At 37.4% G+C, this 144,179-nt stretch overlaps 4 protein-coding genes and 1 long non-coding RNA gene across 6 annotated transcripts in view; 3 read left to right on the top strand and 2 right to left on the bottom strand.

Annotated features, from left to right (window-relative positions):
• Window positions 1–1,367: 1,367 nt before the first annotated feature.
• Window positions 1,368–9,656, bottom strand: LOC127965005 (uncharacterized). Of its 2 annotated transcripts, none has more exons than XR_008155235.1 (7): window positions 9,511–9,656; window positions 9,131–9,354; window positions 8,949–9,016; window positions 8,230–8,304; window positions 7,775–7,913; window positions 7,581–7,675; window positions 1,368–1,651 (listed from the first exon to the last, which is right to left on the bottom strand). It is a non-coding gene; the product is annotated as an uncharacterized LOC127965005 (long non-coding RNA). The 2 variants fall into 2 exon arrangements; XR_008155234.1 differs by having other exon boundaries at window positions 7,754–7,913.
• A 12,947-nt stretch (window positions 9,657–22,603) lies between these two features.
• On the top strand, window positions 22,604–93,524 carry LOC127965409 (zinc finger protein GLI2). Its single transcript, XM_052566217.1, has 14 exons — window positions 22,604–23,157; window positions 35,369–35,489; window positions 61,997–62,099; window positions 68,109–68,311; window positions 70,719–70,895; window positions 79,874–80,075; window positions 80,183–80,381; window positions 81,866–81,976; window positions 83,906–84,034; window positions 86,460–86,609; window positions 87,617–87,781; window positions 87,906–88,187; window positions 89,836–90,172; window positions 90,265–93,524. Exons 2-14 carry the CDS (start codon window positions 35,375–35,377, stop codon window positions 92,391–92,393), a joined length of 4,302 nt encoding a protein of 1,433 aa, XP_052422177.1. The 5' UTR covers window positions 22,604–23,157; window positions 35,369–35,374; the 3' UTR covers window positions 92,394–93,524.
• A 9,114-nt stretch (window positions 93,525–102,638) lies between these two features.
• On the top strand, window positions 102,639–114,499 carry LOC127964339 (solute carrier family 15 member 2). The gene is made up of 23 exons (XM_052564514.1): window positions 102,639–102,804; window positions 103,368–103,414; window positions 103,803–103,890; window positions 104,002–104,143; window positions 104,352–104,444; window positions 104,576–104,675; window positions 105,067–105,157; window positions 105,278–105,355; window positions 105,953–106,035; window positions 106,136–106,219; window positions 106,311–106,400; window positions 106,701–106,745; window positions 109,728–109,763; window positions 109,974–110,062; window positions 110,487–110,568; window positions 110,680–110,805; window positions 111,353–111,520; window positions 111,644–111,690; window positions 111,862–111,969; window positions 112,056–112,152; window positions 112,895–113,038; window positions 113,109–113,213; window positions 113,295–114,499. The coding sequence occupies exons 1-23, from the start codon at window positions 102,789–102,791 to the stop codon at window positions 113,499–113,501; spliced, it is 2,166 nt and encodes a 721-aa protein (XP_052420474.1). The 5' UTR covers window positions 102,639–102,788; the 3' UTR covers window positions 113,502–114,499.
• A 1,170-nt stretch (window positions 114,500–115,669) lies between these two features.
• hspbap1 (hspb associated protein 1) lies at window positions 115,670–124,311 on the bottom strand. The gene is made up of 8 exons (XM_052565588.1): window positions 124,166–124,311; window positions 123,628–123,809; window positions 122,602–122,786; window positions 121,065–121,201; window positions 119,483–119,654; window positions 117,259–117,342; window positions 117,040–117,150; window positions 115,670–116,225 (listed from the first exon to the last, which is right to left on the bottom strand). Exons 2-8 carry the CDS (start codon window positions 123,806–123,808, stop codon window positions 115,731–115,733), a joined length of 1,365 nt encoding a protein of 454 aa, XP_052421548.1. The 5' UTR covers window position 123,809; window positions 124,166–124,311; the 3' UTR covers window positions 115,670–115,730.
• A 45-nt stretch (window positions 124,312–124,356) lies between these two features.
• Window positions 124,357–144,179, top strand: part of LOC127965046 (solute carrier family 49 member 4) — a 39,503-nt gene continuing 19,680 nt past the window's right edge. The window contains exons 1-5 of the mRNA XM_052565587.1: window positions 124,357–124,793; window positions 129,941–130,034; window positions 135,474–135,736; window positions 137,537–137,666; window positions 141,923–142,031. Coding sequence (XP_052421547.1) covers window positions 124,499–124,793; window positions 129,941–130,034; window positions 135,474–135,736; window positions 137,537–137,666; window positions 141,923–142,031 — 891 coding nt within the window. The 5' untranslated portion in view covers window positions 124,357–124,498. The remainder of the gene's footprint in view (window positions 124,794–129,940; window positions 130,035–135,473; window positions 135,737–137,536; window positions 137,667–141,922; window positions 142,032–144,179) is intronic.

Here is a 144,179-nt window from a genome sequence, read left to right on the forward strand (position 1 = left end):
GCTTGGAGGAATTTATTCGCAAAATGCATTTCCATCTCCCATTATTCGCATTAACCCCTTTTCGCACAAGTCAAAAAACGCGTCAACCGATCAGAAAAACCTTTTTGTGAATTAAGGCATTTTTATACGAAATTCAGCGTTTTCATCATTCGATTCTGATGCGATAATCCAAAATGCGCATAAAAGCAAGGTAATGGAAACCCAGCTATTGTGAAGCAAAAAATAGACTAATTATCGTCACATTTTATATTGCATAAATGCAAGTAACCCATCGGTGGGGTAAAGGAGAGGTTGGATGTTTGTTTGTTTTAAACAGGGTAGCATTTGGCTCTAATCATGTAAGAGGGGTGTCAGATATTAAATATTTAACAGCTCTTGGGCCATTTGTGCTAGGTGTTTGACTGTGGTGAACCGCCACTCTGAGCTCCTGCCGCTGTGAGTCAGTCAGGGCTCTGCCCACAACCTCAGCTGCCACACGACACTCACCACCCCGACCCTTAGGGAGTAAGCATTAAGAGTGCAGAATGAGAAGATTATGTTGACTAATTACAAATGCAGGGTCTTCTGACCCCAAAATGCCTTGCTTTGAAAAATCACTAGCTTGAGCCCTGTGTGTTCTGAATAAATGACTTACTTAAAAGATTTTCTGTGCACTAAACTGGGAAAGGAGAAAGTATTTTGCCATCATAAAAATGATAAACATCACCTTCAAAAGGAGAACAGGTACGGCTCAGAGTTACTGTGATATTGAAATGGTAAATTCCCCCAGCCAATGGCATATTAATCTTATCTTAACAACACATATTGTTAACGGTCCAACAAGATGTGTTGAAACATGCTTGTTACTAAGTGTTTGGTACGTTGTCCTGCTTAGTAACCAATACCCCACGTTCACCCTGATAGACACAAGCTACAGACTTGAAATGTCTTCAGAGATAAATTACAAACTTCTTACGCTGACTTAACGAGCCATGTTAAGGTTTGACTGATCTGATTGTGACTGATGTTGATTTGATCTTTCATGAGTACCTAAAGCCAATAAAATGCATATTTCATGTAATTCCTTTCAAGCCAACATCATTAATATTGTAAATGATGTGTTAAAGAAGCATGTTGACATTAAACTGAATGACATATTAGACATATTAGAAAAACCATGAAAGGACTGCTTAAATGCTTAAATGAGAGAAGACAACACTAACATATCTTTGGTAACTCTCATATCTTTCAATATCTGTGTCCAACCAAATTAATTTAATTTTGGTAGAAATGCATACAGGTTGCATGACATTCCCTCATGTTTAAAAAAGGTTGACAACTACACAAGGTAAATAAAAATATTTATTCACCCCTGATATACGGTTTCAGACTTTTCAGAATTATAAAAGGAAGTAAAATACCAATGACAGTTCATATTACCAGCCGATTTCTGTTTAAATCACCACGTAATGTGAGAAAGTAATGGAAGTCTGGCATATAGACACAACAGCAGAATCACAAAATATGACATGACAGTAAAATTTCCCTCTCAGAAGAGAGATATATCAGCCTATGTGCAAGTCTCAGCCGTTGACTCCACATCTGATCTGCACTGGTTCTGGTTATGTTCTGATTATGTTCCAGTTAGAGTAAAAAAAGTTGTATAGAAAGTCTTTGGGGGGAAAAGAGAAAAAACTCAATGTTTATTGTCAATTGAGCAAGTTAAACAGCCAAGAGCATTCCAGCATTTAAAAAAGCAACATCACAATTGTGGTGTCTACAAATGGTTGAAACGTAGCCGAGGCTTTGAAGTTGTTTCCTGCTCTCAGGCAGTTCCCGTTCTTAAAGGCAATTGGGGTTTCAATCCAACAGGTCCAAGTTCTTGCTCCCCCTTCACCCCTTCCAAATTTCTTATTTTTCCCTCCTCAATTTACTGTAAAGTACTTCACAATCTCCCTAAACAAGAGCAAAACCACCATCCATTGAACCAATTTGATAAATCGCAGAGATTTATAGGAATTGGCTTTCAAAAATGTAAGCCACCGGCAACCTCGCAGTCCAGTTACAGGAAACAACATGAAAGCATTTTAAGATGTTTGAGCCAATTGCAGAATGCAGAGCGTAAACCATCTGGTATATTCGACTATATTCTATAAACATCTGAAACCTGCATCTAGCCACATACTCATTAAGATGTCATAGCAAAGTGGCATGTTTACGAGGTAATTTTCTGTTCGTTTACATGTTTAATAAAACTTTGATGGCTGATTTCGGGCTGAGAACAGCTGCGGAGCAATTTCTGACTTCTTGATCAGCGAAAACTATTTTATGAATACCAGTTATCAAAACAGTTATTAAAAATATCTGACGTGGGAATGTAAATTCTGCAAAACAGAGACAGAATGTGCCGGAATATGATGATGATTAAAGGATTTAATGTTAAACGAAGTAGTAGGGACCATGATTACATGGTAAACAGTTTGTGGTAGTCTTTAATGGTTTGCAAAACAAGCAAGTTGAACTTTATAGTTCATTGTCACAGGGTGTAACAAGAGGAAGGACAGAACAGCACATACTGTTCCTACAGTCGGTATTACAATCACTGTTAAAACAACAAAGCATATTTAATGGGCAGATAAATAACTTTTCAATTAACCAACTAGTGATTTGTAGCTAATTAACTTGCTGTAAAGCACTTATCATGCAGTTTTCACTTTTTAAGTGCTGTTTGAGTTACAGTTATTAACACTGATTTCATGTATTGATTTTATTAAAATGGGAGCGGCTGTTGGGCTTGATGTGGCCATTACGGAATTATGTGCATGTGTCACGAAACCCAATGAAACAACATGAAATTATTCTCACAATACGCATGTAATTAAGGAACTTCAGAGGCCGTTCTGGATTTTTCATTTCCTTTTGATACTCCTTTACCTTCTTAAAGGTAAAGTATTTTACATTAAGTTTTGTGCAATTATTATACAATTAAAAAAAAATTGCATAATAAAGTTGGTGAAGAAGTTTTGGGCTGGTAAGACGTTTTGTAAGTCTCCAATGCTCACCATGGCTGCATTTATTTGATTAAAAATACATTAAAACTAGTCACGTGAAACATTATTATTAATTTTTTTTAAAAACTTATATTTTAATATATTTTACAATGTAATTTATTCCTGTGATGACAAAGCTGAATTTTCAATTGTCCAGTCTTCAGTGTCACAGAGTGCCTCAGATATCAAATATTCTGATTTGGTGCTCAAGAAACTTTCTTATTAATGAATGTATTCATAATAATATTGTAAATTAATTAATTTCTTATTAACTTTCTTAAAATTTCTTATTTTTATTACTTATTTTTTTATTCTTATTATTATCCTTAATATTAGTTCTTTAATAATCAGTTCTTTCTTCTTATTATTAATGTTTAAAGCAGTTGTGCTGCTTCTGATAGAAACTGTAATGCATTTCTCCAAGACTCTTTGATCATTACAAAGTTCAATTAATTTATGAATTTCTTCTTCTATATTATATATATATATATATAGTACTACTACAGCAGGTGCGTCACTGAGCAAATCTAGGATTAGTATAAGCACAAACAGGTTAAATGAAATGCTACAGTCAGGCCAAAAATCAACCAAATGTACATGGAACAAAACATGCAGAACACAATAATGCCTTCTTTGCGAAAGGCCCTCATGTCCACATTTACATTCAGATTTATTGATTTAGCAGATGCTTTTAACTTACAAACGAGGAATAACACAAGCAATTTGTCATTGGAGCCAAAAATATATGTAGTAGACTATGCTGCTACATCAAACATACCAACAAACTCAATTGAAAAAATTTCTGATGTTGGCCAGTGATATACTTGTGTCCTGTTATATTAAAACTAACAATACATTTACCTCTATATATGTAAATTAATTCATTATCATAACATGCATTTACGTAAATCAAAATTTTATCGATTGACAGTTATAATTAAAATACACTAAAGCTTCATGTGCCACCTTAAACGATGCAAGAAGCATCAATGAAAGCTTAATGGCAGCTGCTAAGACTGATAAGAGCAGAGAGAGAAAAGGAGGGAAGCAGAGAGACTGTGACGGGTGAGGTGGGGCCGGGCTGGCGTACAAGGGCCCCAGCTGCCCGGGTGTCAGGGTTAGTGGGACTTGGAAGCAGAGAGATAATCAGCTTTATTAGTGCTGCTAAAACCAATTTAAGAGCAGACTCGGGGGATCAGACGGGCCAGCTGTCCACGCCGCCCCCCCTCACTTCTCTTAACCACCCCATTTCAGTTCATTCAAAACACAACCCAAAACAACAGGTATTTTAATTCAATTAGCAAGCATCCGTTTGGCCTTCTATTAAAAGGTAATGTGACAATAATTATGCAAGAACCATTTCGGAAACAATTAATGCACACCTGTTGTTACAAAAATATCTCACCAATTATCAAATAAGTAAATAAATGCTAGCGGTTTCACAAGCAAATATTATAGAACAATATAAATTTATAGATTTAGCATTGCCTGTGTGTAGATTGGCTTGAAGTACCGAGAATGTTCACACGATATAAAAAAGCACCCAGAATGCGCGCACAATATATAAATGCAACGCATACATAATCAATAGTGAGTGTGATGACATCACAGAATTTCCTTGAGTGGCGTCTGCCTTGTAATTACACAGTGGAAAGGAAACTACGAGAGGAAGGCGGAGGGGGGTGAACTCAGAATGAGGCCACAGTATACTTAGAAAGAGAGGCTGAATTTCCGAGAGCCTTGTGATGAGGTGGCCCAGACAGGCAACTTTAAAAAGTCTCACCTAAAACCACTTTCCAGTCGGCGAAAGAGAGAGAGATAAGTCTACGGCATCTCACTCTCAGTCACAACATTCTGACTGGGAATGAGAGCACTGTCTGCCTGCAAGTGCAAGCGAGGTGATTACTAGGTTATATAAAAAAGCTTGCAAAAATTAACTGTAGTTAAATACATAGAGGTAGCAAGTGGGGTCAGACAACGGTGAGGGGATGGAAGAGTGAATGATGCACAGACAGATTAGATAATGTGCACATAACCTGTCACAGCTCTCTAGATGCAGATCGACACACTGACACATTCACCCCATCACTTAAGGTGGGATAAGGTGAATGTGTCAGTGTGCTGATCGTTCGCCTTTAATCCTGCCAGTATACAGTGATCCCCAAAATCACTTAGTACACTTAGTTAGACACACAAAAAAGTCGCTAGTTGTCATATGATAAAATAATAAATATACTGTTTAAATGAAGACAAAGAAAACAAAAAAATAACTACTTTATTCAAAAATGTATTCTCTTCCGTGTCAGTCTTCCCCACGTGTTCACGAGTTACTTGTGCGTCGTGGTTCTCTCCTGAACGTGTGTCGAAGACTGACACAAAAGAAAAGAAATTGTTGAAAAAGGTCATTATTTTTGTTTGCAAAACTACTTTGTTTGGTGTGTAAAAATGTAAAAGCCATGTGTAATAGCCTGCACATCCACTTTTAGCTGCAATAACTTGAAGTAATCAATTTCTGTCATTTAATGCATCTCACATCGTTCTGATTTGAGAACGAGTCAATCTTTCGTTTATTATCTAGCTCGGCGTTCATTTTCAGTTTTCTCTTCACAGCAGTTCAGTCAATGTACTGTTTGAGTAAATGAATTACTCCGGGATATTGGTTTGTTTGAACTCAGAGGGAGTGTTAGTCACATTAAAAAAGTTAACAGCTTAAGTCATTTGTGGATTAATGCGTATTAGAGATGCGAACCATTTAAAACGATTCAGTTCGATTTGGTGAACTGGTTCAAAAAGATTCGGTTACATTGAATGATTCGTTCGCGAACCGCATATCACAAACTGCTTTGTTTTGAACTCTCTCTCACAACAGACACGGAAGAAAAGACAATGCTGAATAAAGTCGTAGTTTTTGCTATTTTTAGACCAAAATGTATTTTCTATGGTTCAAAAAAAATCTAACTGACCCTCTGATGTCACATGGACTACTTTGATTATGTTTTTCTTACCTTTCTGGACATGGACAGTATACCGTACACACAGCTTCAATGGAGGGACTGAGAGCTCTCGGACTAAATCTAAAATATCTTAAACTGTGTTCCAAAGATAAACGGACGTATCATGGGTTTGGAACGACATGAGAGTGAGTTATTAATGACATAATTTTGATTTTTGGGTGAACTATCCCTTTAATATTGTTTGGAAATGGCCGTGATACTCTTCGCAGACTGACGGCAGTAACAATTGCTTCTCTAAGATTGTTTGGATATTTGTATCCAATCTAATACAATTATTTCTTATGATTTTTTTTTCTTTAGGGAAAAACTAAATATTCTGTAATATTTCAGAATTCTGAAAATCAGAAAATTAGGGAAAAAAAGAAAAAGAAAAAAAATATTACATTCTCACAAATTGACTCAAAAAATGGATTACAATAAATAGAAAACTGTCTGAGAACAATATGCGCTTTACAGGTTTCACGAGGGGAATGTCCTCATTAATCGACTGTCCCTTTTTTCTCAAGCCAAACAGTTTAATAAACAGGATGCAGATATGGATGACGCAGCAGAACACACTAAGCATGTCGCGTGGCACCTTTCCCTGGATCCAACGGTCCACGTGGAAACTAAAACCCTTGGCTTTATCAATACTTGTTTGGGTGACCTAATGTAGCACATCCTGATTTTTGACACCCTAAGCTCCTGTCTACCTGCATAGTGTGTCACCCTGCACGTATGTGTGTGTGTGTAAGCATACACAGAGGGAAAACACCGCTCCCTCAAGCCTGCTTGAGCCAAATCCAACTTAATCCGCTGTTTAACAGTTGTTTAAATAACGTCTATTAACATTAACTGGGCTGCTGAATGGGGGGCATTTACCTCTTGCAAAAACAGACAGCGGGGCCTCGTGGGGCACCTAGAGCAGCATTTAATTTGAACAAAAAAGCAGTCATTCTCCATGCTTGTTTATCCTTTTTGATTCTGATCAGATGAGGACAGGCGATCAAACGTGTCAACACATAATGCCATCAAAATTCATGCCACAATATAAATCTGTGTGCATAATATTTTATATGTTAGCAGATTGTTCATCTGTAAGAGAGCTGAATGTGTCCTTCTGTTCCAATAGCTGCTTTCAGAGGTAATGTGGCAGCAGGTCTGACAGCAGTGGGTTAGAGGTGTGGCACATTAACTCATAAGAGGGCAAACACGGCTAAAAAAGGCTGGCTTTCTAACAGGGCTTCAGGGGATAGAGTGATTTACTATGTCTCTGCTGCATTATAAACCCCTCTCTGCTTTAATGAGCTCTTGACAAGCAGCATGTTTGCACAGCGTTTTCTTTTATTTTGGGAGCATGACTTTCTGATTGCTGAAAACATTAGGCGAGTATTCATTCTCGTGCCTGAACGCAACCCTTTCAATGCTGCACACGTTACGAGGAGCCTATTTACAGCTCAGCCACGCTTGTATAAGACAATACTTTAGTCCTGATGACTGTATAGTAAACAGTAGAATTACACAGTAATGTTGCATAGTAGACGTAACAGTTTCTTACCGTGTCATTTTAAGGTGAATCAAAAAAGGTCTCGCTTCCAACACCTCATCCATAGTGCAACATCCATGATGATGATTTTCATTCCCTAATAACAGCTAGATACAAATGCATATATCTTATGAAACAGATCTGTTTCTCTGTGACTCTACCGCAATTTGATTCAAATAACATACTGGTGTGGGCTGGATATGTACCAAGAGCCAAGGACTTTGGGAGTCTGGGACAAGAACAAACAGGGCAGATGGCATTTGGTACAATTACATGGATGTCATCCAGGTCTGCTCAGAAGGTCAAATCCTTGGGTCTGGATCTTTCAGTCACTGTACAGAGATACTGTAAGGCCACAACACTTGATTATATAATTGTATTTGGATGCTATGGTGGACAATCCTCACACCCCTACGGAAAACATATCAAATGAAATGGAAACATAAAATCGAGCAAGTAAATATTTACAACTGGTAAAAGCTCAGCCAAAATAGCATGCGCCACAATATTTGTCTCACACCACCTCTGCTGCCAGAGGTCATCCCAGCATAATCACGTTTCTCGACTTAACACCTACGCACCCTAAAGCAGGGTGTGACACCCACGTAAGTGTGTCACCCACATGCCGAACCAAAACAAAGCAGACTGAGCTGTAGCTTACCTGAGGTAACCAGACACCTCCTTAAAGGAGAAGAGTTAGCCTCAAAGTATTCGCCAATTGGAAGAGCATTTAAGCCTGACAAACAGTAAACAAGGGCATCAGCATGTAACTGACTGATTGCATCTTAGAGACTGGTTGTAGATTGATATTTAGAGAGACTATGTATTAGATTTATGAACTGCAGTGCAAGCAAAATAACTATTTTGTGCTAAAAATGGACAGCACTCAAGAAAGGCGAATTGTTTATGCAAATTCACATACATATATACAGAGTGTCAATATATCAATGATATACTATAAACTACATAAAAAGAAATGCTTGTTATGTCGGTGTGGATACCCTTGTAAAGAAAAAAAAAAGAAAGAAAGAGAAAGAAAGAAATTTAAAAAGTCAATGTGCAAATAACGGGGTGAAATATTTTTTAAAAGTTTTAAAACTTAAAATAATTGTCGGCTATAAAAGATATCACATATCTGGTTAACAAACTTTGGAAAAAGGCAACATAATACTGTGGGGCACAAGTAATCCATTCACAATTTTACTAAAGGTTCATTAAATCCACAATCAGCAAACAGGCAGACTGAATGAATCGGTTTTGTGCAGGATCAGTGCCCACTGCCAGTGGAGTAATTGTCTGTTGAATTGTAAAACAAAAATTATTTTGCTGCAGGCATTCCTGTGTCAGACTTCCCAGAACTCAATGAAAGCACCACCCCACCTTTTCCAGTATCTCTTGCTACTCTTGGTAAATAAACACCATCCGGATGCTCAGGAAGGAGGAAGAGTCTTTGGAAGAAAACAAAAGACAGTAGGTTAATGGTTTAATAATGTGTGCATGCCCTAAAACAAATGAATTTTAAACAATAAAAAGTGGTCTTTCATATTTGTAAGTTATAATACAATCAAGAAATTCCTGAAAGCATTTGGATATTACTCCTCCCTCGTGGGTGGGTGGCTGATCTGATGGAGTAGATATGTTTATTGTTTGCTGGCTAAGCACACATCCAGTGCACCTTTTTTTTATAGAAGGGGAGGAAAATGACTTCAAGACAAGCCAAGAATGTGTTATCCTGATTCCTGAAGAAACTCAAGAATGTTCTAGTCACTTAGGCCTCCAAGCTCTTCTGCCAATAAACACAAGAGAAGTATAGACAATAATGTACACCTTATTGACTCACTATTTGTATATGCAAGCAATACTTAAGGAATCTAATGCACACTAATATGGCATTAATATGAGGCAATCACAAGTATGACAAATGTAGTTGGTTAGAGCTCACCTACAAGTTACACATCTCTATGATTGTTAGCAACACAGAGAACTAGAAACATCATTAAAAATATATATTTTAAAAACAGAAATATATACTGAAATACGGAAAGCACAATCCACAGCAAAGGCAGCAGCTACATGAATAAATTCCACAGCTAATAGATAGCAGGTGAGGAAGAGATGCAACAATGTCAACACCGCAATCAGAACCAACCACTGGCAGATCTCCAAAACTCCAATTGACAAGTTAAGGTTTAATGGAAATGCCCTAAACAAGCTAGATAAAGACTAATGACCAGCACTATAAAGTTAATTTGCAAATGAATGTTTCATTAAAGAGAAATATTAACTAATTATGCAACTTAGTGGCAACATTTTATGAAAGGTAATGTTGAGATAGTTAGTACTTATGTGTTCCATTTTTCTATCAGCTGACGTGCTCTCTTCCAGTATTGTAGATCTTTAAGTCAATATGGAATCAATCCTATGTCGTTTTTTAAAAGAATAGTTCACCCGAGAAATAGATAATTACTGAAAACGTGCTCACCTTCAGTCCATTCAAATGGTTTCTTAATCGAAACATTGCATTACAACAATTAGCATTGTAGCATCACTTGCTTACCAGTGGATCATTTACATTGAATGGGTGCCATCAGAATGAGAGTTCAAACAACGATCACAATAATCCACACGACTCCAGTCCATCAATGAATGTCTTGTGAAACCAAAAGCTGACTGATTGAAATAAATGATTTATTAAGACCATTACAAAGAACCAAATATTTGAGTCTATCCATAATATTGCTTTCTCCACTAAAAAAGCGGTCTTGCCTGAATCAGGAGAGAACTATGCACAGATCAAGCACTGTTTATACTGTAAGTGAAAACATACCAATATAGTTCTAAATAAATATGTTGCTGGATGGCGCCCATTCTAAAGGGACCACATTTTCCCAAATCTGTTCTGATGAAGAAACAAATTCATCTACATCTTTTCAGCAATTAAAAAAAAATTGACTCTGTTGGTTAATCCTGACTAGTAGCAAAAACTAGTCTGGCTCAACTACGCATAATGCTGCCTTTCTGGAAACATAATAGTGAGAGGTTATAGAAATACTACCAAATGATGATTAAAAAAAAAAAAAAAAAATTAGCAATGGGATAATCTTCAGGCTATACGTTCTTGTCAAAAAGTCTCCAAAAAAGTTAATGCTCAACAATCAACTGCAAACAGAAAATTAGCTGACTGTGATTTATCAGAATATCAAAGCTGCCCTTTCCCAAGCAGAGAAAATTCATGAAGATCACTGGTTCACTTGTCAAATTCACTTGCTTCACTGCAACTACTTTATTTTAAAAAAAATAAACATTTTCTTTGTTCACATATCCAGAGTGTGTCAGGACCAATGTTGGTGCCTATTTAAAAATAAGAAATGTGTGTTTATTTTTATGTTTAAGCAGCAGTTTGCTCGCTAGAAGTAGTAAGGTAATTTTCTTTATCATACACATACATTTAATTGAATTTGCCACCCATGAGATAAGCAAAATGGAAATCCAGTTTTGCTCTAAAATGCAACAAAAACAAAACAAAACAAAAACTGCAATAATAGGGATAACTCTGCAGCCATGCCCACTTGACCTATTGTTCTATAAATGTAATCTGCTTGTGTGTTCTGATAGGACAACATGGTGTTCACTGTGTTTTTATTTAATCCTTTTTTGACTGTCTGGAACATTTCCTTCCCAACAAATCTAACTTACTAACCAATCGAGCAAAGCCCAGGCCTTTTAAAAGTAAAAAAAAAAAAAAAAAATGGAAAAATGCAAAACCCTTAAGTGACCAGGAGAGCATAAATAGGAAAAAACAGCTTTCTCCCTTGATTAAAGTTTCTAGCATCCACTTTTTTGCCCTAGCAGATCACAGGTCATTGTCTAGCTGATGTTACATGACCTCAGTGGGGGTTTTTGTTTCCTGGAATAAGCCTGTGCTTCTGAAATGGGGGCGGATGGAGTAAGTGTCCTGTCCCTGTGATGTTAGTTTGTGCTGCCAAGGCTGCGGTGCTCATACAGAGTCTAGACTCTGGTACTGTTTTAATGAGATTTGCTGTGATTAAGGTAGTCCTCATAATACAGGCAGAAAACTGACCAACCTTAGCTGCCAAAACAACTTTAATCACTTTTTTTCTTCCGAACATACAGTTATACAAGTATGCAGACAAATAAAATGTAGTTTGGCGAGCTACACAATATGACACACTGCCATTTGAAAATGAAGGCATCAGAACTTTCACCACATTTGAATGTAAGGAGGTAATTCAAGGCTACGGGCCCAGGTGGACAGCAGTGGTTTGAGGTGTTATGTGACATGCAGCAATGAGAGGAATGACTGCAGCTGGTGGGGGGCTTTAAGACAAGCAAGAGGCCCCAGGACATTCTCAGATGGACTGTCCAGTGTACAGCCCATGTTTATGACAGGTATGCTAAAATACCCAGAATTGTAGGAACAAACCTACAGACTTCACAGTGTTCAGATTGCATCACAGACTTATGAATATGATCATTATGAGTAGCATGACATTTTCTTACAAAGGTAAATTCAGATTCTAAACTGCAGTAAGGTGTAGTTTTAGGTTGTATTCACACTTGCTTTGATCGATTGATCTGAATCAGATTTTGAAATCGAACTATGCTGGGTCATTTTCACGATGCACTTTTTTGGTCAGTGGATGGATTGCATTAATACAAGAAAAAAATTTAAATAAAGAAAAATAAATCATTTTAAATATAAGCTATAACTGAAATAAGGCATCACAACATTATAAAGAGCATTATGAAAAATAATATTAGAGATTTGCAGAAGATTATATCAATATAATACATTAAGATAAACTCTGAATTAGCATGAAATGTAAACAAATTTAACCTCATTGACAAAAGGGGTATATATGAAAAAAAAAAAAAATCACACACACACATATACATTATATATATATATATATATATATATATATATATATATATATATATATATATATATATATATATATATATATATATATATATATACACAGTGCATCACTGTTGCGATCACATGAAACAATTTCAAATGGATATTTCAATTTGACAGCTTAGCCAAAATGGCACTTTTTAGGAAATTCACAAGAGAGAATCCTTTTGAAATGTCCACTAACGCAGCAGCTGACCTCTACAAAAAAGCAACGGTGAGTGAGCAATGCAGGTAGAGTTCACCACAAAACATCCAGAGATCAGGTTGCTCAGTGATCTAGCCCTGTGAGCACTGTAGCGTGCAGTGTAAGTTGTTCAGATAGCAGAGGATCATGGTTTTCTGGTGAGCCACGGGCAACATCGCAAGCCAGAGACACTTTCTTCTGTCTGATCCAAGCAGCTAAGGATGCTGCATTCCTGATGCATTCCACAGGTAGTACAGAATCTGTTTGTTGCAAATAAAAAAGCAAATTCAGCACTTAACTACTCGCAGAGTAGAAGGGTTTTTTCTCTATATGGTGTGAAAACAGTAGGAAAATCTGCAATATATTATTACTATATCATTCATAACAGTCTGTAGAGAACAGTTCCCTGCACATTAACATAAATGCAAAAGGACTGTGATGTCTATTGGAGAAATGCCAGTTCAGTTTGAGAAGTCACACACCAACCTACGTTGAAGACAGATGAAATGGCGTGGCGGGAAAAGAAATGTTGATTATGGAAAACAGGTATGATAACCTGATGAGAAAAGATGAGATGAGAAAAGATCTTAAAAGAGAATGAAGTAGGTGGGATGTTGTACACAGAGTTGCTGGACTGTGAGAAAATCCGGCAAAGCTACATCCCTGATAATCTTTGTGAGTGGGCAGATCGGCATGGAAATACGAAGATAATGTCAAAAGCAAACAGTCCGAACCAAGATCTTATCAGACGGTTGTCTTCACATCATGCACCTTAACTCAAAAAGAGCTACAAAATCTTTGCAGAGTAAATCATCTTTTTTTTTTTTTATCAAATTAAACATCTAAGTCTTTTTTATATATTTCCTTAAATGTCCATCAAATGGCCACAAAACCACAAAGTTAACTTGAGAAGTTCAATACAATAGGATGAAGTGCTCATTTACAAAAAGAGAAGAAAAAAAAACTATCAATGAAAACTTTGCATTCATTTTTACCCTCCATTCTAAACTCTCAAATGGCCAAAATGAGTCTTCATTTCAAGAGCTCTGAAATTTCATCAAGCCTACCTGGCCAAAGAACAATCGCCCTTACCCTTCAGCAAAAGGACATCAAAGAAGCCACAAAGCATGTGTGCAAAGGCAAATAGTGAAGAGTTAATTCATTCCTCTAACAGTGAAGCAATGGAAGGGTTACAAAAGCACAACAGGGCAACCTAACAACCTCTGACCTCCTCTTCCTGCGGCGCTCCCAGGAGGAATCAAGTAACTCTGATGAAGCTCATATGATCTCAAAGTGATCCACACACCATTGTAGCTTAACCTTAGCTTGGGGGACTTGGTTAAGTGATCTCAATTCGTCATATGCAAAACAAAGGTCTTGAACATCCAAGAAGCTTCGACTAAAACTGTAGAAAAATGCATTGAATATATTGCCTTTACAACACAGATACGCTTTATCGTTATCAGGCGTATCCTTTTCTGGGTGGCATAATGCAGAAGCATGAGCGTGTCATCAAGGGTTTGCAGAGAAACCTCCTAGGTGACTGGCCAGCAAGAGGATTTCCTCTCATACGCGCACGATACATATCTCAAACCAAACTCATATCTAGATGTGGACTCGCCCGAGGATCTTACAACTCTCCCTGCAGTTTGGGGCTGAAAGGGAGAAGATAGCATTCAAAGCACCATGCCCAGAGAGTGACGCACGAACCTTCAGCATTTATCAGCACATCAGGCACATTCCTGTCAGTTCACGTTTTTTTTGACAGTACCACCAACACCGAGAAGTGAACCATGAGCATCACGATTCATCCAGCTTTAGACAAATGCAACAGAGAAACAATGTAGAGTTACACCTAGATATCAGATGCCAAGAAAAGACATGATTGAAGACGTAGAAAGAAAGATCTGCGGTAAATCTTTATTACGTCAAGCATTGCAACTCAATAACAAAGGCATTGTGGGGATGACTCTGGAAAACCCTTTTTTTTTTTCTTCTCCAGATTAGGGATACGTGCTTTATAGGTACTAAATATGAGATTTACAAAAATTAAAAGCAATATGTTTTTATTAATATATAATTAGATATTATATCTATCTATATTACTTATATTTTAGAAACTAGCAGATTTATACCAATCACAATAAAATATATTAATTCCAAGGACATGTATTTGAATAATACATTTTAATATATAATTTAGAATAAAAATGTCATTCATTTTAGTTTATTTTGTCAAATACTACAGAATTTGAATATTGGTCAGTGTGTGAAAATGATCAACTTATCAGAACTGGCTATAATTATTAAAATCAGCATATATGTATCTATTTTTTGGAAAGTCCAAAGTTTAGAAATGTTCTGGAAGGTTTTTAGCTCATTGTTACTAGGTGAAATTGCGTAAAGAACTTGATTATAACCAGATTTGAGTGATAAAACAATGGGATATTTCCTTGAATAGATCATACCAAAGGCTATTTCTGTGCTATCTTCTATACACAGCTGCTCAAACCACCTGTTAACAACCACAGTATCACTGGAATGTCACAGGAAAAAGCTGTTTGTGCTAAAAAAGTAAGGGCTTGGTCTTCCTCTCCTTGTAAAACGAAGTATAGGATACACCAGCACAAGGGACATGGCACAAGTGAACACACAAAAAGTGTGGAGTTCAAGGAGAAATGGGGGTCAGAGGTGAACTCCTCCCATGACAGAGGTTCTCACATACTTGAGGGTGGGGGTTGAGGGGGTCCAGGGCATGTAATCAGAAGGGTGGAAGAGACCACGCTATAAGTTACACACCTGTCAGGCTTGAACATGGAGAGGTGAGAGAGGGTCACCACGCAATTTGTTTGCTAACTGGACTTTCTAAAAATACCGTGGCGAAGTTGCTGGGCGATTCTTCTCGGTGTCAGCGCTTAAACAAGGTCACACGCTATGTTCAATGTGTGTGTACGCAGAAACATACACCCATAAATATCCAAGTGCCTTCTGGGAAATATACAAAATAACATGCGGTAAACTAATCGCAGTCTTGACAAAATTTGCAAAGCGCACACTCAATGGCAATTCTCACGGGACACCGAGGGGGTTTGAGATCTTTGACCACTGTGAAATATTTCACTTGTTTTTTAACATCTCATGCATTGAGACACAATTTTTACACTTCTTGATAAGAATTGTGAGGCATAGGTTTGAATCTGGTCTGCTTCGTATTCCAGTCCCATTCCTCCTCTCTCTGCCTCTATCCATGTCCTCACTTTACTGTCCCATCAAATAAAGGTAAAAATCCCAAACAAGAAACGATATAAAGAGTAAGCACTGACACATTTGTAGTACCCTGAAGCATTTAATTAGAATTCAAAATCTTTAACATAATGCATTTAGAGGTTATAGGCAATTTGGAACAATATATAAATCTAGTATAGCAGAACAGCACCTCATCCGACCTAGAATACAGTAAGTATGCAAAAATATGATTTTGTATTGCACTAAGTACATATAAAAACAACCAGCCAGAAAGCAAGTTGTTAAGTTTATAGAAATGACAAGAAGTTAAATATGTGGCAAGCGGTGCATTGAACAAAACTGCAATCAAAGGTTCACTGCTGCCCTCTAGTGGCCAAATCGAGAACTTTTCATTTTCGGCTTCCCAAACTGTGGCACTCTCCTTATCCAGGTTCTTAAAGTAGTGATACAACATCTCTATCATTAAACTAAAAAGCAGGCCAAACCGCACAGAACCACACATTACGGCAAAACCGGAGGCATTTTTCCAGGTCGCCGTCCCACTTCAGAGGCCTTTATTTTTTTCTCCCTGGAAGTTTGTCATTAGCAGAGAGGATATTATGGTCGGGTCGCGTACTCTGGCACAGGCACTGCAAGCACAACATGGAGGAAAGAGTCGTTTATGAGTCACAGATGAGTGTCGCCTGCCTGGCACAAACATATTTGGCACTAGATAGCATCTAGGGTCAGACACCACACTCATGTTCGGCCCTCAGACAAGATCAGCATCAGTTCCATCTCAGAAAAGCAATGTTTAGACAAACAGGCAAGATCTTACTGTAAACAGTTAATCTGTAAATACGTTTCATTTTTATTTTTTCATTTTGTCACGCTGTCTAATAAAAATATCATAACTGGACCTTACAGTAAAAGACTTATTTGGTCGCTTAGTCAAACTTCTCCAGTCATTTGGTCTGTGCTTAAACTTTGTCCCTACAAGCTCATGTTCATTTGTCTCCCAAATACCAAAACTGAATCGGAAATCAATGCATAGAAGCAAGCCTTGCCATTTAACGAAATGGCAGAATGACACTATCTTCTGTCTGATCCTGTACAGAAGCAACATAAAAAAAATAATAATAATAACATTAAAAAAGAGGTAAATGTTATCCAAAACATCACTGGACCTCACTGACATTCATCATGAAAAAACTAACCACCTTTAAAAAAAATAGCCTCTTTTAGAAGAAATTAAGGGGATAGTTCACCCAAAAATGAAAAGTCCTTCTTCATTTACTTCAATTTATTTGTCACACAACATAGTCCAATGTGAAGTGGAATGATTCACGGTCCACAAATGAATGAATACAAATTAGAATTTAAAATAACTTAAGAAAAAAAAAATACAACTCAGAAATTAACAAATAAACAAAAACAGAATTTACAACTCGTGTAAGCAGAATTTGCTTTGAAGGAATAGATCTCTCAAAAAGGAAAACTCTTCTATCAACCTAAACCTGTTTAACTGTTTTTGTCAAGTCAAAGTAGCTTTAATTGTCCTTTCAGCCATATTGGTACAGTACATCGTTCATCCATAGAAGCAACATTATATATATATATATATATATATATATATATATATATATATAACAAACCACTGAGACATTTGTCAAAATGTGTTATTGTCTTCTTCTGTGCTTTTGTTTTGGGTTTTTAATGACATTAGGGTGAGTAAAAGAAAAATAATTTTACTTTTTTGGGTGAACTATCCCTTTAAAAATAACTTTTGAACCATCTTTTGACATTCATTTGGTGATGTCTAATTTGCCTAAAATAAATGGGGAGTCCATGCTCTAAGCCATGGGCATGAGTCAGTGGAGGGCACGTAAACCCCCAGTTTTCCTGTTCTTTGAAGTGGCAACACTGGTCAAAACAAAATGAACCTTCCCACGACAAACCAGCCCCATCACCAGCTCCTGAATGGCCTTTCCGTTAGTTTCACGGAAACTTTAGCATGAAAACGTTAGACTTGCTTTGTGATAACATCGACAGGGCTGTGAAACGATGGGTATTACTCTGGGGTTCAAAGAAAGTCTAGACATGATGGGCCTCCACTTTAATAATCCACCATCATGACCAACCTTAACATGCTTCAACCACTTATTTATTCAGACGATGCCAATTTCTAAAATAAATGTAAATTGATACAAACAAAAGCACTCTTAAAATGAATAGTTAAAAATACAACTTAAAAGGTAAATGTAGTTCAAAAAAGTGGTTGTTATATGTATCATAGTCTAAGTTTTTTAAATATTTACATGATGCTCTTTAAAATAACAAGGGAAAGTAAACAGTGTCTGGTTAGGCCCAACCAGAATGGCAAACACGAGTTCTGCTCAGTGTTCCTGGTTTGACAATAATTGTTAGTTTTAACCACGAGCTTTCAAATACAAAATACCAAAACAGTCATCAACACTCACAATTCAGCTAAAACACAAAATGACAACACGAAACATTCAATATCTTAAATTACCCCAGTTTGTTTCTATTTTTCTTATTTAAAACGAAGATAAATTGAAACTTTGTGAAACGTAGTAGCACATATAGGCCTACCTTTCCGTGTCGCGTTTAAAAAAACTCAATCGTCCAAAAATGAATTGACAATAACATGCTTTAAAATTAACAATTAATTTTAACACAACTATAACAGCCAAAAAAGGCATTTATATATTTGTCTTACAGTAATTTAAGGCTTTTAAGTTTTGAATTAACCTGGAGGTAAATAAGTCTAGCAGTACTGTTTTACATATTTGGCGCCTCCTAGCGACAAGGAGATGAATTGATGCAATTTCTTTTTGAAAGGTGTCATAGTAAACTTGACAGAACTGTCAAACTAAATATGCAGTTAACAAATTAACTTTAATAAATTAATTTAAAAAAATAGTGTATCATAATTTCCAATAAGGTTATGTTTTCTTATTTTTCAAATTCATTCATACAGTATATTAATTATGGCTTATTTCTTTATGGTTTTATTAAATTCATATTACTGCATTATGTTACTCATACTCAGTTACTTGAGTATTATGCATTTATATTCAGAACTCTAGATAATTCCAGTTGTACTCATATTCCATTGACGTAGTATATTAACTTAATATTAAGTAAAAGGTACATTTTGTTATATTTAAGTATATATATATATATATATATATATATATATATATATATATATATATATATATATATATATATATATATATGTGTGTGTGTGTGTGTGTGTGTGTGTGTGTGTGTGTGTGTGTGTGCAAGGATTTTTGCTAAGTATTTCTTCTATTTTCATGATGTTCTTTTTCAAGAGCTGGTATTTTCAAAATAATAATAATAATAATAATAATAATAATAATAATAATAACCAATGTCTCTATTATATCCTCCTACTGCATTTTGTAGGTCATGTCAAAGTGGCCTAGTCCTGAACTCAATTCTCCTTAGGTAGGGGAAATATTTGACCATATGTAGTCTAGATAATGACATAATGAATAAAAACAGTTCGACATTTGTTGATCAGACACTAAATCATTCCATGATGCTGCAAGAGGATGTAAGTATCTAGTATATAAACTCACAAAATTGGCTTCTTTACTTCTCCATTGCATGCTCTGTACTTTGCGGTTGAAGATTATTATTCTCAGATTGTCATCTATTTTGTTAGAAATTTAGCAGAATACATTCAGTTTGGATATTGTTTTATCAATATATTGTTTTATCAATTTTTAATGAGGTCATATTAATGGCAAAACTTCTGGGGCCTGTACCATGAAGCTAGATTAGCTGACTAGCCAGTTAAGTTTCAGGTTAGTTTGCACCAATCCTTGGTTTTAGGTAACACGTAAGTGTAAGTACACTGCACGGCTAACCTGCTCCGGGGCAGGTTATGTTCTGGGTTAGAGATCTCAAACTGATGTTGGACCAAGTGACACATGTCTGACACAAAGTCACTCCAGTTTATCTTGATTAATGGTAATTACGAAGTCATTTTATGATTTATATAATTCTTGTGATTTATATCACAATATTATTATTATTATTTATCTTTTACACAAAAGCAATTTTAGTTTAACAGTTATTATAAATTGTTTATTTTAAATAAATATTAATGTATACAGATCATGTAATATAAATAAGCTGTAGCATCAAGAGATTGCACTTTTAAAAGATTATTTATTTTATTTGTCCTCCTTCATTTTTCATATGACGTTTAAATTTGTCATATTCTTCAATCTCTTAACCTCTAGCAAAACCTTTAGTTTGGAATCTTGCTGGGTCTCTCACGAGAAGTAAATCAAACTTGCTTTGTGTTGCAAGGCTCGTGATTGGGTGTTCACCAGTGTCACACATTCAAGTGCACGTGCTCCACAAACTCAGGATCCAAGTCTGAGTTGACTAAGAAAGTTGATGAACAGCATCATGGTACCAACAAAGCCAGATTCGAGAGATTTGGTTTTGTCAACTCAAAACTAATCCTGTAACTCTGAATTTGTTCAACTATCATCATGGTACAGGCCCCTGGACTGAATTTGTGTACCACTAGATGGCGTTATCTCCATTGGTCCTTTGTTGCATTTACCACAGACACATGAAGATACCCTGAGAAAATGTGAATATATTCCTACAGATGTTAATCAATTGCATGCATCCAGATGGAGTTTCTCTACCTTATATGCTACATTAACATACATTAAAAACTTAAAAAAAAAAAAAAAAAAAGTACAACGAGCACAAACAATGTCTTTGCCTTTTTTTTTATACAGCATTTGATGCATGCTTGTCACAGCAGTCATGTTTAGAAAGCTAAATGTTTGTTTTGGGGCTATGAGTCATGAAACTAATGCTAACAGACATTTTAAGAAGGCTTGGGATCCCTTTTAGAGATGAAACTTTGCAAAAGTCAGCTCCCATTTCAGAAGGCCTTTTGATAAGTCTTGATAAGTCTTAACCTGTCATGGAAACTTCATATAATTCAATTCATCACTTAACTCAAGAGACCTGTTTGATGTAAAAGGGTTCCTTTTTTACTTTATTTGAGGAATTAACTTTTAAAGAAATAATTTTCAAAGCTGCACTTCCAGCCGCCTACTCAGCATAGCCTCCAACCAAATGTATTATTCAATGCCATTTAGCAGTCCATAATGTACTTTTTGAAAAACATAGCTATAAAATAATTTGCATATGCAATATGTCTTTTGTAAGTGAAAAAAATAAGTTTAATTTAGCTCTTTTATTTTTTATTCCTTTACTTTCTATACAATGTCTCTTAAGCCTTATCTGTTCAGTGAGAGGTTAATTGGAGAAGTTAAAAAACAGTTTAGACTATTTAGGTTATAAAATACATTAATAGCCTATATTGTTTGTAAGCTGTGACGTATGGATGATTTGGAATTATTTTGAAATTGTTGTGTCTGAATCATCTTTAATTAGTTGCAAATAGGCTATTTTCCCATCTGTTTATTCATTTAAGTAATTGTATACATCTGTAAATATTTAGTAATCCAGTTCGGAAAAAACCCATCACAGCTACTGAACCAATCCAACACACGATCCTTCTCCACTTTTCCACTAGGAGTCGTTGTATTGTGTTAAAAGTTTGGCAAAACACATTATTACTGAAAAAAAAATATATATTAAATCAGACTGATGGGTTTTATAGTGGTTGGAAACCAGCTGAACTACCAGATAAACCACTTGAGGTCAGCATGGTTTAGCTGGGAGACCATCTTGAACCAGTTAAGAACAACAAGCTGGCTTTGGTTGTTTTAAACAGTTTTTATTTTATTTTTATTTTTTTCAGCTGGAATAATGGGCATCAACCACCAAAAAGAAAACATTAAGATTTTTAGGTATATCAATAAATTGCAAGAAACAAACAAACACACACACACACACACCGTTTGAAAATTTTAATTGCTGCTTCAACATTTACATTTAATCATTTTGCAGATGCTTTTATCCAAACGACTTACAAATGAAGACAATGGAAGCAATCATATCAACTAAAAAGCAATGATATGCAAGTACATGTAGCAAAACGTTTTTTTTATTATATAATAAATTTAAATAAAACAGATAGAATGGAAAAAAGAATAGAAGCTAGTGTTAGTTTTTAGAAGTAGTTTACTATAGTTTTGATTTATTTTATTATTAAGAAAAGTAGTAAATACATAGAGTGCAAGTCTAAAAGGGGCAAGTTACTTTAAAAGGAATAGAATTAGAATAGAGAGTGCTAGAGTTCGAGGGTCAAATAAAGATGGAAGAGATGTGTTTTAGCCGATTCTTGAAGATGGCAACAGCGTTGGGCAGGTCGTTCAGAAGGGAACATTTAATGTACAGTCAGTGAAAGTGATTTTGTGCCAACATTTTTATTTATTCATTCTTAAATCATTCATACAGTTCATTGCACTTTTAGACTATATTTAATACAAAAAAAAAAAAAAAAAGAAAGAAAGAAATTGAGTGGAAAAGTGAAATACGCTGGAAAAAATCCTGGGATGATATTTTAACAGTGGAAAGTTTGAGTTAATAACACACGAGGTAGGCTATATGAATAGCCTTTAAAGGAACAGATTTAAAAAAGAAAGAAAGAAAGAGAGAGAGAAAAAAAGTTGTTTAAACTGCTCAAAGATTCACTCAGAACCATATAAAATATTCTTATGCAAAGGTTTTGCAAATTTCCAATGAAACTCTAAAGCAAACCCTTCTTAAGCTTCCATTACCTTTGGTTTGATGTAACCCGGCCCATCTGGGGAAGAGAGTGGCCCAAAACTCAAAGAACTGGGGGGAGAAGTGATCATAGAGGAGGGCAGATCGGACTGAAAACAAATCACGCCAACAGATCTCGCGCCGCACATCACATCTGACGATTCGACAAACTTGCTTGGGGTACATTTCTGTCGTGTTGACGGCTAAATCACTTTTTAATATTCGAGTTACTAGTCTTTTGAAGTTGCGAGATGATGGATCGTCAAAGTTTGCGAGATGCAACTGTAGCGCTTCGTCGTCCGCGAATGATTTAGTTTTTCCTTAAACATTTGCTTTTGCACTACGAAATAATTCGCTGATGGAGTTTCGTGCCAGACTTCAAGGCACTTTTAGCATTTTCGTTTTTAAGTACAATAACGTTGTTTTCGGATGCACGCTGGACAACTGAGCAACTGACTAACTTTACAGCATCAAAACAGGTAAATATGTATTTCGTTATGATTTAGTCTTAAGTTAGCAAACACAGTGTGCACGCAGCTTTCATGGGAACAGTTTGCATTTTATTTTAACTCACAATTGTTTTAAATGTCGCGACGTCAACTTGCTGTATTGGAATGTGTCATATGCTACAATATAGCCATGCTGACAAGAAAAGGGATTAGCAGTTTACTTTTCACTAGTTATATTTAGTGACTTGAACAATCTCAAACTTTTATCAAAGGTCCCAGGTAGGGATGGGAATCGTAAAGAATTTGGCGATTCTGTTTCCGATTCAGATTCTTCTGAACGGTTCCGGTTCTTAAAGATTCGTTTAGTTCTTAGGCTGCTGCATGCCTTTAGCCATTCTTAACAATCTGCCGCCAAATGACTTGATGATTTGAGATTTGGATCTAAGAAATCCCAAACAGACTTATGCATTCCAAATAGCCCTAATTATCCTAAATATATAGCTACCTTCACGTTGGCGCTTAAATAATCAAGATTGAGGTTTCTTTAGCCTTAAATACAACATAACAGTACATCAGTAGCCTAACAGCTGACATATTTCCAGTCCAAACACGACAAAGGTGTGATTTAGAAAGTGAATCAGATTGATTAAGTAAACGAGTGATTTATAAGCTCACAACAGTTATTTGTTCGGGAATTAAGCCTCACTTATCGCGTTGTTTGTTTTTAAATCATGAGTTATTCGTTCAGGAACAGACTAGGATTTTGATTCACTTCAAAAGAACCGGTTCATAAGAGTCGTAGGCAGTCAGGCTACGATGGGCTGTACGTTTAAGATGTTAAAGATTACTTGAAGGTATAGAATTGTAGAAAACAATGTTGGTGAACCCAGTGTCATTAAAATAATTCAGTTCTGGTTTAGAAAAATGTAACCGGTTTTCAATAATAAACAGTTCCCGCTGTTCCCTTAAAATGTAGTCTGTTTTTAAATGCCATAGGGCATAGTTAGTTTTTCCAAGTGAGTTCCCAAAGAAGATTTTTAAATATATATTATGTATGCCTATAATTTAACAAGCACAACATTTCTTTGGCTTCCTTTGGTTTTTCTGTTGAAACACAATCTCAAGTATGTTAAAACTATCTTCCAGTAACTTTATAGTACAAAAAATACTGCAAATAATTTAGGTGTTATCTAAATTTCACTTTGTGTGTTTAAAGGATTGGCAAAAAAGTGCGGCAAGAGTGTGCCTTGTTTTCCTGAAAAACAGAAAAGTGTGTGCATGTGTTAAATTTAATGTGATGCCCAGTTGAGAGCATTAGCATAAGAATAAAAGGTCTTAGTGAATTTACCATTGTGTAGAATGAGAAGCGCCAGCAGTCAGAGGCAAAGCGAGTGAAAGGATTCAAAAAGAAAAAAGAAAACGAAAAAAAGATGGTGCATTCAGATTATTCAGCCTGGTTTGGGCTACGGTCATCAGCTTCAGAGACATGGGTCGACCGTGTCACTTTCATCTTCCCTTCCTTGCAGCTCTGCACATTTTCACACATTTCTCTCTTGTCCTGCTGCCTAAATCGGGGCTGTACAGCCTTGGAATTCCGCGGGAGATTTTAACAAACGCTCATAAAGGGGGAGGACGAGAAAAGACAATGTGATGACATTGAAGAAAAAGATTTTAGAATTCCCTCTGCACTTAGGATGGAATACATCAAGGGCATTTTTTAAAGATTTATTTAAAAAATATATAATTATTGTCATATTCTTGGGAAAACAGATGCAGTTATTGTACTTCCTCTGCAAACTAAATTAAAAAAGGCGTAACTCTTTGGAATCTCAAAAGGCTGAACTAGACCTAGACTTTGTATCTTGGTCAACACTGTGTCTCAGGCAAGACCTTGAATCTCTTTATCACCAAGCAAGAGTGCCTGAAGTACACTTGTGCCCCAAAGTGAATTGATGAGACTTTAATAGCCATTAAAAGTGCTGTGAAAGACAGCTGTGTTTCAAGTTAGTGCGCCGTGTTTCTAGTGTCGTTCTGAATTGAAGATGAGGGCAGTGTGGTGAGAAAACAGAGATGTGAGAAGGGGTAGCTGCTTACATTCATTTGCCCTCTCAAAGGCTGTTCTTTGAAACCCATCTCCTTGGCTTTGGCCCGTAGGACACGGGACAATCCCTGCATTTTAGTAGCTGGTGTCGGACACCCCTCCAGACATCTGCCTCATTCTCTCACAAGTGTCTAGGGTTAATTAGGATCACATCACATCCGGTTTATGAGTGTGGATGGAGTCTTTCAGAGTTTTTTCTCCCTCGTTCTCTCATGCAACTATCAGGGCATTGTTAAGTTTGTACCAATTTCATCAAAGAAACCCATGAAAAAAAAATGCATATTATAAGAGTTTACAAAGCCATTAAATAGCATATGGCAAATCAGCGAAAGGCCAGGGTTTGATTGATTGACCTCATTAGTCACTAGCAACTTTTGCCAAGCTTAAAGGAAATAAGGCCCATTACAGAGAGTCCTGGTGCCTCAGAAGAAATAGCAAGTTTTCATTTTGAGGAACTAGTTGATCTTTTAAATATGCTGGAGACTCGCCATATGTGTTATTTTTAATAATGCATCAATGCATTTTATATGAATTCCAGATCCCAGTGGATTTGGAAAAAGTTGTTGGTGTGGGCTAATGCATGCTCATGTGTGCGGGTAAAGAACGTACATGGGCAAGAACGCCGTTCACCTTCCTCTGAGGCCTGTTAAGTTGTAAACCTTCTACTTTGTTCTCCTTTGCATTTTTTCCCCGCTCTCATACGTGCACGGTTTCATTTCCTTTGTGCCGTGGGCTGGCGAGCCACCGTTTAAAGAACAGCTGGAAAATGAACAGTTGAAATGTATACTGTTTACATTTAGTTATATTTGACTTGCCATAGCTGTGACTCTATACACAGTGAACGGCTAACGTTTCCCAAACCACACGTCCACCTGTGATTCATGCAAACCTCCAGACACAGTGTGCGGAGGACGGACCTACATTTATTTTATGAGCTGACCATGAATAAACATCATACTCAACCAAAATTACAAGTCTGTATTTGAATTTTAGATGAGGTGTAGTGACAGAGGAGTACATTGGAATATCCATAGAACATAAAAACAAGCAGTGGTACTGGGAATTATATGTATAGATAATGGTCAGAGTGAGTTCAGTGGTTCTCAAACTGCAAAGGAGTTTCACGACTCAATATAGTCCTTTTTCCCTTTGGAATTATTAAGCTTTTTCAATGTTATTTCTAATATATGATCTGTATAAAATGTTATATGGGAGCAATCAAAGTCCATTCACCACACTGATATTCTTGCACTAAAAAAGTCCAAAGAAAACAAATATAGATTTTACTTGTTATACAGATTGGGAATATTGTAGTTTAATTCTCGTTGTAGTGCAACTAGTGTAGCCCAATTCTCAAGCAAGTGACTTTGAATCAATACTACTACTTAGTAATTCGTGGAAACAGTGTAGATTGTTTCCCAGTCAAATATATTATTTGTCTGATCTTGTTAGTTAATCAGAAACAAAGTGCAGTTAGTGTGGACTGACTCCCAAAAATGATTGACTAATGTAGGGCTGCTTGATTATGGCAAAAATGAGAATCGCGATTATTTAACACTATTTTGAGGGAGCCATATGACCAACACTTTATATGAGTGATTTATTGCGATTATTGGATTTTCATAATCGTTGGAGGCCAAAATCGAACCATTTTTTGATTTATCGCAGCCCTACTCTGAGTCAATTACTTTTTAGTAAATTAGACACACAGCTTACTAATCAGTGTTGCTATTAATATGGTTATTCACATGATGAAGAGTCATTTAACGTACACATTTTGTATTTTGTCAGTTAAATTAAATGGTTTTTTTTTTGTTTAGTGTTTTTATGAAATATTGAGGCCAGTTTTTATATTTGTGCTGTCTAAAAATTCTGAAACAACTAGTTTAAAGTGTTTTTTATTCATTTATTACTGAAATTATCTCACTATTTATCAGTGAAATTACATTTTTTTTTCTGAATACTTCTTGAAGCTACTAAAAGAATCATTGATGAAGCTGTTAAGGAACTGGAATTGTGAAGATGAATAAAAAATCCAGAACAGGAATCGATAAATTCTTCACAAATCCCATCACTGTCTTGAATTTTTGGGGGGATTTGATCAAAGGTGGTACTTATCCTGAAAAGTTTGTGAACCACTCAGTTGGTAGAACTTTTACTTGCTATCCTTCTCAACAAGGGAGGAAGGAATCTAAACTTGTGTGTGTGTCAGGATAGGCCTTATGTGCAGCGGCTTACTATCAAGTCAACAGCCAGCGTTAAATCAAAGTTCCGTGTGACACTGTGGCCTCTGAGGGTTACCTTTGATGTGCTAGTTAATTAATTCCTGAAGGGCTGCTGACAGGCTATCCAGTTCTCCATTATGGGAACCTCTTCACAGCAGCTGCCTGTGTCGTTATTACAGTTATTCTATCATCTTCACAGTCGCAGTTTACCCTCTCACTGTCACAGGCTCAAACAATAGCACACTGTTCCAAGTGTTTGTTGTCAAGAGCTAATCGGATGCAGAAACCCAGTCTGAATTGCAGAGGCCACCGGCGGTTCGCCGTGGTAGTCTTCTGTTTCCGGAATTATTGGAAACGGAGAAGTCGTTGCAAGGGAGTTGTGATTTATCAGGCGGCCTCCCAACTCCTGACCAGACTTGCCAGGAATGGAGTGGGCAGATAGATCAGTCTCATTGCGTTCCATAGGATGAGCAGGGAGATCCAAAGAGGAGTGCTGAATCCCCGCCAGGCCACAGACTCCTTTCCGACAGACTGGAAGACGAGCTGGATGTGTTGAGCAAGGAGAAGCCATGTGGTAATCTTTAGCAATCAGCCCGCTCTGTTTTCCCCCGACACACATGTCCACTCCCGCTCGTGGCCTCTCCCTGAACGCTGCGCTCGCTGTGGAATTCTCAGACTACACTGGGCTGGATAAGGATCATGTGTGTCCCTGTCATCATCTCGCAATTCCCAGTGTAGCTTAAATATATGACTCCCCCCACACTGGGATCTTTAGAGCAGTGTGTCTCGAAGATTAATAACATTTATGAAAGGGGACGGGAACGGGCAATTCTGTCATTATTTTGCGCATAGCAATGCTAAGTTTTGGTCTACTCAAAACAATAGAGGGCTGAAGCAGTGAATCCTGAAAGCTGGAAACGAGTGAACATCAATAATGGGTTATTGGTTACATGGTCTGTGGTTAACATAAGCTCAAGATATTTTCACAGCGACATAAAATACGTCAGTAATTCCACGCTCCTGATTTTTATTACGAATTTTTGTGTCTTGAAAAAGGCCATGGCTAACAAGTGGCTAAATGGGATTACAGAGGTTGTCTGGGATGGTTTTTGTGCTTGCGCTCATTCAAACGATTCCAACTCATACTTTCCAGCTTGTAGATTTTAAATAAGGATCATAGGATTTGTCAGAAGCTTAGTGGTGGTAACATTGAAATCATTCGACGGTGGTGTAATTCGTTCGTAGAATAGATTTAGCGTTTTTCAGTACGTCTGGCTTCAAAATTCATAAAAGTTATGTTCATTTGTGAAGATTACATTGATGATCAAAACATGGAAGAATCATAAACTTTTGTTGGTCACACACACAGACTTTTTCTACAGTAATCCAAAAGCCAGTAGAAAAGTCCTATTGGCTTTTTGAGAAGGAAACCAGAGTGATGCAAACTTACGTAATGGCCTACACAAATTCATTTGGAAAATTCATGTTTCAAATTGATATTTATAATAGTGCCGACAATAAACTATAGGTCTCTAATTGGCCAGCAGGTTATCACAGCCAGCTCACAGATGGATGGAGTGTCAGGGTGTAAAGCAGCTGGTAAAGTTAATAGGAATCCACACAAACACTATCACACGTTACAGATACCAGTGTGTCTCCACCCTCTGGACCCCTGCACAGCTGACAGACCACTGACTTGCAAAACAGACAACAACAAAAAAGCTGTAAAATAGGCTCACACATGCCGACACCATGAAGACCTCATCAGAGAGACCAAGATAACAGAGAAGCCTCAAACTTTGAACTGAGGAGATGCGTGGACCTCAGGGTTCAGGGATGACTTTATATAGGAGAATGATGGACTGATATTTTCAAGACAGGACTGTGCATGTAGCTCATAAACCAAACAGTGAAATGATCTCTTGGATAGTTCTAACTCTAGGTTCTGTTCAGACGAGGTGTGCTAATTGCTGATAAATAAAATGAATACTGATAAATCTATGATCTCTGCAACCATAAACAGTCTACATTTAGGCTCGCTTTTTTTTATTATGATCACTATTAGTTAAGAATGGTTTGTTCAGATTATTTATTAAAATGAAACAATACATTTAATACGAACAATATGAACAAATAAATAATAAATGGAAAATCTCTGTATTTTATCATTGCCTTTTTTTCTTTTCTTTTCTTTTATTTGTTGCAATTTTATAAAAGCATGCATCACAGGGATTTTGTTTATGTATTTAGACTGAATATTTATGGAGGATCATATTTATAAAAAAAAAAATATATATATATATATATATATATATATATATATATATATATATATATATATATATATATATATATATATAAAATAAATGAATAAAAAGTTAAAATAAAAAATTAGAGTTAAGAAAAATATAAAGTTTAAAATAAACGAGAAAATAATTAATAAAGGGAAAGTAATACAAAGATCATATGAGTACTTAATTTAGGATTGTATTTGTTTTGTGAAGTCATTTCTTTATTTATTTTAATTTATGCAGGTTAAGGCCTCCATAGTTACCGACCAATTAAAATAAATAAATAAATAATTTAACCCTTGTTAAAATGCATTGGCTGTTTAAAAACATGCATAATCACAAAAACAGCCATGTGCTGGTTGTTCAGTTGGCATTCATTATAATTACGTAATGATATTTACCCGTAATGATACCGAACACCCTCAAGCTGCCGAGCCAAAGTGTACAATAAAATACGTCCCATTCAGTAAGTTAACTGCTAATTACGTTGAAACTACATTACACCACAACTATAATTGCCTTCACAAGCGTGTAATTAACATTTGTGTCTGTTTCTTTCTGGGAGGACAGACGGAGGGATGACAGCTGGGCCTGAAGCGAGAGAGCGCTAACTACCCATTTGGTTTAGTGACCCGAGCAAATGGTGTGCAGAGAGAGCAAATTCTTTCGTGAGATCTGTGATGTGACACGCAACAGCTGCACTACGCTCTGTTAAAGTATCCTCTCAGTAAGCCTCACCTTATTTATAAACACTTGTAGTATAAACACAGCTCTCATAACGATTTAATTAGGTGCACAAACATATACAACAACATTCTCAGCACACTCAACAGAGCTTCGCTTTGACCCTCGCTGAGAAGCTTTCTGAAACGATAGACTTGGTTGTAAAGTCAACATCTGTTTCAGATTTTTAGGAGGACAAAGAGATCAACCACAGGATATTGCATATATGCAGGGGTTTAGGGGTTGGGGGGGATGGGTAAGGTCATCCTTTGGTCTTTGAGACGTTTCCTTGCTGGTCAGCGGGGTATATCTGATTCTGCATGCCAACTCATCAGGCCTGTCAGTGTTCAGAGGAGGATCTTGTAGTTCTCTGAAACATTCTTGGTTGTTATGGAGGTCAATAGTGAGAGATTCTGATTGTGTTATTGAGTTTGTGCAGCATTATTATATTCTAGAAATAACAAGATCTTTCATGTGGGTTGATGATTATGCAGAGTAAACATCAAAGAAAAATGAAGATGATTTTCTTCAAACAGTGGAGAGCAAGAACGGAAGCACATCTAGTTTAGAAATGTTACTGTACCATACGTCAATGGTAAGGCTTCATTGGTTGTATTAGAATGGCATAAAATATTGTTTGCAAAAATCATTTTAACTTTAAATGACCAAGATTGACTGTAGGTAAAAATTTACCGAACAGTATTCCCAATTTTTTTTTTTTTTATGTTGCATGCATTGTGATAACATTTTACAATAAAAAAAATTGTTACTAAAATCATCATTAAGCAGTTTTTACTGCAAGGTATTACAGTCTTATCAGTCATAAAAGCACAGTTATTGTTCTGATATAAAATGTGCATTGATGCATATATTACCATTTAAAAAATTGTGGTCCGTAAGAATAAAAAAATATATAATAATTTTTGGAATGTCTCATATGCTCACCAAAACTGCATTCTTTTGATAAAAAATACAGTAAAAACAGCAATGCTGTGAAATATTATTATGATTTAAAATAACTGTTTTGTATTTGAATATATTTTCAAAATGTTATATATTCCTGCAATGAAGAAGCAGAGCTGAATGCTCAAGAAACATGTTACTATTACTTTTGAACAATCTAATGCATCCTTGCTAAATAAAATTATTAATTTCTTAAAAAAAAAAAAAAATAATAATAATTTAAATTATCTGATAATGGAAAGGTGTTGTAGCGTCCTAAAGGCATTACTCAAAAGTGATGTAATTATGGCTGAGTGGAAGTAAGTGATCCCATTATAATATAGAGAAAGCAATAACTGATAACCATTTTAGAGTCACTTGCCTGACCCTGTTGACCTCATGACATTTATATGCACTTCATGTTTGTAATGCTATCCATGTTCCTGGATAACAAGATGACACTTTCCACATGCAAACGGCCACTGAACACACAATTATTATTAAGTATAAGGAAACAGTCTTGTCTTGTCTAATCACTTAGAAATGAGTTCTTTTGAATATAATTCACAATTGCATTTATGACCGCTCAGCATGGTTTAGTGCAAAAGATAAGGTGCCAAAGAAGACTAGAGAGATCTTCAAATAAGAGAAAGTTTGCATTCCATTGTGTTGTGTGAGGCAAGCCGTAACACAGTTGAAAAGGAATGAAGCTCCACACCAAACATGCTCATGTCATTAGCATACCGAATGTGTTTATTTGTTAATTTAGCTGTTTATTTATGTATCTATCCTGTGGTTTGAGCTTATGATGCTATCCGAGAAGCATGTGCTTCTAGATTTGCACTCATTACTTATTGATAGAAAATGTTCAGCTGTATAAGATGGTACATGGTGTTTCTTCAGCATCCATTCGATTGTTCAGAAGGGCCACAGGGGTTTCTCTCTCATTATCTTTGGGTTTTGTCGACCTGTCCTTTTTTCACCCTCCCAGTCCTGTGGGGTGGATGGTCTTTTTTTCACACCTGTTGCTTCCTTTCAGACTGATTACAGGCACTGAAAGAAGCAGTCAAAGCTGCCTGTCATGCATTCAGGGGAAAAAATGAAGAAAAGTTCATGGAGCTTCCTGGAAGAAAAACACTTTTGACACTTTGGTACCGAGTCCACATAATTGCTGGTGTTAAGTAGTCGGCGTAATTGCATTCCTCAGAATGGAGGGAAAGTTGTGAAGATGAAGTGGATTTTGTCCAGTTTTATTGCTTGGCTTCACCTGCTTTTGTCAAACTATTGCCTAGAAGGAAATCAAATTTACAACAAGTATAAAGTGAATCAAATTTCCTCCTTCGGTGAATTGTTCAGCTCTAATCATTATGTGTGACGGAGAATTTGTTAAGGGGGTCTACACGGTCAGCCTGTGAGCAGGAGTGTTCAAAGGGGGGATTTTGGGAACGGTCACGACTGAACTTTCTGGCCCAGCAGTAGGTAGGGGGGCGGCTATGGAGGATTAGCCCACAAGCCTGCGTGGTCTCACACCCCTCTGTCATGCGGACCTGAGATTCTGATCCTTTTCACACGCTGCATTTGTCAGAGCAGCCACGCAGAAGAACAGAGTAGCTTTCTTGTCGTTTTTCACCCTCACCACCACCTGTCCACTCGGTTACGCACACCTGTACTGTCAGATCTTCTCGTCAAAGGGTCAGAGTTTGGCTTTGGATTGGAATAGAGTAGTATGAGGGACTTTATATATCGGCTATGCAAATCAATTGGTAGAATTTTGGCTTTTTTGGGATGGGTAGCCTTAGCTTTAGAACCACCAACAGGCCTGCCATTGAATAGAGCACAATTTTCAAAATTTAGTGAAAAGTTGAATAGATTTCATTCATTGATCCATTCATGCATTTTAAAAGAAATGGCATATATATATATATCATTCAAAAGCTTTGGGTATTTGTATTATTATTATTTTTTATTTTTTAAAGAAATTAATACTTTTATTCAGCAAGGATTTGTTAAAATGCTCAAAAGTGACATTAAAGACATTTTTTGTGTTACATAAAATTACTATTTTATTTTATGTATTTTCTTTTTATTTTGTGGTTCTTTTGAACTTTCTATTCATCACAGAATTCTGAAAAGAATTATGATTTACAATAAAATTAAGACATTATTTTTAACATTGATAATAGTAAGAAATGTTACAATGGAACTACATTTAAAAAAAGAAAACAGTTTGTAATTTGTGTAATTTGTAAAAATACTTCAGTTTTACTGTATTTTTTTAAATAAAAAAATACTTCTTCCAAAAACATTTGTAAAAAAAATGTACTGCCCCCTAATTTTTTAATGGCAGTGATGGTTTGTTTGTTCATTTATATAATCATCTATATATTATGTTGGCTTTGCTCTCTAGATATCGGTGGCGAGAAATTTTCTGATGCATGTTATTGAAATAATAAATTATCATCTTTGACAGGTATTTATGAGTCATTGTTACTGTGTGTCGATTCCAAGGCAGATTTGGCTGCAGTAATACCTTTTACTGGCAAATGAAGGTGACCAGTGCCAGTAATAGCATGTTTCTGTTTGACTAAGGTCATCAAAAGTGATTCAGTTCATTTAACATTCTCTTTTAACAATCGTGCTAATGATATGGAACAAGAAAAACCTCAAGTCCTAGAAGGTGGTTTCCATAAGAGACTTATAGAAATGTCCCAGTTGTTATAATTGGCCTGTGTACATTTGATGACAACACTGACTTCACAAGCAACATTAGGAGGCATCTCCAAAGGAAAGTGTGAAGAGGTGTCAGTGAGACAGGATGGCAAATGTACCCTCTTGGCTAACAAGCACTGAGACAGATGCTGGCCAACTCCAACAGTCCACCTCTAATCGGCTTACCTTGGCAAAGGGATGTTTGACTGGCACAAGAAAAGGCTAATGAATGTGGCCACATGTACTCTTACAGGATGCTGAACATAAGAAAATTATATTTTGGATTTGCATGTAACAACTTTCAAAAGGTCAAAAGTAAAGCATCATTTAGTTTGCACGCATAGTTTGCCTTTTGCAGCACTCTGATATTTCCCCTATTTGTGTTATGAAAATTTCAGGTGTTTTTTTTTTTATTTGTTAATATTATATAAGATTGTATTTGAATAAGATCAACAGTATGTGTACTTCCGAGTTTCCGATCAATGCAAAACAGAATGCTGCACAATAATCTTTTATTTTGATTATATTCTTAATGTAAGTCTAAATCATAAATGAAACCAATTTTGATGAATCACCCAGCTCTTCAATCAATTCAACATTTAGTTGTTTAACTAGGTGTTACATAATATGAGTGTTGATGTGAAAATGATGTGTTGCCCTATTGGTTTAAATTGATTCGGAGTACATCATGCTTTGCATATAGTGTATGAAACATACTTGTTTATTTGCTGAAGAACAAACACCATGGGCAGCCACAATCAGAGACTGAATGGCCTCAGTTTGGACCTCTTTTCAATCCTAAACCGCTCACTGTTTGCTCTAAACCAGGGATAATCTTGTAGGTTACACAAAGTTAAACAAGCGGCGTGCTGCCAAGTCATCTGCCTTCAGCACAGGCACTTGAGCGCTCTGAGAGCTGCCATAGAGGAGGTTCTCCGCACGCTCTCTGCTTTGTCTCTTCTGGTAACATGGCATTTCTACAGCGGCTCCTCTAAGCTCTCAAAATAAACAGACAAGTCATCAGACAGAGCAGAGGGAAGTGAAGGATTTTTCTTTAGAATTGTAGTTTATATGATGGAAACATTTCAGTCAGACCCACTGATTGCCATCTGGAAGATTTGATGCATTTTAAGGACTTTTGGAGTGCATTTGTGACGCCTCTTTTTGTCTGCTACCTATTTGTTTGTTGCACATTTCATCTGTTCAGATCAAATAACGCTATAAATCAGTTGTTGTTTTTGTCTTTCAAGCTCATCATGGAGACCACGAGTCCCACCAGCACAGAAAAGAAGGAATGCAAGGGTTCAGGCCTGGATGGCAGAAGTTTCTCAGACCTTCCCAAGAAGCCCTCACCGACCACAGCATCACGAGGTACGGTAATCTCAAATGGAAAACCGGCCACTACATTAGTGAAAAGAAAATGAGGCAATGCACCTCTATATTACTTTCTCTCCTATTCCTGTTAATTGTGTAAAGACCATTTATACAGTAGTTTGACTTACGAAGTGTTTGTGGCGCTTTTTTTTTTTGTGTGTTTGTTTAAGTTGCGTGACCAGGCTTAGCTTGTTAGCTAAACTCATTTAGCCCCTGGTGTTATATATCGAAAATACAGCATTGGGCTGCAAACTCCATTGACAGGAGAACACTGTTTAGAACAGTTACATTAGCACTATTCAAGCTATTACAATATTATTCCTATTTTTAATTAGCTTGTATTTTGATATTTTCGGTATTCATTTTAGTTTTGTGCATTTATCATTATATATGTCTTCTATTTAGATTGCCTTTATTTTGTTAACATTTTGGTACTTTAACCTAAACTTGACAGTTTTTCATTTGATATTTAGTTTTGGTTAACAGTAACTACACTTTTCTTTCTTTTTTTTTAATTGTTATTATTATTCAATTTGATATGCCTAGTAGTTTAACTTGTTGTTGATATTAAAAATATTTAAAGTGATAATTAAAAGTAATTTTGACATTTTGCACAAATACGTTTTTCAATTTTCAATAATAATAACAAAAAAATTGATTTTCAATTATAATTAAAGGATTAGTTCACCCCAAACCATTAAAATTCGATCATTAATTACTCACGCTCAAGTCATTCCAAACCCACTCATCTTTGGAACACATATGAAGACATTTCTGATGAAATCTGAGAGCTTTCTGACCCTCCATAGACAGCAGTGCAACTGACATGTTCAAGGCCCAGAAAGGTATTAAGGACATTGTTAAAACAGTCCAGTGATATCAGGGGTTCAACCTTCCTTTTGTGAAGCTACAAGAATACTCTCTGTGCACAAAGAAAACAAAAATAACAACTTAATTCAACAATTTCTTCTCTTTCATGTCAGTTTTTGACGCATGTTTACAAGACTACCATGATTAATTGTCGTGGTGCTGCTGACGCAGGAGCCAGCATTCTGAAAGGTTATCACATTCATATAATCAATGTTGATCCCCTGATGTCACATGGATTATTTAACAATTTCCTTACTACATTTCTGGGCCTTGAACGTGTCAGTTGCGTTACTGTCTATGGAGGGTCAAAAAGCTCTCGGATTTCATCAAAAATATCTTTATTTGTGTTCTGAAGATGAATAAAGGGCTTACGTGTTTGGACGACATGTGGGTGAGTAATTAATAACATAATTTTCATTTTTGGGTGAACTTTCCCTTTAACACCCTAGGTTGTGCAAAAGATGTGTTCATAATTGTCTGAGATGCATATGTAAATATATTGCATATCAGTCCGGTTTGCTTATGTATCACACTAGTTGACTCAAAGATGCAAAGGAAAGAGTGAAGAGAATGGACAAGAGGCTGTACATGTTTAAAAGATGTCAGTGAATGTGTGATGAAAACCCTTCTCTAACTAGGTTGAAAGACCTTGTTCTTACCTCCAGAGTATAAATGTTATAAATTTATTAAAGCTTCAGGGAGAGCAGTGGACTGCGCTGTCCATCTGACAAACATGAAGATGGTGAAAGACCTTTGAAATGCTAATGACCTGCTCATATTATGGCATCTTACTGTTTAATGAGGGGTTTGGTGGCCTGCCATGAGAAAGCAATGATTATAAATTGTTTAAGACAAAAGGAGAAATAGGGCATCGGTCGGTGTGCCCGGTCTTTGGAAGGATGTTATATTTTGTCTCAGTGTATGATGTCGTGGGTTTAATGAATATTAAAAGAGTTGGTTTGCATATTTAGAAACCTGAAAAGTATGATAGCAGGAAATACTCAAGGAATGGTAATATATTTTGTGTGTTGTTGTTTGTTAGTTTTTGGCTAGTTTGAAGACTTTTGAATGCAAACCTCAATGATAGTGAAGGACCTTGTTCTCACCACTGGAGACCAGAAGATATGTATTACTAATCATGGCTGTCTGAGCTTGTTATCATCATGGTTTTTGGCCACCGGGGTCTGTGCTGAGATGGTAATGTAGTTTTTCATTGTATGACATACTTTAATAGTGTTGGGTGACACCAATAGAGTTTGTTGGCCTGCCAGTAAAATGAGAAAATCATTTTTTGATATAATGCTCATCTTTTTTTTTTATAATACATTCTGGTTATTGTTGACACTGCAGTTCTGTGTTGCAGCATACCCATATAACATGGAAAAAGTCAACAAATATGTGTATTAATTATGCATATGTTATTTTATGTGTTTATGTATTGTCCGATAGCGATCAGTAGACTGTTAATTATTATGTCTATATATTTTTTTGTTTTTTGCAGTCAATGTGATTTTTCATTAAGGATAAAATTAAGTATGAAAGGAATGATTCATCCAATAAATTTTAATTCTGTTTTCCTTTATTCACCCTGATGTCATTCCTGACCTTTGACTTTCTTTCTTCCTTGAAACAAAAGGAAATAAAAATGAAAGAATGCCATGGTTGTATTCTATACATGAATATTTGAAGCTTTTAGGCTTCAAATAATATCATTTAAATGTTCCATATGAATGAAAATTGAGTTCGTTGTTAACTTATTAAAATCTAGCTCTCCTTAACTTGTTTGTGAGATAAGAATCGATGCCCAATTCTTGAACAAATGATTCTTATTAGTCTGATCTTTTCAATGAATCATAAACTGGTCCGAATGATTCAAATCATACATAACCTTTTCTTGGGTTTCTCCAGCAGGGTTTCTGACTCATGTACATCCTGTGTATCTGTGAGCATTTAACAAGACATTTTTTTTAACACATACATTTCATTTTGAATGCAGAAGGCATTAAATATAGTGCACAATATTGTATGAACAACTTAAATGGTGCTTTTGAGTCATTTATGAATCCTGAAAACGACCAGTACATTCCTTAAAAAGTCTGCTTTTGTGTTCAATAAAAGAATGTTAGTCATATGGGTTTGGAACAACATAAGGAAAGACATGACTGATACTAACCCTTAAACTCTGAAAAGCAATTCATTAATTCAACAAATGCAATATATGAAGAAATGCTTAGTTCTTCTGCAAAAACATTTGGCCAGTTACCCACATGCACTCCGTCCTGTCTCTGGAGATTTGCCTCTCTGCATGGTTTATTTCAAACCCTGCCTGTAATTGCCAATGAATCTGAAGACTTGGATTCTCTGAGTCAAGTGTGTTTGACTAGAGTTAGAAGATCTGAATCCTGCAGGGCGAGAGATCTCCAGGAGCACGGCTCAACTTATTTAAAGCATTTCTGAGCTATTCAATACCTTTTGTTTCATCTCACTTTTATGTCTATTTACAGCTTTTTGTTCAGACTTTTATGGTGCAGAATTAGTTTTATTGAGGTCAGTTTAGTGGTTACAGGGGATCTACAAGATTTATTAGCTGCACGGTCCAACTTTTGTTCAGTACCTCGAAACATTGTGTGCTCGGTGTAGGTACATGATACAGAGCAGGCAAAAGGAAAGGTGTCAGGGTTTCAAAGGAAAATCTGCAAAGAATTTCCTCCAGCCACAGCACATTCTTTCCCACCAGTTCAAGACCAATTTAAACCAGTGTTCTCAGATTTAATTTGTCCTGACATGATCCAACGCAAGTCGGTTCGCTTGGCTGCATGTATTGGATCACAATACAACAAAAACATTAATATCATTAAAAATTTAAATAATCATTTTCTATTCTAATATATTTGAACATGTAATTTATTCCTGTGATGGCAAAGCTGAATTGTCAGCAGCCGTTACTCCAGTGTTAAGTGCAGTGTTTGGAATAACGGCGTTTAAAAGAACGGCGTTAGGTAACGACGTTGTTTTTCAGTAACGGGGTAACGTTAATCTAACTAATTATTTTCAGGTCATTATAACGCCGTTAACATTACTGGATGTTAAATGTGGTGCGTTACTATGCATTGGTTTAATAAACTATGTAATCTGAACGCACCCCTGACTCACACAGCGAGTGAGGAGGTGGGTTAATAACGAGATAAGCAATTATGATTGACTAAGGCAGTCATGTCTTTCATGGTAGCCAATCAGAGCCAGTGTTTTTACGCCAGTGGCGTCAAACACACAGACGCACGCACGCGAGATTCGCAGCAGCAGCAGAGATAGCGAGTCAGGAGCAATCCGATGAAAAATTGGTATTTTCAAGGTGGAGATATTAGCACTAATTCAAATTCATTTTGGTCAAAGGCAAGAATGTGCATGTAATGTGTACATGTAATATGTGACACACGCATCTACAAAGCTAGTGGACAAAAACATGTTTCTCACAAAGATAATACTTGGAAGTGCAGGATAAAACTCTTGCTGTCTATTGACGTGCAATAAATATTGAAAGTTATGTACGAACACCTGTCTGTTCTACTTTTTCTAACTGACTTGTGAAAACTGCTTCAAAAAAAAAATAATTTTTTTTTAAAATTAAAATTATTTGACTTATAGCAACTTTTTATTTTTTTTATTTATTTTTTAACATTTACGCAAATAGTTACTTTTCCTGGTAATGAGTTACTTTTATTATAGAGTAATTAAGTTACTAACTCAGTTACTTTTTGGAACAAGTAGTGAGTAACTATAACTAATTACTTTTTTAAAGTAACGTTCCCAACAGTGGTTAAGTGTCACATGATTCTTCAGAAATGATTCAAAATGCTGATGTGGTGCTCAAGTAAAAAAAAAAAAAAAAAAAAAAAAAATCTTATTTATGATGAAAACTGTTTTGTTGGTTAATATTTTTGTGTAAACAAACCGTGATACATTTTTCAAGATGTTATCCCACCTCCTGCGCTGTGACATTGCTGGTTCCTGCTTCAGTATAAGCAGGCGGAGTTGATTTTTCCAGCTCAGAATCACCTTTTTTACATTAGTGAAATCGGTTCTAGATTGGTCTCCAGCACCATTTCAGAGAGGTATTTCTTTATCCCTCCTGATTAGGTCTCCGTAGAGACGGTGAAGAAGGGGTAGGGAGGCTGGATGGGAGGAGCAGAGCAGTACAGCGGGCAGCCCTGGGGAGAGAGGCAATGCACCGGGGGTCAAGCCACTGGCAGAGAAAAATGTGGCTTGAAAAGCTGCTCCATCCACAGCCCACTCTAAAGGGACAGCTACTAATCTTCCTGAGAAAGGGATTTATTCTTTTTCCCCCTCTGCCTTGCCTTTCTGTGTCTCTAAATGAGGCCCTTCCGCTGCAGTGAGTTTTCTGTTCCAGTGAAAGGGGATCTCTGACAGGATAGCAGGAGCATGCCACATTTATATTGGTGTTGTAGGTTTTTTGTCTCGCATGAACCGATTTGTAATGTCTTAGAAGTATGGTAAGTTTTTGTGACTGTTCTTTTTTCTGTGGAACACACAATGTGATGTTTTTTTTCTGTAACACTCTCCAAAATGATGAAAAAAAGGTACAAATATTATAAAAAGTATCTTATATGACTTATATTCAATTGTTTCTAGCTTTACAACAACGTGTTGTGGTGAAATTCAAGTCATTACTCTGTGCCTCTCACTTATGCTACTTTGTTCATTCCTGAAGTGAACTTTGGCCTGTATGGTGATTAGATTCCCTTTTTTGGACAGCCGCCTTGAACTTGAGAACAAAGTTTTCTGGAGTTGCGGTGCTTTTTGTCCAGTGTGCAGCTGGCTTTACTCATGTCATAACGCTGCCATGAACTAAACTAGCACAAACCCTTCAAATTTAGTGCATGAAGCAAATAGTTACTCTTTGTATTGGTTTTGAAACTATCTCAGTCAATACTGACACCACCATTGCCCGACACCCGAGAAGTCATGCAGGCAGCTTACAGGAAGGCCTATTGACTGAGTCTAATTTTTTCTTCCTGTCAGATGTATGACCGCCCACTATCTGGAACAGACTGCAGTCTTTGCAGAAGATTGGTATCATTTTGAAGTGGGAAACACTTCCATTTCGGCTTCCCAAAAGGTGACCAAAACGGTGTAAAGGCACCTAGCCTCGATCCTACCTTGGCAAGAAAAACGAAGAGATCACTTTATTGCTATCGGTGCATAGTTTGCTTCATATTTCTTTCCATTTTGTTCGTTTCCAGTCGCGCTCTTGTACTCGCTGTTCATTCAGTCCATGTAGGAACAGGCTCTTTCACCAGCGGTTAAGGGGATTTGTGCAAAGTTTCCTTCATGTGGCTTTTATAAACAGTTAAGTAAATGGCTTTCCAAGATCCCCTTGCTCTCCTCATCTTAAATTTCACATGGGGGACTGACCAGCCCCAAAAGGGGATTTAAAGATTAGATATGGTAAGTGAAAGCAGGGGGATGTCTTGATTTTGTTTTTTCGAAGAGTCCACAGGCATTTGATTGTGGCATAAAGTCTACTTGAAAAACATGAGATTCCGATCAAGAAGTTGAAGAAGTAGCTCCGTTCCCTTCCACACTCATTAAAGAAAGTAAAAGTCAGAGAAGTTGTGCCCTACATACAGAACCAGACTGGAAAGAGGAAGTCCAGTGCACTTTTTCCCTTTTTTGAGTTGAATTCGGTCACATGGGTTTTAGTCTTTTTACTTTTCGACAGTTTGATGTTAAAAATGTCTGGTGTATTTCGAACATTAGTGTGCTTGAAAATAAAGAATAATATATGTATACTGTTAACATCTGAGTTCTGAGGAATATTTAAAGTGCTCTGAAAGTACTGCTTCTTTTAAAATGCGCTCTTATGCCTCGCAAACTTCGCACGAGAGAAGATTGACTACTACATGGGCAAAGACAAACTCTTCTTGACCCATTTCTCAGATGTTGTATCTGCCAGACATAACGCGTTGACAAAGATACAGCCGCAACACAAAGATACAATGCATAACTGACTAAGGAATGAAAGAATGTGCCTCTGATATTACTTTAATGCTGGAAGGCTCTACTCTTGCTTCAAAGCCCCTTGTTAAAAGTCAAAAAGAGGGAGCTTTAGGCAACGTCTGCGACTCTGTGCACATAAATCTCTCTATACTGGAGACATCTACACACACGGGGTCCAAAGACAACATGTTACATTCCAGGCCGTTTACAAGCAGTGGGAGACGAGTAAGGAGCAATATATGGATGCTTCGGGGGATTAGCCCACTCCCCTGCTCTGTTTTTTTTTTTTTTTTTTTAATAGCGTGCCATTCCCAGCATGCACCGTTTAGTCCTAACTTCAAACTCTGAGATAATTCCATCCTTTTTATGTTTCCTTGTGTGGATTCAAAGGCTGTGGAGACTCGCTCTCACACAGGTGTTTTGTCGGTCCCTTTACTGTAAATGAAAGATCTATCTATCTATCTATCTATCTATCTATCTATCTATATATCGAATGAAATGTAGTGTCCAGTGAACGAACACATCTGGACTGTCGTTAATGAGAACAGGGTGTGAACTTCTACCCACACACAACCCTGAGCCAGACCCGCAGCCCAGTGAAGCATGACCGGAAGAGCATTTCTGAAGTGTTACAGACATCTACGGAGGATAAACAAAGACAATATTCACTTCATAACACTCCTTCATCATTTACAGTACAAAAACTATGTGCAAGCCTTTTTAGTGGTTGCTTAATGATACGAAAAGCCCTTTTTAAATATTTGTAATGATGCATTTTTATTTCGGCTTAGATGCAGCTACAGGCATTTAGAGATGCACAAAATATTTTGTATCATATTCCCTGATATTTGATTGATATTTAATTGTGCATAGTTATTTTTTCCATGTTTCACCTTAAAATACCTGATTTAAAGTTATTGTTTAGCAACAAATAATTTAATACGATGTTAACTGTAATTTTTTTTTAAATTGGTTTTCATAATTGTGGGATGACTGAATGCATTTGAATATTTTAAATATTTTTTTCAAGTGGATTTTAGTTTTCCTTTTGTCATTTATATATAAAAAAGCATATTTTAATATCAGGTGTATATCATTTTTTTTTTTTTTTTTACATGAACAATATTCGATCATAGAGTTCCTAAAAAGAACATTTGAATAGTGTTATTAAATTACTCAGTATACTTTTTTTCTATATTGTATGTTGTAATTTTGTAATAAATACATTTACTTGTAGCATTTAAAATGTTATCAATATTGATTTTAGTTCATTTATATAAAAAAGTCAAAATTTCCACATCGCCATTTATTTATTTCCCTTAACATAAAAACAAAAATGTCCCTACAGGAACAGTACTATACGTAGTGAGTATGTTCTTAAAAAAAAAAAAAAGTTTCCTCTTATACTAATGTTGTAACTTGTAATTGCTGCCAGATGAGGCTTCTTTTCATTCAGTCGACTGTGAGAAGCTTTAGCAACGGTAACCAAGAGGGGCGGAGATTAGCAAAGTGTCAGTTAGCACACTTCAAGCCTTTATCAAGCAGCTCAAGAGACATTCAACTATTTATTTTTTAAATTTTTTTCAGAATGCTCAACATTGTAGGAGGTCTGCACAGAAATGAATGTTAAATATAATATCTAGAAGCATATTTATTAATACAGTTAAATGCACAGCTGCAGAGCCTCTGTAATGTGCTGCTTTCCAGGAAAAGATTTCCCACAGATTGGCGGTTGGTGTGTCAGCAGATTGTCCTGCGTTGAAGACAGATGGAGGGGGGGCCGACAGTAGTAGTCATTACTGGACACACTCCAAGGACAGGGCCTAGACGCGCTATAGTAAACTGTGCAACCAGCAAAATAAGCAGCGGGGGTTGACTGTGTAAATGCAGTCGGTCAAGTGATAACAAACAGAGGAATCCTCCGACCGCTGGTGGACAGACAGTTGCACAGAAGCATGATGCAGCTCTTTTCACCATTCATTGAATTACTAAATGTAGGTGGACCGTATTCTTACTTGGATAGTTTGGCAAACTGATTCAGTGATTAGGGTGTTCATTCATTGATTAATAAAGTGGTCCATAACATTAATATGGCAAAGTCAGAGTTGTTCTGAAATCATAATTGAGCTTTTGTTTAGAAACCAGCTGAAATTGAAAGGGTAAGTTCACCCAAAAATGAAAATAGTGTTGTTAATTCAGGTCGTTCCAAACCCATAAGACCTTCGTTCATCTACGGAACACAAATGAAGATATTTCCGATAAAATCCCTTTTGATAAAAAATTGACCAGGTCAGGTAAGTCATATAAGAGCGAATAATTGATGACAGAACAATTCCATTTAGACTAAATCTTTTTTCAAAGAGAAGATTGTTTAAAAGCTAAGGGGGAAATCAGAAATGTCTGCTGTGCACTTTTCTTCGTTTGTAAGAAGAAATTTGAAGCCTTACGTGGGGCTTGCCATGTTAGCTAGCTGGCTCTTTGAATTTCCGTTTTGCAGATCTGTTTGATTTGCAGAACAAGTGTCTGTAAACCTGCTGGTCAAAATGGCAGGGAAAATAATGTTAAGAAAATAATACATGGATGGCTATTTGCTCAGATTTGCTGAAGCATTGGTCTCTGGAGGAAGCCACAGGATGTACAGTATCATATATACTGCTCACTCCTCTCTTTCTGTGTGTCCTGTGGGCAGCAAGGAAAAGCTGCCAGAGACCAAACTCTTTTGGAATTTTGAAAGCTTGTACATGGGAAATGGAATCAAAATGTTTCCTTACTCATTTGCTTCTTATAAAAGCCAGCTCACACTGCTGCCAGAGGCATATAGTCTCAATCATTCTTAAAACAATTTTTTCCCAAAATAAGTCTGGCTGATGTTAAGAGAAGAAGTGGAAAATGGACACGATTTCCAAATGAAATGAATACTTATTTGGCTGGAACCACAGCCTACACACCCAGATGGTTGAGAAAGCGGGTTTTTTGGTCATGCAAAGTCCAAGTTTAAGGTCCATCTGATTCTCGAGGTATAAATTGGTGTGGATTTGAACTCCGTTGTGGCTTAGGTAATTTCCCACAATGTAAACTGTGCATTCTTGGTTTGTGCTTCAAAGAGAAAAAAGGTCATCCCAAGGCACCAGCAGATACGGACTTGTTCCCAGCCCCAGTGTTCCCGCTAACCCTCCTCTTCCTGGAGCCGAGTGGTTTAACGTGGATCCAGTAGGATAGTATCTTATCTTTGACTAAGACGGCATGATGGAATAAACAAGACCTGCACTTGACATGTCGTGGCATGGAGCCATGGAGGTATCAACACGAGTATGAAAGATCCAAATGTAACAGAAAGCAGAGTAAATGTCAGACAGCAAGTTGTGCTCAGTCAGAATGGTCAGATATTTGCACAGTGGATTATGGAATTTTGGCAGGTTTGTAGAAGAGAAATATCTTTATGGAGAGATCAAACGTGATATTTTCCAACATAACTGTTTTTATTGTATTTTTGATCAAAAGTCTTGGTGAGTTTAAGTTATCATTTAAACGTTTACTATGTTTTCGTTGACTACATTTGTACTCGACTCGATTGTACTAGATGAGAGAACAAAGAATATAACTTTTTTCCTGTTTTGCCCCCCCCCCCCTCATGTTTCTGTAACGTTCTTTTAATTCTTTATGTATATTCATTAGTTATACGCTGGTTTTTGGGACATAGCCATTTAGCAGTCTGGTCCAGGTAACGCTGTCTTCTGTCAAGCGAGTCTCGCCCTGCTGGGAGCGACATAGAGGCGTCTGGAGACAGAGGGTGCTGTGCTGGCTCTGCCAAGAGCAGGAGGTGAAAAAGGAACATAGTTTCTCCCACACAACCCACCACTTCACAGCATAAACATCACTGCCTTTACAATAGCATTGTTTGCGCAGCCACAGAATAGCTAAATGGATTGAGAGCCGTGTTGACTGAGACCTTGTCACTGACAGACTGAATTGTAGTGTTGGGCGCGAGTGTAAATATGCTCTCTCTTATCTAATTTAAGCAGTCAGTGAATACCGCAGGCATACAGACCAGGCCTCCATTGTGTCATCGCACAGATATAATCCAGAAGTGTTTTGATTTGCCTTAAAGGCTGATGATGGATTTCTATGGGAAATTATTTAACAAAGCAAAGCACGTTCCCGAGACTTCCTTTGAACTTCATACCACGAATGAATGTTATCATATCTGCATTTATTTATTTGTTTATTTATTAATTGCTTGCTTGCATGCTATCAGTTGATATGGCATATTTTTTCTTAAAAATTTTTTTTTTACATTATGCTAGTATGATGCCAAAATCAATTTGTAGCATTTACAATTTAAGGTTTTAGTTTTTTTTTCATTTGTATAAAATATAGAATTAAAAAATAGCCATTTATATATATTTATTCAATATTTTATAGGATTTATAGATATGAGCAATAAATGTGTTTTTGTATATCTAACACCACATACCTATACAACCTGTACATTTGTAATTTTTCGATTTAAAGCAGTGTGCTTACTGTTATCAGAGGCTATATTTGGTAACGTATGACAAATCACCTGGAATAAGGCATGGCTGAAACGTGTTATTGCAGGTGTGTTCATGCTAACTGAGGAAATGGAGCCTGCATATCCCCCCTAAATAGACCTTGTGTTCTTGTCTGTTTGTGTAGCCCAGTTCTGACACCTCAAGGGGCTTTGAGATGGAAGGTTGTCAGATTCTCCGAGATGCTGTAATTGGCTGTAACTGCTAATGATAATGTGCTCAGACAGAAGAATATTCAGTGTGACACATTCCAGTGTTCATTCCACTTGACTCCATTCTGTCTATCGATTGCTCTATTTAATGCTTCTTCTTTCCATCCATTGTCCATTCTATTTGATTTCACATTCCTCCATCTGTTTATCTGTCCATCCGTCTGTCTGTATATTGTTCTGTCTGTCTATCTGTTGCTCTATCATTCTGTCAATTATAATTCTATCGTTCTGTCTATTCTGTAATTTTTTAGGGCTGGGAGCGATATATCTAACGATATGATCATGCGCATCTAGTCAGTAAATCTGGTTCCGTGATTAGCGCTAATATCGCGTTCATATTGCGTATTCATCAAAGGCGATAATGAACGCGATATTGCGTAGCTTGTCAGTGATCTCATGGCTCTGTCTATTAAATGCCGCTTCATTTGAAAGCAGGTGATGGCGATTTAGCACAGAACCAGATTTACTGACTAGATGCGCATGACCATATCGTTAGATATATCGCCCCCTGCCCTATAATTTTTCATTCATTTTATCTGTCTATGGTTCATTCTGTCATTCTTTCTCTAAACTTCATACCCTGTACTGTGTACCCATGTCATATCAGCTCACTGTAACTGAGACTTTAGCAGTCCAGAAACAAAAAGTGATGCAGGAGCACCATCTGATAGTCATTGAAGGATCAGCTCGTGGATGTGAATACATCTGTGGCACATGTGTATCTTCATCAAGGCGGCGCCAACTGTTAAACTTCAATGCCCTTTGAGATTACTTTGTGAGAGCGGAGAGCAGCTTTTGAATCAAATTTCTCCATAAAGCATGGTTCCGTTTTACGCGACAGAAGTTAGAAGACCAGATGTTTATTTTGTGTGTGTGGATGTGCTACTCTAATTGCCATCTCTGTTTACATTTGTAAACACATTCTTCTGTGGGACATGAAAAAAGATACTTTGAGGTATGTTTTTGTTCAAAACCATGAAAATCAGTGGGAACCGAAACAACTGTAGCTCATTGACTTTCATTGCATGTTCCACAACAATAGTCATATAGGTTTGGAACGACGTGGTGGTGAGTAAATGGTGATTTTTGGATTAGCTATACTGTGTTAAAACACAAAAGAAATAAAAACAGGAGTTGAAACACCCTCCTTAGTGAACTAAATGGAAAACAGGAACATTTTGAGGCGCTTTGATTACTGTCTAAATATCTTTGTAAGAGAGAACTTCTGGTAGTCATTTAGATTTTTGGCCTACTGACAAAAGCTGATGCAGAACAAAAGGTTCATCAAAGCCGTCATGAGTGATGAATGCGAAATTTGGGTTCCATGTTTTAAGATGCATTAAAAAAAATTAGGCTCATGTGCTGCCCTGCAGGAAAAATCCTCAGTCGGGAGTCAGTCTCCATATGAGTCATTTTATTCTGGTAAATCACCTGGTGTTGCGTTTTGTTACTTTAGATACTATAGAAAAGGCAGGCTGAAGCGTTTCATTGTGACTTTCTGGCTGAGGGCACAGCAAACTTTTCTATCCCTTATTCTGTCACCCTTCAATAGTGTAATTTTACCTGTCACTAATTATCAAATTAAGGTGTCTAAAGTGACACCCTCTCTATTATGTGTTAATGACCTGCCTCTTAGCTCAGACAGAGTGCATTGTACTGCTCTTCCCAGCTGTCAGGCTGTGACCAGTGGCTTTTAGTCTCCACTTGTTTTAAGTATTCACAACACATATCTTGAATCTTGTCTTCTCTTTCTATGCACTGAGCTAATTGCTGACAATTATCAATCCAAATTTTTCTCCATCATCGTTTCTATGACCACAGTCCACAGGTAATGATAACGGAGTAATTCAGAAAGGTTTAATTGCAGACTTTATTTAAACGAATCTTTATCACACAGATGTTCTGATAGTTGTGATTGTCAGTTTTATCTGTAGGTGTAAGGTTTGACCACGTAGAATGAAAAGACATCCATATACAGTTTAAAGGGGGGGAGGGGGGGTGAAATGCTATTTCATGCATACTGAGTTTTTGTACACTGTTAAAGAGTTGGATTCCCATGCTAAACATGGACAAAGTTTCAAAAATTAAGTTGTACGTTTGAAGGAGTATTTCTGTTCCAAAAATACTCCTTCCGGTTTGTTACAAGTTTCGGAAAGTTTTTTTTGAGTATGGCTCTGTGTGACGTTAGATGGAGCGGAATTTCATTATGGGTCCTAAGGGCACTTCTACCGGAAGAGCGCGCGCTCCTGTATAGCACTGAGAGCACAACAGACATTCACTGATCAGAGCGAGAGCGTCGCGAAATGTCACAAAAGGAGTGTGTTTTTGGTTGCCAGGGCAAGACAACCCTGCACAGATTACCAAAGAAAAAACAGCATTAAGGGACCAGTGGATGGAGTTTATTTTTACAGAGCATCAACGGAGTTGTGCAAGTGTTTTTGTTTGTTCCCTGCATTTAGAAGATGCTTGTTTTACAAACAAGGCCCAGTTTGACGACGGATTTGCATATCGTTTATTTCTTAAGGATGATGCAATCCCAACGAAAAAGGGTCACGATCGTGTGTTGGAACCGCAGGCGGTGAGTAAAACTGTTTCAAATATCTCTGCCTCCTTGTTAGTGCGTCCGCCTCCCATGCCGGAGACCCGGGTTCGAGCCCCGCTCGGAGCGAGTCGTCGCTGCTGCTGCTGCTCTCGTTCAGTTTCAGCCTCGGGATCTGATTCTGGATCATAAATAAATGGCTGAATCTGACTGTTAGCCATGGTTTGTTTTGGATGATGTTTTTTTCCTCACGGTATTGTCACAGCTTCCAAACGCTCTCAATGCAAAAGCTTACTCGCACTCGTGATTCTTTAGCTCCGCCCACACGTCACGCCTCCAGCCGGTCGTGTTTTTCCGGGAAAAATCGGTACAGACTATCTTTCTCTTATGAATATAATAAAACTAAAGACTTTTTGGAGTTATGAAGGATGCAGTACTACTCTATAGGTACTCAAGATTAACAGGATATTGAGTGAAAACGAGCATTTCACCCCCCTTTAAAGCTTTCTTATTTTTATATTTGACTGTGAACAGGTGAACCTCATGCAGACCTGCAACAAATCATTACGAAATTTATAACAAATTAAGAGCATTTTTTTTTTTTACATGAATTTGTGCACAATTTTTTAGGGCTGTTGCATTTTTTTCACGTTGTGATTTTTTTTGACTGTTTAGCATAATTCATTCTAAGTCATTACCGTAATGCATACAGGTATTTCACTCATTTATATAAATTTCACTTCACTTCATTTAACTTATTTCACTATAATATATTCATACAAAAGCACATAAATAACTTATTTTATGTGATTGTTGTGTGATGTATGTTTTAAATTAGACATTTTTAAATTCAAACTTAATTTCTTTCAATTAGCTTAAACTTGCAAATGCATCATTTCAATTTTTTTGTCTAATTGTTTCTTTTAGGTCTTTCATCTAATATATATATTTTATTGTATTTCAGCTTTATTTCAATTAACAACATGTTTCTTTATAGTTTTACTGCTACCAGTAAATAAATGTTTTGTTGCTTTAAATATGATGTAATTGGGTTTTGTTGTTTTTGTAGTATTTATGTGATTTTTTTATTGCATTGTGGTAATGAGAATTAGGTAGATGATGTGGTTATTAACCCACTTGAAATGAAATATTCCAGAGATCTGTGTAGTTGTTTTGTGGGGTGAAACGTGACCTGGACAAGTTAAGACTGTAACCACTACATTGGGAGAAGCACAAGTTGTCTTAATGCTACGCTCTAATGCTGTAAATAACAGCTTCAGTGGAGTTTTGGCATTTCCTCTGCCCCCATCCTCCCATCCCCTATTTAGCACTGCAGGCTCTATCTTCAAACAGTTGGCTGTTTGCCCGCTTTGTCTCTGTCCTAGTTAGCACCGTGCCATTGAGCTGTGAGGTCAGTCACTGGCACTTTTCAGTAAAGTGTTGGAGGGCCGTCTCAGACCCCTCTGAAGTGTTTACCTAGACCCCTTTCTTGTGCTTTAGCCCTCCCTGCAGCCTGCACTAAGATAAATATTGCCCTGTGTAGAGAGCTCTCTGAGAGACAGACAGAGGCAAGCTTCTGCTCGTCTGACAATATTTACAAGAGCTCTAAGAGGAGTTAAACGAGTGTGTGAACAAAATCTAGTAGACTCGCAGTTGACTTTTGTCCCGAAGTTAAACACATGGATGTTTTGAACTTATAGCTTTGATACAAGATACCACTAAAAGTGTCTCAGGAGTGTGCACGAAAAATTAGGCCAAGTTTGCTCTGAAATACAGTGAACTGCCAATGCAGATAGCATTTTAAGTCTTTGTAGGCACACTCCAGTTTATTTTATTTTCTGCATTTGAGCAATCTGCAGTCAGATTTATTTATTTATCTATGTAAAACATGTGATTTTATTTTTATTTTTCTTCTTATTATTTTTTTTTTTATATATATATATATATATATATATTTATTTTATTTTATTTAAAAAAAATATTTTTTTTTTTTTGAGGATGCTTTAGAGAAACAGTGCCCCAAACATTAGCAACTTGTAGCTTCAGTCGGCCACATATTATTACTCATTAAACCAAATTTTTATTGCATTTTTTAAGTATATAACATTTATTTTATTTTATTTTATTTTATTTTATTTTATTTAGGATGCTTTAAAGAAACAGTGTCCCAAACATTAGCAACTTGTAGCTTCAGTCTGCCACATATTATTACTCATTAAACCAAATTTTATTTAATTTTAATTTAATTTAATTTAATTTAATTTTATTTTATTTTATTTTATTTTATTTTATTTTATTTTATTTTATTTTACTTTGAAACATGGCCCCACACAGTAGCAACTTGTAGCTTCAGTCAGTCCAGCCAAATATTATTAGTTATTCACAATGACGAGGCACTCTCATTAATTAGTCTTGTTTGTGTTCTTTCGTTTAGACTTCAATGAGATGAGACATATAGACTAACATTTTCCCTACGTCTCCCCTCTCTGACCTCCCTTCCAGTGTGGGTAGGAAAAAAGCTACATGTGTTACTCATGGGTTCTTGTTTATTTAGTTTTATGCTTTCATTGCCGCCAAGTAAACATTTCAGTTGCAGTCTGTTAGAAAGACACTTTAGCAAAGCTTGGTTTCAGAGGTATGGGGGAGGCTAGCAGATTGCTCTGTGTGCGTTGCATTCATGAGACCCTTGCATTAGAGCTGCTCTCTAGTGCCTCTTTACCTGAGTTCACCTCAGCAACCACCAAAACATAGGATTAGTTTATTTACAGTGAGATCTTTGACTGAAAATGAACAGGATTTAAAGCTGACATGTTTAAACATTCATTAAAATTTTGTCTGGAGCTGTATTCATTCTGTACATAGGTATTAATGTAAAGCTCATCCTAACCACTTAAATTACACGTTCAGCATCCAAAACATGTTGGTCAGGTTAGGAGAAGCCAACTGAAAAAATACACTTGCAGGATAAGGTCCTGTGTAAACATTTAGAACACTAAAAGTAGTAAACAGGTGGACCCCTAAATTGGGAACAATGGTGGGAAAAGCATGACTTGACTGAAAGGTTTCCTACAAGAAAGGGCACTCAATGGATAGAACAGGACTACCGCAATGATTTATGGGCACCAGGCGGCATGGCACAAAGAAACACATAGGTTCCTTAAGTCTTACTCATCACTGGAAAGAACTGAAAACAACAGATCCGCTCCCCTTTGCTTCCCCCTTCAGCCCCATTTTTACAGCAACAGGTCTTAATAGAGCCAACATTTTTGTACAGCTGGGCAGTATGATGTTGTCATAAATGAGCTCTGATGGCAGAAATGTGTCAAACAGTAGAAATTGTGCTGTGAATACATTTGTTGTGAATAATCTTTTTGGTGTACATTTATTAAGTTCCAAAAATAAGTAAGTAAATAAATAAATCTATAAAATTAAAATTAAAACATTAATGACGACTTTATTTAAATTTGAATAATAATATTTTAAGTAATTAGTATTTATTTGTTAAAATATTGAAAGTATTTAAAATAAATATTGAAAGTATTGAAATAAGTTTTTAAATTATAAGTTAATTTTATAATTTAAATTAAAGAAAATTTGTAATATATATATATATATATATATATATATATATATATATATATATATATAATAAATATGTAATTTTATATACATGTTTGAAAGATATATACAAATAATAATAATAATAATACTTATTATTATAATTATTATTATTTAAAATAAATTATATGATAATATAGATATATTCTTTTACCATGTTATAGAAACTTACTCGTACCATAATATTTAATTTTGCTCTTGTGGATGGTTTAACCTTATATCTTAATCTTATATCGTGATATGGTATATTATGATAATTTCCTCATTACCTCCATGACCTCCTATTTTCAAGGATCATCCAGAAATTTGAGGCTGTTGTACCCCCTCCTTCTTTGAAAAACTTTGGGAATCATGGTACTGGAGGAATGCACCCCTTTTGTCTCTCATCCTCCCATCCCCCTTTCCCTTCTCTAATGGGAGGCCCCTATTCAAGCCTGTTAGACATTTTCCTGCACCCTCCTCCCCCCGGTACTCTGTTGCTATCCCGTAAATTGAGCTTTCCCTTTGGAGGCACTAATTAAGAGCCTAATCCTCTCATCCGTAGAAAAGAGGAGGGCTGCCGGGAAACGTTTCCTTGCAGTTCATTATCTATGCGTCCAATGGCGCTGATGCTGGCAGTGCCGCTCCTGGTCGTAAATGTTGTAAAAAAAAAATCGCAGCCGCCCATAAATCATCTCACTTTCGCAGCATGACGGCATGAGACGGTTATCGTGAGCCAAGACGCTTCTGGTTAAAGTAAAGAACGCTGCCAATTTCGGCGCTGGTGGTAATGACGGGCCTCTTTGAAGCATGTAGGGTCCAAACGGCTGAGTAAAAAGCAATGGACAGCACTGAAAGCCATGAGCCACAGGGATATGGCAGCGAGAGGGGAAGTTTCATCCACGGGAAGTGATGCATTCACAATGGAAAAGAATTTTAATGAGGGGTCTTATTGTCAATGGCATTGAGGCAAAGCAATTGTGACCTGGAACTGCACAAAGAGGATGTTAAATGCTGAGTAACAGGAATGAGTGTTTTGCTACGATTGCTTACTTCATTCCAGCCTGCCAGGAAGACCACTGCCTGGGTGTAGAAGAATAACAAAAAGACCAAAATGGAGAATGGACCAAAGCTTCTTTGGTTTATGAAAAGGACAAAATTGCTTAGCGTTTGTGGCCCGAGGCGTACAAACAGAAAATGGAGGGCCCCCAACCAGCCTGTCTGACCCCCAACTGAGGCATCCGCAGACCAATAACAGAGTGCCTTCACAGATGTTTTCAGTTTAAGGGTTTACAACAAATTCTTTCACATAATTCCCCCAGAGGATGTTGAAGTCAGAGCCGAGGTTTGGCGAGAGAGTCAGGGCCCTGTTTTGTGTAAATGGGCTATTACCTTAACTGGGTCTTATCACACATGGAAACCTCTCTCAGAGCTTAAAAGTCTTGTTAAACTAAAAATGATTTACTTGTTCCAAACATGTATGACTTTTTTTTTCCCCCTACACAACACAAAATAGGATATTTTTGTTTTTTGTCTGTACAAAGAAAGCCAATGGGATCCAAAACAACACTGAATCCCAATGACTGTCTTTGATTGGACAAAAAAAACACACAAAAAAATGTATGATTATTAAAAGAGTAATACTTGACAGGTAGAGGACATGTTATGGAAGCAAATTCTCCAAAAAATGATTATAGCCAACTCTGGGTTTTCCTGGTAGTGTCAGACGTTTTAGTGGGTTTTGAAATGGGTCATTGTGGGTCTTGCTTCATGCAACACCGGGGAAACTGTCATCTCAATTTTAAGTGTTGACTTTTTCTTCACTGTTGTTTTTTCCCCCCAACATCTCGGATAACAAGGTCTCACCTTGGTGTGAACCCAAGCAGGGATTCCCTCTTATGAATCACTGTGGCTCTTGAGCCCCTGCTTTGTCTTGATGTGAGAATACTTCCTCCGCAGCCATCGTTCCTGTTGTAAAAGACCTTTTGGTGGACCACTAGTGCTGAAGCAGCACTGACCACTGTTAGCACACCCATTGTGTTAATGGACATCCTTTGTATCGCCCACGGTTCAGAGGCCAAAGGGCCTCCTGAAACACCACAGAGACCAACGTTCCCAAGAGAAGATGTTCAAATGAACTCCCTTTTCCGTTTTTAGATTTGTAGAGCTTAAGGGAGTGCATAACCATGAGCCTGTATTGGAAACCCTCAATCACACTAAGCTGATGTTTTCTGGGTTTCCATGGGTAAGGAACGATAGTGTGTACTCTAAGGAGCAGTAAATCACTAATTCCAGCAAACACCAAAGGCACAAAGTAGCTCTTAAGAGGATGTCTAAGTGCCATTTTGAAAACCACAAATATCAGTGCTGTGACCCAGCAACCTCTCATCCAATCAGATCTTGAGGCATGCTATATGGATGTCAGATCTTCAGTATGATTGTTTTAATCCACCCATTTTAAATGAATAACTTTGGTTTTGAGGGCTTTGGCAATCTGCAACCTCATAACATCTACAGCTCTGCAGATAATAAACCAAAAGTATTTACTTAATCTTGACAAGACACGTGTGTATGTTTTTTTCTTCTTCTTATGATGCAAAAATCCTTTAATGTATTCAATATTTTGCCATTTCATAGTAAAATTGCATTTTTGAAAAAAAACAAAAATTACAAAGCAAGTATGCATTAAATTGAGAGGAACATTAATAATGTTACAAAAGATTTTTGTTTAAAATAAATGCTGTTGATTTTTTTGTTTTTCTATTCATCAAACAATCCTTAAAAAAATGTTTAATGGTTTTCTCAAAAATATTAAGCAGGACAGTGTTTTTTAATATTGATAAAAATATTAAATATTTCTTGAGCGCCAAATATTTTTTTAAATATATATTACATAATTAAAATATTATAATATTTTTTCATTAGAAGAGTAAACTATCTAAAAAAAAAAAAAAAAAAAAAAAAACATGTATTTGATTTAATTTCAGATTTACTTCATAATATTTTTATTTATTATTTAGCTAGCTAGTTAATTAGTTTTAATTGTATTTATTTATTTTATTTTATCATAAATCCTTGCAGCCTTGTAGAGTATAAGAGACTTCTTTCATAAACATTTTGTTTCTTTAGTTTAATTGAACAGTAGTTCCCTAGTAAAAAAAAAAGTAATATTTTTTAAATACATTTATTTCATACTGAGTTCAAATCTATTAAAATATCTGGCATGCTGCTCGAGACTTACTGATATAAAATGTAAAAATAAAACTATTTGGAGAACTACTTTTGCACAATTCACATTTCTTAATACTAACAATAAAATGTGTTTTAATGTCACTGTTTATGAGGACTGTATGGTTTTTTTAATAATATTAGTCTTTAAATGTCATATATTTAAAGTGCACCTGAAGTGTACCTGCAATAGTTCCACTTTAGCACAATAAAACATACTTCAGTGTATCTTTAGTTGGACTTCAGCACTACTTCTGCACAATTAAAGTGCATTAAGCACAAAATTAGTTGTTCCAGTTTAGCAGACTTTAAGTATACCAGAATAGAACAACTGCAGTTTTTTTTTTTGTTAATGTTTTTTAGTACACTTGGCATGAAATGAATGTATTTCAAATACATTTTAGTTAATTTATTTTTCTCTAGGGTTGTAATTTTGTTGACAAGATTAGCGACTCTCGTGATAAATCAAGTTAGTGATTAGCTTTATTTGTAATTAGTCTTTATGTGTAATTAGTCTTACTGAGATTTTTATCATCATCTAACTGGCACTGTAACACCAGAAGCATGCTAATGTGTAGCAAAGCACACACTCAAACATAGCTCTAGCTCTTTACCTTGTACTGTGATGCATTGGGGTTATTTTCTGGTGCCCCCTGTCCTGATAGCTTTGTCCTAGGACTGAGACACAGTGGAAGTATCGAGACAATTAAGGTAACTAGTCCAGTGCCTCAGAGAGGCTTAATAAATCACATTCAGCTCTCAGGGCTTATAAGGGCCAACAGCTTGCTGGAAATGATGTGAGTGATTGGATGGATTTGGCCAGTTGTTTGACATGGCCTTAGACTGCCAGAGAGAAGCCAGCGAGACCCTGCTTTATAAACATTAACAGGAAAGGCACGGAAGGACTGCAGAGGATCTCGGGCTACTGTATTTATGACAGGGTTTTGTAAACAAAGGTACTGCTATGAACTAAACCGTTATTTCATTATTCAGGATAACTCCCAAACCTTAATTATTCAACTTGTATCTAGCTAAAAATTTTTGAATAGTCTTTATAAGTCAAAAATATGATATAAAGCACGACAAATCATTAAGGGTCTGGAATCAGTAAGATTTTTTTTGCATTAGATATTTTAAACAGTCCACAGTAGCTCTTTACAGCATTGGTTATTGATTTTTTTTTTTTTTTTTTTTTTATCAAATTGAATGCAATTTTTATTGTTTGTTTGTATACAATACAATGCATAGGATTAACATTAAGATGCGCAGATGCTGTAAAATAATTTTTTATTGTAACATTTAAACTATCACTCTAAAAGAACTGATGTAATGCTAATATGTTTTAATGTGTCAGACTGATAATAAATTCCTATTGATTTACTGCCATATCTAGAGACCAGAATAGCATAGAGACTTGGGTTTGGGCACTTCTGGTTAAGGCTGGTAAACAACCAAAAAAAGCACTAAAATGTGTACTTTTTCCATTTAACAGAAACCAAGTAGCTACTCTGCAATATTCTAAATTGGCACAGGATCTACAGTTAACAAGAGGTACTGTATACCAGTTATGATTGTGGTATGGATGCCATAACTTCATCTACCTGGCCAAAATCCCCAATTAATAAGAAATGTATCATTTTACAAAGCCCCTGGGGTGTTAAAAGAAAAGTCATTCACTTAATACTTCCTTTCAGTGCTGGAAGCAGTTTTCGTGCTCTCCCCTAAACCCCTAAATCCTTCTGCCGCCACAACTAACGCCTTGGGAAAAAACCATCAACACAGACTAAATAGGGATGTTATACAGTGTGACATTTCCCAGGTGCAGGGTGGATGGAGAGGACAAGCCTCTTTTTTCCCCCAGTGCATTTTGCGTACTGCTGCACAATGATGTGTGACATTAAGTCAAGAAAGGTCAAACTAGATTGTTCAAAAATGGGAACAAATTGCATGCTACCAGGATCGGCTGACTCCACTGGTGGCTCCCGCTCGGCCTGCGGCTTCCCAGGGTTCAAGGCAGCTTAGGGATCTGGTGTGGGGCGGTTTGCATGGTGCTGTGTAGTTAGGCCCCTTGCCAGGCCATTCTGCTGGAATTTCCTGTCTGAATCGACTCCCTCCTGCTCGCTCCCCTCTTGTTCCTGGAGCGAGACAGAAAAGCCTTTTTAATTACACTGCTGCTGCCTGGCCTCTCAGGATATTATTATTGTTCTTGAGTGCTTCCTCTAAAGATGAGCAACTCTCAGTACAAAGCCGGCTGTCTCTCGGCTCCGTTCGGACATGAAAAGTGAATGTTTTTCCTCTACTTTGAGTACCCGTTGATAATGTCTACCACCTGTTATTGTCTTTAAAAGGACATCAGACCACAAGCTAATCCTGACCTGCAACCGAACGTGGATGCCTGGTTCTCACCAGGTCCTGACAGGATGTTTTGTACATTTTAGGAATTATAATGGGGCACTGAAACAATAATACTTTTCGTAACCAAAACATGGTGCTTACTACTTAAAATGATTAGTAGATGGATTGGAGTGTTTTTTTTTATTCATTTTTTGGGGGTGGGCGGTATTTTATGGCTCAAAAGTTGGTAACGCTTTAGTATAGAGACTAATTCTCACTATTAACTAGTTACTTATCAGCATGCCTTTTATTATCATATTGGCTGTTTATTAGTGTTTATAAAGCACATATTCTGCACGACCATTTTCTATATCCCTAGTCCTACACAAATTACACTTACATTTAGTCATTTAGCAGACCCTTTTTCCAAAGTGACTTACTAATGAGGACAAAAGAAATTTATTCATCTCACAGAGTTTTTTCGTAGTATGTGCGACATATATGCCCTGTACAGCCATTATATGCATGTACACACACACACACACACAAAAAAAAAAAAACACTTAATTTAACAACTACCTTACTATTAATAAGCAGCCAATTAAGTGTTTGAGACAAAAGTTGCAAGAATTGGACCTTTTAAAAAAAAAATATATATATTCCAAAGTCTACATTTATGAATTTCATAAGTAATTTGGTACGTTTTAATGTAATAATATTAACCATATAATGCATAATGGGGCCCATTTTGACCCCACATGTTGTGATTTAAAAAATATTTATAAAATAGAATAATCTGGTTTTACTTTAATCCATCTATTTAACTTTTTTTTGGTTTAGTTTGGTTCGTATCTTAAGATTTACCTGTGTATTAAAGTATTGATTTTGTTGTATTAGACAAGACAGCATTATGAATAGGTCAGTATACATTTAGAAAACAATTAAGTTATTTTTTCAAGACTTTCTATTAAAACATTCTTAAATATAAGATTTTTTTAAGAACACGGCTCCAGTCTGTTTTGGGATGAATATTTATGCACAAGCCCCTTGACTTTTTAACCACTTGCTCCATACTGGTTGGAGCACACTGAATCATGTTGTTCTTTATAGGAAAAAGAGTGGGTCAAACCATACAATCACACCTGTGTAGTGTGTATCCTCCTGAGTTCTGGACCTTGGCCCTCCTTTTGGCCCAAGAACAATGGCGCTGTCTAGGTGATGGAATAAGCCCCTCTCAGGCCGTCCCTGCCTCTACATCCTCATGAGGCCTTGTCCACCTTCGAGTCAGAGTTACTTTATCCTAGATTAAGTCTTTCATTTAATGTCTGCACAGTTGTTGTGTTTGGAGAGGTCGCCATATGACGTTTGGTCTTTTGCAGTATATATTTATGATGTTTAATGTGAATCACTGCATTAGTAAGAAAAACTGCTCTTATTAACATTTTTAAGTGTTTTAGCTCATGACTCTCCACACTTTACAGCACCAGTTCCCATCATGCTTAAACACACAGGAATCCCATGAGTTTCCAAAGGCTTACTCAAGCGCTGACATGCTGTGCACTTGGCCAAAGCATCAATGAATGTTATGTATATGCATGCTTATCATCCTACACAAAAAACCCTCATTACGTTGGCCCCTACACACTGGTTTGAAAAATGCCTCTCCATATCCAACTCGCCAAGGAAAGGGAGTCCACCTAATTGGCAAGGAAAAACACACTACTACAGCCTGAAAGTATGCAGTCACTTGGAGCTGTTGAGATGGATTTTTGCCAATGTGAAATAGCCTGGTTACCTGTCAGTTGTAGTTTCCGCAGTGACAGTGATGAAAAAGTTGAAGAGTTGATCATTTTTCCAGGACAAATTCCACTGGAAATACCGACGTTTAAATTGAATGCAAGCACACAAAGTACAATAACATGCACTGTTTTTTGTAAAGCTTTGGTTTCAGAAATGTGCTTATTTTTGCCGCTCCAAAATCTATATTTATATATTATGCATGCTTTCGAGCCACGGTGATGATTGGAGTGAGAGTGGCAGCTCTGGAATGCTGACTCATACAGGTCTCCTCCCGATGGGCCCCTAAGTGGCCCCTGCGGCCCTTCCCCACCCTCATCTACCCTTATCTCCTTACAGGTAGAGATAATAATCTGAGGACTTTACCCCCATAGTCTCTGTTCTCAGGTCAAGCCTGGCTCACTGGTGCACGTGATGCCCAAGAATTTTAATACAGGCAAGGAATGGGCACAGACAGACACGCACAGGAGATGAGATGATGAGTCCATCCAAAAATAGCCTTAGGAGCTCATTAAGAGCAAACAGTAATAACAAATTAAAGACACACACAGTACTCAAAGATCTATAACCACCACCTTAAGTAAGTTCCACTCATTAATGAAAACACGTTGGTTTTTTACAAGACCCCCTTAAAGCAATCAACCATTTTATGACAGGAAGAGCATGTTTTGGCTCTCTTTTTTTAGCCCAGACAAATAAAAACTCATCTAGAGAAACTGTAATCCACTCATTGCACTTGTAAGACCAATAATATTGAGGAACCGTTCAAAAGTTTACAATTATCTTGGAGATGAGAGGGCCAGACTGTGGCTCAGTTAGTCTAAATCTGTCTTGTTGTCTGCTGTGTCATACAAAGAGCATTAACCTGTTGCTAAACTAACAACTCTGTACTCTAATATGCTCAAAATTTGATTTTATGTATTTCTTGTTGTTCCTTTTTCTCTTTCTGTGGTATTATTGTGTAAAATGATTGTATAGCGTGGCTCGAATCGTGGTTATTATAACTAAAATTAAAACCATAAAAACATTTGTTATATAAAATAAAATTATTCACTGAAATAGAATAAGATCGTTTATTTTATTTTAGCTAGTTAGCACATTTAACTTGATGTACTAAAATAACTAAAACTGAAATAAAATTAATTAAAAACTATAGAGGCAATAAAAGAACAAAAACTAAAAATGCTAAAACAAAACTAGTAAAACTTTCAAATATATAAATAAATGCATAAAACTAATTGTTTATATTATTTTTTTTTTTTGGAATAGCAGCTTTGCCCAAAAAGCCATCTTTGTATAATGTATTTTAGCCTCTGTTGACATGTTTGTCTTTCTTCTCTTCTGTCTTTGACTCCTTAGCTCCTCACTTATTCTCAACCTTCCACACACCGATACCGATCGACATGCGCCACCACGAGGGGAGGTACCATTACGAGCCACATCCTCTGCACCCCATACATGGGTAAGTTTGGTAGCCACTTCAACATTCATTTTCCTCCCTTTGCACTGATGGAATCATCATTAATCAAGATACAAACTGTTGAGTCATCTTCGATATAAAGCACACCGATTCAGAGCATGTAGTTGTCAGGTCTTGTCCAGTACATCTGTTTGTCTTCTGCCTGAAAGATTGTTCTGCCCTAGCTGTAGATGTGCAGCACATGGAAAGCAAACGTCCAAGTACTGCGAAACAAATGCCAGTGATTCAGTCGGTTTCATATCACAGACAAAATTAGCGTGTAGTACAAAGCTGATGGCATCTCATCCATGTAGTATTTTATAGTTTTGGACAACATCTGTAAGTCTGACATTTACTGAAATGGTTTTTGGCAGGTTTTGTCTTTTAAACCTGGAAATAATAAGCAAGTCAAAAAAAAAAAAAATACGTAATGCGAAAGAGATAAGCCAAATAATAAGATTTTTTTTGTCAGTTTTTATGTTGATTAGGTTTGTAATAGGAAATATATGTGCAAATAGTATTTTAATATTATATATATATAATAGAAAATATGAAAATTTTCAGATATACAAAGACTAACATCAGTGCAACTGTGCATTTGCATTTAAAATCACAGATTGGATAGCGATACATACAGCGAGCCCAGCAACACTAGAACAATTTATCAGAAGAGCCGGAAAAGAGTATTCCTGCCTTCTCTCTGTGTACTCTGGCTCCTTTGATTAATGTGACTTGGCCTTGACAGACGCCCCCTAATTCATCAAGACCTTGATTTAGCTGTCCTTTTCACTGCCTGTGTCCAATTCACCTAATTACATGTATATTGCACAGCAAATTAAGCACAGTGTTATATTTTGAAGGTGTATGGCCAGGGTCTGATTTAGGGATCGGACCCTATAGAATGATTCATGAAACATATGCTTCATGTTACCATTTAACATAGACATCTTTGCTACATGTAAAAGGAGTTGTAAGAGGTTTTCATAGGTAAATATTTGCAAAAATACCTCTGCATCAGTGGTAGTGTTTTTTTTTTTTTTCTTCAGTGTTCAGCGAGTCATTTATTCAACCCTTTCTTTCAAACACACTTTGACTCATTCAGGGCAAAACAAGTGAATGTCTTGAAGTGATTCATTGAATAATTCTCTTAACCAGTTCATTCAAACATACTGATTCACTGAAACAGAAACAATTGACTGTCTTAAAGGGTGATTCTTTGAATTATATTCTTAACGGATTTGTTCAAACACCGATTCATTCTTAACAAAAACATGTTACTTTCTTAAAGAGTGATTGAATTATTATCTTAACTGATACATTTAAACACACTGATTCATCATTACAGGATTATTGGAATTAGCTTGGAGACGTAGATGGAACACACATACAATGCTAGCTTTTTTCTAAAATTAACTTCATTATTTATTGAATTGTCTCATAACAGTTAAAATAGTGGTTTCTGTATATTCAAATATGCCAAAGAGCCTTCCATAACAATCAAACCTATCCAAACAAGCGTAAATAGGAAAGAGTTAACAAATCTTGAAGATGAATGTCTAAATGTTTGTAGAGTATTTCAGCATGTAAACAGAGCAATTAGCATCTAGAATTTAGCTTTCCTTTCCCAGAACCTCAATGACAGCAGAGTGAATGAGAAAAACACGTCCTCCCTTATCCACTCACTAGCATTTTTCTTTTTAGAAAACAGTTTCAGATTGCAGTGGTATTGAGAACCACCCAACGTTTTTTTTTTTTTTTTTTTCAAACCAGTGTACAATGTTGACCAGAAACTGTCCGACTTAATTAGTGTTTCTGTAGAGTGAGGGGAGTTTTTGCACATATCTTTTGGTTTATGTGACGGTAATTGAGATTTTACACTCACACTCGGTTGCATATTTAAGTTAATATATGTTTGTGAGGTTTGGACATGCAATACCTACTGGAGAGCATGCCTCGAGTTCGGAAAAGGTTCCCACGACTCCCAGTGGCAGTTAACTGCAGTCTCTGTGGGATACGTGATTCATCTAAATCAAAACACCTGACCAGGAACACTATTAAGATGTGTCATACTGATATTCTCTCTGGAATCAGCTGGGAATACGCGTATTCTGGATATTTCCAGAAAGCACATATTGTCAAAATATGAAAATGTTCAAGTTCACATACAGACACTTAAAGAATATGCTACTATGGGCAGGTACCACCCATGGTGCGTCGATGGAAGACTGCTAAAATGAAAGGTAGCTATTAAGAAGAAGCTCTCTAAATGCACCATGACATACCCTGTCTATGACTAAGGTCTCTTTAACCATTCAAGTACCATCTTGTCAGAGAGAGGGCGTAACAACAAAATCTTAGTTATCATTCTTGTCAGTAGGGGCCCTCTTTTTCTTATCCCTTGACAGGTAAAGTTGTAAATAATGGCTTATTACTGAGGGTTCAGCACCCTGAGCAGTTTTCCTGATTTATTAATATGTTGGCATGCTGTCTTGTCAATTTTGACTGTCTGGCAATCACTGAGAAATGTGGGAATGTACCCAAAACTGGGTTAATTATGCTTTTGTATATTTAGGAGTTGTCTCTTGCTGTTGTTGACATACTTTCCCATAGTAGTACAATTATGGTGGGAAACGCTTCAAAACCATTGTAAATATGACTGCATTATTAATGTATGTTTTGTTTTTAATTGACATCTGTTGATCTTCAGATTGGGACACTGAAACCAGTGGTCACTATAATTACAACCGTGCTGACATTTTCTGTGGTAATGCCATCTGTTGTGATAATCTTGTCAATGGTCAAGATGGCAACCAAAAGCACATGCGTGTATGGCCACAGATAACTCATCTTCGCTGGCAGTTTGCAAAATCATAGCACTATTGCAGGCGAATATTAATTTTGAGCACTTGCTCCAATCCCCCCCTGCCCCCTTTCCACAAATGAGGGGGAAGGATTTGGTGGTTTGTGTATGGCGAGTCTGTTTTCTTTCAGCTCCTCAAGAACAGAGACGTCTTTATGGCTATCCTTTCAAGGAGGCTGATGGCAGAAAGTTGGCAACAGGACAAGCTTGGTAGACTGCAGGCGTTTACTGGAAACCGAGCACGACTCAGGCTGGGTGCAGGTTGGCCTCCGAACAGAGATGGTATAAATGAGAGACTGAGATGAAGCCAGACTGTGCCAAGCATAATGCATCTGATACCCGCCGTTCAGACAGTCACTGAAGGCTTTGCTCACATCTCATTAAAGCTACAAAAAACTGTTTATCCATTTTTGAAAAATGCATGTATTAAAGCAATGGTTTCAAATTCTGTCATCATTTACTCAGCCTCATGTCATTTTAAACCTGTATTATTCTGCACAATTGCAAGAGGAGATGTTAAGCAGAAGCTGAATGGTAATCAAGGTTGTAAAATTACAAACATGACAAAAACACCAAAGCAATAACTTATCTTCAGAATGTCTTATGAAGTCATAAATTTGCTTTGTGTGGTAAACGGACACACATTTTATAACAAAAGTTATTTACTGAAAAAAAAAAAAAATACAAAATAACCAATGATGTTAGGCATCATAACCATCAACCTAGTATTGATGTCATACTTGAAAATTCTGTTCCTCACGCAAAGCTTTTGGGGAGCTCAGAAATTTTTTGAATATAGTTATATTAACTATTTTTATAATACTTGAATGGCGCTTTTAGTCAGTTTTTGCAGCTGGTCACCATTTACTCTCATTGTATGCCAAACAGCAAGATTCAGCTTTCTGCTAAACATCTTCTTGGTTTGGAGAAACATGACGGTGAGTAGATGATGACAGAACTGTTACCTTAAGTATTTGGCACATAACTAAATACATTTAGATGGAGGCAATCTGTAATCCTCTCCATTCACATGTCAAACAAAACTAAATAACATACACTTTCATAAAAGAAACATCCCCCTTTCATTGAGGCAAAAGCTTTTTTTTTTCCTCTCCTGTTTAGTGCGGTCTAATTTTCCTTGAAACAAAATGAATGTGTAGCTGTAGTTGTAGTCTGCTTGCCATCAAATCCCCAGAAGAACCGACCACCCAACCCCCCCGCAATTTGCAGGCCGTGCGCAGAACACACCCTTTTGGAACGCAGGCTCTGATTCATATGTATGGTCATTTCCTCTCCCAGTGGAAAGTAAAGTAGTATGGGGACATTGACAGGTCTGCTTTATTTAACACTGTCTGACATCCCCTCTGTGTTCAAGAGCGCTCCATTTAGGGACTCAAACGCAACAAAAGAGTTCTCTGGGATGCTGGGTTATGATTGGTCAGTCACATAATCAGCCAATCAGAATCAGTTTGACGTCATGGTCCATTTCACATTTTTTGGGTTTATTTTACAATAATTACTTTTTCTTTCAGGACCTTTGTGTAGCTCAGAGATTATGGGGATAGCAATGCCAAGGTCATGGGTTCGATTTCTAGGGAATAAATGAAGTGAAAAACTTTACATATTTAATCCAATATAAGTTGCTTTGGCTAAAAGCATCTGCCAAATGCGTAAATGTAAAAGAAGAACTTCCGATTCTGATCTTGCTCTCGTCCAGGTGTTGAACCACTGTACACTAACATGTAGGTAATGGGTTCGATTCCCAAGGAATTCATGAATTGAAAAGAAATTACAGCTCGAATGCAGAGTAAGTTGCTTTGGTTAAAAGCATCTGCCAAATGCATAAATGTAAAAGTGGGAGTTCAGATTCTGTTCTTGCTCTCATCCAGGGGTTCAACCACTGTACACTAACTTGAAGGTCATTGGTTCAATTCCCAAGGAGTTTTAAAAATGGTATAGCTTGAATGTAATGGATGTCGCATTGGTTAAAAGCATCTGTCAGATGCATGCATATACTAGTAGGACATCAGATTCTGATCTTACTCTCGTCCAGGTGTTCAACCACTATACATTAACATGTAGTTGAGGGAACGGCACACAAACATTTCTTCAGACATATCTCTGATTGGGAAGATCAGACTGTGTGCTCCACTTTCATGAAATCTTAGAGTTACAGCTGCAATCTGGCTGGTGTTTTTTGGACTGGCATGCGGGCGGCGTAGATACCTGCCAAGACGTGACACATTTATATCTTCACCATGGGGACCTGTGGGCTATGTGTGAACTTCTGCCCCGCTATCTTGTTTTACACATCAGTTTCTTCAAACACTGTCTGAAAAAATGGAGGGGAAGTATTAACCAGTCTCATCATAACACTTCAGGCTTGTGTATCTTCAGAGGTGTCCATCCCACGCAGACATTACAACGACCATGTTCTACAGTGTTCTCGGTCTCGACTTGTTCAGTACCTCAGGCGTAAAGTGAGGAGTAGTATGTCTACATTTTGGAGTCATGAAAAAAACATGACCAGTTTCACAGTTCACTTTGAAGCCTGAAACCAGTCCTTTGACCCAGTTGATACTGGACCTGACCTAAGCCTAAAATTGTTTGCCAGCAACTTCTGTCAAAAATGTAGAATTTAGCGAGATGCTAATTTTCTTTTTTGAATGTGTATATAAATCTGCATCTCAGACAGTTTTTACATTTTTATTTTATTTAAGAGAGAAAAAAAATCTAGGGTGAAATTTGATCTGATTAAACACAAATTGATTGAACTGTGAAAAGTGGTCATTATATACCAGAAGGGAGCCAGACGACATGGGCTGAAAAATCAAGAAGGATTTCTGGCGTCATCCAAAAAGGAAAGTCAATCATGAACCATAAAATCAGGACTATGCACTGGGGAAGTGAATTGTCATTTTTGATTTCCTGATGACTTTAATAATAAGTTCGGAGCTTGTTTTAATTGAAGTAATAAAGCTCTTTCTTTGACATAGTGAAGAAGATTGTGATGGCATTAAGTATTTTACATGGACTCAAGGATTTACACAGAGGGTCCCTAATTACACTACACTTAAGCACTTAAACTATGTGGCAGCTTGTCTTCGTGTAAGAAACTAATTGAGGTCTTCTTTCTCTTTGTCTTTTGCCAGACCGCATGGATTAACTGGCAGTCCAGTTATCTCTGATATCTCTCTTATCCGACTATCACCTCACGCTGCAACTACCGGAGAATCACACTTCAACCCACCTCACCCGTATGTCAACCCACACATGGAGCACTACCTGCGATCAGTCCACAGCAGCCCAACACTTTCCATGATCTCCGCAGCACGTGGACTGAGTCCTGCTGATGGTGAGTCTCATATTGTTCCCCATGTACCGGGGTCCTCTTGTCATTGACAAATCACTAGCGTTCAATAAGATTTGTTTTGTTTTAGTTTTTTGAAGATGAGACGACTACTCTCATTCAGCAATGTCACATTAAATTAGTTCTTGACAGTTCCTGGAAACCATTCGGTTTCATTTTATGGAGTGAGCATCCTATCTAGCATCTTATTTTATGCTTGAAAGAAAAAAAGAAGTTTACAGGTTTAGAATGGCATGAGGGTGAGGGAATTACAACATAAGGGACAGCCAAGGTATTTCTACAGTGGCTTCCTAAAAACATGCTTTTTTTGTGAAACAACCTCCATGCTTTTAGATGCCAGTAGAAATCCAAGAGCATGTTTGAATCACCCATTATACCGGCAGAAAGTGTGTTTTATGTTTGTGGAAGTATGTCTGGGAGAAGGAATCAAAACATTGGTCAGCGAAGAAAGAAAGCTAATGGTTCCACTCCTCCACAAACTGAAACACAACAGACACTCTACTATTGTTTCTCTCCTTTAATGTGTCAAGTATTTGGATATTAAGCATGCTAAAAACATTACTGTAGACCCATTCTTATTTATGTAGGCCTGAATATGTAAATAGAGGATAGTCAGAAAGAAAACAGTTTGCTGAACATTATCTACCTAGCCAAAAGCCTGGTCATTTAAGCCTTGTTACTATAACAGGTTGAGACGAAAGATAAGTCACCAAGTACAAAGTCTTGGCAGTAATGGCTCTGCTTTCACACTTAAATAAGCAATGTGGAATAGATTGTGTTGGTGATTAAATGGCGGTAGAGATAATAAAAGGAGTTAGTCTAATAATAACTAAAAAGTCTCTTTTCCACCATTTCATGCACACCTTGGTTCCAGCAGTTGACAAACATCTTCAAAGGTCTTGCATAAAAGGAATACAAGTGATTAATTCAATAATTTGCACAAAATTCCTCACTAATTTTTTTTTCTCCTACATTATACAGTCAACTAATATCCTGACAGAGCTTCAGTTGTGCAGAAGTCAGTCATGTTCTAATGTTTAACAGAAGGTCCATAAAGAAAACTGATGAAGATCGGTGGAGATGTCCCCTGCCCCAGAGCAGTGTTCTGACTCCTGATCTGCTTTCATCGGTCCACTGCCTTAGGGCTTTTTCAGCCCCGGCCTCTGCTGCACCCCTCCTCACTTCGATTCTGAGCTCCTCTAGGGACGCAGTTATACGATCCGGCGAGCGTGGAGAAAATAAACGGCCTTGTTCTGCCATGAATCCAGCACAAACACAAGCCTGTTCTTTTTTAACCTCGCTAGGGCCTAATTGTTCCTGATAGAGCTGTTATGGTATGAATTGCCAAGCAGCAAGAATGAGGTGGAACCCCCCCTCAATCCTGAGTGTCCCATAACTTAAGCAGCAAGGACGTGAACTGCTGTTATTTCTTCATCGTAGGCGAGTGTTACGGAAATGACATAGGAGGCACTAATGGTTATCTGACCTAGGCAGAAAGAAAAATAAATACATCCATTGCATGTATTGCTTTTGACACCTTTAGTCTGGGATTTACTACGTGGTGGTGTTAACAAATTTACCCAAGTTTAGGCAAGAAGAGAGCACCACTTTTTACTTGTAAACATACTTCAAGATGTCTGCTGTACACCTTATATCTATATAATATATTTATTTTTTAAACAGACTTTTATTTTTTTTGTTCAGCAAGGTCAAAAAATGTATCACATTTTTAAATTGGTATTAAGATTTCTATTTTAAATAAATGCTCTTCTTTAAACTTTTTATTCATCGATGAATCCTTTAAAAAAATTATCATAGTTTTCACAAAAATATATAGCAAAGCAGCATATTTTTTTTGCACTAGATAAGCATTTTAGAATAATTTCTGAAGGCTCACAGCTGCTGCAAATTCAACTTTGCCAGCACAGGAATAAACTACATTTTCATTGTATATTAAAAAAGAATAGAGTTATTTTAAATTGTAACAACATTTCATAATATTTTTATTTTCTATCTTTTACTGTATTTGTTCAGACTTTGCTTATTACATTATGTAAATGATTTTAAAAATAAATGAAAAGGAAGTCATATTAATGTTAATTTTTTAGTATTAATGTTTAGTTCTTTCATTGTCTTTCATTACACAGCATTTATGATCATTTTTCCTATTTGAAGGTAACACTTACTGTTAATATTAGTTCAGCAGCACACACAACTTGGCTCACAAGATACTTCATTTAATAATTCATGACTAATCATTAGCCAGACATTTTAATAGTTTTATTCATATGAATTTTTTAGGTAGTAACCATTTTTGATGCTACACGCTCTGCTCCCCATATGTGTGTATGAATCCTAAAATACTAAACTCTTCTCTTCTCTGTCTGAGCAGTGACCCATGAACACCTGAAGGAGCGGAGCTTGTTCGGGCTGCCCCCTCCCCCGCCAGGGGCCAACCCTTCAGATTACTATCACTTCATCGCCAGTCACCGCAGCCCTTATGGAGAACTGCTTATGCCAACGGCGGCCGCAGCTGCTCATCTCCCTGACTACATGAGCCCAGTGGACAGTGAGTACAGCACTAACCAATCCATAATGTCACCTTCAAGAGCCCCTTTCACACTGCGATTCCGGCAAATACACGGGTAAAGTGTTCCGGCAACTGTTCCCGGGTCGCTAGATTTTGCACTTTCACACTGCCAGTGATTACCCGGGATATGTGCGTGCTTTCACACGAAACCTGTAAAGGTCCCGTAATGACATGTGACATCAGGGCGTGACGTGTAATGTACTAGTCGAAAACATTAGGCACGTTATACTTTCACTGAACTGGCGAATGAACTTGGCATCAGTGCAGAAAGTGAGGAACAAACTGATCTCTGTTTCATTACAGTTTGCACATAATTTTTTTTGTCACGAACGTTGATCTTCCTTCAAAACAGTCGGTAAAAGAGTAGCGCGATAACGCGTGTCATCACTTCGACACCGCATTAGATTTGGCTTTTGTTCACACAGCGCTCACCCCGGGATTGAACCCGGTAATGTTACTAGGTCCCCGACCCGGGTTCAATGCCGGAATCAATCCCAGGACTTGCTTTCACACAGAAGGTGACCCGGCAATGTTCCGGCAATTTGCTGGGTCCGACGTGCAGTGTGAAAGGGGCTAAGGTAAAAATGTGTGAGATTTTTTTTTGTTTTTGTGCTGATATCTGTTATATAGCAACCCATGAGAAAGCAAGATGTACTTGAATGCACCAACATATAAAAATTTAATAATGGCGCTTTTCCACTGCGTGGCATGGAACAGTTCACTTTTTTGGGGGGGGGGGGGGGTTGGGGGGGTTTCACTGGGTACAGTATCTGGTACCAGGTACTTTTTTTTTGTACCAACTTGGTTGAGGTTCCAAGTGAACCTCACCATTATCAAAACGTGACATGTAAACTGCTGATCACTGATTGGCCGGAGAGAATTTTCACTACCTGCATCACTGAACTTGCGACATAAACCACTAAATTTAAATTAGCACAGCCAGCGAAGGATCAAACGCAACCATTTGAATGAGCGCACCTTTTTAACAATCCAAAAATGGCTGTTTCGTTGTCTGTTAAGCAAATACAGACATTCCTCTTGTTGATAGCAGAGATGCGGATCCAGCAGGAGATTGATGTGGCGACAGAAAATTTTTCACGAGTCACGGCAGTAGAGGCGGCACAACAATAATGACATGTGAATAATCTCACCCATTCTAAAGCAGCACTAAACTGCAGAGAAAACGCAAACTGATTTTTTTTTTCTATACTCTGAATTATATTCTTTCTAATATAAAAAAATGTAACACTATTATGCTATTTCAATTTGCCAACAAAAAATCTTGTAAAAGTTTAATTCTATGAGCCAGTGGCTCCCATAGCGCTCAGTTTTTTAATTTGGACTCCTGCTTCTTAAAGAGTGTAAACACTGTGGTTTTGTGGTGATTTCGAAATATTGCTCTGTTGGTTTGAGTGGGCCAACATGTCAACTTCTAGCTCATCCAGTGGTGTTCTGAGCAGGACTATCTGTTTTCAAGCAGAAGCAGATGGGGAGTGTATGGATACTAAATATTTATTATCACTGAAACTTCAGATTAATCTTAAAAAAAAGAGAGAATCTAACTTAAGCAAAAGCAACTTAAAAGGACCCAGAGTATACAAAGCCAGTACCTGTTATTTTTTTTGTATAATTTATATACCCTTATAGTCTGTGTAAATAATTTCAATGATTTTCAATAGGCTTTCAATTTTCACATTAATTTTAGTTAGTTTTAGATATTTTTTGTGTGTAAACTTTTTTATATTTGTTTATTCCAGATACAATGTTTTTTTTTTTAATGAGTTTAAATTTACTTTAAGTTAACGAAAATAACTGGACAGTACAAGTAGGCTAGCTAACTAATTTGCTACGCTCTGTAAAAACATTTTTTACATTTTAAAAATCATGTTACAAAATCAATAGATACAAGTTTTTCACATCAAAGAACAAGGTCTTTAAATCTCCACCTGTGTATAAAACATGACTCACATGGAAAGGGGCTGTAAACATGAGCCATCCCAACAATTTATGAGGCCTCTCTGTTATGGCTTCTAATTCAGATTGGGCTGCAAGTGTGATGCGTTGTTATAAGTAACACTCGACTTCCCTTAGACCTACCTTAAAAGGGAAATACAATGTTTAGAGGTAGACATATTTTTTGTACCGTGGCTGTATTGCATGTCGTTGCGTGATCTTTAGGGGTAAACCAGGGCGAGAAGGTTGCAGTTCTTGTAGAGCCAAGCAGGTTTTCGGCTCTCATCCAGAGTTTCAATGAGAAATACAGTGTTGTGAATGGGTAACACTGTGAGAGAGGATGAAGGGGAAGTCAGTGTAGGGTTTCTGCTCAGGAAACTTGCGATTGTAAATAAATAACAAGCTGGCACACACTCATGCTTTAATCCAGTCCAGTCACCCACAGTAACTCTTAGTGCCACAAATCTTTGCACCCTCTCAAATCGCATGTCCCAGTTACTTCCAATCACTAATCAAGCATAATCCTCTGCGTTTTTATGACTGTAATGAGTCGGCCATGAGAGTTCCTGCATCTCTGACCGCTAACGCTGGCCGCCACGGAACTGACTGCCCACAGTTTGTGTAGTGAGGCTTGTTAGCTCAACAGCGCAGGGCTTTTTCCTTCCCGGCTCGAGTCTTTGGCCTTCTCCTCTGCCTAGCTTGATGTGGTTTCACTCTGGGCACTCAGGTGTTCACAGCTCTCCACACTAACCCACAGACACAGGGCTTTCATTGATGGCCAGTGTCAGCTCATGGTGTGGTGGCATAAAGCAAGCCCTTCAGTAGAGCGAAGCCCTGATAAATATGCATTGCAGGGTTTAGCGTTTGTCTTGGAATGGTGTGGCGATAAAATTCGTATGCGTATTTAAAAATCAATTTATGTTCTAATAAATTCAGCAGACCCACCACAAGAGTCGGTGTTCAGCATGCACAAAGTGGCCCTCTTGTCTTTCCCTTCATGATTCCCATTTGCCCATTAGCTGGCTTGGAGAGAGAATGTACAGGTTTTCCTGTAAATGGTGATCGTTGTTGTAAAAAAAATGAGAAATGTGCACATGGAAAATCTGTCCTGCTTGTCATTAGCGCCAACATGTGCAGTACTGTAAATTTATTTGGACGTTAGGCAGTTTTACACACACACACTACTGGGTCAAACCGTGACGTTAACTGGAGTCATGCGACATTGAATAGGTTTTTGCAGACTTCAATGTACGACAAAATAAGCATTTACAACTATTTCATATAGTTGTAAAGATCACGATAACTACAAACTCCACTTTGCAAAAGCCACCTATAAGACCTCATTATATATATATATATATATATATATATATATATAATTTTTTTTTTTTTTTTCCTTCACTCATGCAGTAGCTTACATGCACAGACTCTGGTGTGCTGATAGCAGTTATTAAAACAAATCTCTTGTCATTAAATATGCTTAGCATGTAACCCCACATCAGTCATTTATGACTATAAAGGTAAGAGTAAACTCTTAAGATGTAAAAATGTTGGATCATCACCCCATCTTGAATTTAAACCCTAAAAGCTTAGAATACATGTAGCTCACTCCTGCGGATCACTGCTCCTCCTGGCAGCAATGTGAACAAGCGCATTTGCCCGAACAGGCCCCAAAATAACAAATAGCAGCAAACAATGAAAGGAGTTGGCGTCGGCTATGAGTGCACGTCTTGCTGAAATGCTCCATTGCTGTGCCAAGTGCATGTGCATGCCAATGCCTTGCACTTAAAATGTTAATTATCGTCTCCGCCTGACAGGACGACACGCCGATTGAAAGCGCAGTCGCCACTAAAAACAACACAGCCGCATTTCCCCATCAAACCCAGACGGGTTTTTACTCAATGGGCACGTTCCTTAGGCCCTCTTTGTGTACTTTAAGTAAATCTATTGCGCATGCAATGTTATGAGAAGTCTCACTCGATGCTTCTCAATGAGTGAGATGGGAAATGCTGGCCTTATCCCCTCTGGATGGATGAACACGTGAATAAATAAATCACCACAGGCTCCGGCTCACAGCCAGACTCTGCCTGATACCCAAAACAGCAGGATAATAGATTGAACAGACCTCTGTTTCAGTTCAGCTCTGCTTCTCCTCTCTGTGTTGAAGTGAAGAGGTCTGCAGCCTCTAATTGAGTTGCTTACACAGGAATGCTTTAAGATTATGAATGGAAAGAGGAGGAAAACAAATGCTGAACTCATTTGTGTGGCATAGCCAGCGGGGAACTGTTTAAGGTCCCGTGATAATAGGTGCTGCCAAAGCAAACGTCTGCTGGCCGACTACAGGCAGGACTGTTTGGGAGCAGAGGTTTTTTTGGTGTAAAGGGAGGGAGTCTTGTCACCACTGCACCTCAGGCCAAGATGCTCACACACACACACACAACAGACACTAACACGGGTGCTGCTGCTGTACACGCACACATTATATATTTATATATACACACACACACACACACACAGTCATTTTAAACTGTAATCATATTTCACAATATTACTGGTTTACTATTACCTAGTAAACTTAAGAGTAGCTTCTTTCAAAAACATTAAAAAAAAAAACTTACCATCACCAAATGCAATATATTGCATAATTGATTATTTATTGCATAATATTTTTTTTTCAATACTTTTATGTAGGTATTTATTTATTATGAATAGTTACACTTTATTATTTGCGCGATATACTTTTTTATTGATCCCCAAACATAAATTAAAGAAGAGCAGAAACATAAGAATAACACCTTCCAAATAAATTTTTCCGGCATCCCAATAAAAACATCAGAGCAGTTGCCTAATATAATTGCCTCTTTTGTAAGCGCCTGTAATTATGAAGCCATATATCAGGCCAGATCCTCAATTAGAAGCACCCCCTCCTACCCACCATTCCCCATCCCACAGGGTCGACAGGACTGCCTGAGCCAGCCTCTGCCACCACCACCTCACAGCACTGCACATCTGGTTTAGCGCTCTCCCAGGAACCTGTGCACCCCTAAATTAGAGAAACTGCCTATAAAAACAGACCATTGCAGAGTGTGTGGGACTCGGCAGCTGAGGGCAGGCCAGACACTGCTACCCCCTGCTGTTCTTTTCAGTCTGTGGGCAGCAGCCTGCTAAGACCTGTCACACGTCATCCCATCAACGTGGCAGTCACTCAGCAAACTCTGCACGAAGTTTCTAGACAAAATCAATTATGTTTTTTAGATAAATAGGTTTAGGCTTTTAGGTATAACTCTATTGAGAGGCATTCTGTGTGTGTGTGTGTGTGTGTGTGCGCACATGTGCATGTTTTTAATACTAAATGACAACCAAAAATGAAAAGCATATTTCAAGTTACTTGACTTCTGTCATCCTGTGCTTTGCTGTCTGACCCTCAGGCGTGCAAACTATTGCTGCTCCTCTCAAAACCTAAGATTCGCTCGTTAATATTTCCCAATTCTGAGTCGATATCTAACAGTTAAAAGAATTATTATGAATTATTAAAGAAATGTTCATATTGCATAGTAAACCTACTATATACTACAGTAGTAGTTTGTAGTATATATATACACACTATATACTTAAATAAGAGTAGTATGCTATTTTGAACATAGCCGGTCATTATTTTTTTTATTTAGCGGTGCAGGAATAGTGCGTTTCACCTTTAAATGAAGCATGGAATGTGCGTACAGGCATTTGAATCAAATGTCAAATTTTCACTTTTTTATATATATATTTAGCATAACAACCTATAATAGTTGCTGTTTGCAGAGTACATAAAAACGATTGCTTAACGAATGGCAGGGGGAGTAATTAACTGGTTGGAGGTTGTAGATTTGTGAGAGTTTGACAGGCGTCTGTTTGAAATGTCAGTGGAGGGTTTTTTGTGAGGTGCTTGTGTTTGTGTGTAGTTTAATGGACCCATTACATGTTTCCTGTTGTAGCACCTTTGCTGATGCCCCCCTGGAAGGCAAAAAGCCTCCTTGCCCGACTGCTGTTCTCTGTCCTCTTACACCAGGCCTAATGCACAGCACCTGTTTACTACAGCACTGGGCACATGTACATGGAAACAAGGCCTTTGGATCGACACTTACTTGAAACTGAAATGCATAAGTTCAGGTCTGCAGTTTGTACACTTTTGGGAAGTTTAATACTACCCTTTAAAAAGTTAGTTGAGATTTCTACCTCCAAAATGTCATGATGTGCACTGAAAAAAAAAACGATTCATTGATTTTACTAAAAAAATTTATGGTAAGTGGTTGCAATCAATATATTTAGCTATATTTAAATATACAAATTTAGTTGATTGACTTTCAGCAAAATTTGTTTATTTAAACGTACCTAAAATAAATTGATTGCAACCACTTACCATAAAAAAATAAATAAATAGTAATTTCAATTAATCATTTTTTTTCGGTGTGGTATTTTTGAGGTAATTTAGTAATTTTTTACCATAAAATTACTAGGTGTGATATGTAGATATGGTTGTGATCATTTGTAATTTAGTTTCAGTACATTCAATAAAAAACACTCGCTTTTATTTCAAGTGGTTGTAAATAAACTCAAAAAACAGAAATATTACATTTTTTTCTGTATTTTTGGTGAACAAAAAAAAATTATATTATTATTCTTATTATTGGTGTTTTGTGAAATCTGGAGTCCCTCAAGGATCAATTTTGGGCCCCTTGCTTTTTAAAGATACAGGTTGTATGACCGCAACTAGAGGGCGCACTATCAAAACAATAACAATCGCGTGGTTTGGTGACGCTAAGAAGGGGTGTGGAATGATGGGATTTGTTGTCTTCTACCCAACCGCTGACAGCCATCAATCAGATGATATGAAAACGATTACCACTTGTTCAACAAATATATAGACTCGTGTACATTCAAACACAATAACTGGGCATACATTGCAAACGCGAGTTCAACGATTTGGTCGAGTAGATTACATACAAAGTCAATGCAAAGATGGTATCAGACTATGGATCAGACGTGTCCTCGCGTGGGTCTAGAGACACGATGCCCCGCGTTTGGTGTGTATGCCCCATAATACTAATCTTGTTGATCCTTATGATAGCATATGTTTTCTGCAAAGATATGAATCAAAGCAACTCACCTGTCGAGTAAAACACAAGCGAGATCTCTTGCTAGTTCGCAGAGCTCTCTCCATCTAGAAAATGCAACACAGATATTGATCCTCGCTCTTTCTCTCCTCTTGTCCCAAACTCTTCTTGGGTCGTTTGGTTGGCCCGTACGCTTATGTTTACGGGAGCTGTCCTTGTCTACAGAACCAGCAGCAGACGGTAAACAGTAATTATGTTCCTTAAGTAACACAATCCACCATAAAACATGCAAGAAGAAGTAAATAAGGAACTGCTTGAAGCAAACAAGTGGTTTGCTGGACGCTAGACACTACTTCTGCATTTGTACACGACACTGTTGTCATGTGGTTTCTAAGTCAGTAAAGGTGGTAACAAAGGGTAACTAACGTCATTGACAGGCAACTGCACTGCCCCGTGTCATTGTTTAGAATGGGAATAGTAGATGAAAGCATTAGAGATATTGTTAGTAATCAGCTGGACAAAATATATAACAACTCTTAAGATCTCTTGGTCTAAAATTTTATTTCTATGCAAATGACACTCAAATCTATATACACTTAAAACCTGATGATACTGTGCCTGTGGATTTTTTTTCTCAATGTATTTCTAAGATAAAGAAATGGATGTCGCAACATTTTGTGAAGAGACTGAGATTATGCTTATTGGTTCACCCCATTAGTTGCATAAAGCTGGAACTGTTTCTTTCATTGTTGATGATTCTATTATGGAATCTCTGACAAAATGTAATAATCTAGGGTTAATATTTGATTCAAATTTAACATATGAGCCTCATGTTCTGAATACTGTTAAAACATCTTTCTTTCATCTTAGAAATATCGCCAGATTAAATTCAATGTTGTCATTCCGTGCTGCTGAGAAGTTGATGAACACCTTTGTTTTCTCTTCAATGGACTATTACAATGCTCTGTTGGCTGGGGTATCAAAAGCTACCCTAAACAAATTACAGGTCATGCAAAACTCTGTTGCCAGAATCCTAACTAAAACAAAAATAAGGGATCATGTCACTTTTGTCTCGAAGTATTTGTATTGGCTTCCTGTTAGGTTTAAGGTTGATTTTAAGAATCTGATGGTCACTTACAAGGATCTGCATGGTTTGACGCCACAATATCTTGCAGAGCTTTTAACTCCACATACCCCAAGGCGGAACCTTTGTTCTTCTGCTACTGGATTGTTAATTGTTCCATCTACCCACCTAAGATTGATGGGAGATTGGGCGTTTTCTTTCTATAGCTCCATAACTATGGAATTATCTTCCTACTGAAATGAGGCAGGCAAATTCTCTTAACATTTTTAAACCTCACCTTAAAGATTATGTCTTTAGGGTAGCTTTTATAAAAAAAAAAATGTATAGTATTTTTTATAAATATATATATAATGTGGTTTAAAAGTGTTTTTTGCTCATTTTCATACATTTTTATCTGTTATGTAAAGCGCTTTGAGAAGTAACATTTAAAGGCGCTATAGAAAAATAATGATTAATATTACTTTTATTATTATTATTATTCTTGGGGTCTTTAATAAACTTTATATATATAACTACCAGAGAAGAGCCATTGCTAAAGCATCTTACTCAAATCAAGTAAAATATAGACTTTTCAGCATCCCACACTTTATTTGCTTGCTTATTTGCCTTATTTTACTTTCAGATCAATGTTGTTAAACAGTATCTGTTTGGCATTCTGCTGAACAAACTATTGGCTGAGATTGGTATGATAAACTGATTAATTATTCATAGTGATTTGTATGCGGGCCAGCACAGTAGTGATGCTAGAGATAAAGAGAATTGAATGTCCCGCACAGAGCTCTTTAAGGTGAGAGTGAAACGGTGTCTTTTTTTTTTTTTTTTTGCAGTGTCCCGTTTCCCCAGTCCCAGACTGACGCCGAGGGTGAGCAGGAAGCGAGCGTTGTCCATCTCTCCAGTCTCAGATGCCAGCATCGACCTGCAGACCATGATCCGCACCTCGCCCAACTCTCTGGTGGCCTACATCAATAACTCCCGCTCCAGCTCGGCTGCCAGCAGCTCTTACGGCCACCTCTCCGTCGGGGCCATCAGGTACAGGAATGCCCATCTGTGTTGATTTTTCGTGTAAATGTTTTTGCAGGTTGCCCATTGCTTGAACTAACACAAAAAATGTTTTTTTTTTCTTCTTCACGTCTCAGTCCCTCCTTTACGTTCCCACATCCTATCACACCGGTTGCATACCACCAGCTGCTGTCCCAACAGAGAGGTCTAAACGCGTTTGGACACACTCCCCCTCTCCTACAGCCTTCTCCGTCCCTCAACACCAGGCAGACACTGGCGGCAGCAGCTGCTCTGACCAACAACAACAGCGCCGACACAAACACACAGTCCAGCCAGGTGATTTTAAGGGACATTCATGGTTTCTGTACATACTTTTCTATACATATACATCTACACTCAAGGTTCCTAAGGTATTGAGAAACCAGGATGTTGTATAATATAGTTTAAGTTTGTTTGTTTTAAGGAAATGATTATTTTTTATTTAGCAGGGATGCATTAAATTGATTAAATGAAGCAGTAATCGTAAAAAAGACATTGAACATGCATATTGTTCCACAACAATATTAAGCAGCACAACTGTTTTTGACACTGATAATAGTAATTGTTATTATTATTATTATTAATAATCATAATCATAATCATAATGATTAATGTGTTTCTTGAGCACCAAATTAGCATAATTAGAATGATTTCTGAAGGATCATGTGACCTTTAAAACTGGAGTAAAATTCAATTCTGCCATCACTGGAATAAATTACATTTTAAAGTAAATTAACATAGAAAACAGTTTTTTCAATTTTTTATAATTTCACAGTATTACGGTTTTGACTGTATTTTTGATAATATAAATGCAACCTTGGTAACCATAAGAAACACCTTTCAAAAACATGTGAAAAACGTACAATCCCCATACATTTTGAACAGTATTGTATAATGTATAAGGATGTGTGAATAAATTGTAATTTTTGCTGATGCAGATAGACTTATCATTTGCACGTTATGGCAAATAACCAATAATTGGCAAAATGATAATTTCATAATAGTTTTTCAAAATAAATTAAAAATGAAATACTGTATTCATGTTAACATTTTCTAAAGATTTAATTGCTATTGTTCTTTTAAAGAATAAGTGTTAAATGGTGGCAAATATGATTAGCATGGCTGTAGTTGTTCAACAGCACTAACCAACATAAACAAACCTAAAAATTCATGCTAATCTGAACTGACCCTTTCATTCATCCCCATTTGTCCCCAAATCTGTGTAATGCTCATCGACCGAGAGCTGCTGTCGCTCCCATGTAAACAGAGTGACCATCCAGAATATAAACTTCCTCTGACCTGCTCTCAGTCAGTCCAGACACTCACCAAATCAGTTTTCATTCCAGCTTTATTGCTGATCTCCAAAACACATACGCGCACTATAGTTATGAGGAACACATTTCCCACACTTTTGAGCAAACCATGTCAGGGTTATTGAGTTATAGAAAACATGGGCCTCTGCCATACTGTAGTGGTTGGAAGGAAAGGCACCACTTCAATGCAGAGCCTGCGTGTTCAGAGAGACTGTCTGTTGAATTATGAATCCATCTGAGGATCAAAGACTGTAGCTGCTCTCTGGGCGTAATCATTTCTTCCTTTTCATATTTCCATCTGACAGATGCTCATAGTACAGTCTAAACTGTTTAGTCTGTGCGGCGAGTTGCTTTGTGAAATATGGCATCTGGAGCATGGTGCCTTTGTAGGCGTGAAATCACCACTCATGCCAGCAGCCAAACCATCGACATGGTGGCTCCAATGACTCTTCCCTTGCTCTCTTGTAGAATGCTGGTGGAGACCCGGCTGTCAGCAGCACCGTCAACCCTATGATCTTCAAGAGGTCAAAGGTGAAGACTGAAGCAGATGAACCCCACCCCATCTCACCTGGTTCTCAGGTTTGTGGATTATTACTGTCACTTTATTACATCAAAATGGACTCTAAAAAAACCATTAAAATGCTGTAGAAATGGTCTGTACGATTTTTACTCTATTCCTCATGTCATTTGAAGCCATATTATAGCTATTTGTGAGAACACATCTAAATTTTAAGTAGTTGTTCCCTGGAAATCTCCTTGAACAACATTTTCTTTCAATAAAGCATTGAGATGACATTGCATTACTGACCAGTGTTGTCATTGTTTTAATATATTATTATTTTGTTGATTGAAATAAAACAAAACAAAAATGTAATCCGATTTAAAAATTAGTAACTAAAATATTTTTTAAATAATTTATATTATTTAATTGCCAAACAACCAAGATAAATTAGTAATAAAATGACTTAAATAGAATTTAAAATAAATTAATGCTGGATAGAAATATAAAATAAAAAAATAAAAACTGAAAATATAAAAATAAGAGCCAAGTCAAAATATTAATAAATGCTGAAATAGTACTGTATATACATAATACTAAAATAACAGAAGTCAGTGTTATGAGATGGGCATCTGTCATAAATTCATAATGCCCCGAATAGCTATATATACAGATGTGGCCATTGAAAATGCGCGCTCAGAGGGAAAGGATCACATGTGACCACAGTGTGGCACGCAGGACCACAGGGAACGCTCTAACACACAGGAAAGACATATGATCAGTAGGGGCAGTCATGTAACATACTGTACTGAAGCGGCAGAGCACAATTAACACAAAGGCAAGCTGTAGTCTACTAAAGTTTATTGCATGCACTGCTCGAAGGCCTATAAACATATAAAACAATAATAGTATTATTATCTAATAGTATTTATCATGTCAGTTTGATCATTGAAAAATCATCATAAAAATATTACTCTACTACGTCATCTAAAATCACCATCTAAAACGTAGCTTAATGTGGTAACCACTACGACCAGAAGGCCAACACACAGGAAGAGACAAAAAAATTTATTTTCAACCACGAGAGTGGCTTAGTTAAGTACAGGTTAGCGTTAATGCTTAGCCTTTGACCTGAGTGACATACGTACATATCTGTTCATCTCTTATTTTCTAATTTGTCTCTCTTATGGCCAATTCTCAACTCATTTCCAGTTCTGTGACAGTGCGTTGGTAAGATACATGAGGAGAAGTGCAGAGTGTGATTGGGGCAGATGTGAATTGATTAGCACACAGTAGTGGGACGCATATAAACATGCTTTAGTCAGCATGGACCTCTTTCAAAACCCTTCATATCTGAGGTTGATGTTCCTTACTTGGAATGATAGAAACCAAACTCGGAATGGTTTCAAAGAAACTATTATCAGTTGTTGCTTTAGTGCTCTTAACAGCACGGTGCTCGCTGGTAAACATACCCTTGACTCTGACTGGATATCACACACATTAGCCCGTGGGAGGTGACATTAGATGTGGCCGTGAAGCATTCCGTTCTCTCGCCACATTAGAGAGGTTTTGAACCGTTTCAATTTTAAGTTCATTAAAGCTTAAAAGCATTCTTAACATTCCCAGACCTTAAGAGAAACGAGGGTTGCAATATTGTGTTGGAAATCGATGTAACCACCAACTATAGTTCCCATCTGATTCTCAATAACTCAAGACCAGGCTGCCATAAGAGATATAAAACACTAATGAGACCTCTTTTTTAATAGCTACATTTTTTCACTAAACCACAGTGCATGTCTCTTCTGGTGTGTCAAACACGTATATCTCAGAGTTGCCAAGATAACAAAGTCTGTAATCAGAAGTCAGAGATCTCAATATGATTCTTAATATATATCAGTTATATTTAACTCCATTCAGTCTCACAAGCTAAAAAGCAACTACTGAGCAATGCAATTATGTATGACATAAGATGTGCAAAATAAAGTTTACCAGTACTGTTTTCTTTACAGGATCACATGGAACTGCGAGAGGAACTTGACAAGGATGAATGCAAGCAAGAGCCTGAGGCCGTGTACGAGACCAACTGCCACTGGGAAGGTTGTTCCAAAGAGTACGACACCCAGGACCAGCTAGTCCTTGTTAGTCACTATTTGTTTCTCCTTTGTTATAAAATGTCTTCTAACTTGATGCAGTGATAACTTCTATGACACAAGGGCTCAAAACCGTTTGAGCTGACATTGCTGTTTCCATCCATTATAGATAGCATTTATAATTGATATGGATCCTCAATGGTGTCTTTACATGCAATATCATTCAAAAGTTTGTTGTCAGTAAGATTTTTGTTTTTGAGGGTCACCACGGATGCATTTATTGGATCAGAAATATAGTAAAATCAGTGACACTGTGAAGCAGTTTACAATTGAAAATACCTGTTTTCAGTGTCGTCATATTTTTAAATGAAATTTATTCATGTTTTGGCAAACTGAATTTTCCAAACTTCAGTGTTACATGATCCTTTACTGTGTTCACTGTCACTTTTGATCAGTTGAATGCATTCATGCTTAATTCAAGTATTGATTGCTTTAAAACAGTCATACTTGCACCGAACTTTTGAATGATAGAATCAACAGCGCTTTGGATTGGCAGGTTGCTAAACTAACAGTGTAAAGTCTAAAAAGCATACAAATACATAGCACAAGTATTTTTATAAATTAGATTTAGATGCTTTAACAAAAATGTTAGTATTGAATCAGAAATTTGTATTTTTAGCTTAGATAATTTTTATCCCTGAGGTAGTTCAGGAGTAAACTAGTGCATCTATTTTAGAATAATCTTAGAAAGCATCTTAATTAAATTATTTCCTTGGGAAGAAGCCTTTGTGTTGGGGGTGTGCATGTGACCCCCTTAAATGCTGTCTAGCTAGGCAGCTCACTAGGTTTTAGAAGAGCTATTGTCTTGAAAGAGTCATTGTGACTACGTAAACCGAAAAAACACCAATGGCAAACAGCTTCCCTGGCTTTTTAAAAGCAGAAAAAACTGTAAATAATTAGAAACACTGCACATGTTGGACAAGTTTCTCATCGTCAGCTTTAGCCAGACTTGTAACTGATCCTTTCCTGTCAGACACGTGTAGGGTTAATGAGCATGTTAATTCCTGCAGAGGTGCCGAACATGTTCACTTGAGCACAGATACTTTCATATGTATGGCTCCCGTCTCCGTGCACCCTCTGACCTTTTACCTTTCCTGAGGCCATGCAGTAAATCCGTCATCATGCCAGCAGCTCTGGAGTGGCCCTCTCCACCTCTGACACCTCAGCCGCTCTGCTGGGCGTTATTAACAATCTGCGAGCCAAAATGTGACAGATACACTTGGGCCCAGAGTCAGACTCACTGCCCTGACAGGAACATGGCGAGCCAGTCTGGCTCCTCATGAGACCTGGACCTGGAGCTCAGGAATCCTTTGGGGTTATGGATCAGTGGAATTGGGCTCCTGCCATTCTCCAATTCCAGAACAAGCCCAAACCAGTCTACGCTGAGTCTAGCATGTGTTTTATGTTCCAAAACCCACACTAGACTAAAATTGAAAGCACAAACAAACATATGGTCTTAAGTAGTTGCAAGTGAATTGTTGTTTGGGATTACAAGATTGCTGTCCGTGATTAGTCAGATTTCTGAGAAACCTGATAAAATGGTTCTGGAAAGTGAGACCGAGTGTAAGGTATAATTACAGTCAGAGAAGACAAGAAAGGAGAATCAGTAGTGGAAACAAAGAGATGTTTGGAGACCAGGGCAACACTGAGGGCCTGGACTTCCTCCCTAAACACCCTTCTTAGTCCTCAGGCTATATTCTGTGCTCTCTGCTTGCAGTCTAAATTATATACCCCAAGAATCTAATAATGGCATGGTGTTTGATTTTATTTTATGAGTTCTTCCGTGGAGAAATTCATTCAGGGTTATTTTAGGTGTTTTAGAAGAGTACAAAGCAAGTAGCTTTCAATGTACACAGAATACAGTTATTTATTATATTATTTAGGATAATGCAATATGTATATATACACCTTACAAATGTTTGGGGTCAGGAATATTTAAAACAAAATCTAATTTATTTTAAATAAATGCTGTGCTTTTGAACTTTCTAATCATTTCTGATTTCTAATCAAAAGCATCATGGTCTATCCAAAAATATTAATCAGCACAGCTTTAACATTGATAATAAAAAATGTTTCTTGAGCACCCAATCAGCACATTAAAATGATTTCTAAAGGATCATGTTATACTGATGACTGGAGTAATGCCTGCTGAAAATTCAGCTTTGCAATAACTTTTAACATAATACTATAATAGAAAAGAGTAATTTTACATTGCAATAACATTACACAATATTTTTTTACTGTATTGTTGATAAAATAAATGCAATCTTGGTGTGTGTCTTTCTCTAAACAAGAAAGATTTTTTTTTATATTAAAAAAAAAAATGGTATTGGACTTTCATTGCATGATGGGGGAAAAATTAAGGAATTATGACGGTTGTTTATTTCATATTGTCGCTTTTCTCTACCTGCAGCATATCAATAATGACCACATCCATGGGGAGAAGAAGGAATTTGTGTGTCGATGGGAGGAGTGCTCACGAGAACAGAAGCCTTTTAAGGCCCAGTACATGCTAGTGGTCCACATGCGCCGACACACTGGAGAGAAGCCACATAAGTGCACAGTAAGTGACTGACACTGCTCATCAGGCCTTCATTTCATTCTAAAATGCATGTCTTACCTCACCCCTCCCTATTTAAAACCTATACCTACTGTACCTTTAATTGCAAGAATAAACAACTATTTCTGTACCTACAAGTAAAGCAATCGTTTGCTGTACAGATATAGACTTATTGTTTCTTATTTCAACAGAACACCTGATTTTAAACAGGACACTTTCACATTTTACATTTCGGCTACTTTTATTCTCCTAAGTGAATAATGAAGGCACACTGATCTGCATTCTTAAGCCTCAATGTCAATTTTAGTTGCTTGAGATCCTATTAAAATGTGAACTTCTGAGGGTGCTGATTGACAGGATGAAGACATAATTAAAGTCTGAGGAGAGGAATGCGCCATGGGTCTTTATTAAATTTTAGTGAAATTTCTACACACCATCAGTGTGTATATATATATATGACCTATAAGATACAAGAAAATGCACCTATGACTTTAATTAGAACTTTTTTGCTTATCTAAGGGGATCTCTTTTAACACCAATGGCTTATTATTAATGCAGAAGCTAAACTTTATGAAGAAGAAAGCAAAAGATTCCACAACACAGAAGATTGATCATAATAATTGATGATGACATGGTCTGAACAAGCAAAATTTTCAAAGCTATCACAATAAAAAAATTTTTTTTTAAGTATTTTATCTGGAAAACATGTCCTGGAAAAACTTTCCCCTATAAGCAGAAGTATGTTTTCATTATGGTAATGAGAATAGTGTAGAAAATATGCTTTATTGTCATGAAAATATTGCAAACTATTTTAATGGTCCCTGTTCTGTTGTCTTTAAGGTAAAATATAATTGTGTATTGTACCTTTAAATTAAGGATGAAATATAACCCCGAAGTGTTCTTGACAGGTTTTATGAGATTCTGTCATAAAATTGTTTGATTTTAGGTTTAGATTGATGGTGGCTGATGTAATGGCTTGCTTTTCTCTTTCTCTCACTCTCTCTGTCAAGTTTGAAGGTTGCTCAAAGGCTTACTCGCGACTGGAAAACCTCAAAACTCACTTGAGGTCTCACACAGGGGAGAAACCTTATGTATGTGAGCATGAGGGTTGTAACAAGGCGTTTTCCAACGCTTCAGACCGAGCCAAGCACCAGAACCGCACGCACTCGAATGAGGTTCGAGCTTTCAACATCCATTTCATTATGTGCATTTTTTTTCCCATCTCAAGACTAAGATGAAAAGATTTGATTTAAGTCAGATTTGATTGCACTCTGAAAGCTATCTGTTACTGCTTTGCAGAAACCATATGTGTGCAAGATCCCAGGTTGCACAAAACGCTATACAGACCCCAGTTCTCTCAGGAAACATGTTAAGACTGTTCACGGTCCAGAAGCACATGTCACTAAGAAGCAGCGTGGTGATGCACCACCTAAACCTCACCCTCCTAAAGGGAATGGAGAAAATGAGGCACAGTCAAAGCATGCAAGAGGAAAAACAGATGGGTCAGAGGAAGCCAACAGCACCACCCGAGGAGTGGAGGATTGCCAACATGTCAAATCTATCAAGACGGAAAACACAGTGGTAAGAATAGTCTGTTTTGTTCTTAATAAATTATTACACTGCTGATGAGATGTTTTGTTGAAGTTTTTGACTAAAAGCAGTTTTACAGTATACAGCAACCACAAGTTCCCAGGTTTTTTTCATTAGGAGAGAGGCAGCACAAGATAAAATAAAGCTGGAAATGTTTGTTACTGTGGTGTATCATTTAAATTTATGTGGTCAAAAAATAACATGGAAGAGAAAAAAATGTCTATTGTTGCTGGTTCATACTTCTACTGTTCAAGATGTTGTCTAAACTATTTTATGAAGGAATAAATGCCATAACTACTTACTTCTGTTGACTCATTTTAGATATTAGCGTTTTGCATGTTAAGTAGTATTTACTGTTATCACCTCATGCAGAGATAGAGCATGTTCAGATCTTGCTGTTTATCATGTACATTGTAAAATAATCTTAAAGGGATAGTCCACCAAAAATGAAAATTTGATGTTTATCTGCTTACAAAATGTAGGTGTTTTTGTTTCTTCAGTAAAACACAAATTTAGATTTTTAGCTCAAACCGTTGCAGTATATCAGTCTTATAATGTAAATGGATGGGAATCACAGATAAAACATACAAAAAATAAAAACATTCACAAACAAAACCAAATTAAACCCTGCAGATCATGATGATACATGGATGTGTAAAGACACAAAACGTCTCGATCGGTCTGTGCAAAAAACTGAACAGTATTTATTTTTATTTTTTTTTACCTCTGATTCATGCAATGTCCGAACTGTTAGAACTGTCCTGAGCACATTCTCAAGCAGGCACATGTGGAGGCTTCTTCTTTTGCTTTATGGTGGATCGTAGACTTAAAAGTCCATTACCGCCACCTACCTCTCAAATGGACCATTGACACTCCAGCTACAATTAGGAGTGTTAATGGTCCATTGGTCCAGAAGCCTCCTCACATGCTTGCTTGAAAACGCACACAACAAGACGCGCTCAGGACAGTTCTAACAGTTTGGTAAAAAATTATATAAATACTGTTCAATTTCTTGCACAGACCTATTGTTTTGTGTCTTTCCACATCAATGTATCTTCACGAGCTGCAGGGTTTAATTTGGTTTCGTTTGTGTGTTTTTTTTTGTTTTTTTTTTGTCTTAGCTGTGATTCCCATACACTTAAATTATAAGACTGACTGAATGGAACGATTTGAGCTAAAAGTCTCAGTGTTCAACTGAAGAAACAAAGTCATCTATATCTTGGATGCCCTGGGGGTAAGCAGATAAACATCAAATTTTATTTTTGGGTGAACTATCTCTTTAATGCAGAGATCAAACTAATGTACTAACCATTGGCTCATCAAATGTACTAATCCTCTCCTTTCCTCTTAACTAACTTGCTTCTCTTTGAAAATAATGGACAGACTGTACTGAGGTGAGCACTGCAGTAATGCCTTTTTATGCATGGCAATATCAATACTTTTTCAAAACCCAACTTCAATTATGTTTGGTATAGTTGTGTTGTCCAAATGTTTAATAAAAAATCTATTCATTTTCCTGCAGACTATCAGTAGAACAATTCCTATTTAGAACAACTTATTGAATTCCACAAACTTTACCGCGATTCTGTGACAAGAATATCAGTGGAACTTATCTTTACTCATTACGGTTTCATTGTAGATGTATCAGTCCAGCCCTGGTGGTCAGTCATCATGTAGCAGTGAGCCATCGCCACTTGGCAGTGCCACCAACAATGACAGTGGAGTAGAGATGGCCATGCACAGTGGAGGCAGTTTGGGGGACCTGAGTGGTTTAGATGACGTGCCTGTAGTAGATTCTACCGGTTCTCCAGGTACTTCTGCAGGAGTGGGTCTCCAGCTGCGTAAAAACGGGGGAGGACTACTACATCTTGAGAACATCAAGAAAGAAAAACTAAAAACTGTAAGAGACCCCTGCTCCTGGGCGAATGCATCTCCTCAAGTCCGAAATACCAAGCTGCCTCCAATACTCTCTATTGGTGAGTACTGCAGCCAAACATGGGTTTATTATTTTATTCCCACTTTGTGCAATTTGAGAAAGTAAAATGTCTCTGATAACTCTGTTCTTTAGATTCACTGCTGGAGACTCCATATATAGGCAATCAGATGCCTGGACCTCCAACCCAACGTTTAGGAGACTTGTCTTCGTATGAGATGACAATGCTAAATCAGCTGCAAGAGCGCAGAGACAGCTCCACCAGCACAATGAGCTCAGCATACACGCTAAGCCGTCGGTCCTCTGGTATTTCACCCTGCTACTCCAGTCGTCGCTCCAGCGAAGCTTCACAATTTGGTGTCCGCAACCACAACATCAGCTCAGCAGACTCCTATGACCCCATCTCCACAGATCTGTCACGCCGTTCCAGCGAAGCTAGCCAATGTGGTGGTGTAGGTGGACTCTCAAGTTTACTAAGTCTCACCCCGGCTCAACACTACCGTCTCAAAGCGAAATACGCCGCAGCCACAGGGGGTGCGCCACCAACACCTCTGCCCAACATGGATCGCATGAGTCTTAGAACTAGAATGGCCCTATACAATGACTCGCAGGAAAGTTCAGCACATTTGCACCATTCCCAAGGTGTAGTCAACTCAAGACGCTGCAGTGACACTGGCTATGGTGCCCCTGGCATGATGCCTCATGAAGTTCCAACCAATCTTCCACGACGAGCAAGTGACCCTGTTCGTCGTACAGCTATCGATCCGCTCTCCTTGCCGAGGGTTCAGCGATTCAACAGCATCAGCAACATGAACCTGTCACGTTTGCCTGCGATAGAGCGCCGTGCTTTCAACTTGCAGGGCAACACCTGGTCTGATGGCAGCTTGCATCGTCATCCTTTCAGCCAGAGGCCACCTAGTATTTCAGAGAATGTTTTAATGGAGAATATGGCCACTGATGGAGGTGATCAGCAAGAAGATGATATGGTGCTACCAGATGATATGGTACAGTACCTCAGCTCCCAGAATGGTAGCTCAAATCAGGACCCAGGGATTTCTGTCAGCTATGGTCATGCACTAGACACCCATGGTAATATGATCTCCCAACAACAGTTTTATGGACCGCGGCGAATGGGCATGACAAACAACAACGGAAGCCAGGTAGAGCCTGTATGCCCAGGTCCAGAGCAAATGGCCAATCAGCAAAGCATAAACAAGAACAACATGCCAGTGCAGTGGAACGAGGTCAGTTCTGGTTCTGTGGATACAACTGCAAGGCTTCCAAAGCAGCAACTACTCCGAGGGAACTTGACAGTGGTTCAGCAGAAGCAGAATTTTGGCTCTTACCAAGGATTTGCCACTAATCAGCAGGTTATACCAATGAGCCAAAATCTAGCTAGCCTGCAACAGGGTTATCCACAGAGGGCCACCCAAAGGATGAACTCTGTCCAGCAGTATCGGCAATCTGTTACCAATCAGAGTCAGAATCTCGGCGAGCAAGTAAACCCTCAACCAGGATATCGACAGGACCTAAATTACAACTCCAGTCACCGCCTAACATGCAACAGCATGGGTCCACCCAATGGGAGAGTGATGCAAAACCAGGAGATGCAGAATTACAGATCCAACTTTTCACATATGAACAATGTCAACCAGCAAAATTACGTCCCAGCCGTTCAAAATGCAGGCAGAGGTCTGATACAGCCCAGACCTCCGTCCGAACCCAAACCTTTGAATAGACAACACTCAGGTTCAGCAATGATTCAGCAAAATGGTTGCTCCCTGTCCAACGTCAACTCCTCAGAAGCTAGCCCAAAAAGATCAGGTGACTTCGGTCAACACAGCAATGGGAATGGCACTATGTACTATTCAGGAGAGATCCATATGTTGGGGAGTAGCGTGGATTATGGTTCTCCCATGTCTCCATGTGCAAGCCAAGCCCCAGCTGCTCCAGTGTCTACAATGGCATCTCCTGGGGTTAACCAGGTCACCAGTACAGTGGACTCCACTCAAACCCTCGAGCACACTCAAATAGACTTTGATGCCATTTTGGATGACGGAGACCATTCAAGCCTAATGTCTGGCACATTAAGTCCAGGCCTTCTGCAGAGTCTTTCACAGAATTCCTCACGGCTCACCACGCCGCGTAACTCTGTTACACTAGCCTCGATACCGGCAGGTATTGGCAACATGGCCATTGGTGACATGAGCTCAATGTTAACAGCCCTTGCAGAGGAAAGCAAATTTTTAAACATGATGGCTTGAGAATGAAAGAAGTTAATCAGGGGTTGCGTTTTAATGTAAAGACATTGAACAAGTAAATAAAACAGAATACATTGAACTGTTTAAGAACACTAATTCATGCTCTAATGGGAGGGAAAACATGTATGTTTATGCATTATTTTCATGAGCAAAGGCACTGAAAATACAATTCCTGACGAGTTAAACTTGCAGCATTTCAGGTGAACAGTCAATTACATTATCAGACATTTGCTAACAACTGTTGTATGCAACTAGGCTGGCAAAGACCTCAAAATGACATGTTTCACAAGCCATATGTTCAATGTAAGTTTGTTAATGCATATTAGTGTACATCAGGGTAATGGTTATTGGGCTTGTATAAGTCTGATTTTCCCTTTCTCAACAGTGCACTGAAATTCACTAAGTGCCTCTCTTAAAAGAACATAAGTATGTTTTTAAACTCATATAATGCTATGTAATCTGTGTAGCTATACTAATAGATTTATGGATATTTTTATTGCATTTTGCTCTGTTTTGTTTATAGTTATTCCATATCCTTCATGCTTTAAATTATGTGTAATGCATATTAACTGCACAAGCTTGTTCAGTGTGCACAGTGCTCTGATGTACCCCCTTGTCACTTCTGTGGGGTATTATAAAAAAAAAAAACTGGTGGAAAATGAATTTCTGCTCAGTTCCTCAAAGATGGTCGATTTCATCTATGTTGACGGATTCCCTTGAAGCACGCTCCAGGAGTTACAGATCTCTGTAGTTGCATCTGATCTGGCTGTGTGATAGTGAAGGACAGCATTACGTCTCTGAGCTTCAGTCTGCGGAGACCTGTCAGCCCGTGTGTCCTTTGAGATGCCTTTAAAGGAATATGCAAGTACTCTGTGTGCTCTCAGCGGAGATCGCATCCCAATTAACAGGTTCATCACCCTGTTGAGCTTGTGATGAACCACAGGCGCATACTAAAATGACTTCAGCCTTTGATTTAGTAGTTACAAAAAATTTCCACCAAGGACGGAGCGATTTTGAAGGTCTAAACTAGGAGTTCTTTGTTTTTTTTTGTTTTTTTTGTGATGCCATTTGCCGAACTCAACATATGTATAGCTTTTGTACATTTTCAATACAGCATCTTCATTTCTGTTTTAACACTGGGTTTGTTTTGTCTCTTATTCATCTGCTAGATATTGTTCCAAAACCTCTATAGTTGAATTTAAGAAATAAAAATGGGAAAAGTGTGCATATTCATTAAAATGCAGTAGCAAAAAGTATTAAAGGGGGGGTGAAATGCTATTTCATGCATACTGAGTTTTTTACACTGTTAAAGAGTTGGATTCCCATGCTAAACATGGACAAAGTTTCAAAAATTAAGTTGTAAGTTTGAAGGAGTATTTCTGTTCCAAAAATACTCCTTCCGGTTTGTCACAAGTTTCGGAAAGTTTTTTTAGAGTATGGCTCTGTGTGACGTTAGATGGAGCGGAATTTCCTTATATGGGTCCTGAGGGCACTTCTCCCGGAAGAGCGCGCGCTCCCGTATAGCACAGCACTGAGAGCACAGACATTCACTGATCAGAGCGAGAGCGTCGCGAAAAGTCACAAAAGAAGTGTGTTTTTGGTTGCCAGGGCAAGACAACCCTGCACAGATTACCAAAGAAAAAACAGCATTAAGGGACCAGTGGATGGAGTTTATTTTTACAGAGCATTAACGGAGTTGTGCAAGTGTTTGTGTTCGTTCCCTGCATTTCGAAGATGCTTGTTTTACAAACAAGGCCCAGTTTGACGACGGATTTGCACATCGTTTATTTCTTAAGGATGATGCAATCCCAACGAAAAAGGGTCACGATCGTGTGTTGGAACCACAGGCGGTGAGTAAAACTGTTTCAAATATCTCTGTGTTGTTAACTTAGCTATCGGCGCGTAAGCACATCAAGTAAAAAACATGCGATGTTGTCATCAAACTGCACTTTTCACATGTACAGCTTAAAAAAAAAAAAAAAAACAGACAAAGTGGAACTTAGTCATTTTCCAAAACCGCTAAGCAAATATATACAGTTTCAGTAAATACCACACAGAGACGTCGTTGCTGATGCTGCTCTTGTTCAATTTCAGCCTCTGGATCTGGTTCTGGATCATAAATATATGCTGAATCTGACTGTTAGCCATGGTTTGTTTTGGTTGGTTTTGTCCTCAAGGTAATGTCACAGCTTCCAAACGCTCTCAACGCAAAAGCCTACTGGCGCTCGTGATTCTTTAGCTCCGCCCACACGTCACGCCTCCAGCCGGTCGTGTTTTTCCGGGAAAAATCGGTACAGACTATCTTTCTCTTATGAATATAATAAAACTAAAGACTTTTTGGAGTTATGAAGGATGCAGTACTACTCTATAGGTACTCAAGATTAACAGGATATTGAGTGAAAACGAGCATTTCACCCCCCCTTTAAATAGTATCAGCAAGATTGTATCATAATACAGCTAGAAGTTTGAATTTGGATGCAGAAAAACTTTTGAATGCTTTGCTTTAAAAACACAAAACCATGTTTTAAAAAACCTAAACAACAGAAAACTCCATACTTGGAACTTCCTAAAGTTAGTTTGCCTGTAGTTGAATGGAAGTGAATCAGGGGACTGACTGATGCGTATGGGGAGCAAATGATTTGATTCCAGTCTTAAAAAAATTTTTGCTGAGGATTTATTTGATCCACATCCAAATTATTTCTCTTTCCTTGTAATTCTTTATTCTCTTAGAGAAATGATGGAGGAAAAATAGCCCCAGGGTAAATCTCAGAAGCGCAAAGAACAGGAGGATAGCATGAAAGTGGAGTTGACTAGCAACTGATAAGGCACCACTGACAATTCCGGAAATGTTGCTTGGAATAAGATCCTTAACCACTGGATTCTAGAATATAAGTTTGTCCAAACGGTACCATGACATTTTTCATATAATGCATTGGAAATCATTTTAATATGCCGATTTTATGCTAAAGAAAAATGTCTTACTATTATCTATGTTGAAAACAGTTTCTGATCCATGAAAATTTCAAAAGAACAGCATTAATCAAAACAGAAATATTTTGTAATAGCCTACTGTATTATTATATAAGTCTATTAATTTCATACAAGAAAAAAAAGGAGAAAACGAAAAACTTGCTGACCCCAAACTTTTGAACGTTAATGTTTGTGCACTAAAATGTGCAATAGAAGGGCACACTCTTCCAAAAGAAGGGTAGTTACCAAATAAGGGTGAACTCTGGACCTCTTTGGGAGTCCCAAGGACATTGTGCAACAGTCCCATCTTAGGAAGACATCAAACAGCTGAGAAAAGATCAGTTGTTCGGTCAAGAAGCTTCATTTTTCAGGACAAGCCCCAAAAATATTCAGGAGATGAACAAACATTAAGCATTAAGTTATACAGTACCTGTAACCAGCTTCTATGATTTCAAATTATATCATGTATCATCATACTGTAGATGCATATAACATCTTTTCCACCAAAGGCTTCCAGTTTTGCAGTGTATTAAAAAAATTGTGCCTCTGTCTGACCTCTGACCCTCAAAAGCAGAACGTCACATTAAATTATAACACTTTACTGCAGCGTCTTCTCTATACTTTCTTTGAGTCGGTTAAGAATTTCCATCAAAGGATGCTTGTGAGGAACACAGGCTCCGTGATCAAAGAGATCTGACCAGGTCAGGGTTTGGGGCGCAAATGCACCCTCCTCTCCTTACCCAGCAATGCTTTGGGTTATGAGAGGCTTTTGGCTTGAAAGACATGCATGCATGAATGGTGACATTGTGTCTGTAGTGTGAGCTGAACAATGAGAGCCCTCACTTTGATCTGTGAATTTAAGCACCGAGCACTGCACCAGGAAAGTGAGATCAGTTGTCCATTTTAGGCCTGCTAATAAAAAATACAAAATTCTGTTAAAGTACTTTTTAATTCAGTATTCAACTCTTGTCAATGTCAGTAAGGCATTTCTGCAGTGAAATAAAGATACATTTATGATAGAAAGATAAGCTTATTACCTTGAAGAACCAAATAGGGCCTGAAATATGAATAAATCTCCCAACATTCCACCAGTGACTGAGAAACAAATGTAGTAAAGCTTTGAGAGTAGGCTGTATAGATAAGTATCACGTTTGCTTGAGCCTTTAAAATAGAATTAATTTGGGTTCGGTCAAGATTTTGTGTTATTTGATTTTTAGAGACAAAATGCCAGACCTGTGATTTGAGTGGTCGTGCTGTTGGAGAAAACAGCTCAAATTCAACCACAAAACGATCCCTTGACCCTGCAAACTCAGCTAACTGGGAATTATGCATGGTGGGTCTGCTGCTGAATTACAAGGCAAAAAGACTATTTTGATAATAAGGAACACTTCAATTACTTTACACTCCTAAAATAACCGTTCTTTATTGGCATCTGTGGTTCCATGATTTTTTATCATCCATGGAAACTATAAACTGCACAAAAACTTCTTCAAGGTTGAAAAAGGTTCTTTAGATTAATAAAACGGTTCTTCTATATAGCATCACCCTTGTGTAACCTTTATTCGCAAGACTGTATTTTACCAGAAGGCAGGCAAAATGGAAGAAACTATGTGTGATCACAATATTAAATATTCTAAAACAACCCATTTTCTAAAATACACAATAGTTCACTAACACTGCAATGGCCACCACTAGACACAGTGTCTATTGTACTGGTGCAGAGAAAGTCTAGTTGAAGATTTGATTCCTGTGTAAAAATTGCACTGGATTTAGGCTGTAAGTGCAGAGGTATTGTGAGCATGATGTAAACATGATAGTTGCTGTAGTTCTAGACTAAATGTGAACATGCATTCATTTATATCAGTTGCAAGAAATTACGCAGGAAAAGTAATTCAATGCATTACAGAAAAAGTGAAACAAATTACACCTCTACCTCATCTTGGGTCACATGTCTCTGTTAATATTCATGTCATTGTTCTTGTCAATTATCAAACGAGTTCATTTCCATTTCTGATCATTATATCACGCTTTCAAAGTTCCAGATGGCTATTAACCTAGTCCATCTGATATCCATCATTACACAGCCAACTCTTTCCTCACAGTTCACCCTGGACTTAATCCACAGCCTGACAAGGCAAAGTATGTTCATTAGTGTGCAGAGATCTTGGAAACCATTTACATTTTTTTTTTAAGTGTGGTGTTTGAACAGGATCTCAGGGGGGCAAAAGATTCTCTTGTGTAGAGCCAGTAAAGAGGAAAAGATCTTTGGAAAAACAAGGGAGGGGTCAGAAGAAATTTTACAGATTTTTATTTAAATGTGATCCAAAAGAAGTTGAAAAATCTGAGGAATGCATAGATCACAGAGGGGAAAAAAGCTTCTGTCATTAGTGCCATATATATTTAATAGTGTTAAAATTAAAAATGACAACTTTGACAGGTTTTTACTGGTATAAGCCACTGTTAAAGAAAGAAAGAAAGAATATAACGTTTTAAAACACTATTTATTTATATAGTATTTAGCCACAGTTCTTCCAAAGTATCTTTGTTGTTGAGGAAATCCCCGGTTAGTAGTCTCAAATGTCTTTCAGGTCACAGTTGTCTTTCACAAAGCTCTCTGTAACGCTTTACAGTCTGATCACTTTCCTTAAAACAATAAGCATTTTACACGATCATAGAAAGATGAAAGCCTCAGAAAATGGCCATTTCAAACAGATTGTGAATTGTGCTTGTTGAATTTGGCAGTTTCTTCTATTGTTAAATATAGTAATTTCATGGACAAATAAACAGCATGAGATGGGCCGCTGGCCAGTGTGGCCGTTTTGAGGTCTTTAATGACCCGGGAGGTCACGGGCTCAGAAGATGTAATAACCGATCAGAGTGAGCACGGGGCAAGCGGCCAGAACAAGCTCAATAAATCTGCTCCGCGCTGAGAACTCATCTATTGTTTCAATCTCAATTCAGACAAATCACAATACTCCCATTGTCTGCCACAGCAGCTCCAGCTATAAGGGTTTAATTCAAGAGCATGTTGGGGAAAATAAAGCGAAGACAGAGAGCACTCATTTATGTTTTATGACCAGAATACACTACATCTTTTATCCTATCTCTTAACACACACGTGGAGGTGATGAATATGTGATAAATATATGCCAGCATCTGAAAGAGTAAACATCCATAAGACAATATATAATGCTTTTAAATATTTTATACTTCAAATAATGCTTTTTAAAGCATTCTAGCCACTCTAATTCTGCCCTGATCTTGGATTAATTTCTTATTTTCTGATTTAGGCCTATTCTAAGCAGCATAAAAACATAATCTGCTGTTCACTCAAAGGTGGATATGTAATAGTGGGTAAGAAAGCAAAACAAAATGAAAGTGGACACATATTCCGGTATTGGCTCTTTGAAAGACAACGTAGCCAAATACAAATCCCAGAATGCCCTCTAGTGGTGGAATGGACGATATGCCGATGAAAACCAGACATTTATTGAAAGCTTGTGTATCATTTACTTACATTAAAATACTTTGTTCTCAGCAGAAACAGCAGAACACAAGGTTTTCACGTTTTTCAATTAATTTCCATGCTTTTTCCATTCTTTCTTTCTTTCTTGTGACCCTCACCCTGCTGTATATCTGTGTGTGTTCTCGTTGGAGCATATGCTTAAGGAGTTCAACCTCACTAGAGTGGATTGGTAATTTTGGTAACTTTTAATAAGATTTGGTGACCCAGCTGCATATCCGCAGCAATGCACATCTGTGTAAAATGCCTTATAGAGTATGAAATAGAAGAGATTAGAAATCACTGTGGATTTTAGTAAGCTGTTGGCTTTTTGAATTTGGTGACACTGCTAAATTCAGCTGTTCATATCAGAGTAATCACACCAAGATGCTTTCTAAAAAACAGAAAAGAGACATGTAGACATCAAAAGAGTGAATAAGAGGAGTTTTTCTGTCTTTACCTTGATAAATATATTTTTAAAAGGTAGTAAAAAAAAAAATAGATTTACAACAATAATAACAGAGAAAGCATCACTTGAAGTAGGCCCCTGAACCTGCTTTACAGCACCGTTCACACGATAATAATGTGCACGAGAGTCAAGTACTTGTTATGAACAGCGGCCTATAGTCAGCTTTCCCAGATCACCAAGATTGTAATAAAAATGACTTGTTTCTGTTGGTCACACAGTTATCATAGAGCTTCAGGAGACTTCACGAGTTGAATGGACCTCTTTTTGAACTGTGATGATTTTTGTTTATTTTGGAGATTGACAGCTCAGTTCTTAATCACTTTTATATGAAATAGAGGCAAAATGTATTCTTTGGAATAAAGGTTTTGTAATAAATGATCAAGAGAAAATAATGGCAGATATTGGACATCAGATTAGATTTAAACCGTCATTTTGCTCATGTCCTTTTAATCGTTTAATAGTTTTTTGAATGGCCCCAGTGCACTTAATTCGCGCTCTTATCCACTTTACTGTTCTTAATTACTTGTATTTTTTTATGGATCGTTTATTTATTTATTAGTGGCGCTTGCTTGCTTGCTGAGTCAATAGCAGAAAGTCCCAACCATGTTCAACAGACACAAACATTGGCTATTTGTTTTAGAAAGCGTTACAGTGCATCTCCTACAGAGGGCACACGGGTACATTTGAAGGTGGTCATTGCAAAACCTTCTGAGACATATTATGTATCCATAGGATGAAATTGTCTTTTTTTTCTTCTTTTTTTTTTTTTTTTTTTTGATTAAAGTCATTTATTAAATGTCAGTTGTATATTGCCTCTCTCTCCCTTGCACACATTAAATATCTATAGAAAATAACCAGAGGACCTTATAGTAGTTATAGATATAGTTATCTTTATATCGCTTGAATCAGATCTACCCAAAATCCTCACTCGATTGCTTTTATGATACAATAGTGAAAAATATAAATAAATAAAAATTTTGTGCATTTAAATACACATAATTTATTTACATAGGCTGTTGCTCAGTGACTCTTTTTTGGGGTCATTTTGAAATTTTGGCTTATCGAGGCATACTGCCAGACTTTAAAGTTTCACCAAGTTTACATATTATTTTTAATGAATACAATAAAACAGTAAAACAGAGATATTATAAAAATTTTAAACAACGATTTTTAATAATAATAATAATAATAATAATAATGTGCTGGCAAAACCTTTCAGTCCTTAGTGTCACATGATCCTTTAGAAATCATTCTAATATGCTGATTTTTATGTTCACAAAACATTTCTTACTTTTTATCAATGTTGAAAACAGTTTTTAATATTTTTATATACTTTTAATATAATTTTTTAATGAATCTTTTAATATACTTTTTAGGATTCATTTCTGAATTTAAAAAAAAATATTTTTGTAATAATGTAACAATTGCAGTGGTCACTTTGCAAATAACTTTACTTTCACTTTTGATCAGTTTAGTACATTATTGGTGATTTTCTTTTTACTCTAATTTTATATATACACACACACACACACACACACACACACACACACACACACACACACACACACACACACACACACAGACACACACACACCTAAAGGATTATTAGGAACTTCATACTAATACTGTGTTTGATCCCCTTTCGTCTTCAGAACTGCCTTAATTCTATGTGGCATTGATTCAACAAGGGGCAGAAAGCATTCTTTAGAAATAATGGCCCATAGATTGGATAGCATCTTGCAGTTGATAGAGATTTGTGAGATGCACATCCAGGGCACGAAGCACCCGTTCCAACACATCCCAAAGATGCTCTATTGGGTTGAGATCTGGTGACTGTGGAGGCCATTTTAGTACAGTGAACTCATTGTCATGTTCAAGAAACCGATTTGAAATGATTCAAGCTTTGTTACATGGTGCATTATCCTGCTGGAAGTGGCTATCAGAGGATGGATACATGGTGGTCATAAAGGGATGGACATGGTCAGAAGCAATGCTCAGATGGGCCGTGGCATTTAAACGATGCCCAATTGGCCGTAAGGGGCCTGAAGTGTGCCAAGAAAACATCCCCCACACGATTACACCCCCACCCCCACCCTGCACAGTGGTAACAAGGCATGATGGATCTATGTTCTCATTCTGTTTATGTTAAATTCTGACTCTACCATCTGAATGTTTATTGCTACAAGTGTGACTGCATCATATAATAATTATTAATTAATAATATTAATAATGTTAATCGTCTGGCTGACTACGTCTTGTATTAATTTTTCTAAAAATCCTGTCAAACGTGCACAAACTGACAGTCACCACCATAAGCTACTACTAAATATTGTAGAAACATGATTTTTCTGTAAAGTTGCTTTGTAACGATTTGTATTGTAAAAAGCGCTATACAAATAAACTTGAATTGAATTGAATTGAATGTCTCAACAGAAATCGAGACTCATCAGACCAGGCAACATTTTTCCAGTCTTCAACTGTCCAATTTTGGTGAGTTCATGCAAACTGTAGCCTCTTTTTCCTATTTGTAGTGGAGATGAGTGGTACTCGGTGGGGTCTTCTGCTGTTGTAGTCCATCCGCCTCAAGGTTGTGCGTGTTGTGGCTTCACAAATGCTTTGCTACATACCTCGGTTGTGCGTGAAAATCCCAGTAACTGAGCAGATGAATTACTCAAACCAGCCCGTCTGGCACCAACAACCATTCCACGCTCAAAATTGCTTAAATCACCTTTCTTTCCCAATCTGACATATAACACACACACACACACACACACACACACACACACACACATATATATATATATATATATATATATATATATATATATTATTTTCCACTTATATTTACTCAAAATCTCTTTAAGATGACTCTCAATTACTGACAATAATACGTTTGTTTATTTGGAGAACATTTTAACTAAAGAACAAAAAAAAAAAAAGCTCTGTTCACCGTGTCTGATGACCGCCAGTAGTTCGTTAGATGCTGAAAAGGCTCCTCCTCGTTACAGAAAGAAGTGGCAGCAGAACTGAAGGGGGCACAAGTTTACTAATTAGTGCACTTGTACACAGCCTAACCAATGCAACAGCCTGAAACATAACTCGAGGAAAGACACTGCACTGTAAATATACTTTACCTCGGACAATTGCTTTCGTAAGTTCGTTAAATTTGCAGCGTTCGTTTATATATTATCAGTTTAGGATTGTGTAGCTCCGTGTAAACCACATGATCTGATGCATGTTTTGGGTCTCATGTGGCACGTCGACCCTCCCGGTTCGGAGTAAAGGATTCTTTGTCATGAAGTAGAACATTAAGCCAAGAAGGTTAAACAGCTTTAACCGCAGCGTGAAGCGGATGCGTTTTCACTCACTCTCTGTGGAGGGACGGACTTGGACGCGCGCTCAGGAATCCTCTAGATTTTTAGTGTCCTCCTAATACACACTTGGATTCATTGAAGACATGGGAAAAAAGAAGGGTAACGAGCACTGTTTTTAAGTTTGAACTCTTTCAAATGCTTTTGCAAATGCCTTCGTTGTGACAGTTTTAAAAAGATTGGAATATACTCTGCGAGACGTCCTTATTTATTTATTTATTTTTTTCAAATTTTCGTGGATTTAACATTTGTGCAACTTTAAAAGTAGTTGTAAAGTTTAATATTAGCGTAAAAAAACAACAACTTTGCTACATGCATAGCCTATATCACGTATTTCTTAATTCTAATGCGAAAATATGATGCACTGCCAAAAAATCGATGACAGGAATGTTGAATGCTACAGTGGCGCCTGGCTGTGGGAAAAACAATGTCGCGTTCCAAACTTGCAAGCAGTGGAAATGTACGCGACTTAATGTGGCTTTATCAACTGGATTCTATCTAAACCAATACAAAGTGCACTGCAGGATCTGGCATTTTTTCCCTGTTAGGGTGAACCTGGAAGCAAAGTTTAAAAAATGATAATCATTATTGAGTAATATCAGATTTAAAATTCCACACTTATAGTAGGCCTACCTGATGTTTGTCATATCTTTTTTTTGCTCTAGACAAAGATGTTGATGCAGAGGACCATGGAATAGGACAGCGTTCACCGGTGAGAGTTATTGAACTTTTTTTTTCTGTTACAGATTGGAAAATGTCTGCCAGACAGGAAATACAGGTATCTGATGGTATCTGAAGTCACTACAGTTTTTAAAGCTACTAAACAAGATGGAACTAGGAAGAGTACAATATTGTGCAATATTCCAAACGTTAGATGACATAAACAAATCGATGGAATTCCCAATGGGGACATTTTTGTCACGTTCTGTGTCATTTTTGCCTTGATCCCTGATGAACTTTTCACCATACTATCATTTTATTCTGATAAATGAAACAAAAGATTGCATTTATGATTAGGATATTGCTAACTGTCTTATTTTCTTTCAGTGTAAATGGGACAAGCCTGTTTGTAATCAAATTCTTCTTTGTTTTGCGTTCAGAAATTATGTGGCACTAACTACCCAGTTAGCATTGCCTTCATTGTGGTCAATGAGTTCTGTGAAAGATTCTCTTATTATGGAATGAAAGGTAATTAAATAAAAAAATTAAATAAAATAAAGAAGAAATCTGATATCACTTTTATATGTATTAATGTATTTTCTAATGATGTATTAATTATTATACGTCTTATTTATAAAGCGGTGCTCACGCTTTACTTCATTCACTACCTACGTTGGGACAAGAATCTGTCTACAGGTGTGTACCACGCTTTCTCAAGCCTGTGTTACTTCACTCCGCTTCTGGGGGCCATGATAGCCGACTCATGGTTAGGGAAGTTCAAGTAAGTCTTGCTGGGTTAAGAAACATCCTAACTTAGAGTCTTGTCCTATCTGCTTACTCAGTAAAGCTTATTGTAATGTAATTTTACATAAGATTTGAAAAAGTTATATTTCTTAAGAATAAGGATAGGTTTCTGAAATGCAGCCTGTAGTATTGTACCTACTGTAATACTCAGTAGATGAATTATAGGATTTGTTTTCTGTTCACAGAACCGTGATCTATCTGTCAATAGTCTATGTGATTGGTCATGTGGTCAAGTCTGTGGGTGCCATTCCTGATGTGGGGGACAGCACTGCTCATGTGTAAGTTTCTTTTGATGCAGGGTGTAGCATGCTACTGTGAGACCATACTGTAAATCTGCTTCAAGTGAAGTAAACATTTATTTTATGTAAGAGGAAGGAAGGAAAAATACAATTTTGTTCTTTTCTTGTAGAGTTTTCTCAATGCTTGGTCTGGTCCTCATAGCTTTTGGGACAGGAGGGATCAAACCATGTGTTGCAGCATTTGGTGGTGACCAGTTCGATGAAGAGCATGTAAGTCACAATATAAAATGATGTCCAATGACACCTATCCAATTCCATAAATTAAATTAAGTGATTTTTAATAAAAGCACAGAACAATCTGAGATTGCACAGTAAGTGTTGTATGGTTAAATTACAGAACAAAATATGAAATAACAAACAATACACTGGTTAGACATTCTATATATATATATATATATATATATATATATATATATATATATATATATTTATATATATATTAATTATAATTATAGTAAAAGTGTGATTTTTGTTTTTTAAGAGTACAATTTATGAATACAGTCATTTTAGTTATTACAAATCTAATTGACATGGGCTAAAAGACAACTTTTGATCTGTTTGTGTCTTAAATAAATCTAACTTTTATCCCTTTTGTATTAAGACAGAAGAGAGGACAAAATTCTTCTCCATCTTTTACATGTCAATCAATGCTGGAAGTGTCCTGTCCACCATTATCACACCAATACTAAGAGGTCTGTCTCAAGATAAGCTTTACCGATAAGGATGCAATTAATCTTTTAAAGAAGTATATGTCATGAAGTGTGGTTATTATGCCAATTAGAGAAACCTGAGATCATCATTACTCTCCACAGGCGATGTGAAGTGCTTTGGAGGAGATTGCTACGCCCTGGCCTTTGGAGTTCCCGCAGCTTTAATGGTCATTGCCTTAGGTGAGGGTCCTCTCAATTTTCAGAGAGATTGAGGTGGAAGAATGGAAGGAATTTGGGAAGATTTTAGGAAGAATTTGGTAATCCCAGTAGATTGTATTTGTGAAACCACCTCTTCACATTAGGCTTGTATATTTAACTCCTGGCAATTTATTTAGAAAATCCCAGTATGTTATGATAGCACATTAGGGAACCCCATTCACTGTGCCATGGATCCTGTATCTAGAGAGAATGGATACAGCTTTTGTCTGGAAACTGTATGGACCATATACACATACAGTGGATATTTATATTTAACATTTATTTTAGTGTGGCTGAAGTGCCAGAAACATTTTGGGGACTCTGTAGGTTAATTCTTGCTTTGAGCTGCTTGCTATTCGTTTAGTTGCTTTGGATTAAAGTATCTTCTAAATGCATAAATGTAAATGCATTTAGCAGTAGAATATATTATAAAATAGAAAAATATAATTTTTGCCAACGCATTAAAGCTTATATGAATTAATATTTGATTATTACTGCACTCTAGAGAAAAGCATGCTATTTCGCTCTCCCTCATTTAAATCATTAGGCATGTAATTAACTTTGCATCTATTCACATAGTGGTATTTATCGCTGGAAGTGGGCTGTATAAGAAAAGTCCTTCGGAAGGAAATATCCTGGTGCGTGTTTGCAGATGTATTGGGGTAAGCAAATCTTGTCAATGGCTTTCCTTAGTGTTTTACTGAAGGATCTGGAGCATGAAAAGAAGGTTAACAGTCATCTTTTGCTCTCTTTTTTTACCAGTTTGCTATACGCAATCGATGGAGGAGTTCCAAAAATAGCCCAAAAAGGAGTCACTGGCTGGATTGGGCAGAAGAGAAGTACTCCGTAAGTTTCAGTTGCTGAAAAAGCCAGATCTAGCAAGTTGAAATCATGTTGCTCCATACCAAATTATGTCATGGTTTTGATGTTTTTACAGAAGCGGCTCATCCAGGAAATTAAAATGGTGTTCAGGGTGCTGGTTCTTTACATTCCGTTGCCCATGTTTTGGGCTCTCTTTGACCAGCAGGTAAAAGGTTATATTCAGTTGATATCCTTTGTATTTTCTAATCAATCAAATAATTGTTACAGTATTTCACTTAAAGGGTCAGTACATCCTCAAATGAACATTGTAATTTAAGAAATAAGGAACGTTTCTTGATTGCTTTTGTGTTCTGTTTGAAATTCCTCTAATATTGGAAAATGTCTGTCAGACATGTAAGGAACCAGTGGAAAATGCTTTTCTGATCACAGCACTTTACAGTGATCAGAAAATAATCAAATTATAAATATAAGTTAATTTAGCATTGCTCTCTTTGTTCTATGCCAGGGTTCCCGCTGGACTCTGCAAGCCACTCGAATGAACATGGATTTCGTAAGTGTTATGGGGAGGGGTAGGGAGGAACTCAAGTGCAGACAGGATTTACTGAATACAGGATTTATTAGGCAAAAGGGGAAAACAAAACCCACGAGGGGGAAAACAAGGACTAGGGTAGACACTAAATAACTCTACAAAACACAAAAAACAAGGAAAACAAAGACTCTGAACACTAACTACTAACAAACACTCACGGTAGTACAACGACTTCTTTGAGGGGTTACAAGGACACGATATCTCAGGAAGCTGACAGGTAGGAACACATAAGTAGAAGAGTTTGAGGAAACAATGAACCGACAAAAGACAGAGCACACTAGGAGATCTAAATAGGGGAACTAATCAAAACACGACAGGTGGCACAGATAGGACAATCACGACAAGACTAGGATAACAAGGGGGGGCGGGGCAAGGGAACGAGACAACACAAGCACATGGCCCAAAGACAAGGCCATGTGCTTGTACACAAAACACGGGTCTGTCATGATCCTGCCTCTAGACTAGAGAAAAGTCAGGACATGATGGCAGGACCATGACAGAACCCCTCCCTTAAGGAGCGGCTACCAGACGCTCCCTAAGGGAACATCAAACGCGGGACATGACTGACTGGGACAGAGACAAAAACCAACACGACATGACAAATAGTAATAAGGGCAAACATGAAAACACAACTATAGGGTTAGGGTGGCATATCAAAAAAAACAAACAGGGAAGGGGAGGAGGCGGGACCACAAAGTTCATGGGGGACAGACCAGGGTGGGTGGGTGGGGCAGGAGTCTTAGGAGGACGGGACGAAGGCTGACAACGAGGGGTTCGGGCAGGTCTGGGTGGTCTAGGGTGGGGAGTGGTCTCTGGACCATTTACAACAGAGGGCATGACAGGAGAACTCACGTGACATGGGGAAACACCTATGGGACATGGGGAAACACCTACGGGACACGGGGAAACACCTACGGGACACGGGGAAACACCTACGGGACACGGGGAAACACCTACGGGACACGGGGAAACACCTACGGGACACGGGGAAACACCTACGGGAAAACATCAGTGGGGACAAAAACTGGGTCAGGAATAGCACTAACTGTGGTTGGCTCGGGGTTTCTGGGGACAGGGTCAGGGGACAAGACAGGACTGGTGGGGATTTCCAGGATCTGGACAAGACGGGACAAATAATCAGACAAGGCTTTGGCGGCTATAATAACCGGCATCTCCTTACGAGATGAGACAGACTGTATCAAAGTTTCTGCTGCAGAGTCGGCCGCGGCTCTCTCCTCCGCCCTCACGACAGCAGACTCGAAAACTGTTCTCTTATTCACTGGCTCGGGCACGCCAGCGCTCTCTGCTGCTGGCTCGGGCACGCTCTCCGCTGCTGGCTCGGGCACGCCAGCGCTCTCCGCCGCTGGCTGGCTCGGGCACGCTCTCCGCCGCTGGCTGGCTCGGGCACGCTCTCCGCCGCTGGCTGGCTCGGGCACGCTCTCCGCCGCTGGCTGGCTCGGGCACGCCAGCGCTCTCCGCCGCTGGCTCGGGCACGCCAGCGCTCTCCGCCGCTGGCTCAGGAGACCTCGCCGACTCAGGAGGAGACAGGGTCACAGGACCGGCAGGCCCCTTCTTCTTCCTCTTCCTCCTTGGCCGCGGTGCAGAGGCCACAGCTGGGTCAGAGGCGGGTTGGGGGAGTTTGGTCTCGGGCAGGGCAGACTCGGACGCCGAAAACTCTGAAGCTGACTCCCACGACAATCGTCTCCCACGCTTCCTGGGGAGACTGATGGCTGTGGAAGGCGCCTCAGGACTCTGGGAGGGATCTGCCTGTTCCCCCAGTGTAGTAACTGCCAGGAGATGACCCTCTGGGATCACTGGCAGCTGGGTCGATGGTGGGGACCTCTGGGGGGAGGCCTGTGGCTCCTCCTGGGAGAACTTCTCCCACAGCCGGGCATAATTGTGGAGGATCCACTCACCCTCGGGAGAGTATGGGAGGGTGACCCCCTTCCTGTCGGTGGGGGATGACTTCCAGCATTGCTGGCGGAACTCCCACTGGTGTAGTGGGCTGGAGGACATCCTGTCTGCTGAGTTCCTTGGTCGGTTCATTCTGTTATGGGGAGGGGTAGGGAGGAACTCAAGTGCAGACAGGATTTACTGAACACAGGATTTATTAGGCAAAAGGGGAGAACAAAACCCACGAGGGGGAAAACAAGGACTAGGGTAGACACTAAATAACTCTACAAAACACAAAAAACAAGGAAAACAAAGACTCTGAACACTAACTACTAACAAACACTCACGGTAGTACAACGACTTCTTTGAGGGGTTACAAGGACACGATATCTCAGGAAGCTGACAGGTAGGAACACATAAGTAGAAGAGTTTGAGGAAACAATGAACCGACAAAAGACAGAGCACACTAGGAGATCTAAATAGGGGAACTAATCAAGACACGACAGGTGGCACAGATAGGACAATCACGACAAGACTAGGATAACAAGGGGGCGGGGCAAGGGAACGAGACAACACAAGCACATGGCCCAAAGACAAGGCCATGTGCTTGTACACAAAACACGGGTCTGTCATGATCCTGCCTCTAGACTAGAGAAAAGTCAGGACATGATGGCAGGACCATGACAGTAAGTCCTTTTTTGTTTGACCTCCAATAGAAAGACATGAATACTTTATTGGAATAAGATTATCACACCCCATTTCATAATATTATTTTATTCTAAGTATGTTATTCTAAGTAATTAAGCAATATGGCAAGTAAGATAACATGATGCCCTTGAATTGATCTCTTTTTATTTTGATAACAATATACAGGCTTTGACATTGTCACTATTGAGTCCAAAAGTTATACATATTTAACATTTTATTGCAGTTCTTGTTGTTTTGTTTTTGCTTTTTGACTATGCATATCCGTTTTGAAGATGACCGTAAGACAAAGATGACAAAATGGTCTTCAAAATCAGAATCATGGGTTCCTCATTTGTTTTACAGGGTGGAGGCTTCATAATAAAGCCTGATCAAATGCAGGTGAGACAAACAGACAGAAAGATCCCCATATAGATGCATATGATGCAGCCATTACTCAGTCATAAGGTGTTTTATATCATTTTTAAGAGTTGATGATATACATTTTTGCTTAAAGACTGGCATAAAGTGTACATTAATTTGAATGAAAACAATATGTTATCTAGCTATATCTTTTAAAAAATAAAATCCCAAATTTTCTGTGTTGTTAAGATGCTGAATGCTTTGCTGATTCTGGTGTTTATCCCGATCTTCGACATGGGCATATACCCGCTGATAGGGCTGTGTCGGATCAAACTCACGTGAGTGCTGTATAAATGAACAATCACATAAAAAAGACATATTTCAATACCTATCTGTCTACCAATACTATCTATCTATCCACCTTTATATAAAAAACAATACCAATCTCTCTCTCTCTCTCTCTCTCTCTCTCTCTAGATATATATATATATATACATACATACATACATACACTGAAGTAACTGCTTGAAGGAATGTTTTCTTGATTCCACATTTGTGAGATTGTACACATAATAATGAATAATAAAAGAAATAAACAATAATACACAAAATTTAGTTTACTGTTTTTAATGGAAAACATTAGACCAGGGGAAAATATTATAATACATTCTACCATAAGATATAAGCATTATTTGTGTTAACATTACACTTACTAACCTTATCTGTGTTAAGTTCTATCCGGTTTTTCTTGTTCATTTTCAGTCCACTGAGAAAGATGGCTACAGGCATGATCCTTGCTGCACTTGCATTCTGTGCTGCAACTGTCGTAGAAATCAACGTCATTGTATGTACATTTTCAAATATTGCATCTAAAGAGCTTCTGTGGAACCACTAAAAGCAGTCATTTAAAGCTTGTCAACATTAACTGAAAGTTACATTTCATCTCTCTGGCCAGAAATCTGTTGTGGAGCCACCTCTTGCCAAAGAAAGCCTGGTTCAGGTTTACAATCTTATGAATTCAGAGGTCACCGTGCAGTTTCCAGGACACACCGTCCTCTCAGATCCATTTAAATCATATGAGGTAACATCACTAAAGTAGAGACAAACACTGATTGCATTTTATGGTGTTTATACTTAACATACTTTTTATGTCTTTTCTGTGTCTATTACCATAATACACTACTGTTCAAAAGTTTGGTTAAACTAGTACTTATGTATTTATACTATTTATTAAAAAAAATATATGTTCACATATTAAATATGTATATTTTCAAAATAATTATACTGAATGTTTGTGTATTTATATATACATAATAAATGAACACAGTACACTTACGTATATTATGTAAAAACAAAAACTTTTATTTTGAATGCAAAATATTTACATTAAAAAAAAAAAGTTCTGGACTTTCAATTCATCAAAGATTCCTGAAAAAATAAGTATCACTGTTGTATAAAGTATATACTTTATTCTAAAATCTTACAACCCCCATGCCAACTTTTTTAACACTTGGTGTATAGAATACATCAATATTACTTGAAATAAGAGTGAATATGATCTTATGTCATACAGTTCCAGCTCTAAATTCTGATTCAGAGCCATGATTGAAGACGTTCTTGTCATGCAGGATCCTTCGGGATACACAAGTCTTCCGCTTACTGGCAAATCCCAGCTCTACACAGTTACTGTCACTCACAATGGGACTGAATACCAGTGTGGACTCACGTTCACAGAACGGACTGCCTACAGTCTCTTCCTGCACACTGCACAACCCGGTGACACTGTATGCAAACTGGTGAGCATCTGGTTGTGAAATTTGCTTTCAGATTTCATCAGCAAAGAGTGTACCAGCATATACATTATTATACGTTACAATACATTATTTGAATGATTTTAATCATTATTAAACTAAATACAGGTGAAAGATCACATCATCAAATCTGAAACCGGGGATGCGTATCTAAGGTAAATTAATACTAGCAGAACATTGTTTTATATTGTTTCAGATTACTGTTTAACAGCTGTGTTACACTTTAGTGTTTGCTGTGATTATCAATATCTTCCAGCTAACCACTGACAAAACAAGTGGCATCTTCTGAAATCATTTACAGTACATTGCATGTTTGACTTTTGCAGGTTTATCAATACTCACACAGAGAATATCAACATAACTATTGGCACTGATGAATTTTTTGCGGCTGCCAATTATGGGATTTCTCAAAATATCAGTGTCCCTAGGGGAGAGTAAGTCTATTCTACATCTATTTTATTATCCTTATAGTTTCAAGTCGCCCCACCAAATGACCACAGTTCTATTACTCTCTTTTCAGATACAATGGAATTGTAAGCAAAACAAACTCTAACCAATATCACATCGACCTGGGACTTCTTGATTTTGGTGCCTTCTATACTGTCATACTCTCAAAGGTGGGTGATAGAGTTTCCAGTTAATGTTTTTTTCTGCAACTTTTACTTTACTACAAAACTTAAGGTATAGGTTAATGTGTACTTTATAAGGGCTGAGTCAATGAGAACTTGGCTGAAGTTTTTAATGGTTAATTTTTGCTGATCTATGAGATGTTTCACCAACAAAATATTTACTGCAAAATTCAGTTCTGCAGCCTCCAGTTATTCCGTTGTTTTTGTGCCACATCCATCACCAGATAGAAAATAATGTTTATTTTGTTTATAATGTTTAAGCACCTTAAAATTCTTAAAAGAAGAATTTTACGAATCGAATGCTTTTATTCATAATGGATGCATTCAATTGATCAAAAGTGATAGTAAAGACTTACACAAAATAATACAAAAAAATACAAATAAATACAAAATAAATAAATACATAAATGTCGTTCTTTTGATCACTTCATCAAAGAATCTTGAAAAAAGGGTGTCACTGTTCTTCACTGTACCTTTGTTTCTTGAGTCAAATCAATATTGAATATATTATTATAGTCATAGTAATTGCATTTCACAATATTACTGTTGTAACTGTATGTTTGATCAGATACATGCAGCCTTGCTGAACCTTCTTCTTTTATAAAAAAAATAAAAAAATCTTGACAACCTCAAATATTTAAAAAAAAAATTCAAAGGCTGCACAGGCGTAGATTCAAGGCACTGCCTTTATGGATCAATATCTTGACATGCATATGGTTAATTTCCACAGGAAAGTAATGGCCTGACATTCAAAAAGATGGAGGATATCCAAGCCAACAATATTCACATCGCTTGGCAGATTCCACAGTACGTCTTCATCACTGCTGGAGAAGTCATGTTCTCCATCACTGGTTTGGAGTTCTCCTACTCACAGGTAAGTCCATCAAATGTCTTGTACTTTAATCTTGTCTATAAATTTGATATTCTTATGCTTTTGTATAAAGGCACCGGCAAGCATGAAGTCTGTTCTCCAGGCTGGATGGCTTATGACTGTGGCATTTGGAAATGTCATTGTACTGATTGTGGCAGAGGGGGCTGGGATGGAACAGGTAGACACTGGACTTTCTTATAAACACATCTTTGGTTTTAATGCATAAATCCTGCAGTGACAAAGTGATTTGAATCTACAGTGGACTGAGTTCCTCCTTTTTGCTGGCCTTTTGGTGGCTGTCAGCATCATCTTCTCCATCATGGCCTATTTCTACACTTATGTGGATCCAGACCAGCTGGACAAGATTTTCGAAGAGGACACAGACGATGAGAAAGTGGAAAATTCTGATAGGAAGAAAAATGAGGCCGTTTCCTTGATTGATATGCCGAAGCAAACCAATATGTAGCAAAATGTCTGGGTTTTGTTATGAACAATTCAGATCCATTAATTGCCAATAAGCCAATGAACTTCTTTCACATCAGACTGTTGCAGTCGACTGTGTTAGATTATTTTGCTCCAGAGCCTTTATGTGGCATGATGCTGATCTCTACTGCTCACGGATCATATTTCAGCTGAATTAAGAGTAATGTATTACGCTGAAGGAATTATGGTTTTACTTGACCTGATACCTCACAAAAAGAATCCGTTTTTTTAAGCAGTTCCAAAATGTAATCATTAAGATGTAAACATTTTTGGTTTTTGAAGTCTCTAATGTTCAACTAAGGCTGTATTTATTTGATCAGAAATACAGGAAGAACAGTGGGATTGTGAAGTAGTACAATTTAAATAACTGTTTTCTATTTTAGTATCCTCTAAAATATAGTTTATTATGCCTGCCACGGCCAAGCTTCAGATTTAGCTGCCATTACGCCAGTTTTCAGTGTCACATGATGCTTCAAAAATCCTTCCATTATGCTGGCACTCTAGAAACATTTATTATTTTTAGCAATGCTGAAATTATCTGCTCAGTATTTCTGTGGAAACACACATTTGGTGGGGATTCTTTGATGCAAGCTGAATAAATTAGTCTTTGCTGAATAAATGTACGAATTTCTTTAAAAATCAAATGTGTAGTCGTAAGTTGAAAAAGTTGACCCCAAAATGTTAGTGAATAAACTTCAATGATATCCCCGTCTAATGCCATTTGCACATTTCAGTTCGCAATTGTACATAATGTTTGTCAGTCCTGCAGTATTCAGATGAAATGAGTTTCTAAACAAGTTATTAAAGCGATAGAGCTGGATGTGTTACTGCCGACCCATATTGCCTGAGGTCTTCCAGCCAGAAAGAGTCTTCTGTTCAGTGTCTTCAGGAGTCTGTCTGCTTCTGGTTGGCCTGGACAGTGATGGTCTTTGTGACTGTTACATCATCAATACACTGTAGGCAGTGACCGTTTTCTAAGTACTCTGTGGTGTTTTTGTATGTGGCAGCCTTTTTTTTTTTTTTTAAATATTGCAGTCAGTGGTGTCAAAACAGTTTTGAAGAGCCTATGACCACCCTTCTGGCCACACTTGTGTTTGTGAACTAGTTTGGTGACTTTAATGAGCGCTCTGTATGCAGGCATTAGCATGACACTGATGTGGTCTGAGGCACCGAGGTGGGGGAGGGGCCTTGTAAGCTCCTCTCTGGGTGGTGTAAACAAAGTCCTGTGTTATTTCCCGTGTTGTAAAGTCTATGTGTTGGTGTATTTTTGGGAACACACTCTAAGTCTCCGAGGTTGAAATCCCCAGCTAAAATGAGGAAAACACCCGGCACTTGAGAGCCGCCTGCCAACAAAATAGACATTTGATGCACTTTTATTTACCATCTGCCGTTCTGAATCATGACCGGGATCTTTTATAGCTGGGACTGGTTCATCTTTAAGTATCAAATGATGTGCAAATCCAGCATCAAACTGGGACTTATTTATAAAATGTTCATCAACCAACACTTCTGAAACTCCATTGCTAATCTGTAAATACAAACTGTATCCACTGTCTACATAACGCGGGGTTCTTTATGAAGCTGAACAAAGTTATTTTTCCCTTGCAACCAAAAACACACTTCTTTGGAACTCCCTGAAACTTGTACGAACCCGGAAGTAAGATTTTTGATAAAATACTCTTTATCAGTGTAAAAAGGCCCTATTCAGAATGCACAAAACAGCATTGTAACCCTCCCAAGCAAATGCGTTGTGCAACAAAAATATTATTATAAATTATATACTACAGTCACAGACACCCCTCACGGGATTAGAATTCTACACCCGCTTTGACTGGAATAACATTTTCATTTGGCCGGAATAATATTTTCATTCGCCGTGTACTTGTTACAGAAGTTGTGATTGAAACTTTTCAATTCAATTGGGATTACAATCCTTAGTAAACGTATATTTATGAAACATACTTTTGCCCAACCTCCTTAAAGATCAACTTCTGTATGTCTGTCTAAATAGGGCCTTTGTTATAATGACCATTCAGGTGATACATACAAAATACATGCAAATGTAATACATGCAAAATGTGACTGTATCTAGTCTTTATGTTTTACATCAATTGTTTTGGGTCTGTAAAAACAACTCATGTACAAAAGGAGTGATGGATTGAAGAAATAGCATGATCTTTTATTTCTACAAAAACTGTTCATCTAGTACAAATTAAGAGTGGAGTTCTCTTTGTCGACACATGATTAGCCTTGTAACCAGAGTGATGACATCAGGGTGTACCAGGAACTGGAGCATGTCATTGGTCGATATGTGCAAACCAGCACCTCCTCCTGAGGTTTCTGGACTTCCTGTTTCCTGATGTGCATGCAGACCGGATCTTTGATGAAGTTCATTGTCACTTCTTGGTTCATCTTCATCTTGGGATGTACTTTGGCACCGTGACAGCTCATTGTACCTGTAACAAGATGTGTCCTTTGGGCAGGTGTATGTGGGTTTGTGAGCCAAATTAACAGGAATGAGATGAGGTCCAAAGGGAACCACGAAAGAAAGAGACGTTGGAGTCTTTAACAGTCCGCTGGAGTCGCGCTTTCTCAGCTCTGCAAGTGAGGCCGTGCCTTCAGTATCATCATCTCTCCTCTTTTCCATACAAGCCTTTACTGCTAGGTTCAAATACTGCATGTTTTCATCATGTGAAGAAACCCCATCCTAAGAAACAACAATCAAGATGACACGCTGTACTGTACAGTTAAACAGTTTCACACAAACATTAAAATTCTGTCATTTTTGGCATTTCAACGTGTTTCTCATACAAAAAAAATCTCTCATTCGTACTGCTTCAGAAGACCTGAAATGCACAAATGGTATCACCGTTTGCAGAGATTTTTGTCATGAAACAGCACATGGGTTTAAAATGACATGGTGTTAAGTAAATATGATATCTTCATTCATTAAATAAATATTCCTATATGCTATTCATGTAAAAAACTAATAATAGATAAGTAAATTATTAGAAAACATTGCACTGATCTGAGTCACACTGCACATTGTCCTAAAATGTTATTATTCCTCAGTATAAAATGTGTTCGTATATACTAAACTAAAGATAATTTCATGTGTCTGTCATCACTTACAGTATTATAAATTCACTTTTTATGAGTTCAGACCTATAGGAATATGTATACTTTTAAAAAACTGATTTTTCAATGGGCATAAGCTACAAAAACCTGGCGAGTAAAACCAAAAATGTACACTGCCATTCACAATTCTTTTTTATTTATTTTTATAAAAAATTTAATAATATTGTGAAATATTGTGTATATTTTATTATAGTTTAAAATTCAACTTATTCTGTAATTGCAAAGCTGAATTTCAGCAGTAGTATATGCAGCTCTAGGAACATTTCTTAGTGCTTAAAATGTTTGTGGAAACTGATAATTGTTTTTCAGGAATATAAAGTGAACAGGATTCATTTAAAATAGAAATCTTTTGTATCTGTGTCTGTATGTGCTGGAGTGAATACCTCAGTAGGATTGAGCCAGCGGTCATTGTTGTCTAAACTGGGGGCACCCTTTAGGGCACACACAATCGTCTTAGTGAGAGCTTCTCCTACTCTGGCTTCATCATCCATGTCCTACGGCACAACGAGAAATGCAGCCTGATGATTTCAGAATCTCATTTTGATGAAAAAAGCAGTGATATTTCCTAAGAAATAATCCAGCAGAGCCATAAAGTGTTTTACCATCTCAATCCAGGAGTTCACACTGACAGTCACTGGATCCACTGACTCCACATAGTGCCACCAATGTCTGGGGACAAACAGAACCTGATGAAAGATAACAGCAGTCAGTCAAAACTCCAGATATTATATAAGATATTAACAGCACTTCAAAAAATGACCAGCTGTGCACTCTTATATAGAGTGAATGTACAGTAGTAGTGCACTATAGTGACCGCTTAGAAAATGAATTTTCGGTTTATCAGTAAAAAGTTCAATTATCGACTTAAATGTCAGATGCTAGTACTTTGTTCCTCTTTTGTTGCGACAGCAGCACTCAAGCTGCATGAACTACAAAAACTGTAAAACCTGATGATTATGTTCTCCATAATGATTTCAGAATGATCCGAAGATGTGCATACTGTAATTGCATGTACCACCAGGTGGCAGCTGTGCTCTATAACATCACATCATTTGGATCATAATAAAAATCTATATCCTAGCAATATTTATGAAACTAGATGGTGTCAATCGATTTCCACATACAGAGGTTTTTAATCTAAGCAAAGTCTCTACAATAATAATAACAAAGCAGTAAACAAATGTAGCCAAAAGTCAGGAACCAATCCATGGTCAAGATGATGCAGACAGAGTTAAGTGCTCATGGATTGACATGGAAACATCCTTTAAAGTGAGCACTCAGTGAATGTATTGTTGTTATATTTAAAGAAGGAAATCAGAGAGGGTTAATTAGTTTTACTAGTATGGTTTTTCCACACATACACCAGAGGGTTAAAACCATTCTTTACCGCTAACAATCCAGAACTCAAGGTACATAGCAAATACAAAAGTTCTTCTGGTGATATTTTCCCCCTGTATTTGCAGTGAGAGCAGTGGAGCAGTGTTAGCTCTCTCAGAGAATGGAAGTCTGTGTCTCTCGTCTTCATTAGTATGCTGGGAAAAGTGTGAGTGCTCCCGGAGAGTACGCTCGCTGTGTTGGACCGCCGCTAATTGCCTTTCCACCGTCTCGCCTCTCAAAGAGCTTGATCAGAGAGGTTTCACACACGCTGCTGGAATCTGAAGGAGGGGGATGTGCTACAAAACACACACAGCTACACGATTCATCTACGAGCCGCTAAAACTCACACACAGGAGACCGATTGTTGTGATACAGGATCCAAACAGACACTCAGGGAATGTTATATGAAATGTTTTGGAAGCGTACCATCAATGACCTCACTCTACAGTTAATTATGGACAAATCATTTGTAATGATTCAAACAAGTTGTGACTACACATCTGAGATGAGCTTTGTGGGCAATTGTGATCAATTAAATTAGATCATTTTAATTAAATAATTTAATAATAACACATCTAATGTAATATAAAAAAAATATATAAAAATGATAATTATTATAATACTTTATTAATAAAAAAATAAAATTATTAATTTTATTATGGGTGATTTGAAGGGAATTGTAAGGGAAACTTCTTTAATGCTTCTTATTCTGCCTATGATATTTAGGATAAAAATACTTCCCATTTGTGATATTTTATACTATTCTAAGACGGGGCAAAATTAGCCAGTGAACAGACTGACATGGAGGCAAAATTTTATAGTGAGCGCTCAGTGAATGTAGTACTTTATTCAAAAGAGAAAATTACAGATAGATTTTCTAAATCAGAGGCATGAATGATTAAATGACCAAAGATACATAAATAAAAATAGTTTTATATGACTATACAAAAATAATATAACTGAGAGCTGTATACACAGTGTAGTGCAATAATGGTAAATATTCTAGAATATTCTATTTTCCTTATGTTGGATTTATATTGTCATAAAACAATGTATATAATTAAAAATAACTTAGTGTTCCTGTAGCTCAAGTGGTAGAGCATTGTGTTAGCAAGCGCAAGGTTGGGGGTTCGAATCACTGGCAACACATGTTAGGCAAAATTGTTAGCCTGAATGCAATGTAAGTCGCTTTGAATAAAAGCGTCTGCTAAATGCATAAATTTATTTTTTTTATTTAAATAAACTAATTTTAGGTAATCCCACTGTTATTTTAGTATTTCTAAAATACTATTATGGTAGGTTTTCATTTTGATTTTAGTTTTAGATATTTTGTTTTGCGTTTTTGTCATTTTTAAGATGTCATCCCGGGATGCACCAGATACACCAAATTAGTAGGTGCGTCCAAAACTATTGACAGGAAGTGTATTAAAAAATGTCAGACTGGCCTACCTGACCAGGCTGCAGAGTGACGGTGTGGACTCGAGCTCTTCTGAACGCTGGGAACTTCTTCAGGTCTGGCTGGACGACACTGACCTGGCTGAACACGCTGGACTCCTCGTATGGTACACGTGTTGGGTAGAGACAGTGTGAGTCATCGGGAGGAAAGAGATGCCAGCGTTTTCTGGAAAATGAATGACTTTATTGAAATACAGTGCCATTCAGATTTTGTGCCCAAATAAATATATCAGTCACAAATATATATATTTTTTCAGTGGTAAAGTTTTTTTGGTAGCTTGTAAAAAGCACTTTAGGCATGCAGTTTTTGTATTTACTTAAAGTGCCAACCAAGCAACTGCCATTGAGATTAATGGGAATCATGGAGCTTCTCGCAGGAGATATTATACCATAACATGATTTCAGTGGCAGGCTATCTTAACACGAGGAGTCCAAATAAGCAATTACAGAGACAAGTCAAGCTCCAGAGAGAGATAAGATGGAGGAGAAGGTGCTTCATTGTCAGGTTCTGCTTCTCTCATTTGAGCAAATAACAAAATCTCAATAGCTGTTCACATCACTGCACTCTCCCTTTCTCATTCACTCTTTTGAATGCAGAGGAAAAATAGCTTTCTTTCAACAGCTCAGGATTGGATCAGGAGCCCTAACATAAGACGAGATAGAGCTCTTGTCAAATATTTGAAGGAATCACATGGTGCCGATCTAAACCATGTTCATAGAATAAGCCAAATTGGCAGTTTTGCCCTGGGCTTATCTTGTTTAGGGGTTTATTGACAGCCGGTCATCAAAAACTAGTTTCATCTAGTCAAGAGTTCCTACTGGCACACATAAATACAATAAAATAGCAGAGTTGTGGGTCCTCATTTATTAAATAGTGACATTCACGCATTTATGAGGGCATTTTGTTTCTAACATCATCTAACAAAAAAAGCCTAAATCTAACATTTTCTTTGTGTCTTTTACACAACATGGGTGGGTGAGATGTCTTAACTAAAATAAACTAAAATTAAAAAAAGCTGTAATAATAATAAAAAAGTTATGTAAATAAATTAAAAAGTTTTACAAGAAAAAGTTTAAGTTAAAGTAATACAAAAAATAATTAAAGCTAAACAGAAATGACAAAAGCACATAAAAAGATTAAAGCTTTAACTAAAAATAAAATGAAAACTGAAAACATCAAATAAAAACCAACTGAAAGTATGGATAAATGCGTTAACAAAATACTAATTTTACATAAAAACCTTTCAACTCTATCTTGCCTGTTAAAGTTGAAGTCATTTAAGTAAATTACTAAGTAATAAAATTACTAAAACTAAATCGAAATATCAAAAAACTTGATAAAAGCACATAAACTACTAAAACCTAAGCTAAAATTAAACTGAAAACTTTATGAAAATAAAAGCTAATTCAAAATATTAATAAATACGATAAAAATACATAAATGGTACTAAAATTACACTGAAATGGAATAATGTTGGCAAACGTAATAATTGCGAATACCTCTGGGCTGTTTGTCCCTTTTAGTGGAGTTTATGCCTCAAAACTTGTGTAAACCTTGTCTTAACCTGGTTCTTACCTGCCTTGGATCTGGAAGACAAGATTGCATCCATAAGAGTCAAGGTGACAAGGAGTGTTAGCACCCTGCGTCCCAATCCAAAGTGTGCTGTCTCGTCCATCTCGACCAGAAAAGCCAAAGTCGGACCACACCACATCCTGCAGTTAGAAATATTTGTGGTTCCAAAGAACAGAAAACTGTTTGATTGCCTACTGATGTCAATTCTTTTCAATATTACAAACAAGAACCACTCAGAAATGCTGCCCTTGAAGGTAGATAATGAAACCATTACCATGTCCAGGGGACTGTAAATGAGATGGTATGTAATCAAGCCCTCAGCAATGTTCAACCTGCCCTATTCATCATTTAAGAGAGGCCCTTGTCTGCTCTCGATGCCCTGGCTGGCAGGGAGAATATTGGCACCTCATAAGCATTTATTATGATTTACAAAAACTGAAAGCTAGAAATGAACATTAGCTTATTGTTCCCTTGGCTGGGACGAAACAAAACAAAATAAATTGGCACAAAATATCATTAAATGTCCACAGAATGACAATGATGTGCCACAGGATATGTTTTAGTGAAATAATGAGAGCAAGAATTGATTAACTGCTCTTCATATCTGTTATTCCTAGTACTGTGATAAATTTTCATGAGATGTTGTAACAATTGCAGGCTAATAAACAGTTCCAGAGCACTCATAAAATAAAGGTAAGCATCCTCGGAAGACAAGGCAATACATACTGATGAATACTCGACTGTGTTTATTGATCAAAGCTCATGTCATTGACGTGCCCCGTGTGCTTTAGAGCGCCACTTCATGAAAAATTGGTCGCTGTCAAGCATAACTGGCATGCGGAAAAAGGCAACTGGGTTAATGTGGTGCTTGATGAGGTCTGAGAGCATGATTGATGGTGGGAGAAAATGAAAAGAGTAGTGTCTTGGCCATTTAGTTTTATTTGAACAGTCATAAAAACTCTAGAATGTGCAGTGGCAAAATATAGAGCTTGATCAATTCTAAGAATATATATTTGAATTAATCACTATTAATCGCATCCAAAAAAAAGCATTTGTTTACATGATATATGAGTGTGTACTGTATATATTTATTACGTATTTATAAAAACAAACACATTCATATATATAAGAAAAATATGTTATGTTTATATATTACATATATTTATATGGTATATAAATATATATGTAAATGTATATTATACACGTAAATATTTTCTAAATATATACTGAATGTGTGTTTATTTATATATACATTATAAACAAACACATTACACATACAGTACATATAATATGTAAACATTTTTTTTTTATTTTGGATGCTATTCATCACGATTAATTGTTTGACGGCACTAGTTTAAATATATATTCCATCCTTTAAATTTATTCAACTCTATATTTTGCCACTGCACATTCTAGAGTATTTATGACAAATATTGCACATATTAAAAAAACATATTGCTTAATAATAATAATACATATTAGAAAAATTAAAATATGAAATATTTCTTTAAAGTAATGGAAGGGAATTGGCACGGTTTACCTGAAACATGGCAGGTTTATCCTGAAAAAGCTGGGCAATGTACTTGTAATCAGCATAAGCCCAGAATTCTTTGCAGTGATAGTCAGAAAATGGCCCAACAAGAGATTGATCTTCATTGGCAGTCCAGGACAGAAACTCTTTAATGGTTGCTTCAATGTAGAAACACTCCGTTTCGAAAAGAGGAGCTGGTGCAAACAAAGTGAAACAAAAGCAAAAAGTAATTAATTAATAGATTATTCCAAGAGGGTTTATTCTAAATGGACACTTGAAAAGGCAAATTTTGTAGAGGTTACTTGAGTATAGAAATGGTTTATTTTTCATATTTACTAAATCACCATATTTAAGTTTTTAACTATTACTGAATTATGTTGTTGAAAATTTAGAAGTGCAGTTTTCACTGCTTGATATTTACATTCTCACTTCCCATATTTGCATTTCACTTCAGTAAAAAGTCTAACAGTTATGATGGACTGGTTCGCCATAACTATTTGCCAGAAGTGCCAAGGAACCTGAATTGGCAAAGCCTCCACTGGTAGCAAAGGTTTCTGCAAGGCTAACTATTACCGCTTCACATATCTGGCAATTATTCCCGTCACACTGTTTCATTTGCTGTAAATGTGTCACCAATTAACTTCAAAATAAAATTTCCTTCAAAGGAAACTTACATATTGTGATAGAGGGCATCTATTATCAGAAAATACTATGTTTTCTGTTGAGACTCTTGGGGAACGGTTACTCAAAGCATTCTAAAAAATATATATATATGCTGCCATTCAGTACACCATCTTCAGAAAGTATGGACGCCCCCCACAGAAACTTGTTTCACATTTTGTTTCTGTTACACTGTAACACAAATTTTACCATGCTTACTTTATTCCTGTCAGTAACAACATAACACATTTTCAGTTCAATTTAAAAATGAAAGGCCTGATAATTTTTTTTTATTATGTTCTTGGCAAATGTAGTTTCTATACTCTGATGATCTTGTTAATACCTATGAGGGGCTGTGTGATGTTTGTGGCTTACCCACATCCTCAGTCCTTTTCCCAATACGGAATCGAAGCCTATCTGTAAGGCAAGTTGACAGATGCTTCACAGTCCAGTGCAATGCTGGCCAATCTGTGGTCATGTTCAGGAACACAGCAGGTTTCTGTAGAAACTGGACAATCCTCCTCGTCTCTCCTGGGGTAAAGGGTTTTGAAGCCATTCTAGCGTTACATAAAAATTATGAGATAAGGATGGTTAAGATGAGTGGATTTTGTCTTGTAAAACACAAATCTTATCTTTCTGATAAACTGTTGAAGATTCAGTTTAAAGCACTCAGATAAAGACATGACAGTCACTCAAGTGAATCACAAGGTCAAAACCATATCTAGGTCAAATCAGCTAGTAAGTGTCACCATCAATAGAACTGATATATTAAAATGTGAAAACACATAGTCTGTGCATGTGCAGCCCCTGCATAAACATAATATTCTTATTTACTGCAAATATTTACATTTTTTAATCTACACACATGTAAACACACCCAAAATCTATTTTCCAGCTAGTAAACAAAACTCACGTGAGACTTGCCGCTGATTTTTCTCTCTCAACACACGGGAAATGAAACAACGGCCATGTTGGTTCAACAGAAGTGCTGAAGTCTCGTTTAAGTTAAGGGCTAAGTTGATCCAACATGGAGAACAAAGACTTTCAGTTTCATACGTTACGTCAATTCCGTCCCGACGCAGCGCATGCGCATTAAAGTTTGGATCGTAGCTGTGAGTGTCATCGGTTGTTTTTGTTTCGATGGGCAGCTGACAATTGAGCGACTGCCCTAGTTTTTAACGTGCTATGTTATAGACGTTGCCGGATAGCATAAAGGCATTTTAAAAAGTGATCCCAAGTCTTTTCAATGGGTGCCGTGGAAAGCACCGAAGGAGAAAGGGAGCCTTTGCTGGTTCCATCCCAGCCGGCGACAAACACACAGCCTGTGTTGAGCAGGGTGTACGGGAGAAGATGGTTTGTTCTCACCATGTTTTCATTGTTGGGTTTTATGCAAGGACTTGTGTGGAACACCTGGGGCCCGATCCAGGTCTCAGCCAAACATGTGTTCGAGTTCTCCTCGACAGATATCGCGGTGCTGGTGATGTGGGGTCCAGTGGGTTACCTGCCCTGGCTGTTGTTTATGTGGTTGATGGATAAGAAAGGTGAGCTACTTTGGTTTTAATTTTTGACATGGCAACCATACCTATAAGTACAAACCAATGATAATAGATACATCTGGCAATATTTGGACAAATTTGTTGATAGTGTAATATCAAAGCCAGTTTGATCATTTCAGTGTGTCATGTATGCACAAATTCATTTTATTAACAAAATTTATCTCCGTGTCATTAGTCAGATGTTCATATCATATCTATCTTAGACATTTGTTCACTACAACAAGGGGCTTTCAAACCACACATCCAATTCCAAACTATCATTGGTATTTACCATTGACCCGTATTCATAATTCTATACAACAATCCTATTTTTTATATCAACAGATATTTCACACAAAGTGTTCATGTACCAATTACCTTTTGAATATCTGAATATCAACTACAGACTTAAATATGTGTGGCCAGATGTGAAATTCTTGAAATTCTATTTTTGGGGGGAAAATTTGGGAATAATTATATTTTATACACTGCTTTATTTCGATTTGATGAACCCTAAACTGCACAGAAAGACTCCTTATGTCAGTTGAAATAAAAAAATCACATGTCAAGCCACAAAACCATTTCCCTAGCATCATATGACAAAGTTGGGTAATTGAACTTGGTATGCTGTTCACTATGGTGCATGTTCACACTCTAGTAAAGTGAAGCCATCTCTAGATATTCGGTAAAACAAATTTTACACATTGCTACTTTACCTCTCTTGCAGTGGGATAAGTCCATGCTGATGACATGTTGTTTTAACTTACCACGCTGTGTGCACAGAATCGGCGCTCACACAGCCGAAACGCTTCACTGGAGAAGCACTAACCAGTGTTTCACTCTATGTTTTTGGCTATTAACCTATTTAACCCCACAATGGTGACCATGAAAAAGGTTTTAATTTATAAAGCTCTGAAAACCTTACTGACTGATGTTTTAGTGCACTCTCTGCAAATATGGAAAACATGAAGGGTCTCAATTAAATATGTGCAGTTTCACATGATTAGTTCAAATTGTCACATGACTAGGGCAGTTTATTTCCTGTTTGCACCTTGTGCAGATGATATCAAAGCTCTAAAACGAAAGGCTAGTATGTGAACAAAGATATGGCAAATATTTGTAGTACTCATTATCTTTAAGGTGTCTATTAATGTATGGATGCACATATATTCCATTTTGTTGAGTGTGGTCATAGAATGAGTAAACATGTTGATGGTCAAAATAGTGACCGTTGGGATAACAGTGAACTTAGGTATCTAAATTATATAAATAAAGAAAAATATAAATCCAATTGCAGTTGTTAGAGAAAATTACCCTAAAATGTTGCAATGACAAAATATTACACTAAATTAAAAATATTTAATTTCTATCAATATACAATATTGATGTGAAAGTGAAAGTGAGGTGACCCATACTTCCCGGAGCAGTGGGCAGCCATTTATGCTGCGGCGCCTGGGGAGCAGTTCAATGCCTTGCTCAATGGCACCCAAGTCGTGGTATGGCTTGCCCGAGATTCAAACCCACAACCCTAGGGTTAGGAGTCAAACTCTAACCACTAGGCCATGACGTCCCAAGATGTTGTAATACTGGTAGCACTAAAATAAAAATGTTATGTTATATTTTACCAAAAAGTAACAATTTTGAAATGCGTTGATGGTGCATAATGATGCATAAGTTTTTTTTAAATATTTTTTTAATGCATAATAGTAACCCTGGAATGTGATCAAACTGTTTAAAATAACTGGGCTAAGATATATTAAAAAAATTATGGCTGCAGAAATATGTAAATTAAGTACATACATTATCCCATCAGTCACAATTGTAAAACACATTTTTTTACACACTTAGAAAAAAAGAAAATTATTATTATTATTATTTCAAAGGGTTACTAATCACACGTTATTTGAATATTTTTATGTCTGAGAAAAATTTGGGATTAAATGGGTTAATTACTTTGATTTCAGTCTTTTCCTAACAAAAAGCTATCGTATGTCTTCAGATTATATATGGACAACTTTTTAGTGCTTAGCCTATTACATGGTCAATATGAATTGTCCTTATATGGTAAAATACAATTCTATGGCAAAATAACATAAGCATTTCTGTTTTGGAGGAGATGAGGGTGAGAAGATTATCTTGTGAGGAATCTGTTTTGAGCCTTGAAAATGACATTTTCACTCACATGGTTTATATTAAGAAAAGAGAATAAGGTCAAACAGGACAGAATGTTGTTGTTTTTAACATTTCCCCACTATTTAAGTGATCTTGCCTGAAAATAAGGCATTTTCAGCTCTAAGACTTGATAATGTCAAACAAATGTTTTCGGTTTCCACATTTTTCTATTAGCTCATACAGCTAGTTGACACTTCAGTTCTGTTCATTAACACATAAGTGCACTTTATTTTTACATATTTGCTAAGAAAGGATATGCTCTTATGTAAATGTTTAGGTAAGAAATTTCCAACCATGTTTGTTGCTCTTTATCTTTAATGGGAGCATTTCACCTTCCCTTTTGTTCTCAACACGAAACCGATTGCCACAGGTTGTGAAAACGACGTCTGCCAAAAACCACAGGCCAGAGTTCCTATATTAAACTCAATTTCCCTTTCAGTTGCTCACTCTCGACGTCACATTGGCGAATGACGAATTGGGAATTGGGATGCACATTGGCTTTCAATTTTTTCTCATTTGCAATTATTGCATCCAGCTGTCGCTGATCACAGCGAGATTAAAATATGGCAGCAGATGCAGTGCATATCAGCTTTTCATTTCGGAGCTTAGTGACAGAATCGTTCTGCTCAACTGTGTGTCCAGTCATGAACTACGAGTTCAGCACGCTCTTGGAAGCTTCCTGTGTTGTCGAGATGGCACTTCAGCCCACCTTGTGCATATGAGACCACTCCAGCACTGGCTTTATTGCCGAGTCCCAATTGGCATGGAAGCGCGGCACTCACCGGGTCCAAGTTACACAGACTTGTCTCCAAAACCCTCACCCCCTGGTCAGATCTTATGTTCCTCTAGGCAGGGGTGCCCCTAGAACAGATCTTCCAGGCATGCTGTGGTTTACATGGATGCCTCCACCACCGGCTGGGGGCCCACGTACAACAGGCATGCAGTCTCAGGGGTTTGGATGGGCCCACAGCTACATTGGCACATCAGTTGCCTAGAGTTGTTAGCAGTATGCCTTGCCTTGAACCGTCTCAAAGGGCACTTATGAGGCAAGCACATGCTGGTCCGAATGGTCAACACCGCAACCGTTGCGTACGTGAACCGACAAGGTGGTCTGTGCTCCCGTCGAATGTCGTGACTCGCCTGCCACCTCCTCCTTCGGAGTTGGAAGGTTCTAAGGTCTCTTTGTGCTGTTCACATTCTGGGTCTGCTCAACCGTACAGCCGACGAGCTGTCTCGAACAACGCTGCCTGGAGAATGGTGCTCCTCACGCCAGCCCCTCCTTGGCCGATTCCTCTGAGGAAGATTTACTGACTCAGAGATGGGGCACCATTTGGCACCCTCGTCTAGACCTTTGGAAACTCCATGTCTGGTCCCTGGACGGGATGCAGAGGTAGTGAACACTTCAGCAAGAGCATCGTTTACCAGAAACGCTTACACTTTGAAGTAGAACCTGTTCATCGAGTGGCATTCTTCTCTCCGAGAAGACCCCCGGAGATGCCCGATTGTAGTCGTGATTTCATTTCTGCAGCAAGAGCTGGAGCGAAGGCAGTCTACTTCCACCGTCAAAGTCCAGGTTGCTGCTTTTGCTGCATATCATGACCCCTTGAATGGGAAGTCTTTAGGTAAGCATGACCTCGTCATCAGGTTCCTTAGAGGGGCCAGGATGTTAAATCCTTCCCGGCCCCCCTCTATACCCTCTTGGGACCTGAATCTAGTGCTAAAATCACTACAGCAGGGCCCATTCGAGCCTTTGCATTCAGTGCCTCCATCAAGAGGGTAGGGTAGATTCAATAGCCTTTGTGTAGATCCTCCTGTGTTTACACCTCAAATGGGAAGTGGCACTGAGATGCCCTGGCTAGTGTCGGCTTGCTAAAACTGCTCCAGAGTGTCTGTACTGTAGCCCCTGTTGAGATCCTCCATCACCCTTGGCAGCCGGACGTGGCGAAACAACCGGCGCCAGACCTTCATGATGAATCCGTGAGAACTGTAAGGCTGGATTCCATATTGAGACCTAAGTGGTACTTGTATGCGTATAGTCCACAGTATAGCCTTAGAGCCCGTATTTCCCCGGCAGACCTCTGCCTTTCCATGAGGGTTACAATCACCTCCAATTTCTCCATATACACCTATACAGATGCTATATGCATATGCAGGATGGGGCTTCTGCAGCGTCCCTGATCCCAGTGGAATGGGTACGTTTACCTAGTGTTATCCAATCTCACTCAGTGTGGTAGTGATTTGACAATGGTGAGGTGAACTACTTGTTCTGAGCCCCGGCCTACACCAAATAGTGGTGCAGGCGGCTCCCACAGGGCACTGGAAGGGCCAGCACCCATGGCACTTTGGTAGGGATCCCAATTCGTCGGTCAACCATGTCGATAGTGACTGACTGAAAGGGAACGTCTCGGTTACGTATGGTAACCCTCGTTCCCTGAAGGAGGGAACAGAGACGCCACGTCCTGTCGCCACAGTGGCTGTACCACCACTCAGCCACCGGGTCACCGGCTTGGCTCCTCAGCGAAAACCTGGTATGCATTGCACCTGCTGCCTTATTAAACTCACCCTGTAATCAGCAGCAGCTGGATGCAATAATTGCATTCCATTGTGCATTGGCTCATTTAGTTTACACTCAGAGTAGATTGATCAATCAAAGCGATTTCCCAATTCATCGGTCACCCACTGACGTTTCTGCTCCTATGCTTAAATCCAGAAAAAAATTTCATAGAGTAGAAATATTTTATTATGGCTTTTGGACACAAAAATTTTGTTTTGTCACAAATAAATCATGTTTAATTCTTTTTGATTGTTAAATGAACCAATGCCATCTGATTTTCTAATCCTAATATCTTTGTGATAGTCGTGCATAATTTGCTGTTATCTTGGGGATGGATCTGCATCAACAACTAATCTCATCAGTTTATCAAAGCTTAAAAGATATCACTAGTCTGATATATCTTCTTTCCTTCCTCTCTGTGCCAAAGGTTTGCGAGCATCTCTGCTGCTGTCAGCATTCTTCATGTTGCTGGGCGCAGCATTACGAAGTGTTCCCCTCAAAGACCTGTACTACAGACGCTGGTAAGACTCTGTTGCACAATGTTATGCATCATTTATTCAACAAAAACTCCACTTAGCCAAACTAGCTTTCAATGCTGTTTCCTTTTCACTTACATAATTATGAAATTCCTTAATTTCCCAATGTGATAATTCATGAGAAAATCAGAGATTGTTCTCCAAACTTCATGCTACACTTTGTATAAAATGTTGCCTTGGAGTGAAATTATATGAAAGTGACATGATATACAAGCCATGCCTGATACATGTTCTTTAGGTTAGTTGCAGATATATTTGGTCGTTTTAATATTTTATATTGTTTTAGGACTCAATTTGCACATCTAAAGAAATATTGTTGACAATCTGAGTTTGATGATGGTGATGATGATGGCAGATATTTTATTGTTTGGTTATGGCTTCCGTCACCTAGCTCTATTTGTGTGATTCAATGTATTTTTTGACTGCTATCTAGAGAGCAGGTTAGACGGTATATTCATAATACAATTTTATGATAAATTACATGAAACACTTATTTTCTGAATATTTATGGCGAATTAAAATCCTCTGCAACATATGATAAGAGAACATTTGTTATTCATTGGCAAAGTTACATGGTACTGTTGCAAGTTAAAGACGTGACCTTTTCATTTGCTTAAATACACTTTAACAGGACGACTGCGTTCTGTTTGCTTTAGATTAGGATTCTTTTACCTGTAAAAATTGAATGTTCCTGTCCTGTTCTGTGCTTTATGTCCTCTTTCCATTTTCTCTCACTCCTTATCTCTCTTAAGCTTTCTCATTCACACATGGTTAACATTAGCACATAAAGAAATAACTAAAGCAAATTTCTCATTGCAGTTGTGAGAAAAGGAAGCAGAGCTTTTCTATTATTACCTTTTGGACAAAGAGTTAAATACGCCATGGATGGACAATTAAACAAGGTTTTCTAAATGACATTAAAAGGATGTAGCTTTTGTCAGTGAAGTCAGTTGACAACTAAAATAGGACATCAGTGGGTATAAATCATATTTTATTATTAGGGCATGAAGAAAATAGTTGGTTCATTGAATTTAGAGAACGCGAGTCTTATTGTGAACTGCTAAGAGTACCATATAATTCATGCAAATTGGCAGGTACTTATCTGTATCTGTATGATGTTATTTCCATCTGAATTAAAACATTATTGTATAAATGTGGGTAGTTAGAAAGTCCAGTTTCATAAAAGTACATGACCACCAGACACTATACTACATTTGTATAGATTTTTTTTTTTTTTTTACACTTAAAAAATAATTTTTTGAACAGTGCATTTATAAAAAAGTTATTAGTTATTAGTTACTTGAATGAAATAAGGCTACATAGCTTAGTTTCACAGCTCCCACAATCCTAGATCTCACAGTGACACATTGACCTACTCAGTTATATAATCTAAAATTGTGCATTTGCTTGATATATAACAGAAAAAGCTTTTTAGGACTGTTGAGAGACAGCAGAGGTTATGTTGATTGTTTTATATAAATATATATTACACCAAAAGCACATTTAAACACAAAGATACATTGCAAGCAACTGTTGCCTGCAGTGACTGTTAATGTAATGGCTGATTTCAACACGGGAGCACTTAATGTGTCGAGCCCATTGATTCATATTAAGTGACTCAACTCTATGTTGTGTGTTTTATATTTTAGAAGCCCGGTATAGCTTATGATGTATTGCTTAAGTACATTTACACCACCAGCAGACATTATTCAATGGACTGTCTTTTCTCTATGTATAGATCTCTCAGCTTTATTGAAATTAGCAGGTGCTAGAAAGTACATTAGTTACTAGTGGATTGCTTAGGACTTATTCACAGACCCCATGACTCACACAGCGTTTAACTGCCTTTGTCATGAGATACATGTGTTGTGACTGTAAAACTGAGGTTTATGGAGAGCTACTGAAAGCCTTAAACTTAGATCACAGAGGAAGTAGGAGACCATACACGTCGTCATGCATCATCATCTGGTGACATCAGCTATGATGTGAATTGAACTACCACTAGGTGTCAGCACTTGCATTAATAAAGTGTAAAAAGAGGTTCATTGAAAAGGTAATGACAATCTTGCATATCAAGTGATCCAGCCTGTGACTGATGGTGATCCTTGATATGCTACACTAGAAAGAGTCATTCTGATCTGAATATGCAGTTTTGTTTAAGAGTTGACAGTGTAAGGCTAAACTGAACAACACACATCAGTTAGCTCAGTTTAGATGGCTTATCCTGGAAGCGTTTTTGATTAAAAATTAACTAAAAATAATATATTTGTGTTTAATATTTTGAAGTATTATTTAAATGTTTATTATTTTATAATAAAATAGTTTACATAAATTATTTATTAATATTTTATACAAATTAAATTAATATATTGTTTTATATAATTTTAACTTATTTTATTCTGTGTAACAACGTAATTTTGAAGAATCTCACAACTCTTTTCTAAACAGCAGTTCAAAATGAGCAAGCTTGGTTTGTTCTCACACAAAGTTATCTTATTGCTTCAGAAGACTTTGATGTCCAATAGACTCGTTTTATGATGCAGACTTTGTAATCACTATATGAATGGTGGTTTTATGCAAAAGAACAGTGTACTGTGGGGGGAAAAAAACAAAATATTTGTTTTGGAAAAATGTAAAGAATAGTTTTGGGGTGAACTGTTTCTGTTGACCCCTATTCTTTTTTTTCCCTTTTTTTCTTCAGATTTTCAGTTGCTTTTATTAACCTAAATCTCTATTTAGAAGCTTTGGTTTGGTGTCAGAATGACTGCGATTCAATCATGGCAGCATCCAGCAGCAATAAATAAATCAATTTTTACAATGTCTTTTGATTACAAATGCCAGTGTTTAGTCTCAAATCAACAGCGATTGTGGTCACAGCAGATTGTGCCGTTGTGGGTTTGTCAATTTTTTGATTTTGTTGGCAGCGAGGAGTCATTTGGTTAAAACCACCATGTTCCTTGCAAGCCAAATTGAACAGAAGTTTCAGGCATTCTTTTGATAAAAAAAAACTATTACTTTTTTTTTCTGTAGCTTAACATAAGGACACAAATATATAATGTCTTCATTGGCTGTGATATTAAGACTTGCACTGTTTGAGATTCTCCCAGGTCTCTCTTTTATTCTGGCTTTGACGTTTAGTTGGAGTATTTTGCATTACCATTATTGTTTTGGTCAGTAGAAAGCAGTCCATTTTTTTTTTTATATATATGTTACTCAGGTTATATAATTTGCATTAAAATCCTGTAACCCAGCAGTTTCATTAGAAAGCAGAAAATCCTCCCTAACATTGTCCGTGCCGGATCAGAAACATCTAAGGCTAAATTACCACTCCTCCACTGCCTTCACATTTCTCCATGCATGAGACTCAATTCTCCCTTTTCATCTCTTACTTTGATTCAAATTCAAGGTTTAGTGGATTGTCACCTGAAGAATGATCACACGACAGTGATTCTCCACAAATTTTGCTTTAGGACAAGTAGTTATCCAACATGATACTAATATGAATAGTTTATAATAGTGCAAGTAAAAAAAATTGTGTGAACCGTTTCTGTAATCAGCCCTTAACACAAACTTAATATTAAAGAACAGATAGTCTTGGATGGTGATTGGTCTATACAGCGTTACAGCTGTACCAAAATACATAATGTAGTTATTAGATGTAATGCAAAACACCCAGTTGCTGAATTTATTATTTTGCTTTACACATGAATGCCAAATATTAACCTTTGTTTACATGTCAAGGTCTGAATCATTTAGTGGGAAGATGGTACTTAATGAATTTACCTAATGAAACATTTGTGCACAATTTTTATGTATAGCTGTTTGAAATGATCTATTACTCTCTCAAGGCTGTGCTTTATTTCCCGTATAGTCATGGCTGGAAGGGTTAAAGGCACGCTTCTGAGCGTTCTGTGTAACACTGACCTGTATTTGATTATAATCACAATATAGTACAGCCTCTTACACTTTATTGCTCAATTAAAATAGGCTAACAGAATCAATTCAGACTGGAATTCATTGGCCTTGATATAGTAGGCAATATCTGTAGTCATTCTCAGTACCAGAATTGCCAGTTTTGCATTGTTTCCAACCATAACTGACAAACGTGAAGTCATAATGATCAGCTCAAGGTGTAGGATTTAGAGTCATCTACGATCCAATTATAAGCGACGTGAGGGGTATCACAATGATTGCAATCACTGCAAATGCAGACTGCTGCTTCTTATTTAGGGGGGAAAAAAATCCCACAGTGCATTCTAGCCAATTTCATTAGAAGCAAAATCACACAGGCTTTAGCGTGAATGTAGTGTCACAGGGGCTGATGTCCAGTCTTGAAACATGCAGTAGGAATGCATAAAAGCCTTTCAGCAGAATCAGATGTCAACATGCTGGAACAAAAGAGAAAGGAATAGTCGAGAGAGCTTTCACAATGTATTAGATTGGGAATTAAGGACAGCACTGCATGATTGATGACTGAACCAAAGTCTTTTGCAAACTGTAAGGTTCAAGAACCTATAAAAGACAGTTTAAATGTTGGGTATGGTGTGTACTGACCAAACCAAAAGCACTTGTGAGGTGGTTTTAAATCTAGGGCATGTATACCATCAATCCTCCACTCAGTGCATCTCCAGAGGTTTTTTCACCATCCCTCAGACAATCTTTGACAAGCCACAGTAAAGATCTTCACATCTTCATGAAAGCAGGAATAGACCTTAAAAACATTTTGTTCAGATTGTGACAATTGCTAGCAAGAAACTAGAAAAAGCTCGACACGAAAAGCCTCTTGATCTTTATGACAGTGATTACCATGAAGGAAAAAAGAGCATTTCGGGCTGGTTTGGTGTACGTCTGGCCTGTAGGAAATGAAAAAGTGTTTCAGTCACTCTATTATCTTCACCAATGCTGAAGATCTATTCTGGGTACAAGCGCTGTGCAGCATTTATTCAGGCAGTTAGGCTATCACAAGTCTCCCTGCTGCGGGTCTCAGTCATCCTGTCTCACAGATAAAGCTCTTTTGTTTCCCCTGCTATCAAACATCACCTCTGATAGATATGTAAAAGAGCATCGATTGGTGTTTAGAAACCAACAAAAAGGTGATTGCATTTAGACCATTTTTTTTATTGATTTGTTAATTATTACATGTTTGTCTCAGACATTTGTCTAGCTTGCGTGTATAGGAAGTAAAATATCACTGATGCTTGAGTGGTCTTTTTGAGCCCCCAAAACACCCTAGTAATGGCATAGGAACATAATAAAAACACTCATATCACTTTATCTGCCGCATTATAATCCCCTGGAAAGCCAGCATTGTGCAACATAGTATTGTCTTGCTGGTTTTTACAGGAAGAAGCTCAATTTATTTACTTTAAAATCTTATTGTCTTTCATTTAAGTTTTTCCCCCATTTCTTTTCCCAAATCAACAGGATGATTCATGGAGGTCAACTTCTGAATGGTTTAGCTGGTCCTACCATTATGAGTGCCGGTCCTCTGCTCTCTACTACTTGGTTTGCTCCTGATCAGAGAGCTACAGCTACCGCTATTGCATCACTCATCGGCTACCTGGGGTCAGCCTTCGCCTTTCTGATTGGCCCGTTGGCTGTCCCTGCACCCAATGGCACTGTGGGAAGCACAGTTTACTGGAACCAAAACCACATTGGAGACAGGATACAGTTTGTTCTTTACGCAGGTACGGTATTGTCTGCTGACAATCCAGCAACAGCATTCATTTTGAATCAATACTAAATAATTTTAAGCATTTGCCATACAGAAAAGCAATCACAAGAAAGCCATCCATAGTGGCTCTCCAAATACCACAATCAAATGTCTTCACGTGGTTTGCGTTTACCTCGCTATAAAGATTGCCTCACATTGTTCCGCTTAACTGATTCAGAAAATTAAAACATTTTGAGAGAGAGAGAAAGAAATCTTGTCAATAATAGATTGATACTCTGCCTCTGTTTAGGTTGAAAGATGTTGCTGTTACTTTAGACACAGGAAAGACATCGATTTGTTAGTAGTTTAGAGGTCATTGTGACACTTACTGCAACATTGGGCATCGAGATGCAGCCACATGCACCAGATTTTGACACGCTCCTTGAAGACGATAAACTTGAAAAGATCCAGTGATCTGTCCCGTCCAATAAAACCTTAGAGAAGGGCCAAGTCTTTAGAGATGGTTGGTATAAAAATACATACTGTGTGACAGTAAAATTTAACCCTATTTTAAACTGCATGTTCCTACTGATGCCACTGCACTGAGACCTATTCATCATTTTATTTCCAAAAATAAGCATTACCACATGATTAATTCATATAAAAATCATTTTAATTGAATTTCCAGCAATTACACAACCATTTCCAACTTCCAAGGTTTGGGGTTGGTAAGATCACATTTTTGAAAGTACTCTATGCTTAATGAGGCTGCATTCCTTTGATAAAACAAAATGTCATTACATATTTCTATATTAAATATTAGAATCTACAGTGTTGCGTTATCCTTCAGAAATTAATTTAGTGTTCTGATTTGGTTTTTGATTTTTAATATTAATTATTAAAACAGTTGTGCTGCTCCGTGTTTTTGTGATGAATAAACTGATAATTTTTTTTCAGGATTCTTTAATGAATATAAAGTTAGAAATCCTTTGTAACATTATACATTATAATTTCTTTACTCAAAATGTCACTTTTGACCAAATGTATGTGTCCTTACTAAAAGTATACGTTTTATTAAGTCTTACTGACCCCATACCTTTGAGCAGTAATGTATATCATGAGATATACTATTGGTGCAATGTAAAATTGTTAATTTTTGATGTAAGATTTTTTTATCATATCGCCTGCCTGCACCCAAGGCCGCTTTATAAGTCTGTATTTTATGACAGAAAAGGCAGATTTATAGAAGCGCTGTTGTAAAAGTTAACTAGCTGAATAAAAATGGGATCTGTCCAAGGAAACTGCACTTATTTTATCATGTGGACAGCACACAGGAGGGACGCAAAATTTAGGAACTCAACCTGAAGACAGTGCTGGCATTTTGAGATACTGTGTGCCAACAGGTTTTTTTGTGCTTGGCTACAGCAATGCTCAATTATGGACTCGGTAGCACTGTCACATATTCCAGCACTGGATAAGCACATTTGAAAACAGGAGCTTTTTGTGGACCTGGGTTAATGAGCTGATCAGTTGTTTCATTGTGCATTTCCTCCCTCTACAGGATTGTAATAAATCTGCTAGACTCATGGTTAACTCTAGATTAATGTGAGCCATCTAATGACCGTTAATGATGTTGGTTTGGATACCACTCTCTCTCGCTCCCTCTCATTAATTTGAATTTAGTATCTGAAAATTGCAGTGAAATGCCAGGCGCATTAAGCTCTTTTTCTAATTAACAGAGATAGATTAAGTCTGAATCCGTAAAATCTTTGAGAGATTTAATGTTGACACCAAGGCTGCATGATAAATGTTGTGTATTTTTGTGACCTTCCAGAGGTTGGGATGATTGCAGCACTTTTCGTGGCTGTGCTGTTCTACTTCCCCTCCAGGCCGCCCATCCCTCCCAGCGTGGCAGCGGCTAGCCAACGTCTCAGCTACAGGAGCAGCATCTGCAGACTGCTGAGGTATAACCACAGTCCTCCCTTACCAAACAGCTCAAACTGTTTTGAACAGAGAATGAAAGAATGGAGGTTAGGAAGCAGTAGTTCATGTGAAAATAACATTTTTCTTTTCATTTAACTGCTGAGAATGGAAGATGGAAGAACCAACATAAGTTGATCAAATCGCTTAAGTTCTGTATTTGAAAGGGAAACTCCACCCAAAAAGAAAATTCTCTCATCTACTAACTTTCATTTCATCCCATATGTATTTGACTTTCTTATTATCTGTAGATAACTTTAGGAAAATAATCAGTCTTATATAATGTGAGTGGAAGGGTTGACACTTCAAAAACTATACAAAACAAACACAAAAGTAATCCATATAACCCCAGTTGATGAATCAGTGTCTACTGAAGTGGAACGATACAAACCATCACTTCCAGCCAGGTGTCAGCACAAACTGCACATCTGTACATTGTGAAAAAAGCTTTAGTAGGGGTTCAAATGTGATACTTTTTTAAAGTTTGGGACCAGTTAGATTTTTTAAATGTTTTTGAAAGAAGTCCCTTTTGTTGAATTTTCAGCAGCCATTACCCTAAACTTTAGTGTCACATGATCCTTCAAAAAAAATTTGAATGGTAGTGTATATTGCATAAATCATATTGATCATTTTAATGCTAAATTTCAATAATGGTGCTTGAATCACTAACTGTTGAAAGAAAAAGAGCAATTTTTGGTAAAAATATACTTCTGAGGACAATTAAACTCTTTGATTGACGGCATTGGAATGAATATATGATAACAAATCTCTTGTCCTTGTAAAAACCAAGTGCAACTATTTCAAACCTTGAAAAAACCTGAGCACATGACTTATTCTTGTTTAAAATAAATATATAACATTAATATCTGTATTCTTCATTGGCATTCACAAGAGATTTGCACTGGGTACATTGGACACAACAATGGACATCCGTTATTTTAGGCCTTTAGTAACTTCCACATTCTGTCTCCCTGATCTCAGCACGGTCTTTGAAGTTTTATCATTCGCTTTTACAAAAGAGAATCTTAATGAACAGGGTCTTGTCATTTCGCCACTCACCATATGCCACAGTTGTCATTTAATACACATCAAAGAGAAGATCCTCTCCCTGCAGATTAATTACCAAGTCACATGCTGACCATCCTTAATAAATAGAACATCTTGGTCTGTACATTTAGTAACCCACTGAAGTCCACGAAGGCCAGCGTGACCACATTTTTACAGTTAGTCAGAACTCTCTTGACACAAAGCCCTGCTTTGAATGCGTTCTCACATCAACACTAGAGGAATTGGCCGAAATCTGTGAACTGGAAAAGACTGTTGAGCTTCCACTGTTGGGGAGAGTCTGCAGTTCGACCTCCTCTGAGGAACGCCAGAACTTTCCCACTCAAAGAAGAGCTGAAAGCAAAAAGAAGAACAAACAAGAATGGATGAAGTCACCCCAGTGAGACTGTAATGCTGTCTGGAGTCCCATAGATAGGCAGAGTTCCAGTAGCCGTCTCACATTTGTATGTAAATGGAGGAGTGGATTGGTAGAGCTTTGTAAAACAGCTAGTCTACAGGGACAGTTAATTGGATACAGACTGGGGGCGTGCGATCATGATTGCGTTTCACTCCAGTCTCTGAACTCTCAAGTCCTTGGCTTACCTGAGTTGGTGAAACTTCAGAGTTTTTTTTGTGCTTGACTTGTTTGTTGCAGAGAGCATCATTAAATTCATTGTTCCTTTATGGAAACTATTATCCAGCGTTTGATTACTGCACTAACAGTGATGATAGAATAGTATTAGTATTGATGACTCTGTGTTAAAAATGGCCTTGGCTTGCAAAATCTTTATCTTGAGGTATTAGATCCCAACTAGGCCTGCCAAGGATAAATGGCACTTAGCTGATGATCCTTCTGGCTTGATGGCTCCCCCAAATTTTTCAAAAGAAAGGAAAAAAGGCTTTCTCATATCCCATAATCTAAATGGTGGGAGAAAAAAGTGCATAGATATCGATCTCCTCCAGCTGTGAGGTCAATGAAACGGGTACAGTTGGGAGAAAGGGTCCTCCGTCAACACCTTTTTCTGTGATTACCCCTTCAAGGCCACTGTAAAATTCACTGAAACCATGCTTGGCTTTCACACTTTCCTGTTAATAGACTGAATGTACTGTGGATGGTGGAAGTTCCTTACACCCAGTGGTTCATACCTTGGAGGTAATTATGGGTAGGGTGTCATGGAAGTCAAATTTTCTACGAGTAACAACGGGTGCATTAATGTAATATCCAGTTCATTTGTGAACTTATAATTAGCATCTTTGCCTGGCAACCTGGTCAAACGACTTTTCTGCTGAAAACTAAAACAAGCAACTGCTGAATTTAAAAATGAAATCACAAACAAGGTCCAGTATTGCAATTTTCATTTGGAAGTAGAAATTTAAAACCGAATTGAACTGCACAAAATGTACTTTCTACCTTCTGCAGTTCCAATTCAAGTTCCAGTTCAGCCTGCTTTCGGGTGATGCAAATTCAATTGAAATGTAATTTAATTTAAAAGGAACCAAATCCTTAAATCTACATTTTTGGAAGCCTGGGAAAGTCTTATCTGTGCAATTGCATCATCATGCCTTTACAGGAACCAATATGTAGTGTTAGAATACTGCAGTAAAAGTGATGATAGAATTAGTATTAGTATTGATAGACTTGGTGCTAAAAATTGTCGTTTCTTTCAAAATTGAAATCTTGGGGCATTAGATTCCATCACAGCCAGCAAAGGACAAAAGGCACTGATGATCCTTCTGGCTTGATGGCTCCAAAAACTCTGGGACTGGAGGAGGGTTGTACAATCAAACAACAACTTTCTTTCAATCGAATCAAGTGTGAGAGACTCAAATACCAAGAACCAAACTACAACAAGTTAATTCCATACAGCACACCACTTCAAAAGATAAACAAAGCATTTTTGGAGAGCCCTCGTGATTGGTTTCAGATGCTTTGTTGTTTTACGGGGGAACCTTTCTTATTGGGTAAGTTGGGGAGACGCTGTTTGGTACACTTGAGTGAGTGAGAAGGGTGGGTGATTGTAATTGGGCCGGGATTGATTGGAGGCCTGCCAGAAGCCAGACATAAACACTGATTCCACGAAGGGATTCTCAACCTGTTTCAGTCTTGACTACAGCAATCCTGCGACTGGATAGATGCTCATAAAAATGCTAATACATGAAGAAAAAACATCCCTCATAGCAAGGGATTTTTGTATCAGGGCAGGATTAACACAAAATTGACAGTACACTAAACCATGCACTGTGCTTGTATTAATGGTTGTATCTACATAGCAACTTTGTTGTTGCTTAGCTTCAAGAAGGATTTGTTGGCAAATAATGCTTGTTAGAGAGTCTCGTAGATAATGTTATTATAGAGTAAAAGTATTTCAGCTATGCCCTACAGATATATGATTTATTAAAAAGCATGCAGATACTGATATTATGCATAGCTTTGCCCAGTGGGTCAGTAAGATTTAATAAGATGTTCAAAACGATTCCTGCTTGGCTAAACTCTTGATATCAAGGTCTATATTACCTGAAGAAAGCTATCTGTTAGCTTTGCATATTCTCAAAGGCAATTTAACTTTTGCTGCAGGACCTCAATAATTAAAAATAACCCCTCATTTTTCATCATAGTTTTTTTTTTAAATATTTTATCATGTCGCATTCATTAATTAAGTCAGTTTTACTCTTACGAAAATGGCAAACGGATTAGAATGTAAAAAGTTCACTGGTGCATTTTTGTCATTTTGTTGTAATGCTAATAAAGTTGTAATATTGCATTGACCCCTTGCTTGATGCTGCCTGTTAAAAATCATATTTGGCTGAGGAAGCTTAATCCATGTAAGACAAATCTCCGCTTCTGGGCATGTCTTTATCCTAGCATTATGCTTCCCTGATATCTGCTTTTGCTATCAGATTTATGTATTTTTTTTGTATTCAGGAGACTTTTATCTGTCTGTCACTGAGCTGTAAGGTAGGATAAATGTTTGGTGACAGTCTGGAAGGTATAGGAAAGAAACTCGACAATCTTTGACTCTCTGTGAGATGCACAGGCTTTGATGTTCAGTTTCATGACAGCTCTGAAAGATCTGTTACTCTTTCAGAAACGGGCGTCATACACAGTCAAAATGCAGCCTAGTGCCTTAAAGTGCTTTCATACTGTTCTATTTCGAAAAGTTTTCATCAGTCCTGATCTTTGCTTTTGCTTTTTCAGCAACATGCGCTTCCTGATGATAGCACTCGCCTACTCCGTGCCCACAGGGGTTGTTGCCGGCTGGGCTGGAGTGTTGGACATGATTTTAACACCTGCTAAAGTCAGCCAGGTAAGATATATTCCATGTTCCATGCTGGGCCCATTTAGATGATACATTATAGGTAATTATAAGGTTTTCAGGAAAAGAATGAGGTCTAGTTTATGCTTCGATGGTTACATTTTTAATATATGTAATGAATTAATCTAAATATTGTGTGTTTCAGTATTTCTTGTGTTGCATTTATCAGATATTCAAATCATTTGCACCTTTTATGAGTTCAATTATAATTTAAAATGAAATGTAATTTCAGTGGATTAAATGGTTATTGACTCATAATTAACCCTGGGAGTACAAACACACATACTGAAGTATTGACTGGAAACTCTGACCAAACATTTTTGTTTGCCTTTCTATACTTTCTCATTAAAAAGCTGGCAGGCCTGAATGGGTGGACTGTGAACTTCAAAACAAGCTGTTAAGAAGATCTAATTATAGTTTTGAAAATCCAGAGCTATCCATATGAAGATAGCCCTCTACATCCTTTCCCTCTCCAGACAGCTCATCAGAATCTAATCAAACATACATGCTCAAGATGCTTTTATTTGCATACTCACAAAAGTACTCCATCTTTGATGGGCCAACCACAGCTTAATGAGATGAGCTCTCCACCTCAGAGTTTCTGATTCTCCCCAGCCTCCTCACATTAGCATCTGAAATGTTAGAGTTGTGGGCCAAAGTAATCATGTTACATTCTAGGCCCAGCTGAATTACGGGCTTGCAGAGACAAAGATGGTGGTCTTGTAGTTTCTTTTTCAGGTAAACTAGGAGGTCTTTGAACTGGTATTGGAAAGAAAACCATACAAGTTGAAGATAGCATGCCTTTTTCCTTCCCCCCCCCCCCCCAAATATGTATCCGCTGCCAAAGCCATTGTGAGACTAATTTGAATTTTCCGACTTCTCATTCAAGTCTCAGTTCTTTTTGAACAACAATTGAAAGTGTACGCCACATGCATTTCCTTCTCCCATTTAAATATTTCACCATTGTTGAGAAGGTCTTTTTTTCCTGGTCTTTTAAATTTGAAGGGAAATAAGTGTTATCAGACAAACTGAAATTATATATAGATTTCTAGGAGCCCATTGTGTAAAATAAAGTGCTCACAAGATAGCAGTGTATTGATATTTTTCAGACATTCTGGTTAGGGATTTGTTCCAAACCCCAAACTCTATGTATTAAACTTCAACAGTTAATTCAGCCTAGACCACTTCGGAAACCTGGCATTGTGTATTCTATATAACTTTCTAAGTAATGTTCATTGTTTTTTCTTGATACCTAATCCAATGAGTATTGGGACTTTTTTCACAATAGTCAGCATCCAGTTGTCATATGAAATGTAATTTGCAAATGAGGTTAGAAGCCTTAGAAAGTTTGTATTCAGAGGCTTTTATTTAAGTTATGTTTTGATCAGTGTCAGAAGTCAACAACAAATTTGTTTCACATTTGCACTTGGTAATTTGCAAATGGAAAGTTAGAACCCTGAGGCAGTAAGCATGTAGAGTTGTACAACAATAATTAGCATCATTTAAGTGCGCGGTCCTCCGCTACATTAATCAGCCTTGTCTAATTGCTTCATTAATGGTGAATGGCCATTAAGTCTGCGCACAATGGCTGTGCACTGATTAGACAGACCTTTTGCCATTGGAAACTCATCATCAAACAGAAGGTGGATTGCTGGTTTTATCAGAGGTGCCTCAAACTGCTCAAAACTAGGGCTTGATTTTGTGGTGCCTGTACCAAACTTTTTGGCTCTGATTAAAACTATAGGTGTAGAAGTGTGGTTTTCTGATTTAAACCCCATTTCAGTGAGTGATGCCATGGTTTTTTTGCCTGTGAGGTTTCCAGTGTAAACATGTTAGTGAACAAGGAGGTCTAGAATACCTGGAAGAAGTGTTAGCATTCCCAGAAGAACGTGATTTGTGTGATATTAGTTTATACTGACACCAGATAATGTATGATGTTTTCGTTTGTTTGGGATGGATTTAGCATTGTGCCTAGCTGGGCCTTACTAATTCTATATTTTCTATTGAATCTATTTATAATTTAGTTGTTTTAGATTGATTCAGTGTTATTATTAGTCTACCGGATCTCTAGTGATGACCAAAGCATTTCCTAAACTGCGTAGACTGTATGTAACATCATTTTCCTAGGGGTATGCATGC

This window comes from Carassius gibelio, chromosome B9 (assembly GCF_023724105.1).
Source record: "Carassius gibelio isolate Cgi1373 ecotype wild population from Czech Republic chromosome B9, carGib1.2-hapl.c, whole genome shotgun sequence".
NCBI classification, from domain to species: domain Eukaryota; kingdom Metazoa; phylum Chordata; class Actinopteri; order Cypriniformes; family Cyprinidae; genus Carassius; species Carassius gibelio.

Bases quoted from the DNA above. Each gene is read 5' to 3' on its own strand.
- LOC127965409 (XM_052566217.1), top strand. From the start codon at position 35,375: ATGGAGACCACGAGTCCCACCAGCACAGAAAAGAAGGAATGCAAGGGT. The intron at 35,490-61,996 runs GTACGGTAATCT...TTGACTCCTTAG, and splicing joins ACCGACCACAGCATCACGAG to CTCCTCACTTATTCTCAACC. The intron at 87,782-87,905 runs GTTCGAGCTTTC...ACTGCTTTGCAG, and splicing joins ACCGCACGCACTCGAATGAG to AAACCATATGTGTGCAAGAT.
- LOC127964339 (XM_052564514.1), top strand. The intron at 104,445-104,575 runs GTAAGTTTCTTT...CTTTTCTTGTAG, and splicing joins GGGGACAGCACTGCTCATGT to AGTTTTCTCAATGCTTGGTC. The intron at 104,676-105,066 runs GTAAGTCACAAT...TTTTGTATTAAG, and splicing joins ACCAGTTCGATGAAGAGCAT to ACAGAAGAGAGGACAAAATT.
- hspbap1 (XM_052565588.1), bottom strand. From the start codon at position 123,808: ATGGCTTCAAAACCCTTTACCCCAGGAGAGACGAGGAGGATTGTCCAG. The intron at 121,202-122,601 runs GTAAACCGTGCC...TTCTAACTGCAG, and splicing joins ATAAACCTGCCATGTTTCAG to GATGTGGTGTGGTCCGACTT. The intron at 119,655-121,064 runs GTAAGAACCAGG...TTCATTTTCCAG, and splicing joins GTCTTCCAGATCCAAGGCAG to AAAACGCTGGCATCTCTTTC.